The following is a 144,179-nucleotide window of genomic DNA, read 5'->3' as shown; positions in this document are numbered from 1 at the left end:
AATAAAACACTTTTTCTATTTTGGCATTTCTTTTAGTATTGAATTTAGTATTATACTCTGGTTTATTTTTTCTTTTATTCTGTTTAATGCTTTGTATATCCTGTATTTATTTGTTGACTGATCTATGCAGAAAATATATTTTAAGTGTCTTGAGAATGGGAAAGGTGCTATATAAGTAAAATGTATAATTATTATTATTAATATGTTTCTGTGTTGTTGCTGCTGAAGGTGGTGCAACAAAATATTGGGTCAAAACATTTTAAAATAGTACATTGAGCATGTTCTGTACCAGTCTGAAGTACTCTTTGAAAGAAAAAAAGAAACATTTTGCATACAATGAACATTTTAAGAAAGGTTTTGGACAAGCATGATTAGGCAGTCCACTTAGAAGACAGCAGCGAGGAAGATGAAAAGCTAAGTTCCACGAGGCAAGGTGGCAATAAATAAAATAATTAATTTGTTTTAGGTTAAACCAATAATCCAAATGGCAATAAATCACAAAATAATAACAATAATAATAATGATAATAATAATAGTGATAATAATCTTACTGTATATGAGGTTCAAATGAAGTCAGATAATAGCATCATGATTTTAAAATGTAAGATGTTACCACACTATTCCAAAGGGTAAATTGGTCAGCAAAAAAATGCTTTATAAATTAGAAAAAAGAATGTAGACTATAAGGCAGAAAAGAAAAAATGCAATAGCCTGAGTATTGCATAACTTTCTTTAAATAATAAATGAAGTAAATGTGAACATTTTCCGTTATGTCTTCACTTAAGGCCACTTTTATACAATATTGCATTACATCTGATATAATTCACTGTGAAAAACTTGCAATAATACAGAAAATCAGTTTAAGCAAATACATTATCTGTGAATTTTACAAGGTAAAGAAGTATATGATACTGTATATCTTAATCCAAAATATCCAGAGATACAATGTGTTTGGCTTAAAAGTAAACATAAGAGCAGCTAACCATCAGCAGGCAGCTCTGATGGGTCAGTAGAAGACATACAAAAGGGTCATACTCTCACAAAATTTACAGTTGTCACAAAGCGCAGCTCCTTTGAGCTGGTGAAATCTTTTAGGCTGCCATTATACAAAGTCGACAGGCTGGCAAGAACAGACAAAAGTCTATCCACACAACACATCTTAGCTTTGACATAAGTAATTTTTCTTCATTTTGACAGAATTTGAGTTAAACCTTTAGGATTTGTCCTTTTGTTTCATCAGCACTTTTGCATGTCAGTGTCTTGTCTAAGTTCCTACTTCTGACATTTGAGTTAAAAGCTTCTGGGCTGGTAGGATGAATAATTTCTGGAGATGTTGAGCTGCCAGCTCAACTATTACTGTGTAATGCAATGTATTTGCATAGATTAAATCTGACAATCTGCATAATCCTTTTCAAGAAGTTCCAGATGATTCATGTTTTCTTTGACTCTGTACTTTGTTACACTAACACTGTTCTGCAGCGATAAACTGAACTTTTTTTTTTTTATATTTTCAGAATAGTCCACCTTGCTTACTTTGTAGTGCAAAGTACATATATTTTATTTATGTTGTTCAGGTGTCTTATTACATAGAAATTCAGCTTTTGTTCTGTCAACCTAGACCTGCTTATTTAAAAGTGTAAAAAAAGTGAATTTCAAATCAGTCACTGATTGCTTTCTGAATATGTAATAATAGCCTTGTGGAAGGTCATTAATTGGGCTCACTATATGGACAGCAGCTCATCTTATCAGCATAGTTATTTTTGTTTTCGCCGGTATCAAATGTCAAGTTCATTGCTTTCTACACTGTAAAATTAAATAATAGGTGCTAATTGCTACAAAGTGGTAATTATACAAAGAATAAAAATAGACCGCTTTCCTGTTAAGATCAGTTTCTTACAATAGCAATATTAACAAGTACAAATAATATTTACAAAAATGTCTGTTGTAAGTGCCTGCTTTACTTGAATGTGCTGAAGCAGTGAGACTTTTTCCAAGGTAATTTTAACTACTTGTGTAGTTTACCGCATTGCAACACATACTGCTGCAATTAATAAAGGTGTCAGAAATGTTAAGAAAAATAATAGAAGGACAGATGCAATGGAAACCCTAAAAATTGTAATGAAAAACTCCATCACTGGCTGATCTTTATTTATAAGTGTGCTTCAGCTAAGAGATTTATCCCTAGACTTTTACAATACTTGTAAATCAGTTGTTTTCTAATAGTGCCTTTAAATATTTTATTTTATCATTATTCTCAGAGGCAATATTTTACATTGTTTGAGTGCTATTCTAAACAGCTCACAAGAGTGTGCAGCACACAGGTCAGACATTTATGAATTGCTTGTCACCCAAAGCCATTCCCTAGATCTCTGTCACATAACAAAATGCCACATAAAGCTGTAATGCTGAAAATGCCATTCACAGCCAGTGTTCTGGGAGATGCATCATACAATAATTGGTTGCTGCTTGGGTAATGGTCCTTCTCATGATGACTGGTATCAGTGTTACAACCTGTTTGTAATCAGTTGTGTTAACAGCCCTTTTAACTGCTTATTGATCAGTTACTAAATTGCAAATCCAGTACTAGATCCAAAAAGGCTTTTGTCATTTGCCATATTGCTTAATTTTTACTGGGTCTATTTGGAAACATTTTATTAAACCCAAGAATTGGGTGCATTAATGGATGCCATTAATGGATTGTTTCTTAGTTTAAAAATTTACATACTGTTTGGGATGTCAGATTGGTGCTACCCTGCAGATAGAGAAGTGTGGGTGAATGCACGTCAGGAGCAACATTTCCTGTCAAGTCTCACTTTATTTTTCACTAGTTTTCAATGTATTCATTTTACTATATAAAGTGTAAACCTGATAAAAAGATTCATGTAAATTAAACATGCTCTAAGCTGTAATGAGAGGGAATATTGAACTAAATATTAAACTAAATGTCATAAATAATGAATAGCTCTGTAACACTGTAAGTTTGTTTTTCTCATTACACCGATGCAATTATAAATACTCTGTCTGCTATCCTTATCTTGTCTGATTTAGTTTGAACTTTGTAGAAAGGAGTTTGGCTTTATTTACTCATTTTTATTTTGCTTCTTTGTGATTAAAGTTCTATCTATCTATCTATCTATCTATCTATCTATCTATCTATCTATCTATCTATCTATCTATCTATCTATCTATCTATCTATCTATCTATCTATCTAAATCTTTATTATTATTCATCAAATGTACAAATGCATGTTTTACCTCTTTGCAGTCTACACACACACACGAGGTGTGATGTATATAAAGCTTAGTTTTTTAGTATAATTCCTTTTCTACATAAACAGATTAAATCCTGAACCTTGGAGTGATAGACTATGAACTAACATTTGACAGATATGTTGTAGAGTGTTTGCTTATAAAATAATCTGCTGTACACTGTTAAAAACATACAACCATAAACAAAATATCATGACCTTTCCTGTTGGTTGATTTCACTTATAAATGTTTGCATTTAACCTTCATTAAATATTGTAACCTATGCCTTCTGCATACTGCTATGTCAGACAGTGCCTTTAGTACTTTACAAGCCTTAGGGCAATCACTGATGTATTCAGCTGCACATCCATCTCTCCTGTCAGATTCCTACTGAGTTCTGGCAGGCTTACTGTTCTCTACAGTCTCTTTTGTAGATTCTCTGTTAACCTCTTTCAGTCAGCTACACCTTTTCTGGCATTACTTATTTAAATGTATGTTATTATTCAAAGCCAGATTCAGAAATTGCAAATTGGTGTAGGTTTCTTTGCTGAATTGTGCAAGCAGATGTAGACATTAAGCAAAATGGTGTGGGGTGTGATGTTTGCACCACTAAATAAAAATAAAAAAGGGGGACAATTTATTTATTTTTATAGCACATTTTATACACTGAATGCAGCTCAATGTGCAATAAAAACAGTAATACACTTGGATTAAATAGCCTTTAAAATATATTGTATTTACTGTGCCAAGTGCAAACAGTGAATATCTATACCATAACAATTTTTCAAAAATGATCAGCTTAATACAATTTCTAAAATAACAAAAAAAAATGTCATCATTAAGAGAACACGTTGTGATAATTCAATAGATACAATATATAAAACGATTAATGTCTAACTGACTGGATCCTGTTTAAAAATGTTCTTCCATCTTTAGAAATAAAAGGCTTTCTCTACAGAGACAGACACACTTTTCAGAAAGCTCTTTCCGGTGATGTTCTACTTTGCTGGTCCCTCTATTACATTCATTCATCAATCCATTTTCTGATCTCAAATTTTATATTTCAGAGTTCTAAGGAGATGAAGTATATCATGCAGTAAACAAAGAACTTGCTAGCCCTGGCAAAGGGGGATGCGATACACTGCAGGCACAATCATTGGAAAAATGTAAAACGTGAGAGTGTATGCAAGCAAGAGGAAGCTATTTGGTTCATCAAGCTTGTCCACGAAATGCACACAAACATAGGAAGAATAGAAATGCTGTACAGCCAGTCAAGAATCAAACTTGTGTCCAAGTACTGCAAGGCAGCAATGGCATCTGCTGCACTGCTAAGCCAACAGCATTGTTCTGCAATAATTAAACATGAAAATGTGGGGAGAGGTTACCTCATTAGCATTTTCAGACTGTATGGCATAACATTTAATTTTGACACTGTAATCAATAATAATAAATGCAACAGAAACAATAATTTGGCATTAAGAATGATCTGAAATGGAAAACCATTCATTTTGATATATACAGTACATATTTACAGTACAACCAAGCGATAGTTGAAAGCAACAGAACAAACTGATAATTGTCTGCTTGTACCTCCAGCCAAGTAGACACAGGCCAAACCCAGCAAGCTATAGCAGCTTTAAGACCTACTGTACCTCTTTAACCACATCTCAAAGTCTCGCAACTATGTAAACAGCAAAATGGATGCATGAATATCTGAAAGACCAGAATGATAAAAATTAGCGGTTTGCTTCTGAATCACATCTGCTAATAGCAACAGATAAATACAAAAGAATTGGTTTTGGGCCTGAGTTCTGAGAGGCATCGTAACTAAGGAAGCTAGTTATATACTGGTACAGTATATTTACAGATCGTAGTTTATTTAATTTCTCTAATAATGTCAGTTAAAAAAAGTCTGAATTACTGTAAGATGCTCTAATTTGGGTTGTTCATAAGAAATGTAATGATTTACTTCAAGAAGTAGATGTACATATTAAACAAAAATAGTGACATCACATCTTTGAAATATTAAAATGTATATTTCAATGTAAATATTTAGAGTCTAAATATTCTCAATTGTAATAAAATGTGTCATTTTTTACCCTCATAGAGGGTTAGATCTAAAAATAACATCATATTCATATATCCATCCAGTTTCTAACCCGCTGAATCCAAATACAGGGTCACGGGGGTCTGCTGGAGCCAATCCCAGCCAACACAGGGCACAAGGCAGGAACCAACCCTGGGCAGGGTGCCAACCCACCGCAGGACACACACAAACACACCCACACACCAAGCACACACTAGGGCCAATTTAGAATCACCAATCCACCTAACCTGCATGTCTTTGGATTGTGGGAGGAAACCGAGCGCCCGGAGGAAACCCACGCAGACACGGGGAGAACATGCAAACTCCACGCAGGGAGGACCCGGGAAGCGAACCCAGGTCTCCTAACTGTGAGGCAGCAGCGCTACCACTGCGCCACCGTGCCGCCCATATTCATATTCACTGATCTTGAAATAATCTAAAATAATACTTCACGTCTGTATTTGAAATTTGTCATTTTTAACCTTTTAGGAGTGGCGACAGAGCTCCCAATGAAGTGACATACCCATGGGCTGATTAAAGCCACAATACACTATAATCCAAGTGCCGAGGGCACTCTCTCCTTAATTTTTGTTAATTTCTGATTAAATAAGGTTGTTTGAATGGCACCCTAACATTCCATTAGCATCCTTGGTCTGTTTTCACCTGGTCACGCTGTATGTATGTATAAATACAGGGCATATATAAATATATGTATATTGTAACAAGACAATATATAGGCGCTTGACCTGACACAGACTCACACCAGAGGCACTTGTAAAAACAAAGAACTTTTATTTTTCTTCACCTGTGGGGTACGTCTTCCCCGTGATCCCTACAGGCACAACATAGTCCCAAAACACACAGAATAAAGCACACCACACTCCTCTTTTGCACCACCACTCCTCTTCCAAGCTTAGCTCTCCTCCTCCTGACTCTGGTCATTGAGTGGAGGCTGCTGGCCCCTTTTATAGTCCACCCGGAAGTGCTCCAGGTGGTTGACTGCTGATTTCCGGCTGCACTTCCGGGTGTGGAGAATACACTGCCCATACAGGCTCAGGAGTCCCAGCTCCTGCGGGACCCAACAGGGCAGCAGCCAAGTCCAATTCCCATGCAGCCCTGTGGGAAACTGAGGCACTGCTCCAACCCAGGGGGGCGGCCATCTAGCGTCCAGGGGGAGGTATTGCACAGTCCAGGGTTGCTCCCCCTGAATATACAGCGAAGGGGCATCCCGGTTGGGCATGGACCCTGGCCATCCACCACTATATATATATATATATATATATATATATATATATATATATATATATATATATAGATAGATAGATATATACTGTATTATTTTCATTTCCACATGTAGCCCACTATTATATATTTTCCATTTCTTTTGAAAGTCACTGTCTTAAGACATTTCTTAGCATTGTTCCTAGTTTAAAATTCTGCAATTCTTGTGCATTCTCAAAAAGCTTTATGTGATCAGAAAGTATTCATATATTTCAACCAAGAGCAATTTTACTGCAATTGCGAATGTAATCCTGCAATAGGTGTCTTTATCAATGTAGATGATTGAGTGTTTGAAGTTATGGATGAATTGTGTGAAAAAGTAATCCTGCACTGCTTCCAACAGCACATGGCCTCTCTTTCTTTCTTCACCATTTCAGTCAATATCTCAGTAATTGAAATCCCTGTGATCAATGTTCTGGCTTTTACTGGTCTTCCTATTTGCAAGGAAAGCTCTTTTCATTCTGTTCTGTGTACAGCCTTACCAAAGCCGCAAGGCTTCTTTTTATTTACATTCTTAATTTAAATTGTCTTTCTTGTGTTATACAAAGCTCTTACAGTTTAATTTGTTGACATGATGTCTCCACACATTCAAACTGACATTCATTTTCTTCCACTGTGATTCTGAATTCTCTTTGTAAACTCGCAGTCTTAAGCTCTGAAATCCTAGCCAATTTTTCACTTTAATCAGCTTGCCGGGAGTTTACTGCTCACCTCACTCTCTCTCACTCTCAATCTCTCTCTTGCAATCACAAATTTACGTTCAACTAAGTACTGTAATAGCAAGAATTGTGTACAAATGAATTTTAATTGAATTAAGTGGCCAAGTATCAGGAGCATCAGACCAATGTCTTGGAAGACCACATTTTCTTTTACATCAGCTTCTTATGTAGTAGCCAAATAGTGCTTCTAATTAAAAACACTCCTTTTGCCATCATTTTAATGGACTGTCTTGTTAAGATTCATACCTCTTAATTGCATCTTTTGCCCTTGAAATAATGAAATGGAAATCAAGTCAACAAATGACCATCTAACCAGATTCCTTTTGTGTGTTTGTGTCCATCATGTGTTATTTGTTTAAATAAAGTATTTTAAAAAATGAAGGTCTGAAAAAGGTTGTTTTTGTGCATAAATAAAATTGGTGGTGTTTTCAGAAAATGAAAGTTGACGGATTTTGGAAATGTTTGGTGTAGCAGAATGAGCATGCTAAGAAGCCATGGAATTACAAATATTTGTTTCATTAACGGCAAGAACTGACTTCTGTTTAAGAAATTAATTGGAGCAAACTTAGCGGTCCTCCAGGTACTCAGTTTAGGACCACCAGTCATCTGTTGGTTCATTCAAACAATTGACGGATCAGAGTCCTAAAAAATGCAAGTCAGTTAAAATAAAGGGAAAATAATTATGTTTTATTGTTAGCAGTAATATGGTACAAATTAAGTGAGTGGCTAGAAGGAAAACCTGTAGCCATCCAGGATCTGAGTCTGACACCCTTGCACTAAGTAGTCACCATTATTCGCAAGTTCATTGTTTTCTGGTTGGACTTTTATTACAAACATAAACACTATTTAATGCAAAAGGTGTTTTTCTGGTCACAGAGTATATGAAAGAGAATATATTTACAATTTTAAACAACATGCTAACAGTAGGTAGAGCAAAGATAATACTGTATATTAAAATTGACTTTTTTTTTGGATTATAAATGTTCAAATATGTAAGAGGTGTCACAATTTATTTCCTGGAACAGCTGTGTAGTGTTGTCAGCTACAAAGTGCAACTGAAACATTGGAGCTGTGGAAAGTGGTGTACGGTAAGGATGCTATGACAAAGTGAAGTGTTTTTGAGTGGCACAAGAGATTCAAGGCAGGGTGAGAAAATTTGAACAACATCGCCAGAAATGTGGAGCATACATTATGACACACTCCTAAGACATGATCTGCTCAGTGTTTCCAATTTACTGAATATGAAATTAGTTACCAAATTGGATCATCAACCCTATCCACTTGATTTGTGAATTTCTGGCTCTTCCCAAAAGTGAAAACTACCATGAAAGGACAAAGATTTTCAAACATTTCTAACATCTAGTATAACATGACTATGGAACTTAAAAGTATTCCAGAAACAGAGTTCCAGGTATGTATCCATCATTGGCAATGTTGTCTTTCTCACAGGATTGTGAGAAATTAATTCATGCATTTATCTCTAGTAGGATTGACTACTGCAATGCGGTGTTCACTGGCTGTTCAAACTGTTCTCTATACAGCCTCCAGTTAATCCAAAATGCCGCTGCAAGAATTATTACAAGAACAAGAAAATATGAACACATAACCCCAGTTCTTAAATCTTTACACTGGCTCCCAGTTAAGTTCAGGGCAGATTTCAAAATCCTCCTTTTAACATATAAAGCATTAAACGGCCAAGGTCCGGCTTACTTGTCTGAACTTATCATGACTTACAAACCTGAGCGCACATTAAGATCTCAAGATGCCGGTCTGCTTAGGATTCCAAGGATTAATAAAATAACAGTGGGAGGTCGAGCTTTTAGTTACAGGGCCCCTAAACTGTGGAATGGTCTTCCTGCTTCCATAAGAGATGCCCCTCGGTCTCAGCCTTTACATCCCGCTGAAGACTCACTACTTCAGTTTAGCATATTCTGACTAGAGCTGCTGATTAACTGTACAGACTGCATCTCTGTTGTTAGTCATTAGCACTATAACATAAGTAACATGAATAATTATATTTGAATACTAACCCTCACCTATTCTGTTTATTTTCTCGGTACCCAAATGTGGCCATTGGTGCCACGGCCCACCTGCCAAGTTGTTTTCCTGCCTATGGTAAAGTCATCCCTGATGGAGGATCACAGGAATCATGGGAAAGAGGGGTCCTTTCATCGGAGCAACGTTTCAGCCGTGGCATGGCCAAATGGAGATGCAGCTAGATGGATGAGGTCTCCAGGACACTAAAAATATCCAAACCTAATTATGTCATATCATCTACTGTTAAACCGTAATTCTAAAATTTTTATTATGCTGTCTTAAGGAATTGTTCTGTTGTGTATATTGTATTGTATTGACCCCTACTTTTGACACCCACTGCACGCCCAACCTACCTGGAAAGGGGTCTCTCTTTGAACTGCCTTTCCCGAGGTTTCTTCCATTTTTCCCTACAAGGTTTTTATTGGGAGTTTTTCCTTGTCTTCTCAGAGAGTCAAGGCTGGGGGGCTGTCAAAAGGCAGGGCCTGTTAAAGCCCATTGGAGCACTTCCTGTGTGATTTTGGGCTATACAAAAATAAACTGTATTGTATTGTATTGTATTATAATTATGGAAGGAGATTACTTCAAAGGTGATACTAGCCGCTAGTGCACAGACTCACACACACACATTTTTTTTTTACAGGTGTATCTGTTCTCGTAAAGTGGTAGCACCACACCCAATGATAACAACAATGCTACAGTATGTGCCCAAACTACCAAGTCTATTTTTTAAACCTTGGTTGCTTATTTTATTTATGACTCCATTCCTTCGCTTGGCAGTCAGTCTGAAGATCCTAATAGTGTGAAATGTGTTAATGAGTTATATGTGTTAATGTGCGGTATAATAATATGTAAAATGCAAATGCATTAACATCTAATATAAACTAAATATACATTATCAGACTGGTGGGCGTGAAAGGTGTTTTATGGATTTCTGCTAGGTGAATATGGGGAAGGAAATGAGTGTAACTGAACCTCTAACCTGTAATCCATCTGTCTCCTTAGAGCAAAGAAGGAGAAAATCAGGAAGACTGATGAAGTCACTTCCTTTGTCCACAAAGCCAGTTACAGCCCTGTATAAGTGAAACCTTCACCAGAAGTCGGAGTTTACTTGCAGACCAGCTTCTGAAAAGAACTGAGCTCTGAACTTCTGAAGTTTTGCTTTATATACACAACATTACGCCAAATGTTTCACTTAGCACATTTTTGCTTTGGGTTCATCGTCCTTTGACAATCTGTTTTAAATGGAGAAATTCTCTGAGACACCAACCCCTTAATTATTTGTTTTTGTTCAATTTTATGTTAACTCATGCTATTGGTCCAAGAGACTATGATAAGCTAACACACACCTGACAGAGTAACCACAGAGCACACTGCCTTTTTTCTGTGTATTGTGTCTATGCGACCACACAGTAATACCCAAACTATTCCAAAGCGACGTTTGCACTGTTTTGTTTTTTTTTTGTATCTCACACACTCATACACCTTTATCATAAGAGCATCCCTTATCTACGATGGAGCGTTCAATCAGCAGAAAATATCAAACTGGTTTTAAATTAAAAGTCGTTGAAGTGGCAAAAGAAATTGGTAACTGTGCTGCTGCAACAAAATTCGATGCGTCTGAGAAAGTGGTGCGAGATTGGAGGAAGCAAGAAGATGTAAAAAAATAAATAAATAAGTGTGCTTTTTTTGAATGGGTGTATAAGTCAGGGTCTGATTTTATGATAGATTTTTGGAGTTTCATAACCCAACTTATACACAACTATATACGGTATATATATGTATATATATATATATATAAATATATATATATATATAGTTAAATACCAAGGCTCAAGAGAGAGAAGTAGTGTGTTAAAGAAGTTATGAAAAAGAAAAGGAAACATTTTAAAAATAACGTAAGATGATTGTTAATGTAATTGTTTTGTCACTGATATGAGTGTAGTTGTCATATATATAGACACAGACACAGACACACACACACACAAACACACACACATATATATATACATATACATATATATATATACACATATATAGCAAAATACCCGCGCTTTTCAGCGGAGAAGTAGTGTGTTAAAGAGGTAATGAAAAAGAAAAGGAAACATTTTAATAATAACGTAACATGATTGACAATGTAATTGTTTTGTCATTGTCATGAGTGTTGCTGGCATATATATATATATATATATATATATATATATATATATATAGTGTATGTAAATGTGTGTCTGTATACATATATATATATACTAGCAAAATACCTGCGCTTCGCAGCGGCAAAGTACTGCATTAAAATTTTTATTGAGAAGAAAATTAAACCTTTTTAAACCGAGGGAAAATATGCCAATAATTATTTGTTAAGGATCTCTTTGTATACCACATTGTCAGTTCGGCTCTCTGGTTGTAATATGATGAAGCTGTGCGCTGAGCTTACTCTTGAGCATGCAACTTACAGTTGGCCATGTGAAAAGTAATCTTGTCTCAAATCTGACAGCTTGGATTGCTGCTGTCATAATCGGTTTGAGTTTCATGGTTTGTTTCAATTACGACAGTATTTGCAGGACTTGTGTTGAAGTGACATTCGGCATCTGTCAAGCGTTGTAAGCACACAACCGGTTTCATCGATAAAATCACATCCAGCTTTTGAGAGTTTAAACATTCATAAACATCAGTGTCCAATACTGAAATCGTCACCTGTGAATCTAAAATGTTTAAGAGGCATTGGCGGTTGTCGAAAGTTGTAAAATGTTTGGCTATTTCGGTACACTTGTCTATGAACTTAATTTAAACTTTAAGTTTACACCGTGCTTTGTTTCCGAAGTAGCAGCACTCATTAATATAGTTGTAAATGTCAGTCGCTTGCTTCTTATTGTTTCACTGCCTTCTCAATTATGTAGTGCATGTTTTCTTCACCGCTTTTTTGAGCTCTTCCTGGTTTTCTACGTACTGCGTTGACAGTCAGTTCACGTGATTAAGTGGGAGGCGTGATGATGTCACACGAAACTCCGCCCCCCACGGCCATCCAGCTCAACTCCATTACATTATATATATATATAGTGGAAGGTAGCCTCAGACACAGGAAGTCCTGAAACACACAAGTTTATTAACAATAAAAGTCCGCACGCAAGGTGTGCCTTGCACCAAACACCCTTGTGTCAGTCCCTTTCTCCTCCACTCTCCGGACTGCTTCTGCCACCTTTCCACCTCTCCTCCCGAGCGTGCCCTTCTTCCTCCCTACTCTGGCTCTCTTACTCAAGGGAGGCAGCCTCTTTTAGAATCACCAGGACGTGCTCCAGGCTGTATCCAATGAACTTCTGGCAGCACTTCATGGAGTGCCGGAAGTGCCGCATGAGCACCAGGAAGCACTCCAGGAGTCCCTGGAATTCCTTCCCCCAGCATCTCAGGGTGTGGCGGAAGTGCTGGCCTCCAGGGCTCTGCAACTGTCCGGGCCCCCCTGGCAGTAGCCCTCCTGTGGTCCAGGGGAGGTATTGTCCCTCTCCCGGTCTTTCCATGCATGCCTGCTGGGCATGGGTCCTGGCTGTCCGCCGCAATATATATATGTATCTATACTAATAAAAGGCAAAGCCCTCACTGACTCACTCACTCACTGACACACTCACTCACTCTTTCTACACGTAATGGTCATGACTGGAACCTATTTTTCTCCATATACTGTAATGGACGTTAGCTCGATGGCCGTGGGGGGGCGGAGCTGCGTGTGACATCATCACGCCTCCCACGTAATCACGTGAACTGACTGTGACCGCAGTATGTAGAAAAGAAGGAAGAGCTCTCAAAAAGCGCTGAAGATAAACGCCGAATACTTTATTCGCGAGATACAAGTTTAATGAGAAGACACGAGGTATAAACAAGACTTTGGATCATTTTGTAACGGAGTTAAAATTACTGTAGTGAGAAACTTTTAAGTGCCGGGTCTTAGCTAACATTAAATAAAGCCATGGACATCGCAACATCACACAAGAGAGCAGCTCACGTGAACTGACTGAACGCAGTACGAGTGATCACTTCCATGCATCAAACCTGTTTAAAAAACGCATTACACAATTGACAAGGTAGGAAAAGAATATGCTCCGAGTTGAGCTCCACAGCTAACGCGGTCTTGCGGAACCAACTTCGTCATGCTGCCACCAAATACTCACAGAAAAATACACAAGTTAATACACATACTGTCTCTAGAGTTTCTCTACACACTGAATGTATTCCTCGAATCCCCTTTATACCCTCTGATCTCCCATTTCAATTCAGATGCCTCCAATTTCCAGCAAGGCTCTGTTGCGCAATGACAAGTAATAAGTCTCAGGGACAGATCCTACAAAACGATGCCATTGATTTCAGGCAAAATTGCTTTTCTCCTGGACAACTATACGTTGCATTCTCAAGAGTGAGCTCGCGCAGCTTCGTCATATTACAACTGGAGTGCAGCCAGAAACGTTTAAGTGCCGGGTCTTAGCTAACATTAAATAAAGCCGTGGACATCGCAACATTACACAAGAGAGCAGCTCACGTGAACTGACTGAACGCAGTACGAGTGATCACTTCCATGCATCAAACCTGTTCAAAAAACGCATTACACAATTGACAAGGTGATGGCTTTATATGCCGTTCGTTTTTAAAACAGCGGAGAAGCTGTGTAAAGGCTGTTTCACAAAAAACCAGCGGAGCATTTTATATGAGAAGGCAGTCAGCTAAAGAAGGGAATCAATAAATATCTATAATACGTACAAGCCGTGGATTAAATAAAGGAAATGGGTACCTGAACAGTAAAGTAAGTCTCGAATAGCTACACAATAACTATAAGAATCGTAATAAACGAACAATAAAACAGTACCGAACCGCGAAGCAAGGAGAAACGATGGCCTTATATGGCATTCGTTTTTAAAGCAGCGGAGAAGCTGTGTGAAGGCAGCTACACAAAAAAACAGCAGAGCGCCACACTCTGAATATATTCCTGGCATCACCGTTATACCCTCTGATCTCCCATTTCAATTGAAATGCCTCAAATTTCCAGTAAGGCTCTGCTTCGCGGTGACAATTAATAAGTCTCAGGGACACACCCTACAAAAGGTTGCCATTGATTTGAGACAACATTGCTTTCCTCCTGGACAAAACTATACGTTACATTCTCAAAAGTAATCTTAGTGCACAGCTTGGTCATATTACAACCGGACTGCTGAACTGACAACGTGGTATAGAAAGAGCTCCTTAACAGATAGTTATTGGTATATTTTCCCTCAGTTTAAAAAGGTTTTCTTTTCTGTATTTACATATATATATATATACACATATCTACATGCATATACACACACATATATATATATATATATGTAAATACACACACATAAACGTATATATACATACACATAAACATATATATACATATACAGTAATCTCTCCTCGATCGGGGGTATGCGTTCCAGACCACACCCCCCCCCCGCCACGATAGGTGAAAATCCGCGAAGTAGAAACCATATGTTTGTATAGTTATTTTTATATATTTTAAGCCCTTATAAACTCTCCCAAACTGTTTATAAATATTCCCCACACAGTTATACAGCATAATCCCTTTGTATTCTCTTAGTTATTAGGTAAGATTCATTGAAATTATGTATGTAAACACACTGTTTATATACAGTAAAACCTAAATATTATTTTAAAGATATCGAGTGTCTCTGATATCACATATGTTACAGCCATTACGATAGACAGGCCACCAGCAATAAATACGTACAATGCAAGAAAAAATGTATACAGTAAATGTGTGTACAGTGACACTAAACGTACATACATGTACTAAGTACTGTAAGTAGAAAATTAATTATGGTTACTCACCAACAATGACACGATGACTTGTCTGATAACGATGAGTTTAGTTTTACTGCACAACAAAGGAGAGCGTTACAGGTCTTCTAAAGGAGCCTGTTCAGGCGACTATGCAGCACCACCATTGTTCTTCTTCAATCCAAATCCCTAAAGCAGATTCCACCCAGTCTACTGCCTTATTACATCCACTTACAACTCATTTTGCACCCTGGTTAAAAGGACACTGCGGCCGTAGATCTTATATTCCTTTCCTACTTTTTAAATAAAAAAAATTGTAGCCTCATTGATGCCGTAATGGCGTCCTACAGCGGTGTAGCTTTTCCCTTCCTTCAACATATCCAAAACGTTTACCTTTTCGGCAATCGTTAACATCTTCCGTTGGTGCTTGGGCACGGTCCCTGAAGCAGTAGCAGGAGCAGATCGTTTTGGAGCCACAATGAAGGGCTTGACTATGCACAAAGATAAACACAAAAGAGCACAAAAGTTAACACTTTACACAGCGAAACACATTGATGCTAAATGAGCGAGACAAGACTTCCTGGTTAATGCCGCAGAATCGAATTCAGCACTCCGTCGCTGAGCCATTCAGCACACAGGAACTTAACTGCATGCTCTGATTGGTTAGCTTCTCAGACATCCGCCAATAGCGTCCCTTGTATGAAATCAACTGGGCAAAGCAACTGAGGAAGCATGTACAGGAAATAAAAAGACCCATTGTCCACAGAACCCTCGAAGAAGCGAAAAATCGTATATATTTAGATATGCTTACATATAAAATCCGCGATAGAGTGAAGCCGCAAAAGTCGAAGGGCGATATAGCGAGGGATTACTGTACACACATATATATATATACACACATACATACAGTATATACATGTATATCTATACTAATAAAAGGCAAGCCCTCACTCACTCACTCACTCACTCACTGACTCACTGACTCACTCACTGACTCATCACTAATTCTCCAACTTCCCGTGTGGGTGGAAGGCTGAAATTTGGCAGGTTCATTCCTTACAGCTTCCTTACAAAAATTGGGCAGGTTTTATATCGAAATTCTACGCGTAATGGTCATAACTGGAAGCAGTTTTTCTCCATTTACTGTAATGGAGATGAGCTTCAACGCCGTGGGGGCGGAGTTTTGTGTGACATCATCACGCCTCCCACGTAATCACGCAGTACATAGAAAACCAGGAAGAGCTCAAAAAAGCGCTTAAGAAAACATGCATTATATAATTGAGAAGGCAGCGAAACAATAAGAAGCGAGCGAGTGACATATACAACCATATTCATGAGTTCTGCTACTTCGGAAACAAAGCACGATGTAAACCTACACTTTAAATTAAGTTCATAGACAGGCTGCGCTGGCGTTGTAATTTAGTGCCTGCCCATATAAGGCCGTCCGTCAGCGGCAATCCAATAGCAAACTGCCACGGGTAAATATTCACGGGTGAAGGACTGTGCTTATGGAGAGGAAGATGAGATGGTCAGGGTGGTGTTTGATACAAACTCAGCGAAACTGCGAGAGAAAGTTTTAAGTGCCAGGACTAAGGTAACATTAAATACAGCCATGGATATAGCACGAGATGGCACCAGCACAGCTGGGAACCTTCGATGCATGTACACCGAGCGGCTTACGTGAACTGACGCAGTGCACAGATAAAAGGCAACAGTTCCAAAGAGCGCTGAACAAAAACCGAAGCGTCTGATAAGCATATTCATAAATCCAGCTACTGCGGAAACAAAGCACACGGTGGAAAAAGTCAATGTCCCGCTAAAGGAAGACAGTGTAAAAACCCGTGCATGCAGTGTGTCAGGTCTCAGATAAAGAAGAAGACGAGCTGTTTATTGATGCAGTAAGAAACGAATCGATGAATGAAACCTGTCATCTTTACAACGATTGACAAACACGGAATGTAACTTGAACACAACACATCCTACAAATACGAATGATTGAAAGAAATAATGATAATCAAATCCTTGATGACAGCAACACTCAGTAACACTCACAAAACAAATACTGTATATTGACAGTCATGTTACGTTATTTTTAAAATGTTCCCTTTTCTTTTTCTACCTTTTTTAACACACTACTTCTCCGCTGCGATACACGGGTATATATATATATATATATGTATATATATATATCCCGCTTCTACATACTCGAATAATGGATACTTTATTCACCATCAATGATTGTTTTGGTAAAGCCATACTCAGTGTATTCATTAGATGAACGGTAAAAAAGTAAGAGCGAGGGGAGGATGACTCATTGAGGCATGCAAGCTGTAGTCTTGGCGTCAACTCTATCTGAATTGCGCGATCACATTTGAAAAATATATCTTTTCAAGTTCTATTTAGTCCATATGTGTCAAACTCAAGGGTCATGGCCACATCCGCCCGGCGTAATTATATCCGCCCAGATCATTTTATATACTGTATTATTGTTATTAAAGCCCGGGTATATGAAGCGCTGGTAACACAATAAACTACAGATCCCATAATGCAGCGCTTCAGCTGCCTTGCATCAGGGTAACCTGAATGCAATTCAGAAGATACAGAAAACAGCATAATTAAATAAGAATCTGACACTTCAGCGGACGTTTTAACCCGTGCACAATCACAAAGTGATTTCAAGTGAAGCTGCTTTTATGGGAGACACAAATGCACCAGTTCACCTTGCCCCACTTTCCCTGTTGCCAAGTACTGTTAAACCAAGTCGTCACTACGGTGTTCCCAAATACGCACTTTGCTGATAAACTGAGCGCACTGCGCACTGAGTTTGCACGGCGCTTTGGTGACTTTGATGAACAAAAAAAGTCCGTCTACATGCGGCTCGAACCTTGTGCATGTTTGGTAGCACATATCTGTGTGAGAAGCTCTTCTCAGTGATAAAGACTAACAAAACAGCACACAGGAGTCGCCTCACTGATGAGCACCTGCAATCCATCCTGAGAATCTCCACAACACAGAACCTCACAGCAAACAGAAACGAACCTGTGGCCAAAAAGATGCCAGGCGTCCAGCTCTAAAATGACATATGAGCAAAGACAACTGAATGATTTGATTTGTTATTGCACGTAAGAGCGGAGTTATCCGTTTTAACAAACAGCGTATTGCACTGATAATGAAATAGCTGTGTGTGTATATATGTAGATATGTATGTATATGTATATATATGTTTATATATGTGTGTGTATATATGTATATATATATATATATGTATTTGTGTGTATATATGTGTGTGTATGTATGTATATGTGTGTATATATGTGTGTATATATGTAGATATATATGTATGTATATATGTGTATATGTATAGATATGTATATATATATATATATATGTTTATGTGTGTGTGTGTAAATATATATATATATGACAACAACACTCATCACTCACAACAGTGACAAAACAATTACATTGACAATCAGGTTACGTTATTTTCAAAATGTTTCCTTTTCTTTTCATTGCTTCTTTAACACACTACTTCTCCATGGCTGGTATTTTGCTATATATATATATATATATATATATATATATATATATATATATATATATATATATATATACATATATCTACCTATAGTCACACATACATATACACACACACATATATATATTACACCCTTGGGGTGCGAGCAGCTTTTGCTGGGCGTGCCAGAATCCATCGAGGAAGAAAACACAAAAACATTATTTGTACAAATTCTTAATTTATCTATCCATTCCTAAATAATTAAATGGGCAGGCTATTTCGTATCAGTGCAATCCGCTGCTTGTTAAAACAGATGACTTCTGCTCTTACGTGCACGTAGTGTTGTGTGGGCATTATGAACTATCGTATCTGTTCAAGTTCTATTGAAATTTTAAATATAAGTAATTTTTATTTAGTTGACAGAAATATCGTTGGTAGGAATGTAAGTTTAATTTAGACATCATTGCATAAATTTTTCTTCACCATAGAAATGTAAAGACTAAATTCAACTTACGTTCCTACCAAAGATATTTCTGTCGACTAAATAGAACCTACTTATATCCAAATAGAACTTGAAAAGATATATTGTTTCAAATCTGAGCGAGCATTTTAGATCGATTTAACGTGGACCACATCAAGCACCGTGCTATTGTGCTCTGGCCTACCTGCCTCAATAAGTCACCGTCGCTTCACTCTTCCTTTTTTACCGTTCATTTAATCATGGGCCTCTGTACAGTTTTATTTTTTTTCGGGTTGTAATGTTCATTAAATTTACGTATCATCTGGCCTATTGGCGGACCGTGCATCTCACACCTAGGCCTTCAGTACTGCTCTGTCTAAATCAACCCGCCCAACAAAAACTAATTTAAGGTTATAAAAACCATCTTAATATGCAGAAATACAGTATAAAGAGCTGCTGCATCGCAGATAGAATCACAACATTTCACTCACCAAAAATTCAGATTATTTGTAAACAAAGTCCATCCTCCTCTCTTTCCTCAAAAACAGTTCAATTACTGTGTCGTACGGATTATCCGTGTGCCTCAGTTTCATCAAAAAGTCCCTTTCTATCCCCATCGAAGCTAATATTGAAATTCGAACCTGCGGCTTCTATCCAATCAATGGGTCTGAATACGGTGACGTTGCCGTACGCCTGCTACAGGGCCGTACTGACACCAACTCAAAATCTGAATGGTTGAAGCAAAAGGTTAATCGACATTTATTCTGTGTTAGAGTGCCTGCACAACGGATTGTAAAGTCCTCTCTGCCTGGCAACAAATGATGGCTGAAATGTGATTGGTTAAATGCTTTAATACGAAAATACATGCCTGGAAACAGCACAACCATTGGTAAAAACTATGAAAGGAAGCGGACAGACTATTTGGAATTATTTAATAAGTATTCATGGACAAAATATAATTAACATCAGTTTGTGATTCAGATATTTTTACTTATGAATATGCTAAGCACAGTCCTTCACCCGCGAATATTTACCTTATATGGGCATGCACTCAACTCAATTACGTGGGAGGTGTGATGACGCAACACGCAACTCCGCTTCCAACGGCCATCGAGCTGCAGTCTATTACAGTATATGGACGAAAAAATATGTTCCAGTTATGACCATTACGCGTAGAATTTCGAAATGAAACCTGCCCAACTTTTGTAAGTAAGCTGTAAGGAATGAGCCTGCCAAATTTCAGCTTTCTACCTACACGGGAAGTTGGAGAATAAGTGATGAGTGAGTGAGTGAGTGAGTGAGTCAGTCAGTCAGTCAGTCAGTGAGGGCTTTGCCTTTTATTAGTATAGATATATATATATATGTGTATGTACAGTATGTATGTATGTATGTGTATGTGTGTATATATGTATATTTATCTGTATGTATGTATGTATATATGTATATGTGTGTGTGTAAGTATGTATGTATATGTATGTGTGTATATATGTTGATATGTGTTGTCACAAGAACGAGACATGGACAGATAAAGAGTTGGGGCAGCCACCCGTATATTGTGGTATCCTGGCTGCAAAGTCGTTTTCTTTGTAAAAATACAGAGCACTGAAGTGCATACAACCGAGTCCAAAACAAGACTGAGAAACAAAGGAAAAGGGGCAGGTTTTAAAGGGGAGACAGGAAGTGAGGTCGATGGATCTGGCACGTGGTCTTCCACCATTGGCTCAGAGCGGAGGTGACATCAGAGGGACTGGAGCTGGTGTGGCTGACTTCCATTGGCTCAGTCCCGGAAGTGATGTCAGGAGATCCAGGTGAAATCCCCCGGGGATGGTCTACAGGCAAGGGAGAAAAAGAGTCAGTGCACTCTGCCACACCCCGCATGCCTCGAACTGCCTTCACTCAAGCCCTTTAGCTGCCTCCCATGCGGGTGTGTGACAAGGCCCCCCCCTTAGCCCAGACCCGACGGGTCGGGCGACCCTAACCGAGAGGTCGTGAACCCGAGAAAGAGCATCAGCGTTGGCGTGGAGCGTGCCCCGGCGATGAACGAGCGAAAACTTGTACGGCTGCAGGTCAAGAAACCACCGGGTGACCCGCGGATTCGACTCCTTGTGGAGGGCAATCCACTGTAGGGGTGCATGGTCCGTGACAAGGGTGAATTCCCGGCCCAACAGGTAGTACCTCAGCTGAGTAATCGCCCATTTAATCGCCAGAGCCTCCCTCTCCACCGCAGCATACCTGGTCTCCCGGTCCAACAGTTTCCGGCTCAGGAACATGATGGGGTGCTCCACACCATCGACGCTTTGGCTCAGCACGGCGCCCAGGCCTGTGTCCGAAGCGTCCGTCTGGAGGATGAAAGGCAAAGAAAAGTTAGGTGCCATCAAAACAGGTGTGGACGTAAGGGCCTGCTTTAAGTCACCAAATGCAGCGCTGTTTTTCAGTCCATACCACAATGTTCGGGCCCTCTTCTTTGTTAAATCAGTCAAGGCGCCGCTCTCTCCAAAACCGAGGTACAAACCGGCGGTAGTACCCGCTAACCGAAAGGCTTGGACCTGCCGCTTGGTTCATGGACGGGCCATTTCAGAATGGCATCAATTTTGGAGCACTGTGGCCTTACGGTACCCGACCCACCAGGTAGCCTAAATATTTGGCCTCGCTTAATCCAAGAAGCATTTCTGGGATTAATCCGAGCCCGCCTCACCAAGTGTCCGTAATACCGCTTGGACATGCTGTAGGTGTTCCTTCCATGTGCTGGAATAGATGACCACGTCATCCAGGTAGGCAGCACTGTATGAGTTATGAGGCCGAAGCACTTTGTCCACCAGACGCTGAAAGGTTGCTGGAGCCCGTGTAACCCAAATGGAAGGACACGATACTGCCAGTGTCCGCTAGGGGTACTAAACGCGTTTTACCTTCGGAGTCCGTTAAAGGAACCTGCCAGTACCCTTTCGTCATGTCAAGTGTGGTCAGGTATTGAGCCTGTCCAAGCCTCTCGAGGAGGTCGTCCACGCGTGGCATTGGATAAGCATCAAATTGGGAGACTTGATTAAGCCGACGGAAGTCATTGCAGAACCTCCAACTTCCGTCAGGCTTACCGACGAGCACAATGGGGCTGGACCAGGGACTATAACTTTCCTCAATCACACCTAGCTCCAGCATGCGCTTGATCTCAAGCTCCACTTCAGCCTTTTTTGCCTCGGGAAGACGATACGGGCGTTCTCGGACAACAACCCGGCTCTGTCACGATGTTGTGCTCAATCAGAGAGGTCCTTCCGGGTTCTCACTGACTACCTCCCGAACGGTCCGGATAACTGTTTCCAGCCCCTGCCGCTGTCTGGGACTTAAGTCCGTGCCGAAGTTAAGGTCGTGTGTGTGAGCGAAGAGTGGCGGGCTGGCGGAGGAGGGATCGGGGTCCCTGTCCTTCCACGGTTTCAGCAGGTTCACATGATAAACCCGCTCCTTTGGCCGGCGATTGGGTTGACTCACCAAATAGTCGACCAGTCCCTTCCTCTCCTTAACCGTAGGGGGCCCTGCCAGTGGGCAAGCAATTTAGAGTGGGAGGTAGGCACTAGGACCATGACCCGATCTCCGGGCGGAACTCCCGAAGAGGCGTGCGCGGTTGTAGTACCGGCCTGTGCTGCTTGAGCCTCCTCCATGTGACTTTTAAGGACAGGCGAATCTTTCCAAATCTATCGCGTAACTGCGATATACTCCAGTATGTTTGTGGAGGGAAGAGCCTCTTCTTCCCAGCCTTCTTTCAAAATATCTAATATGCCCGAGGTTGTCGCCCATACAGTAGTTCAAAGGGGAGAACCCGTGGAGGCTTGTGGGACTTCCGATAGGCAAAAGGACGAGGGGAGGAGCTGATCCCAGTTCCTTCCATCCTCGCTGACCACCTTACGCAGCATTTGCTTGAGAGTTTGATTAAACCTCTCTACTAATCCGTCGGTTTGAGGATGATACACGAGGTCTTTAAATGCTTTATTTTCAGTAATCTGGCAGTCTCCTTGAACGTTTCCGAGGTGAAGGGGGTCCCCTGGTCTGTCAAGACTTCTTTGGGGATCCCCACGCGAATACCCTAGTAATTCCCGTGCGATGGCTTTAGAGGTAGCTGAGCGCAACGGAACAGCTTCGGGTATCGTGTAGCGTAATCCACGAGGACTAAAATGTACTTGTGTCCTCGGGCTGAGGGCTCCAGGGTCCCACCAGGTCGACCCGATTCTGTGGAAGGGAACGTCAATCAGTGGAATAGGAACAGAGGAGCACGGTCCCTCCTAGGAATTTGTCGCAGTTGACACTCCGGGCAGGAAGCGCCAAAGCGGCGAACCTCCTCATTAATTCCTGGCCAGTAGAAACGGAGCTTGATCCGCTCCAGAGTTTTTTCGGTGCCCAGGTGGCCACCTAGGAGGTGGGCGTGTGCTAGCTCGCAGACCTGCCGCCGGAAGGTACGCGGCACTAGCAGCAGCCTCGTCTCCTGCCCGTCATGCATTGCTACACGGTAAAGGAGGTCATTATCTAGCACAAAGTAGGGGCCCTGTGGCATCGACTGATTAGTGCGCTGGCCATTGACAAGGACCACTGCATTTTTTACAAACTTCAGGGAGTCATCATTCCATTGCTCCCTTCTAAAAGAAGCCGGCGTTTCTTTAAATTGGAACCGCAACACGGAGAGAGGGTCAGCGCGACCTCAATGGGCGTGGTTTCCTCCGCTCCGCCGCGCGTTGGTGGATGGCGTGTTAGCCGCGGCGGCCGGGAGTTGCCACGTCAGTCAGGGCGACTGCCGTCTCTCTGCCGGCTGATTACACGGCGTGGAGGCAGCTTGAGACGGGTTATCTCCGTCCATAACGAGGCCCAAATTAACCCGGAGTGGTATGTGTCTCACCGCTTTTGATTTTAGACCAGTCCCGCCCTAGTATCACCGGGTGTGGAGGATCAGGTAGGACGCTACGGTGAGTTCTGAACTGACCCTCCGTAACTGATGACACAGCGGCGGACCTGTACCAGCGGATGTCTCCGTGGACACAGGTTATACCGGTCTTAAATTTTAGCCACTGTTGCGGTTGCACAAAGCGGCGGGCAACAATGGAAATGTTGCTGCGGAGTCGAACAAACCTGTGGTCTTGTGTCCGTTGGCGATCACCACGCCAGTATGTGGGACCGCCAGCGGATTAGCCAGAGCACACCAACCCTCCTCGCCCTCCACCTGCATTCCTCCTTGCCCCAAGCGGTTTGCGCGCCAGCGCCGCGGACGCCATCTGAGCTCCGGATTGTACAGGGAGGGGCTAGGTCTTGGAACGCACCCGGCTGGTTTGACATGAGGACGGTTCTGCTCCCCAGAGTGTGAGGCCGCCCTCTGCGTCTCCATAAGCTCTATGAGCTCAGACATGTTCTTAAACCGCTCCCCAAACCGGCTGGGTGAAGCCACGGGAAGCGCTTCCAGGAGCAGATAGCAAGCTACCTGCTCTATTATTTGGTAGGGCGTGTTTTCAAATGGCGTAGCCAATGCCCTACCATTGCCCATAAGGACCAGGCTTGTTTGTTGGTTGGCGCTCAGGGTCCAACCTCCATTTTTATTTTATTCACCTGCCAGTCTGGGGCACCCCTAGGTGGTAAATGGGGCTTTGGTTTCGCAGGGAGGCAGGCACTCTCCCCAAGAGAGCATACTGAGTCCCTTTGCCTCCCCTCCAGGGCAGCCCAATTCTGTGAGCCCCACCCGCACACTCCCTGGCCTCTCCAGATGGCCTAGTTATGAGTGCTGGGAGCGGAGCCCGCACCGGTCACGCCGACCACGGGCACCCTCCCGCCTGAAGACTCGGCCCGATGCGCTCCCACCTGGGTATATTGCAGGTCCTGTCCCCTTCTCTCTGGGACTTCTCCATCCTGCCGCCTACGCCACTGTCACAAGAACGAGACATGGACAGATAAAGAGTTGGGGCAGCCACCCGTATATTGTGGTATCCTGGCTGCAAAGTCGTTTTCTTTAAAATACAGAGCACTGAAGTGCATACAACCGAGTCCAAAACAAGACTGAGGAAACAAAGGAAAAGGGGCAGGTTTTAAAGGGGAGACAGGAAGTGAGGTCGTATGGATCTGGCACGTGGTCTTCCACCATTGGCTCGTGCGGAGGTGACATCAGAGGGACTGGAGCTGGTGTGGCCGACTTCCATTGGCTCAGTCCCGGAAGTGATGTCAGGAGATCCAGGTGAAATCCCGGGGATGGTCTACAGGCAAGGGAGAAAAGAGTCAGTGCACTCTGCCACACCCGGCATGCCTCGAACTGCCTTCACTCAAGCCCTTTAGCTGCCTCCCATGCGCGTGTGTGACAATATATATATATATATATGTATATGTATATATATATATAGATATTTGTATGTGTAGATATGTGTATACACTCATCATGAAATCTCCTAAACCATGAGGACTTGGGACTTGAAATTTGGATTGTAGGTTACCCTTGGCTCATAGGTGCTCGGTAAGAAATGGTTTAAAAAATTTCGTGGTCCAAGCACTTTCTGTCTGTATGTCTGTCTGCTTTTCATGAGAGAATTACTTAATGGATTTAGATCTGGTTGTTTTCTATAATTTGCTTGAATTTTCTGGTTGATTTTGTGACTTCTGTCATCACGCTAAGTACCATAGTTCATTTGCGTTACCAACATATTTATGCAAATCCAGCAGAGTGGCTGTGGGCCGAGAGTAGGGGGGGCAGGGCCTTTCTCATTCACTCGCCAGCCTCTGTTCGAGTTAGTCTACGTTTTGCCACGTGTTGGAGTGCACCTTGCCTCCACTTAGCTAGCAATACCTGTTTGTTCAACAGATATTATCATTTACAGATTGCTAAGGAGTAACATTTTATTTTTTGAGAAAGAGATCAGAGCTCCATGTGTTTTAGAGGGTAGCTGCTGATTGCCAGAGATATCATGGCAATGTGCTTTTCTCCCCACATGGAAATGCTTTCCTGTCAGACCCGAACATGATCAGATATAGTGCCAATGTTTATTGATTTTTAAAGATTGCTCTGTTCCATTACTATGTGGGCGAAGCCATTAGGTACAGCTAGTATATACAGTCATATGAAAAAGTTTGGGAACCCCTCTCAGCCTGCATAATAATTTACTCTACTTTCAACAAAAAAGATAACAGTGGTATGTCTTTCATTTCCTAGGAACATCTTAGTACTGGAGTGTTTTCCGAACAAGATTTTTAGTGAAGCAATATTTAGTTGTATGAAATTAAATCAAATGCGAAAAACTGGCTGTGCAAAAAATGTGCTGATTTGAATGCATGTAACTGCTCAATACTGATTACTTGCAACACCAAGTTAGATTAGCTCGTTAAGCCTTGAACTTCATAGACAGGTGTGTCCAATCATGAGAAAAGGTATTTAAGGTGATCAATTGCAAGTTGTGCTTCCCTTTGACTCTCCTCTGAAGAGTGACAGCATGGGATCCTTAAAGCAACTCTGAAAAGATCTGAAAACAAAGATTGTTCAGTATCATGGTTTAGGAGGAAGGCTACAAAAAGCTATCTCAGAGGTTTAAACTGTCAGTTTCAACTGTAAGGAATGTAATCAGGAAATGGAAGGCCACAGGCACACTTGCTTTTAAACCCAGGTCTGGCAGGCCAAGAAAAATACAGGAGCATCATATGCGCAGGATTATGAGAATGGTTACAGACAACCCACAGATCACCTCCAAAGACCTGCAAGAACATCTTGCTGCAGATAGTGTATCTGTATATCGTTCTAAAATTCAACGCAATTTACACAAAGAATATCTGTATGGCAGGGTGATGAGAAAGAAGCCCTTTCTGCACTCACACTTCAAACAGAGACCCTTGTTGTATGCAAATGCTCATTTAGACAAACCAGATTAATTTTGGAACAAAGTGCTTTGGATTGATGAGACAAAAATTGAGTTATTTGGTCATAACAAAAAGCGCTTTGCATGGCGGAAGAAGAACACTGCATTCCAAGAAAAACACCTGCTACCTACTATCACATTTGGTGGAGGTTCCATCATGCTGTGGGGCTGTGTGGCTAGTTCAGGGACTGGGGCCCTTGTTAAAGTCGAGGGTCGGATGAATTCAACCCAATATCAACAAATTCTTCAGGATAATGTTCAAGCATCAGTCGCAAAGTTGAAGTTACACAGGGGTTGGATTTTCCAACAAGACAATGACCCAAAACACAGTTTGAAATCTACAAAGGCATTCATGCAGAGGGAGAAGTACAATGTTCTGGAATGGCCGTCTCAGTCCCCTGACTTGAATATCATTGAAAATCTATGGGATGATTTGAAGCAGGATGTCCATGCTCGGCAGCCATCAAATTTAACTGAACTGGAGAAATTTTGTATGGAAGAATGGTCACAAATACCTCATTCCAGAATCCAGACAGGATTCGTCTAGAGGCTGTTATATTTTGCAAAAGGAGGCTCAACTAAGTATTGATGTAATATCTCTGTTAGGGTGCCCAAATTTATGCACCTGTCTAATTTTGTTATGATGCATATTGCATATATTCTGTTAATCCAATAAACTTAATGTCACTGCTGAAATACTACTGTTTCCATAAGTCATGTCATATATTTAAAGGAAGTGGCTACTTTGAAAGCTCAGCCAATGATAAACAAAAATCCAAAGAATTAAAAGGGGCTCCCAAACTTTTTCATATGACTGTATATATATTGTAAGAAACAATCAGGCAGGCAGATGACTCTGAGAATCCAAGAAAGCCTGGTGTACCATCCTGCTGGTAGCCCCGTTTAATAACAACTGAAAAATATAAAGCCCCAAACAGCTCAAACAAAAAAAGCATTAAACGGTTATTTTTTTTCTGGCACAAGGTTGCAGTAGGTGCTCTGTCCTCTGGAATACACAGTTTGACATATGGTAAAACCTTCACAAAATGAGCTGGCTTTATATTCTGGGGAATGGAAGGGGTGGGGTTTACCTGGTGGGGGTGAGGTCAGCCGTCTCCCTTGGGCATTTTTTTCTTGCCTGCGGAGGATGAAGTGGAAGATAAGATTAGTGTTCTGGCATGGTGTTGCTTGCCTTATCATAGCCAGGAAGATGGTTCCTAGATTCGTATGTGTGACTATATGTACTGTAATATTAATAATATATAATATTTGTAATGTATATAATGATTATCTTTAAAGGATCTGATTTGATATAACAAATCTGTTATAATGGAAAATTGAAAAATGTCACAATCTTTTCCATGAGTGTCCTACTTTCTTTCTCATTACAGCTGATCTAAACATTTGCTTGTACTATGCTTCTATGGGTATTTTATGAAAAACTAAGGTTAAAGCTTTAAGCCATATAATAGTTAAAATGTCTAATATTAATCAGATATGTGCATCTTACTGTAGGTAACAAAGTGCTGCCATACAATGAGACTTTAGAGAATTATACTAAAGCATGTTGTCATTGTCAGGCATTTGAAAAGTCATGGTGGTGTTGTAAATGAAGACCTTTGCTTTATTGGATGTTAGTATTTGCTCTTATGCTTTTACCCACAGTAAATGATGTGAATTGTAACATGTCGGTGGTTTCTTTTACAACTTCAATGTCATGAAACTACATGAAGCTGTGCAAATTTCACAAATTTCTTAATGTTTTCACCTTACTATATACAGGTGGTGCATTAAAAAGAGAGCCCAGGAGTCAGCCCTGGTTTTAGCAGCAGCAGTTTCAGTCAGGTGAAGCTGTCATATTCATTGGATGAGCATTTTTCATTTGTGGAGCTGTAAGTTTGTACAGTGTCTTTCATGTTGACATATGAAGGATTTGTGCAACAGCGTCCCATTGCAAGTGCTCTAGTGAAGTTTAATTGGTCAAAAAGTAGTGTGACATGCTTCTGTGAGCAATGACTGAAGCCAAGGAACTCTTCCATCACTAGTCCAGAGGTTGTCGTTGACATTGAAAATCATAAGTTGACGCATCGTTTATCACAAAAGATCAGTGTGTCACAAAGGTCTTGTTGGCATGTACTCCATGATTTGTGAGCTACTTGTTTGTGTGCCACCTGCTAAAATATTTACTATGTTTAGTAGAAAATGATCCTCAATTATATGTTCATATCAAACGCAGTCTATTTGAATGGAATGAAATGAAAAGATTTTATGTTACTTTACAGCATGCCGTTATAATTTGAAACTTGCAAACCTACTTACTAGGGACTGTGCTGTTTAAGATAATATTAATCATTAATGAATACAAATTAAGCATTATGTACAAAAATGTTAATAGTTGTATCAGTTCAGAAATAAAAAGCATGTTAGAAGATAGCAAGCTAACACTGAAATGATTTTTGAAGCAATTGCATTTTGTGATTTCTTGAACTGAGAAAGCTGGTATTTAACATAATTAATCAATTGTTTAATTCTGAAGATATTGTGTTTATTACAAGACAAATGTTTAAGCAAAAGTATGCCCCAGTACCATTAAGGTGTTATTAGTGAGATGTTGCTGTCTGTTTATACTCTGATGGGAAGGTCATCACTAGTTGGAGAAAACCCTGGAGAACCTCAAAGGAACTGTAAGGTGATTTAATGAAATGGACAGATATCTTCTTTATTAATGGAGGCTTAGATATTTGTCTTGACTCTTTGCAGATACTTTTTCTAATCTTTGCTGCAAATTCTTCCTAGTTAGAATTAACAGTAGGTTTCTGTTTTCTTTGAATTTGTGTTACATCTGATTTCAATGGACAATACAGTATGCAATATTCTCAAACCTTTTAATCCAATTGAGAGCTGCAGGGCTAGGGTTGCCTTGCAGCGCTGGGCACAAGACTGAAACCAACATTCAACTGGGTGCCAGTGCACTCTTAAAAATATTGATTCTTTACTGGGTTGTGGGGTTCCTTGTATAACCATTTCTTGACCAATGTCATTTCATTCTGGGAAGGGTCTTTTACACCTGAAGTTGGTTCTTTGTGCTTTGAAAAACCTCATAATGTATAGAAGATACCTGAAATATTTAATGTGCAGTAGTCTACCTATCAGAAAACTAACATGTTAATATACTGGACATAGCCTGTGTTACCGTAGGTATGCAGCAGGAGTCATTTTAAAATCAGAAGCCATTGGTATTTCACAAATCAGTTACCATCTGTTTGTGGTTGTTCACTGTATGGAGCCTGTTACAGATCTAAACAAATTAAGGTTCTTTCGTGAACCTTTATGTGGATGGGCCTTTTTGGAACCAAAAATGGTTCTCCTATGGCATTGCTCTGAAGAATCACTCTGGAATGTCTATTTTTAAGTGTGTACATCACAGCATACAAAATATAAATAGAGAATGTTATTTAGCAGTAATGCATTGTAGTTTACACATTTTCGTTTTTGTAGCCAGTATGTATAGTAAGTCTCTATAACTATAGTTCAACTATAACAATTTTGGATATTTTTGTTATTACATTATTACTATTACATTATTTATTTTACTGTAACAGCATCATATTTTAGAGTGACATTTATTCTTCTAAATTTTTTTCCATTCAAAGGAGCTACATGACCATATTCTTTTGTCTGGTTCTTGTAAATGATCGAGCAAACTGATGTAGGGTTGCATTCAATTTTTATTTTTTCAAAGGCTAAGAAATCAAATTATTTCACCCATTTCTATGGTTTTGTTATTCATTGTTTTCCATTATAATTCATTATATATGTGTTTATGGAGATTTAACAGTAGTAAGTTGAAATTATATGCTACCACTGACTGCACTTGTAACCACAGACTATGGCAGTTTCAAGTACAGTACTCCACTAACGGCCAAACTATATTTCTTTTTGCTGATGGAACCTCTTTGATTTCTCTTCAGTTTGCACTGTTCCCAAGCATTCATACCTATGTATGTAAGCTGAGTGGATCACTAAAGGTCACTCAGTAAGCAGTTGTCTTCTAAGATTTAAAATGATTGACAATCACGACTATCACAGTACTAGACAAAAAGGTGACCCTGTATATAGTTTGCTTTTAAGCCCAAAATGAGGGCATGACAAAATATTCTTTCTCAGGATGTGCTAGGCAAAAGTATACATTGCATGCAAGGATGCTGATGCTGTTACTGAACACATTACCATAATACAGAAACCAGTCCTTGATGTGTTGTTTAGATAAATGAAGCCATTTTCCACCCTTCATACGAATACCATGACCTCTCATTCATTTTGCTTCTTTTACATTTATACTTTAAGGCATTAAATATATTGCCTGCTCAAAATATCCCCAAATGCTATCTTCTTGACAAGTTAGTTATTTCAAATGCAATTCAAGAGGCCTTGTCTTTTTAAACATCATAGATATTTCACCTGCTTAAATTTGCAAGTGATCTGTCTCTGAAGCACCAAATGCTTTAATTAAGTATAAAGAAGTGCCTTTGTGCTCTTTCTTGTCTATCATGGCAGAAAGAGAACCACCTACCTCTTCTTTAACACTACCCCCTCCTTCCACAATTTATTTTAAGAGTTGCATTGTGTCAGTGCATTACCTTTGGGCCTTAGCAGTGCCTATTGTTACCTTTCTTCTCACTATTCATTTGTCAATGTCGAAACCTTTTCTGGTTAAAGTACAAACTGTGTTTGAAAAATGTCTGCATTCAGAAGTGAAGAAAGCAACAATGACAAAAAAGAAGTGCAACTTCTCTTTAATGAAATTCCACTTTTTGATAAATACACATACTTTGAAGCAGAGTTACAACAATTCTCTCAGATTTCCATGGAAAAGTTTGGGCTTGTCAATTGGAATACTTTTATGCTTTGCACTAAATGAATTGTATGCGTTTATTTAATTCATTTTGCACAGGCTCAAACTGCATAATAAAATCTGTTTGTCTCATTTGAATGTCTGCATTTCTCATAAGTAAGGGAATCATGCTTTAGCCTTGAGGACAACATAAATTTAGTTTATTGTTTCAACTCTTATTTTTAACATTAATTGAAACCATTTTTTTATAATCATTCCACTAAAGATTCACTGTGAAAAAATGTAACAAAAGGCAAAATCATTACTTCAGGTATTGAAATGCAATCATATACAATTTCCATTGCTTCTCAGAATTTTCTCACTTATAATTTTTCTTAATTCTACAGTAGACACATTAAAACTATCATTCCCTAGTTGAAGTTTGAATATATATATATATATTGGTTGAAACTGAATAGTATGCATCACCAATGCAAACACTGTCCAGAATGTAATTGAAGTAAACAGATAATCAATAAGCATTCTGGGCCCATAATACATCTTTTGTGCATATAATTCATCATGTCATGGTTCTGGAGTGAAACAATTTCTTACATGATCTACAATATCATTCATTTAAAATGTTATTTATCCATTCTTCTTTTTGAATAATGTGCATCAGAAACAACACAGTGGTTTTAAAAGGGTGCACAATATCAACATGCAATAACAATTTTAAAACACAAATATTTAAAAATCTCTCAATAAATGTAATCTGCACACTATCCTTTGTATATATCTTTGCTGGGCATGTTTATCGTTATCATTATCATTACTTACATTTTATTGCAACACCTTAACAGATTTTATGTTCCAGTCCCCTGTGATTTTTTTTCCCCCAGTGGCTCCTTATCTCTCGAGACAGAACTTCCGATTTTCTTGGCCAAGGTTTCTCTTCATTAATTTGTTTATAACTTTTTCTTCATGACTAATGTATCTTTCCTTCACTGCAACAGTATCTTATCTTTCTTATTACAGTATATTTAAACAGTTTCTCTTCATAAAGAAAAAAACTACAGCAATTCAATCACTATCTTATTAATAAAACTATTAAACACTCCTGACAACTTGAGCATGTGATTATGTTAGGTAGACAGAAAATATGTTGATGCATAAATTCTTGTCCAAAAATAGAAAGGTAGATTATTATTTATTGTATTATTAACATAAAATGTATTTTTGTAGTTAATAACCATTCAAACACCTAAGGGTATTTTAGTGCATTTTTTATTTCTAGAACAATAATTTCCAAATTTGACTATAATATGCACATTAAATTTTAGAAGACAAATTAACACTTATTTCTTATTCTGCTTCCAGTTTATAGACCCTTCTCCACAGACTGGTCAATTTGAATAAGGTGATAAAAATACCACTTATGACATCTAGAGGGCACTCTGAACTTTAGTTTTACAAGCTAGTTCCCTGTAATGAAGTAAGAAACAACATATTAAAATGTAAGTAGTTTTTGTTTTATTATAGATCATTTCTATTAATGCTATTGAACTTTCTGTATCTGTGCTAAACAGAAAAAATGGAATATCAGTTTACCAGTATTTTGATGTTTCTACCTGGCTTATACGGTAGGTGTTTTTGCAGCACAAATGTCAAGGACATTGCTTGCATCAGCACACACAGATCATGGAGAAAAATGCATTTTTAAAAATGTTAATAAATAAATGTATACATTCATAAATTAATCTAAATGCACATGTAGTTAACAGGGGATGTTTGTGGAATGCACATTTCTGTAATTCTGAATACATACTTTTAATTTTTTTTTTCTTTACTTAAAAACATTGCCTTTTGTAGGCAGTAAATGGAATGGTTCCCTCAGACAGTTTTGCTATATATGCTTAGTAATATTGCAAATACATTATAGAAACCCTGGATAATTGTCTTAAGGGCTACAGTAGTTACCTGACAGGCCATGTCTTTCTTGACAACTTCTATTGATTTTTTTTTCTTGTTCATTTCTTATTAGAAAGCAAGAACAAAACACAAAAAAGCCCAAGTTACTAGATAGAGATGTGCTTAACTGTTTAGAATTGTGCCACTAAGATTGTCCTTAATGTGGTAGTGTTTTTTTTTACAATAAATATCCACTTTTGGACTATTGGTCAGAATTTGGCCTCTTGCGTTTAACATTGGTTATTTCATCTGAATTATACTATTCCACTCTTTTTTAATGTTAATTTCTGCCTTTTTTTTGGAGTTTACAGTATTTCATATGATTTTCTTCATCTTTCATTGTTCTTATTTTGTATTTGGGATTGTGTGTTCCATGTGTTTTGAAAAAAGAAAACCTTGTGATGGCATATGAAAAGCGCTACATAACATTACATTTGCTTGATTGATTCATTACACAGCACATTCATGGTTAAACAAGTTGGCTGACAACTCCAGGAATTGGGATTTTAACCTCAATCTGTTACTTTCTGCATGATTTTTTTCTGAATATTTTACTTTCTTCCTTCATCTTTATGATATATGTTATTAGGTAAAATGGAGGCTCCAAATATATAAAAACATATAGCATATCTATCTATCTATCTATCTATCTATCTATCTATCTATCTATCTATCTATCTATCTATCTATCTTTGCCCAGTACACAGTATAAATGTGTTCTAACAAGTACATTAGTGTAACATACTGTATGATGGATAAACACAATGACCAAGGTTGCTTACTGTTCCTTTGGAAATTTTCTTTTAAGCTGAATTTACACTGCACACTCATTACCATTTCATTCCATTCTTTTCTGAACATGTCTTGTTAAACGTTCTAATATTTTATTGGCTGTCAAGTTACATTGATAATATTATGCAATAATTGGGGGTCATTTAAAAAATGCTATTTATTAATACCTTTACACTTCTTGAGACACATGATATTGACAGTGCACCCTTAATAAATTCCAAAAGTGCAATTGACTCATATTCCTGTGCTTCTTCTTCTGTATTTATATTCTTTTTACTAATAAATCAGCCCATGATGACCCATGTCCTCCACTAAAAGTTCCAACAATATGCATGTGAGTGTTAGAAATGGACCAATGAGCATTGGGAGACGGTGATCTTTTAGATCATGTGGATGGGTTAGTGCGTCATTTACCTGGGGAAGAGAAAGAAGCAGGATACACCCTGGGAAGAAGGCAAGCCGGCAGAGGCAGTTCTGCTGGAAAACATTGGGTCTTGGCATTCATGCAGATGTTGCTTTGACATGTACCACCTACCTAAAGATTGTTGCACACCAAGTACCCCGCTTCATGACAACACTATTCCCTGATGGCAGAGGCCTCTTTCAGCCGGATAATGCACACTGCAAAAACTGCTCAGAAATGGTTTGAGGAATATGACAAAGAATTCAAAGTATTGATTTAGCCTCCAAATTCCCCAAATATGCAATACTGTATACAGTATATATATATATATATATATATATATATATATATATATATATATATATATATATATATATATATATATATATATATATATAGGAGTGGGAAAAAGTAGGTTTATAGTTGCTCGTATGGAAAAAGACAAGCAGGTTATGATTATCACAGTAGCTTTATTAACTTAAAAGAATGTCACAGTGGCATAGTGCACTTAGGTACAATCTCATAAGTACTCAAATTACCTAAAATATATATATATATATATTTTGCACACTCACAACTGTAAACCTACTTTTGCCCACCCCTGTATATATACATACATCTGTGCATATATATATATAAATACTGTATATATATATATATATACACACATGTCCATATTTATATATACAGTATATATGTATATATAGAGAAAGACAGAGAACTTCCAGTTGTAGTATCATCATATGCACAGAAACAATTCTCAACATGTTGCACTTCTCCAGTGCCATATGAAACTAAATTGTATAAAATTTTATTTAATAAGCACAAATCAGCTTGCCTAATGTAGCCCTAATCCCAGTTACAATACCACTTGCTTAGGTGAAAAGGAGACTCTTTATTGTGTTTAGACATAAGGATGTACATATATAATATTTATTAGTTCAAACAGACAACAGCTGCACAGTACTGCATATCATTCTGACATTTAATTTACAGTGCTTTTATTATATTTTTAATCTTAGGTTCAGATGCCATAAGAAATACTGGTCTAATTATATATGAGAATGGAGTATAGCCTAATTTGGATTTTATTATAGTACAAAGTGACCATACAAAAGAAAGGCCAAAAGCTTTGTTTATTTTTTACTGCCCACTTTATAGTTGGTGACTGTTATAAAACAGAGTACAATGGAAACAGTTGCTTTAGGCTTTTGTGGTTAAAGACATAACAACCAAGAATCCACTAATCCACATGCTTTTATGTATGGGTTGCTTTTTCATTTTCAGTATAACTAAGATAAAAGATATGTTTGTTCCCTTAATAGGTAAATAATTAATACAAATAATATTATACTGAAACAGAAATTAATATTTTTTTAATTTTTTTTATTTTGACAAAGAATAAATGTAACCTATAATTTAAACAGTGTTTTGAATTTTTGACACTGTTACTGGCTTCTACAATAATGGATATTTATGAAAAAGTACATTGTTTTATTGATTTGAAAGCTTATTTAAAATGGAGACTATTGCAGCCTTTATTCTGCACTGATACAGTCTGCTTGGTAATTTTAAAATCAGTATTATCACATAATCGTGTTACTGATCAACTCATATCTATATTGATTGCCAGATTTGAAGCATACAAATGGCAAGGCTGTAGGTAATCACCTTTACTCTTGTCATGATAGAAAAGCAATTGATATGCTGCATTCATCTCGTGCAAAATTGTTCTTTTTGAAATGTAATAAACAAATACATTTTGCACATTACCAGAGGTTAACTTAACAAGTAACTCGGCTCATCCCCAAAAGGAGCTCATATCTTTAACAAGCCACCTCCTTAGGGAAACAGCACATGATGAGTCTTTATCAGTTTTCTGATGTTATTCCTGCTTCATGCTACCTTATTTCATCTGAAAGAAGAAAACAGGGTGTTGCAGAAAGGTCATTTCACTATAAACTTTTTTTTTCCTTGTGTAGCCTTGTTGGACAGCAGTGACAGCTGAAAGTCATTCCCATGTTTTCTGGCTCCTGAAACTACACAGTGCAATATTACCAAAATGTGTAAACCTTTAAAAAGATTTGCCAAATTTTATGACATATAGGACAAAAATTAGTTGGACATTATTAGTTTTCATAATGTTTTATATAATGATGGAGTAACTAAACAATAAATCCCTTTTATCATGATGACAAAGCATTAAAGATCATTTTTTAATTACCACTTTAATATTAATACTTGTTTTTATAAAAACATAGATGACTCAAAACCAATTTTAAATTTTGTTAAAACTTTGCATTCTTAAATGCAGGCATGGTAAGCACTCTTAATTACAATTTCACAATAGCCGTTTTACTTAATAAACATAACCCACATGTATAAAATATGTTTATTTATTATAATAGTTTTCCCATTACTCCACACTGTCCATAGATAGTTTTAGCAGAAAAATGTAAAAGGTCATCTGCAAGTTTTATGCTTTGTGAATATTTTCATCTGTGAATTCTCTGTGTTTCCTATGAATAGACTAACAATACCTCTGAAGGCACGATACTCAGCAGTGGGACCTATTAATAAGACTTAAATACAAATTCTTTTTTTTTTTACAGGCACTGTAGTACAAAGAGTATACTATGATTTATGATTTCTATGCATTGACCTTTTTAGTCATATTAATTTTGTTGCAATATGAGTGACTGTGAAACTACAGGGGCATAAAATGAAAAGGCAATTCTAGTAGTTTAAGTACATTGGGTCAGTGTGATAACCATAATTGTTTTTGTAATTGAGAAGATGCAATTGCAACATCTAATAAAAATAATGCAACTTCATAAATTTAACAATGAAGTTAGTTTATTATTTTCTTTTTTCTGTCTGTGACCGATTTCTTAAATAGAAAGCAATAGTTGTTATTAATGAACATGTCATTTATTTACATGGGTTATTGTTGGTTTCATTCTGCTGTGTCAGAAATTCCAAGGCATAATTTATTTTTCTTATAAAATCAAGAAAATATTCTTGGAACAGATGGTGCTTGGTATTCATTTTTTTTCATATACTTTATATATATTAATATACACATTTTCATTATTTGTTTTACCTTTTTTGTTAAGGCATTACACTTTAGAACATAGGGTTACCAGTACAGTCTCCACAATATTTTCATTTTTTCTTGCTAAGCAAATCACATCACCTGCTAGTCCTCCAAGTGTAGGATCAGATAAATTTGGCTTAGACACTTCATTTTGTACAGACAATGTTAATCTCAGAGCAGATGCTCTTGAGAGGATGAGCAGCCTTAAAGCTTTTGGAGTGACCGCCACTGAAGAACTGAAGTGGGCACAACACATTTGTCAAGAAGACTCATCAGCACCTCTACCTTCCCAGATGGCTAAGGGCAGCTCACCATAGAATGCATCCTGTCTGGCTGCTTCATATCCTGCTATGGTACCTGATTTGCATGAGATTATGGGGGGATGATAAAGTATATGAATTAGAATTCAGTCTATAGTTGATATATATTTGGGCGGGTGATTACACACCTGAGATAACTCCTCGGCTATGCCTATGATTATTAACACAAGTTAAACTTTATAATTAAAGTCATCCTACACAGTCACTTTTCTCATCCATACATTATGGCAAATGGCAAAGGAAGATCATTGCCCATTCCACCAGTAGGTTCAGGGATGGTTTTAATGCACCGGTTATAGGGTTAATAAACAACCAGTCATAATAACTAATATTGTAATATACACAAATATCTGAAAATAAATATAAAACTAAATGTATATATAATTATGTTATAGGCTATGCATACTTAATGTGTAAGTGTGTGTGTGTGCGTGTTTGTGTGTGTGTGTGTGTGTGCGTGTGTGTGTGTGTGTGGTAGGTAGGTGTATTTCCATCCGTGCTTGTATTGTATTATTGTCAGTTATTCCAGGAAGACAATGCAGAGTTGGTTGTTGTTCTAAAAGTATCTTCCTTTTAGAAGGTTATCTGGAGCTCAGCAAGAGAGACAACCCACCTCCCACAATTGCTCAAACTGGCCAGATGGATTATATTCAGCACTATAGGATTTTTTTGTAGCCATTCCCAGATTTGAGCTTTAACACAGTCCTGTCTCTGAGTTCTGCAGGCACTTACTTTGACCTCATGGCCTGGTTTTTGCTCTGATACACATTTTCAGCTGTGGGACTTCCTATGGTCAGGTATGTGCCTTCCTTAACCATGCCCAGTCAGTTGACTTGGTCAGAGGTGGATTTAATCAATCAATCAATCAATCAACATTTATTTATATAGCACATTTTCATAGAAAACAAAATGTAGCTCAAAGTGCTTTACAAAATGAAGAATAGAAAAATAGAAGACATAATAAAAAATAAACATAAGTCAACATTAATTAACATAGAATAAGTAAGGTCCGATGGCCAGGGTGGACAAAAAAAACAAAAAAAAAAACTACAGATGGCTGGAGAAAAAAAATAAAATCTTTAGGGATTCCAGACCAAGAGACCGCCCAGTCCCCTCTGGGCAATAACAAGCAAGGTGAAGAAATATCTCAATAATAATCACCAGAATGGTATGCAGTCAAATTTTAATTGTTACAACAAACAATCTAATTACTTGTATCAAACATAATATGTCAGTTTATAATTTTTTATACTGTATTTGCAAACATTCCTAAAATCCTGTTTTCTCATTGTCATACTAGAGTATTGATTTTTGCTTAATGTGGGGAAAAAATCATTTAAATATTTTAGCACGAGTCTGCAGCATACTTAAATGTAAAAATATAGATAGATAGATAGATAGATAGATAGATAGATAGATAGATAGATAGATAGATAGATAGATAGATAGATAGATAGATAGATAGATAATAACTACAGTGTCACAGGTTCTGCTGGAGCAATCAATCCCAGCCAACACAGGGCGCAAGGCAGGAACCAATCCTGGGCAGGGTGCCAACCCACCGCAGGACACACACACACACACCAACACTAGGGACAATTTAGAATCACCAATCCACCTAACCTGCATGTCTTTGGACTGTGGGAAGAAACCGGAGCACCCGGAGGAAACCCACATGCAAACTCCACACAGAGAGGACCTGGAAAGCAAACCCAGGTCTCCTTACTGTGAGGCAGCAGCGCTACCACTGCACCACCGTGCCACCCTGTCACATTCAAAAACCTTTTAAAAGCTGTTACATTTTCTGCTCTAAACTACACACCTCCTTGATTTATTTCAATTTCCCAAAATACCAATTGGTGGTTTCTGGATTTTGCCTTGAATCTGTTTCCATTTAACTGGAAGAATTTTCTCCAATCAACTTTAACATTTAATTTGGGAATTTTGAAGATTGGATGAGGTTTGCACATTGCCTTCTCTGCTCAAGACTAAAACAATTTCTGCAACTCCATTAGTCTGTCAAAAAATAACAAGAAAGTAGTTTTTCTCTGCACAGATCTGATATACAGTACTGTATATACATGCTCATATATACTATGGGGTGCCAAACAGGCAAGGATGTTGAATTTCTAAATATAAAAAGTCATTACTGAATATAAACTTAGTGTCAGAATATATAAAGTCAAAGTCGGATATATAAAGTCTTTCCTGAATCTATAAAGTCAAAGTCGACTATATAAGGTCATTCAAGAATATACAAAGTCAATGTCTGAATACATGGAGTGAAACAACTTTTCCACATTTGTAGTAAACTCAGTGGGGACTTAGTATGGCATAGCCAATTAAAGTACATTTACCCAAATATGATTTTCAATAATATTCAGTTTATAGTTCAAATAATGAGTTAAACATTATGCATGTACCTGTTGTCTTTGTCGACTACATTTATTTATTTATTTAGGCACATTATTAGACATACCTAACAAGGCTGATAATGTCTATGGGAACACTGATCTGTTGAAGATTGTTACCACTACTCCAAAAATAAATAAATAAATATATATATGTTATGGTCAAAACCCAAAGTTCTGCCAGTTCCCGAATTGGCTGGCCATTTCGCATTTTGGCAGAGAGGTGTGACCAAAGTCCAAATTACTAGAAATGACTAGTGTATATGCTACTTTGGCTGTTCATTTCATGAAGTGGCGAGAACTCCCTGGCCAAAATTCAATATGCTGATGTAAGACTGTCCGCTTAAGGTGCAAAGATGCTTAAAAATTTTAGATGCAGATTCAGAAGTCAGTTTTCCATTCTGCACAAGAAACTGCTCAAGGCAGGTCTTGTTCAGATAGCGGACGCCACTTAAGTTGGCCTTCCCCTCGCCCAAACACTAACCACTAACCTTGAGATCAATAAAATAGGTCCCTGATGTTAAGTCACTATTTTAGGGTTAAAATGATAACAAATGTGAAACTTACTTATATGCCTAATTTTAATTATTATGAAACAACCAAGTGGCATTCACTTTCTGAACAAGAGCCAGCAAGGCTACACTCGCAATTGCACTGCTAAGTGTGCAACAAATCGCTGCTCATGCCTTTTTTCTTCCGACTTTGGCCGATCGCCTAATACTATTTCGCAAACTGGCTGGCCAAATCCCGAAATCAAGGAAAAGATCGGACATTAGCTGGACAATTTACAGCGACATTGGCCATTTCCCAATTTGGCCGGACACTTCCCGCTTTGGCCGATTTCGGGTTTTGGCCGTAACATATGTATGTGTATATATATATATATTTCTTATTTATGTACAATAGACTCTATACTGCATATTTTTAGCTCAATGGTATAATGTGCCAAATTGTTGTTATTATTACTATCCTACATCTTTGATGCCAATAGCAAATGCTGAGCTTGCAGTAAATAGTAATGATGATAGCTTATTTAAAAAAAGTTGTTGAGTTCAAAATGTTTCTTCTTAATCAGTTTATTGGGAAGTTGCTTTAGTACATGATTTTGTGTAAAGCACCTTAATTAAGATATTTTAAGAAGATCTTGCTGTTATAAAAAGGGTCATAAAACTGAACAACTCAATGGTTCAGCTTGAGCTAATTTAAGGACATGTCAATAGAATAATTCATTCCTGATTGGGGTAAATTAAGGTAATGCATTGCCCAGAATGTTAAAATGAGCTTCCCTTTTTTCAATTTAATGTTAATATAGTTAATAAATTAAAAAAAAAAAATTCTAAGTTACATATTACACAAGGAGGGAATCTTTTTCTGGACATCCAATCTGTAACATATTAAATAAAAAAAAAACTGGAGGTACTGCTTCACTTAGTACAATCCTCAAATATGCAGTTTTACAAATATTTTATATGGTCAAATCTAATCTTCGGGAGTCTGACAGAAGTGTGCTGTCACAAAAGTATTTTAGTGTTATATATAAAATATCATCAGTTAAGCTCTTTGAGGCATTCCACCTTAGTTGTAAAATAATAGCAAGAAAAAGTATACTCTTCTACTAGAACTAACTACATACAGAATAAAATATTATTGTTTAATTCAGAATGATCCATACATTTATTTGCCTGCATGATATATTTCCGTTTCCATTACTCATGAAACATGTAACAAAATACCTTCAATGGACCTAGTTATCATTTACTCATTTATCACTGCAAAAAACTGAAGCATTGTAAAAATGGATACCTTTGGGAATTGGAAAGGCAGTGGAAGAAAATATGTTGAGAGTTCAGTGTTGTCCTGAACTAGCTTTTGAATATAAGCAGACTCTCTAAAAGAAGACAAACATACTTCTGAATCATAATGTACATAAAACACGAAACAATAAACACTAGCATAAAACTAAGTTGACCATGAACCATTTTTTTCTTCATGTTCTCAAAGTTTATTAAATGCTGTCACATGCCTTTTACTCATGAGTGGCTTTCTGTCTAGCCACTCTACCACAAATGCCTGATTGATAGAGTTCTGCAGAAATGGTTAACCTTCTGATGGGGTCTCTCATTTGAGAAGAGAACTTCTGAAGTTGGGTTCTTAGTCACCTTCCTGACCAAGGGATTTCTCGCTCATTTATTCAGTTTGTCCAGACAGCCAACTCTAGGAATAATCTTGGTGGTTCCAAACTTCTGTTGTACAATTATTGAGGCCACTGTGTTTCTGGGAGCACCAAAACCTTTAGAAATGGTTTTATACCCCTTCTACAATCTACTGTATGTCTCACCCTTATTTTATAATGGAGGTCTAGACATGGTTTTATACCCTTGTCCCAATCTATGTCTCACCCTAATTTTATCAGTAGGTTCCTTGGAGTTGATGGCTTGGTTTTTGTCCTGGAATGTGAGAGCTTAGATACAGAGGTGCATGCCTTTCTAAACAATGTCCAGTCAATTCATTTTGCCACATTTTTCCAGACTTCAGAGTTTGAATTACAGTTTTTCCATGCTCTGGGTGGAATCTTTATGCTTTTCCTGTGTCTGTGTAGAAGTTTCTCCAGGCACTCCAGTTTTTTGCCCAAATGCCAAGGTCATGGTTAACTGGTGAGTCTAATGTGACCTGTATGAGAGAGTGCTGATCTGTGATTGAGTATACAGAGGAGTGGCACACCATGCAGGTCAGTTCCAGCCATCCATATGAATTTAGGAAGATCAATAATATGTGGATAATATATTCACAGCATGCCACAGTACAGCCTATCTAACCAGCTGGCTTTATAAGTGGGCAACTATCCTTGCCTGTTATGATCTGTTTCCTAGGAGACAGCTGGTACTCAGGCTGAGTGGTTTACAGTGCTCATTTTTGATGTCATTTTTGAAATACAGTCACAGTGTGTCATTATCTGCCTGTTGGTGGGAGATTCCTGACTCTGATCTACCAAGTGCAGGGTCCATATGAGCTTTGCTTACAGTTGCTTGTTTCCCATTCACATATTTTGGGACTTGACACACTTCAACTCTTCTTTTCAAAGGGATCAGGCAATGTGAACTGCAGTATGCAGTCAGAGATCTCCCGAGATCTTTCAAGAGCAGCAGCCGGAGCTGACCTTTACATTTTTCACAGCACATAGGGGTTGGGCACAGTGTATTTTTTCAACATTAAACAGTATAAAGTAAGACTGTGATTTCTTTATTAAATTTCATCATTCCTTTGATAATTCCATACAGCCTCTATTAATAAATGTTCTATTAAAGTCAGATTTGTTCTCTCTATGTTATAATCATTAAAAACCCAATATAAATACAGCTTCTGAACTTGCTCTGCTTTTAGAAAAATATTCTATTTCAGTCAAGAATGGTATAGATGTATTCATCATTTATTTATAATTGGCACATTTAGTTCTTGAAAGCAGATGGAATAGTGACAAAACTGCCTCAAACTCCCTGGAACATGGGTTCAAGATTTTGGCCTAGCCACCACCTGGGTAATTTGCACAAAATGATTATTCTTTGTTCATCTTACATCTATAAAGATTGTAACTTAACATGAAATTTCCCCATTTTGGGTGTGCTCAATTAACATCATTTGATGGTTTGGTGTTTCTCTCTAGATGTGGTTTCTCTTATCAGTAGTGACTCTGCAATGAAAAAATAGGTTAAAGAAATAAATTAATGTTCTTAACCTTCAAATCTACAGAGAATGTTGCTTAGGTTGTTTTTTATTTACAGCCAAATAAGGGAATTATATTTTTGGATAAGTTAGTTGTCAAATTCATTTAAATTGAATGATCGCATCTTCTTCAGTTGCATGTCCACCCTTCATCATCATCATCTCCAACCTTCATTGTCATTTCCAGTTGAGAGTACGCTGTGCGCGTTTGGCTGCTGCTTCTAACCGGTGTCATTGTTTTTGTTTTGTTTTATTTTGTCCTGTCTGACTTTTTCACCTTTACCTTCTGATTAGACTGCTCTTTTAGATTTTTACTTATTACACGAATGCCATTCGCAATTGCCTAGATCACACCCACTTCAGTCCCGCTGTGCTTTTCCTTTTCTAGCTGGTTATGCAGTGCTTGCGATCTATGGCTCGGATGTGTCGATTCCGACTATATGGACATCTCACCATGTTCAGTGGCATAACACTAGGGCTGTCTGAGGAGTAAACATGGGCCATCTTTGTCCTCTTCAGGAAGTGTCTGTGCCCTACTCTCCCGGCTGTTCCAACTTTAGGCTCGCCCTATTGAACGTTCGCTCCATCACTAACAAGACCTCACTGATTAACGACCTCATCTCCCAGAAGGAAGTGGACATGTTTCTTTTTACAGAAACTTGGCAACAAACTCTTGACTATTTACATTTAAACTTGCTTATTACCACGACTTCTGTCGAGAAAAAGTCTCCTATCGCAACATTAGGTCTGTTAATTCTGATTTGTTTGCTGCTTCCCTTCTGTCTTGAATTGCCCTCTCCCTCTCCTGAAAACATTGTTTATAGCAACTGTGTTTCTCAACTGCTAGATAATGTTGCTCCCTTAAGAACTAGGCAGGTTCTAGCCTCCTGTCTCTAGTACACCCATGAGCTCGGAGGTATGAAAGCCAGTAGCCGGTGTCTTGAGTGGCATTCTAAGAAAACAGACCTCATAGTTCACTCACATACTTAAATATAAGGATGCCCTTAGCACTGCTCGCTTCAACTATTATTCCTCTCTCATTCTCGTTTCCCCTCCATACCTTAATCACTCACTCATTCTGATCTGCCATCTCCATCATCAAGACTCACTTGTTTGTTGCCTGTTGACTCTCTTGCCATCTCTGAACTTATTAATAAGTCTAATTCCTCCTCCTGTCTGCTTAATCCTGCCCCCATTTCTCAACTTAAGACATATTCATCCATAATTAGTATTTCTGTTGCCTCATTGATAAATGCATGTTTCATTTGAGGTTCTGTCCCTACTGCCCTCAAAACTGCTGCAGTTACACCAATCCTTAAAAACATGACCTGGATCCTTTTCTCTCTCCAGTTACAGGCCTATCTCTAATCTCCCTTTTTTGGCTAAGATGTTAGAATGCATGGTTGCTACACAGCTCCATGCTTTTCTTCTAGACAATACACTCTATGAGCCTTTTCAGGCCTGCACGAGCCCTCTTCCTTCTCTCCTGTTACTGCTTTCACGGTGAGTATGAATCTACTCTTGCTTCATTGCAGTTACCAGTCTGAACTGCGAATGTGCAGTTTGCCCGCTGTGCTTTTCCTTTTCTAGCTGGTTATGCAGTGAGATTTGGGATGGCTAATGTGTGTAGCTGGAGTTAGCATGCTGTTGTGTGGCATTCTGTTCGCTCTTGGCGGTGTCCACTGGTGTCTGGATTATCAGTCTGGCTTTCACACACAGCACAGCACTGAGACAGCTCTTCTCCGTGTAGTTAATGATCTTCTCTCGTCTACAGACTATGGTTCACTTAATATTCTCCTCCTTCTTGACTTAAGTGCAGCATTTGACACTTAATCATAAAATCCTCCTGTCACATCTCTCTTGTGTTAGCGATCTCTGGCTAAGCCCTTCAATGGCTCACATCATATCTCTCTAATAGGCAACAGTTTGTCACACTCAGCCAATATAAATCCTTCACCTCATCTGTGTCGCATGGTGTCCCTCTGGGTTCAGTCCTTGGGCTATTACTTTTTCTACTTTATATCCTACCTGTGGGTCAGATTTTTCGCAGACATGACCTTAACTTCCACTGTTATGCAGACAATATACAGTTATATCTTAGTACAGACACCCATACAGATTTACCTGCCAGCGCACTCACTGACTGCATCACTGATCTTAAGCTACTTAATACCAAAAAACCTGAAGTGTTACTGTTAGGTCCAAACTCCCAACTTTCTAAGGCATCCAATTTCTCTATTTCTGTTTATGGTACACTTGTCAAACCTGCTCCTGTATTCAGAAATCTTGCTGTTTTGTTTGACTCATCACTTAACTTTGAGCTACACATTAGGTCTCTTTCAAAAATTCCATTCTATCATCTCCATAACATTACTCACCTCAGTCCATTTCTGTCCTTTAATGATGCTCAAACTCCGGTTCATTGTTTCATAATGTCTCGTATTGATTACTGTAATTTCCTCTTCATTGGTATCTCTGCAAAATCTATACAGAAGCTACAGTATATTCAGAAGCCTCACATCTTCCCTGTTCTCTCCCAGCTTCACTGGTTACCGGTTCCATCAAGGATTAAATTCAAGATTCTGCTTGTCACTTTCAAAGCCCTACATAACCTTGCCTCCCTCTACCTCACTCAGCTACTAGCTCCTTACACTCCTTGTCTTTCTCTCAGGTCCTTGAGCTGTACTCTTCTTACCGTCCCACGCACCAGACTGTCCATCCTGGGAGGCAGGTCCTTCAGTGCTATGGCCCCTCAACTCTTGAACTCTCTTCCTCAGTCTCTCCAAGATTGCTCCTTTTTCTGCACCTTTAAATCTCAACTGAAGACTTCCGTCTTCTACGAACTTTTGTCTTCTGTGTAAACACCACACTGTAACTGAAGTAATTCTAAGCACAAACAAATGTATTTCAGCTTTCAATTACATTTTTTGTTCTAAATAAAACTAGCAACGCAACCATAAAGAAGAAAATGGCTGCATACTCAGGTCTACTTTTTAGGGGTCATAAAAGCCTCACAACTTTGAATATTTGCCCAGATCGCTTAGTTATAATCGAATGACACATCCACACAGTCAGATGGAAGAGAGGTTTGTCCATAGTTTGTGAAGTGTTTTTAGGGATTTCTTTCTCGTAGACTAAGTGACATGAAAATGCAGGCCACCTCCAGACAGCTAACATTAATACAAAGACAATTAATGCATCTTATATATAATCCACCTACATTTTTTGTTTTTTACCCTAGATAATTTTTCGATTTCTTTGGTGAGTAATTGCTGTTGTTGTTGTGTACCATCATTTCCCAGAGCTAAAGAGGAGAGAAGATTATGCTGTTATAGTCTTAGATGTGATTTTCCTGTATTTAGTTATTGGTAAATTCACCTTTGATGTACTAAACTAATTCTAAAAATCAGTTCTATAATAATAAGAAAACAAACTTCTCAAAAATGCTTGGGTCCACATGGGGACCTGCTCACACACACTTGCACGGGGCCAGTTAGGAATTGCCATTTAACCAGATGTGCATATCTTTGGGTATAATGAGAGGAAACTCCATCTCGGACAATAAATTTGAACATGCGGACTCCACACAGACATCTATTTGCAGGATCTGAACACAGGGGATCATTATCTGTGACACTGGATGTGTACTTGCTGTTAAATGCTAACAAAGTTGAACTGGATATGCTTGGATCATATACTGTACTTCAGCTCAGCTCCAGAATCTCAACTTTTTGACTAATTTAGACCATTCTCTTTCTAAGTGTAACATTACTCTGCTTCTGAAGACTGTAAAAAAGACACAGAAAAATGTTTTAAATCTATTTTTACTGATCATTTCTGCAGACCCTGATGGCTTGAACACTTTTCCTTATGTGCTGGTATGTAACAAAATATTAAGATACAGTCCTCTAGAGAGTTAATGTATATAATATTTAGATTCAGATATACCTCTCCTTAAAACTGATTTATCTCATTTGCCACATTAGATGACTGTTTGTATTTATATTTTCCGGTGTAACAGTTTGTTCATCTCAAATTATATTACACTTCTAATTATGCAGATCCAGATCGTCTGGATGACTTTGATTTATGCGGGGATGATTCCAGTTCGGCGCAAAGACGATTCTTCATGTCGTCAATTCGCACACTTCTCGATGGTCGGTGATTTTTCAGTGTAATAAACTTAATAAGTTATAGCGTAATGAAAATTGCATAATTAGATCTGGACCACCCTATACTAATATAACATTATTTTCAAACACATAAAAAAAGTTTGTAAGAATGGATCTCAAACAAATTGTGTTTTTTATATTTATTGTTTAGTTATATTTTTTTCTTATGTCTATCATTTTGTGATGTTCTGATTTGCACAGGGGAAAGAGCAGTGGTTTAGTTGTATTGCTGTTGCCTTACAGCTCCACAGATCAGAGTTCAAATGGCCACTTTCCTTTTACTTCCCAAAAGCATCCACGTTAGGCTGACTGCCCTCTGACAACTGGCACTGTGTGTGTAGGTGCAAGTGAGCATGCCCTATGTTGGCCTGGCATCCCATCCAGAATGGGTTTCCATCTTGTTCATATGACATGACTTCCAGACTACCGTGACCATGCATTGGAGAAAACATTTTAGAAAATTAAAAAATTAATGATGTATCAGACATTTTAGTATATGCTTGCTTACTATGGCCCTGGAGAGTTGTGCCATGTTGCCTTTTGATCAGACAAGCAATGAAGCATTTCACTGCACATGACGTGAAAATTTTACTACTACTACTATTATTGTAATTTTTAAAGGACATGGAGTGGGGATGGCGGAGATTTTTGTAGTGGAAGATATACCAAGTGTCCTAAATATAAGATTATGAATTATTTTCCACTTGGGGCTCTGCGAGAATTCAATTCAATTTAATTTATTCTTATATAGGGCAGCTCCCAACAGGCAGAATAATACAGAACACTATGCCTATTCTCAAATATAATATATTTAAATAAAACCCAAAACATCATGAGAAGTGATGTAAAACAAATATAATTGCAGAACACGCAGTGCATATGGGTGTTATTTTTACACTGTTCCAAATGCTTAGGGCTCCTAAAGTAATATAAAGTAAATTAAAATAAAATATTGTAAATTAAAACTAACTGACAATAGAGTAGAGCCTTCAGAAATATCTGAGAAAATAAAACTGTCCTAGGAAAAAATAACGTCAAAGTCTGACTGAGCTATGCAATTGGTGAGTCATGCAGTCCTTGGACTTTCAACAGTGCTGGGTCTGTCAAAGACCATCAAGAAGCCATTAATTATAACTGGTCACAAGGACAACTCCCAAAAATATTAAAACAATTAAATTAATATTGTATACCTTTTTTATAAGCCCAGGGGATAAGCTGCCTCACAAAGATTTTTTTTTCTTGATGCCTTTTTATCACTGCATAATAAAGAGCATCCCTTAATTTCAGTTGTCTTTTGTTGCAAGAGTTGAAAGTTGTATTTGTATTATGTTATTGATAAAAAGACTAATATTACATTTCATTATTACTGTGGAAAAATTACAAACAATTATTAATTGTGGTTATGGTTTTTTGCCTGCATAAATTAAATATAGGAGAATATTTATGGAAAAAAAACACACACACATTGAATGGAAGTCTATTACCAAATCTTCAGAAATAACCAAAAAAATTTCAAGTGTTTTTTTTTTTTTTTTAATAAGTAGTACTTACTGTCCCTATGAAAAATATTCACCCCAAAGAATTGCTCACGTTTTATTTTTACAACATTAAATTACAGTGTATTTCAGCATTTAATTTTTTTTGCATTGATCAATAGATACAAAAACATAACTGTGCAAAGTATATATAGGTGTTTGGACACCTGCAGGGCTGCCTGGGAGTTGCAGTATGGAAAGGCAACCCCGGCAGGGTCCTTCACTGCCTCTGTGAAGAATGTGGCAGAATGGCAGTTGAATGTGGTGTTTAGTCTTTCGTCACAACATATATACTGTATGTTTATGAATCAACCCTTCCATTATCCAACCCGCTATATCCTAACTACAGGGTCACGGGGGTCTGCTGGAGCCAATCCCAGCCAACACAGGGCACAAGGCAGGAAACAAACCCTGAGCAGGGCACCAGCCCACCGCAGGGCACACACATACCAAGCACACACTAGGGACAATTTAGAATCTATTCCTATTTCAGAATCAGAGCCTTAGCTTGTCCTGGCAGCTCTAGGAACAATACACAAACCATGCCAGGACATGAGAACCTATTCATTGAAGGGCACACTGTCTCACAGCAGGTCAGTATGGACTTGAGGTCTATCCCAAAGACAAACTCATGCAGTCAGTGTGTGCAAACTCAAAACAGACAGCAACCAGACTGGTATTTGAATTCTGTCTCGGGAAGCTGTGAAGCAGCAGTTATAACCATTTGTTCATTTATAGTAGAATGTTTTGTAGTGAAATCAGAAGTACGCTGTTTACTTTAAAACATTCATTGTCACCTCTGTTACTAAAACACACAAAGAAATTCTCAAATTAATTCTAATTTGCAAGTCGTCTTTAGGATTTGGAGGGTTAGGTGTGTTCTATTGCAATACAGCACAGGCGATAAATATTTGATCTGTAGCTGTGCAGGTAGAATTAAAATCTTGATCAAGCTCTATTTATTGATTTACTTGATACCTATTTTTTCAATGAAGAGATGATTTTGAAAATTAATTTTTATGATACAATCAAAGAGAGAAAATTGATGTTATTCTTATGCACTTTAGTTTTTAGTTTAAATTATCATAAATTATCATACTGTTTAGTTAAAAGTACTAACTGATTGATTTATTAAATGGTTGAAAAATATTTTATTTAAATATGATTATTGCTCTGTGTTGAATTTTCTTGATTATCTCTAGCTTCAAAAAATACTATTTATCAATATTTAAAAGAAAAGTAAAATCATCCAAACCTCAGAAATAACTGCTAGGAAGTAAATATGTTGTTTTTGTTTTTAGCATTGTCTCAGTTCATAAATAATACCAACTGACAAAAAGCTAAGCTATTATGGTTTGCAAAAGGTTTTGTATTGATGTTTTTTTATAAACTGAAAAATAATAATTGGCATTTACTGTACATGAGTAAAGTTAGTAGATGGAGCAATTGTTTCATGTACATCTGATTCTCAAGAGTGCTTTCTTATTTGTTAGGTGCTGCGATCAGAGTAAGATAGAGGCAGGCAAAGCTTCAAAGAGTCATCAAAAATGAAAGCAGTTCAAAAAAATCAGACTACATTGATCAGTTAATTTATTTGATATTAACAAGAAATAATGGTGTTCACAAAAGCGCAGAGGCTCAGGTTAAGAAGAGCCAGTAGTGACATTCGATAAAGCACTCCAATTGTACGGCTCATCTGATGGCTCAGTGATAAAATCCCCATTTGGTAACAGAAAAACATGACTTTGATCCCTCACCTTGTCTGTTTCTTAAATAATCTATCTATTCATTTACTGGACCTTTTTTTGTACAGGCTACAGAGAGCTGGAGTCTATCCTGGAATATGAGCATAAAGCATGTGCTAAATAGGATAGAATGTCAGATTAAATATGGCACCCAACATCCCCTCTCACTTGCACAGTGATACCAATCAGTCTGACAGCAAGTGTTTGGGCCAGAGAAGGAAACTGAAGCCCCAGAAAAAAGCCACATGAGCACAAGATAATCATACAAACTCCACAAAGAAGGTATGTTATCTGACAACGTAGAAATACATTTACACGGTCTTTTCCTTTCTTCTTTGGTTATTAATTCATTAAAGAAAATCAGCAGATTTTAAAAAACCAAAAAGTGTCAAACTACAATAATTTCAAAGCAGAATGTCAAATATCAGAATACAGAAATAAAGCAGTACCCATTTATATTTTGAGAGGTAAATGATACAAAAAGGATTGCTTCAGAAGATTAAATGAGTTTATAAAAGCCTATATTGGAGAGAATTTTGGTTTTATCCCAAAATTTAGTAAAATAACTGGATGATAATTAACAACATTTTACACTGTGAATGTTTTACAATCGTAGATTGCATACTGAATACATTTTGTGTTTCACATTTCCATATTACCTTGAAGAAGAACCTCAGAAATTACTATTTTTCTCTTTCAAAATCAAATGCATATACACAATGCCGTGAAAAGGCATTTGTACCTTCCTAAGAGTATCAAATTTGTGAACACTGAACGTTTTAAGGTCTTAAACCACAATTTAATTTTGCATAAAGGAGTCTTTTTCTACCTATGTCTTTTTCCATAGGAACATTGTTACCCAACCCCGACTTAACTGGTTAGGCATCACCTCCTTTAACTGCAATGCATTCAACTAAGCACTTCCAATAATTTAAGTCAATACAAGGTTTTAAGCATAAGTAATAATAATAACCCTATAGTATAAAAGCTAATAATAACCCTGTAAATGATGGCTGGAAGCTGTTTACAACACAGAACTGCAAAAACTCAGTCAGTCCTGACTGTCTCACCTACAACAATCAAACAGTGTTCTAGACATCTCACTCTTCTCTTCACAGACACCTTTAACCAGTCTCTTGCACAGTGTACTGTACCTGATTGCTATAAATCTTCTATTATTGTTCCTGTTCCCAAAAGTGATAGAATCAGCTGCCTCAATGATTACAAGCCTATTACTCTTACTTCAGTTCTAATGAAAATATTTGAATGGCTTGTTCTAACTCATTTGAAGTCTATTACTGCTGCTGATCTTGACACTCTATAGTTTGCATATCTAGCAAATAGATCTGTGGGTGAAGCCTTCACTTTGTGCTGAAGCATCTGGACTGTAAAGGAATGAATGGCTAAATACTATTATTTGACTTCAGTTCAGCTTTCAACACCATTGTCCCAGAGCTGTTGCTAACCAGATTTCTGAGACTGATCTGAATCCTTCCATCTATAAATTGATTTTCAGTTTTTTTGATAAACCAGAAACAATGCATTCATGTGGGCTTCCACCTCTCAGACTGTCTCTATATTGGTACAGGTGCCCCTCAAGGCTGTGCAATGTCTCCACTACTTTATTTCTTATACACCAATGACTGCAGTTCTACTGAGATTTCAGTTAAAATCATTAAGTTTGCTGATGACACCACCTTTATTGTTCAAATTACTAATGGCAGTGACACACCTTATAAAAAGGTGTCTCTTCTTGTGTCTTCGTGTGCTTCCAACAACCTAACACTCAATACCACCCAGGCCAGTGGAAATGGTCATTGTTTTTCACAAACAGCAGTTATAACCTCTCCCACTACAAATTAATGACTCTGTAGTCAATATGGTGGAATCCTTCAAATTTTTGGTCACAACTATAACAAACACTCTCAGCTGGGACATTAACACCACTTATATCATTACAAAGGCACAGCAACAATTGTACTTCTTACACCAGAGGTGCCCAATGCATGGATTGGGATCGACTAGTAGATCACAAAGGTAGTGCAGGTAGATCGTGTTGCATTCCAAAAAAAATTTTTTAAACGTCAGTCTATATATCCTCCCTATGGCATTTGCCACTTGATTGACATACAGGGCGGCCAGTCTGAGATCTCTTTTCTTCTAAGACACTGGTCATCCCACACGCAAGAGCAAACGCGCGAGCTACTGCAAAACTCCAGCTGTGATCTAATTAGCCTTCCAATTTATATCGACTAAAGAAGAGATTTAAAAAAAAAACTGTTTGGGAAGGGTATGGGCTGGATGTGGAATTGGAAGAGGATTTTTTTTCTCACAATGTCACAATCGAAGTGCGTTTGTCTGATCTGTCAATCTATCATAGCTATTCCAAAGAAGGAAAATGTGGAAAGGCACTTTCGAACTGTTCATAAAAACTACGAAACTGACTTCTTTCTGAAACTCGGACAGCCGTTATTTTTCACTCGCTGAATTCAAAATAATGACTGCATTATTCGGCTCTACTTATTTATGTGAGTCAGCCTTTTCCCACAAAATTATTAAATCCAAATACTGCAGTGACCATAGTTATGCAAGGTACAACAACATATATTTTATGTATAAAGTATACTCAGTATATATATATATATATATATATAAAAGAAACGTCGCTTTTTCAGGACTGTGTATTTCAACAATAATGTTTTAAAAATCCAAATAACTTTACAGATTTTCATTGTAAAGGGTTTAAACAATGTTTTCCATGCATGTTCAATTAACCATAATCAATTAATTAACATGCACCTGTGGAATGGTCGTTAAAGTAGGCATTTAAGGTCACAGTTCTAAAAACGCAGGACACTAAAGAGACTTGTCTACCGACTGTGAAAAACACCCAAAGAAAGATGCCCAGGGTTCCTGCTCATCTGCGTGAACATGCATTAGGCATGCTGCAGGGAGGCATGAGGACTGCTGATGTGGCTAGGGCAATAAATTGACATGTCCGCACTGTGAGACGCCTAAGACAGCTACAGGGAGACAGGAAGGACAGCTGATCATCCTCGCAGTGGAAGACCACGTGTAACAACACCTGCACAGGATCGGTACATCCGAATATCACACCTGCGTGACAGGTACAGGATGGCCACAACAACTGCCCGAGTCACACCAGGAACACACAATCCCTCCATCAGTGCTCAGACTGTCTGCAATAGGCTGAGACAGGCTGGACTGAGGGCTTGTAAGCCTGTTGTAAGGCAGGTCCTTACCAGACATCACCAGCAACAATGCCGCCTATGGGCACAAACCCACCTTCGCTGGACCAGACAGGAGTGGCAAAAAGTGCTCTTCACTGATGAGTCATGGTTTTGTCTCACCAGGGGTGATGGACGGATTCATGTTTATCGTCGAAGGAATTGAGCACGTTTGGGACCTGTTGGATCGCAGGGTGAGGGCTAGGGCCATTCCCCAGAAATGTCCAGGAACTTGCAGGTGCCTTGGTGGAAGAGTGGGGTAACATCTCACAGCAAGAACTGACAAATCTGGTCCAGTCCATGAGGAGGAGATGCACTGCAGTACTTCAAGCAGCTGGTGGCCACACCAGATACCGACTGGTACTTTTGATTTTGAGCCTCCCTTCATTCAGGGACACATTGTGAAACATTTTTAGTTTATGTCTTATGGTGTTGATTCTTTTAGTGTTCATAAAAATATTTACACATTAAGTTTACTGAAAGTAAAAACAGTTGAAAGTCAGAGGACGTTTCTTTTTTTGCTGAGTATATATATACACATACACATACACACACACACATATATATATATACACACATATATACAGTCTTTGGGGTGCGAGCAATTGTTGCTGGGGGTGCCAGAATCCATGAAGGAAGAAAAATGAAAAACATTATATGTACAAAATCTTAATTTATTTATCCATTCCTAAATAATTAAATGGGCAGGCTATTTCGTATCAGTGCAATATGCTGCTTGTTAAAACGGATTACTCCCGCTCTTACGTGCAAGTCTTCGTGGATATTATGAACTATCGTTTCTGTTCAAGTTCTATTTAGATTTTAAATAGAAGGAATTTTTATTTAGTCGACAGAATATTATTCCGGAATAAATCAACTCAAACCTTAAATAACTTATAATATTTTGCTCTCCATAAAAATATATCCTGTCTAAATTATACAAGTTAGAAATAAAGTAAAAGTTAAAAGAACAGATTCAAATTTCTTTACTCTTATGTAATTTTACATAAAAAATAAAGTTAAATTTGAAATATCCCAAAAGATTTTGCTCTCCATAAAAATATATCCTGTCAAAATTATACAAATTCAAATATGAACATGATTGCATAACAAAACCTGGAAATATAAATAAAATGTGTTCCTTTCAGCAATAACAAATCAAATCATTCAGTTGTCTTTGCTCATATGTCATTTTAGAGCTGGACGCCTGGCATCTTTTTTTGGCAACAAGTTTGTTTATGTTTGGTGTGAGGTTCTGTGTTGTGGAGATTGTCCGGATGGACAGCAGGTGCTCATCAGTGAGGCGACTCCTGTGTGCTGTTTTGTTAGTCTTCATCACTGAGAAGAGCTTCTCACACAGATATGTGCTACCAAACATGCACAAGGTTCGAGCCGCATGTAGACGAAGTTGGAGCATTTCTGCAGGAATGGAGTGAATAAACTGTGCGGGCACTGCAGTATCGTACTTTGCCTTCAGTGTGCCATTACACTGCAGCTCAATGACCTCCATCTGAATCTGCACAGGTGCAGTTTCCACATCGATGGCAAATGGGTTGCGAAACAACTCAAAATTCTTTTTTTGTTCTTCAAAGTCACCAAAGCGCCGTGCGAAATCAGTGCGCAGTGCGCTCAGTTTATCAGCAAAGTGCGTATTTGAGAACACCGTTGTGCCGACTTGGTTCAACATTACTTGGCAACAGGGAAAATGGGGCAAGTTACACTGGTGCATTTGTGTCTCCCATAAAAGCAGCTTCACTTGAAATCACTTTGTGATTTTGCACGGGTAAAAATGTCTGCTGGATTTATGGTTGCCACCCGTCCTTTAAAATACGGAATCGTCCCGTATTTGAGAATGAAATTGCGCGTCCCGTTTTGAATCAATACGGACGGGTTTTGTTCCGTATTTTTTATCATTTTTTTTAAAGCAGCGTCTCATGCAAATCATCCCACACTCATTTTATGAAGATGCCTCCTTTCCTACTTTTGATTGGGTAATACTTGATGTCATTGTTAGTTTGATTGGTCTTTTTAACTCAGTGAGGAGGGCGGGTCTTTTAAGTAGAGTCTGCAAAGTGTGTGTCCCTTATTTTTTTGTATTAAAAGTGGTAACCCTAGCTGGATTCTTCTTTAACTCTTCTGCTTTCTATATCTTCTCAATTGCATTCAGGTCTGTCAAGTTATCGTGATGTTTTGTCTCATAGTGCCATCTTAGATTAAATTCTGTAATTACAGCCACATTAGCTCCACAAATGAGACACATGGGTTTACCGGCAATGTCAGTAAACGTATACTCAGCCTCCCATCGGTTTTTAAGGGCTCTATTTTCAGAATCAACTTTTCTTTTCGGCATCGTGTGGGCTAGCTTCGCAATAACTTGCAGCATCATAAGCTAGACTTGATTAACGCGGTAAGTGTTCGGCAAGGCAGCTGAAGCGCTGCATTATGGGATCTGTAGTTTATTGTGTTACCAGCGCTTCATATCTCCGGGCCATTAATAACAATAATATACAACTCTCGTTTATATCCTGCGTCCTCTCATTAAACTTGTATCCCGCATTACCCGTGGGCATGCATGCCAGCGGCAGCCTGTCTATGAACTTAATTTAAATTTTATGTTTACAACGTGCTTTGTTTCCGAAGTAGCAGCACTCATGAATATGGTTGTATATATGTCATTCACTCGCTTCCTATTGTTTCGCTGCCTTCTCAATTATATAATGCATGTTTTCTTCAGCGCGTTTTGGAGCTCTTCCTGGTTTTCTATGTACTGCGTTAAAAGTCAGTTCATGTGATTACGTGGGAGGCGTGATGATGTCACACGAAACTCCGCCCCCACGGCTTTCGCGCTCAACTCTATTACAGTAAATGGAGAAAAATCGCTTCCAGTTATGACCATTACGCGTAGAATTTCGAAATGAAACCTGCCCAACTTTTGTAAGGAAGCTGTAAGGAATGAGCCTGCCAAATTTCAGCCTTCTACCTACACGGAAAGTTGGAGAATTAGTGATAAGTGAGTGAGTGAGTCAGTGAGTCAGTGAGTGAGTCAGTCAGTCAGTGAGGGCTTTGCCTTTTATTAGTATAGATATATAACATTTTTAATGTAGGTAGATCATTTCGACCTGGTCATTTTTAAAGTAGCTCGCAATCCAAAAAAGTGTGGGCACCCCTCTCTTACACCAACTAAAGAAATTAAATGGCCAATCCTATTCAATTTTACAAAGCCATAATCGAAAGTGTAATCACATCTCCATTATTGTTTGGTTTGGTTCAGCAATGGCACACTTCATATCTAAATTACAGCATGTTGAGAGGTCTGCTGAGACAATATTTGTCCATACTCATTCATCTGTGGCAGACCGGTATACATTACATGTCATTAGCCATGTCAAAAGGATTACCACGGACTCATCTCACCCAGCTCATCACTTATTCCAAAACCTCCCTTCTGGTAAATGCTTCAGGTCGAATAAAAGCAAAATTAATAGACATCTCAATAGTTTCTTTCCCAGAGCCAAAGCCCACTCAAACCAATAATTTTGCCTTTTTTCTTTGTAAATTCATGTGTTCTGTCATATGTTGCATGAAAGGTGTGTGTTTGTTTACAGTGTATGTACGTGTACTGTATGTGTGTGCACGTGCATACACACTATACACTAAAACTTTCATTTGCAGATCTGCAACTTTGTTTGTTTTTCTTTTTAACTTATGCTACTCATGTTATTTGTATGTGATGTTATGTTCCATTATAAGCAACTCCAAATCTACCAAGTCAAATTCCTGTACATTAAGCACAAATAAAAATTATTCTGGTTCTGATTCTAATTTAAGGTACTGCCACAGAATTTTTATATTGGTTAGGTCTAGACTTTGACTAGGCCAGTCCAAAACATTAATTTTGTTTTTTTTCAACCATTCTGATGTGGACTTGCTACATGACCTGAGTGCATTTACGTTTATTTACTTATCAGCTGCTTTTATACATAGTGAATTACAAAAGAAGTCAACATAATCAAGTAAACATCAATCTGGGAGTCTGTTTTAAAATGAGTGTTACTGAATCAGGTTACAAAAATGACTATTACAAATGAAGAGCTCTAAACCAACCAGAACAACACAAGACAAGGTGCTCTTGTCTTAGCTACTAAGAACCTAGTATCAAAATCATTACCAATCAGAAAGAATTTCTCAGAATAACAAATTCTTCAAACAGTTCTTATTTTTTTTTTCTTTCTTTATTAATTTAATTGCAATCCATACAAATCAATCAAGTTTTTACAAAAAGAAAAATTGAGTTAAGAACAGATCGATCCCCACCCCTGAGAGAGAGAGCAAGCCAAGCCAAACGGCATAAAATTTAAGGCTTGTAAACATATCTAAATTGATAAATTCTCTGTGCTTTATTAGCTTATTTTAAAATATTACTGATTAGATCCTGCCATGTTTTGAAAAAAGTCTGTACGGATCCTCTAACTGAGTATTTGATTTTTTCCAATTTTAAATAGTATAACACATCGGTTTCCCACTGACTTAAAAGAGGAGAGTTTGGGTTCTTCCAGTTTATCAGAATAAGTCTGCGTGCCAAAAGTGTAGTGAATGCAATCACAATTTGTTTGTTCTTCTCCACTTTAAACCCCTCTGGAAGAACCCCAAACACAGCTGTTAATGGGTTAGGAGGGATTGTGAGTCCAAGACTGTCTGAAAGGTAATTAAAAATTTTTGTCCAGAATAATGTTAAATTGGTGCAGGCTCAGAACATGTGACCCAGTGAGGCTGGGACTAGGTTGCAGCGTTCGCAGGTTGGATCATGCCCTGGAAACATTTTGGACAGTTTTAGTCGAGACAGATGTGCTTGATATATAATTTTGAGTTGTACAATTGTATGCTCTGCGCATATGGAGCTCGAGTAAAATCTCTGCATTGCTACTTTCCACTCCTTTTCTGATATATTGATTAAGAGATCTTTTTCCCATTTTCCTCTTGGATCTTTGAAAGGGAGTAACTGTAAACTAATTTTATATATTGCAGAGATGGTGTCTCGTCTGATGCAAGAGATAGACATCTGAAGTGGAGCTCTGCTAGCAGAGGTGTTATTTTTCATATTATTTGCTTATTATCCTGAGATATCCTGTATTTATTCAACCTGAGAGGGACTGCTACTGTATATGTAAGCATATATAAACATGGCCAACAAGAAAGGGGGTTCGAAAGAATCGAAAACTAAAGCTACACCCAAGCTAAGATCAGTAAGCACTAGTTCAAGATACAGTCTTTCAGAGACAGACTCCTCGGGACCACGGTCCGCTACATTGTCGCCGGCTGAGAGCGAAAAGGGGAGCGAATGTATGATCGTGAATGTAGATCTCGATAGACTCGCCGATCGGAGAAGATCACCTGAAACTGGAAAAGGCCTTGCAGTCCGCGGCTTCAATTACTCCAAGTGAGCCGGGAGCAGTGGGGACACCGGCAACAGTAGAGCCTGCCGCTTCATCTACGGTACAAGAAAGCACAATTGAAATGTCTAAACTGCAGGTGATGTTTGCTGAGCTCTTGCAAGATATAAAGAAAAGCAACAAAGCAAATGAGAAGGCAAGGGTAAAGGCAAATGAGAAACTGAGACAGGAGGTGAGACAGGAGTTGAAACAGGCAAATGAATGGCTGCGACAGGAACTGCAAAATGCAAGCGAAACACAGCGGCTGGAACTGCAACAGGCAAATTAAAGGCTGCGACAGGAGATGCAACTTGAGCTGTGACAGGTGCTGGGTAAAATTGAAGAGCACATTCAGGAAAACTCGGTCAAACTGAGTACACTTACTGATCAATTGGACGATCTCAAGGAGACATTCAGGACTCGGATTGAAATAGCCGAACATTTAGCTGCCAGTGCCCAAGAAAAAGCAGTAAATGTCAGCTCCGAATGCAAAAAACCCGGAGACAGACTGGAAGATGGAAGCAGAAGGTATAATGTCAGATTTGAAGGTCTGCCTGAGAATCAAGAAAGTCCAAACCCTGTGAAATTCGCAGCTGTACTTTTTTCTAAAATAATCGGGGACGACCAAACAGTTCTTAAATACAGTGAGAGCACAGTTTAGATGAAGGTGGGCAAATTGTTATACTACTCGTAGCTAAGGGCCACATAAGAAATGAGCCTAGGTTGAGACTAACCTTTCATTCATAAACACATGACAGATTATTCATCTTAAGAATTTCCTAATACAGAGAAAAAACACATTTTTCCTTCAGTTAACACAAATTGTTGGGGTCCTGAGGCAGAAAACCATCCCCACACCATCACACTATCATCACCATCTTTGATTGTTTCTATAATGTTCTTACTATAGACTATGGTCGAATGAACACTACAGTCGTCTGCTGGGTTTAAACAACTGGCTGAGAGGCTTCTCTGAGACTCAAGACATCGGGATATTGACAACTGGGATCTTTTTTGGGAAAGGCCGCGCTTCTTCAAGCGGGATGGACTGCATCCGAATAGATTTTGCGCCCGGGTCCTCTCCAAAAGCATCGTTAAGGTAATTCGTCTATCTTGACTGTCTACTTCTACTTTTAATCCCTTCCGTAATGCTACTGCTTTGATAGGACATAATGGCTTAACACAGTCTTCCGTTAAAGTGCACAACATTAATAATCTAATAACAAATCTTAATGCAGGTAAAAAATCTAGGCAGTGCGGCATAAACACCAATAATTTAATTGCAATTACTACTTCAGATCAACAATGCATTAAAACTATAAAAACGGATTGTAGATTACATTAAAAATACACACAGAGCGGCGTTAACAAAAATAACTTAATTTTGTTCCGAATACCAACAACACGTATAAAATTCAGATCTGCCCCTCCGAAACATTAAATATGGCACTATTAAATGTTAGAGCTTTAACTAACAAGACATTTTTTATAAACAATCTTATTAGTGATAGAAACATTGATTTTATTGCACTAAGTGAAACGTGGCTTAACTCAGACGGTGTGGCTGTTTTAATCGAATTTGCGCCTCCGGATTACAGTTTTACTTGTGCAGACCGCCAGGGAAAAAAGGGGGGCGGATTGGCAAACATTTACTCGAGCCGATTAAAATGTAAATACTTCTGGTGAAACCTGTGAAAACATTGCTGTATTTTTCAATCAAAAAATTAATGATATTAGAGATAACATAGTATATCTCCCCAACACTGCAGAACATCCAAAGCCCCGGTACTCCATTATAAACAAATTAAATGCTTTCACCAGGATAGATTTACCTGAATTACATAGTATAATCTCTCAACTGAAACCCTCCACCTGCGTTCTTGACCCAATACCAACAAGGTTTTTCAAAGAAATATCAGGCGTGCTAATTGACAATATTCTTGACATAGTTAATTCGTCATTAGATACGGGGGTCTTCCCAGACTGTCTTAAGACTGCTGTAGTTAAACCCCTGCTCAAGAAAAATAATCTTGACCCCTCTGCCTTTGAAAATTTTACACCCATCTCTAACCCGCCCTTTTTAAGTAAAATTCTAGAGAAGCAGTCATTTTGCAATTAAATGACCACTTCAATAAACATGCTATTGTTGATAAATTTCAGTCAGGCTTCAGAAAAAATCACAGTACAGAAACAGCACTCGTTAAAGTAGTAAATGACTTGCGGGTAAATGCAGACAGAGGCCATTTATCTGTTCTCATCCTCTTAGATCTGAGTGCCGCATTTGACACCATTGATCACAATATTCTTAGAAATCGCCTTAGTCAATGGGTGGGCCTCTCTGGCAGTGTCTTAAATTGGTTTGAATCCTACCTGGCAGGTAGAAAATTCTTTGTTAGTTGTGGTAATCACAACTCAAAGACACATGATATTCTATATGGTGTTCCACAAGGCTCTATCCTGGGTCCGCTGCTCTTCTCAATCTACATGCTTCCGTTAGGTCAGATTATCTCAGGTTACAACGTGAGCTACCACAGCTATGCTGATGACACACAGCGGTACTTATCAATAGCACCTGATGACAACAACTCTCTTGATTCACTAACACAATGTCTTACTGGTATTTCTGAATGGATGAATAGTAATTTTCTCAAACTAAATAAAGAGAAAACTGAAATTTTAGTAATTGGCAATAATGGATTCAATGAGGTTATCAGAAATAAACTTGATGCATTAGGATTAAAAGTTAAGACGGAAGTAAAAAACTTAGGGGTAACTGTTGACTGTAATCTGAATTTTAAATCGCATATTCATCAGACCACTAGGACAGTATTTTTTCACTTAAGAAACATAGCAAAAGTTAGACCTCTTATATCATTGAAAGATGCTGAGAAATTAATTCACGCTTTTGTTTTCAGTAGACTAGATTACTGTAACGCACTCCTCTCAGGACTACCCAAAAAAGACATAAATCACTTGCAACGAGTACAGAATGCAGCTGCTAGAATCCTAACTAGGAAAAGAAAATCCGAACACATTTCTCCAGTTTTGATGTCACTACAGTGGTTGCCTGTGTCATTCAGGATTGACTTTAAAATACTGCTTATGGTTTATATAGCCTTAAATAATCTCGCTCCATCTTATATATCGGAATGTCTGACACCTTATATTCCAAATCGTAACCTTAGATCTTCAAATGAGTGTCTCCTTAGAATTCCAAAAGCTAAACTTAAAAGAAGTGGTGAGGCGGCCTTCTGCTGTTATGCACCTAAAATCTGGAATAGCCTGCCAATAGGAATTCACCAGGCAAATACAGTAGAGCACTTTAACAAACTGCTGAAAACACATTACTTTAACATGGCCTTCTCATAACTTCACTTTATCTTAATACTGATACTCTGTATGTTCAATTCATCATAATAACTATTCATAGTGGCTCCAAAATCCGTACTGACCCCTACTCTCTCTTCTGTTTCTTTTTCCGGTTTCTTTGTGGTGGCGGCCTGCGCCACCACCACCTACTCAAAGCATTTGATGCACCAACATTGATGGACTGAAAGCCAGAAGTCTACGTGACCATCATCATCAAGTCCTTCCATGAAAACCCTAAATACAAAGAGAACTGTTTGATTTATGTTAGGTAGATTGCCCAGAGGGGACTGGGCGGTCTCTTGGTCTGGGATCCCTATAGATTTTATTTTTTTTCTCCAGCCTCTGGAGTTTTTTTTTTGTTTTTTCTGTCCACCCTGGCCATCGGACCTTACTTATTCTATGTTAATTAATGTTGACTTATGTTTATTTTTTATTGTGTCTTCTATTTTTCTATTCTTCATTTTGTAAAGCACTTTGAGCTACATTTTTTGTATGAAAATGTGCTACATAAATAAATGTTGTTGTTGTTGTTATTGTATGGTATTTACTCCAGAAAAAATGGGGCCAATGTTATCCAAAAACTTCCACTTTGTCTCATCTGTCCATAGACCATTCTCCTATAAAGTCTGGGATCATTTAGAAGTTTCCTGGGAAATGACAGAAGAGCTTTTATAATCTTCTCGGTTAGGACTGGTTTCTACCTTGCTCGTCTTCAATGAAGCCAATTTCTGCACAGTATCTTTCTAATTGGGGAGTAATGAAAACTGAATTTTCTAAGGTAAGAGAAGCTTGTAGTTCTATAAATGTTTTTAAGGTGTGGAAGATGCCCAGAACACAGACAGACATGCAGACTCAGAGGTCCCAAAAAACACACGCTTTTATTTACAGGTCTTCCCAACTATTGCACACAATGCACAAATCCCCAATAAACAACTCACTGCTCAGTCCTTTCTTTTCCTTTTCCTCTCTTTTCCTTTGCCGCCTCCACTCCTCTCCCGCAAGCTCTGTCCTCTGCCACCCGACTCCGGACCCTTTTTTATGTTGCACCCGGATGTGCTCTAGGTGCACCCTGATGATTTCCCTGCAGCACCTCCTGGTGTGACAGAAGTGCTGCAGTCCAAGATTCTGGGATTGTTCAAGCGCCCTCTGGTGGTGGCAACAGTCCGCAACAGGATTGAGCTTCCAAGTTCAAGTCCTGTGGCCCTAATGCAAACCAAGGGGGCTGCTCTGTTGTGTCCCGGGGTAGATTTTGCCTCTCTCCCTTCCGTTCTCCAGGTGTCCCAATGGGGCAAGGTCCCGGGGTCGTCTGTCACAAAGGATATATTTGTGACTTGCTAGATAGTTTTATGTTGGGCTATTGAAGTGGTTTTGGCAGGATGGGTGTAACTGGGAAGATTCATTACTGTTTAAAATATTTTCCATTTGGAGACTATATACCTCAACATGGTGTGGTGGACTCACAGAAGTGGGGTTATAGCCCTTTACATACAGATATAGATATCACCAACTTTTGTTATGCTCTCTTCAGAAATGTCCTTTGATCATGCAATTTTCAGGGGTGAAAACATTGTACTGACTAACATAAGGGTCAAAGTAAGTGAAATTTATATAGAGCAGGGCTAACTGTTCAGTTAATAAACTCTAATAATCCGTTTAATACTGTTGATTTGACTTGGGGGGTGGGAGAGAAGGGGACAGTAGTTGCTGTTCATTAAATAAATGAAATAAGTGAAATAGAGATGTTGTTTGTGAACAGTGGGGTGCTTCTTCCAGTTAGCCACTAACAAAACAACAGTACCACAGCCACCAAAATACTCACCCAATACTCCTAAAATGCTCTCTATTCTCTCGCTACAGTTCTCTCTCCCTCTCCTCAAGCTCTTTTGTCTTGCCCTTTTGTGTGTCTTCAGTGGGGTGGGGGTTCCCCTTGGAGTACTGTGGACAATCGTCATGGGATGTCTGATCAATGCCAATTGCTGAATCAACCCACGGTGATCCACCGTGACACACTTCGCAAATCATTAAATATAGCAACAACAAGTGACCCAACAGCAGCAACTGATAACTGAAATAATTTAAGAAAACTGCTCTAAAAGTCTGAGCCTTTGCCCAACTTACTTTCCAATTCTATGTTCAAATGCCCTGTGGCCAAGGGGCAACTTCAATCTCATATCCATTCTGAGGTTGGGAATGTAATAAGAAAGAATTCCTGACCTCTAGTACCCAAAAGAGACACATATCCTTAGTTTACCTACCATTACCTGTTCTGCATAACAGGTCCCAGGGTTGCACTAATTCCATGGCATTATCCAGTCCTGTAATCTGGCAGTTTGGGGAAATTCTCTTAGTTCCCCTGGTCTCTCACACATGCCTCTCAGAAGAATCGAGTAGGCCTAGCTTCTGTCCTACTTCTTGTGAAGCATTTTCTCCTGTGGCTCCTTGCCACAGTGACAAAATACAAAAATACCCCTGCAAGCCTTGATGAAGTTTACATATGGTTGATCTGGTTTGTTGTACCTGTGCTAGGAGATGGTCTCTATTATTAAAGCAGATCTCAAAATGTTGAAAATGGATAAGTGCTCTCATAGTGCCTTCTTACCATAATTTTCAAAGTCTTTTCCTTTTGTATTTTTGTATATTAACTTTTGGCTTTTTAGGGAGAGGTCCTGCTTTAGCAACTGCCAGAAGCAGTCTCCCTTATGCTGTGCCTAAGTTATATGATTGGAATTGATGTCTGTACTGCGGCTCGCCATACTTAGTGGGGCTTTGGCTCCATTACTTCTGGTTTCCTTCAGGGATATGTAATCTTCTAAAAAGAGAAGAATCTGGAACTTATTGTCTTGTCCCTGCAGATTCTTCCTGTTCTTCCCAGCTAGTGTCTCAAGGGCAGATGAAGTATAACAATATGCTGTATATAAACTGTAGCCAAAATATAAAGTCCATAATTAGACAATTCTTTCATATAAGATATGTAATCTTTTAGCCATAAAATAACACCTTTATACAGGGCAATTTCAGCATTTCTTTATGTAATATTCAGTTGAAAGTAAAGAATGTCTTGTTGACTGTGAAATACTGCTTTAGTTCCATTGTTTCAGCTGAGATGTCTCCTTTTTTCTTCAGTTTTTTAGATATGTGTATATTAAAACTAAATTTTATTTGTCTCATACAAATTATACATGCAGTGCAATATATAGTGAAATGCCTGGTTGCTTAATTCCAAAGACGGTGCTTTTAATGCACTCCTAAAAGTAAATAGCAAAATGAAGAGTCCAGCTATCATTTTGATGAAATTCCTAGAAGTATCCCTAAAGTATATACAGTCCCAGAGTCTATTAAAGTAACATTTGTTAAACTGTTATTCAAGAAATCACCCTTCTTTCTGAAGTCTTGAAAAAAAAAATACACTGCAACATTGGGTTTATTTAAATAAACACAATTTTTTCTGAATAAATTTCAGTCAGACTTTCACCCTTCACATATCATAGAAACTGATTTAATTACAGTGAATGTTTCATTCATAACGTTCAATGCAGGGAAAGCTGCAGTTATTATGCTCCTATGATTCAGTGCTATATTTTACTCATCAGATCATATTTTATTGCAGAGGTCTAAGAGTTAGTTTTCACTGTCAGGAACTGTTCTTAGGCAATTTGCATCATATTTACTAAATCAGTTCTGTGTCACTTTATCCTATTGTTTGATTAACCTTTCCTGGTGAGAATCTGAATTGGTCTGATCAGACTTTTCTAACTCCAGCATTTGGTATATAGCTTATTATGAAGAATTCCCATTTACTGCTGTGCTGAATGAAAAATGCCTAAGTAGCCATTCCAGCATGTTCTGGTTCTACCATTCAATAGATTTTGCCTGACAGATAACCCATGAGATGCCTGAATTTTGTGAACTGGCTTCTCACATAAAGTCTAACTTTTCATGCTGTCACTAAGAATGGGCTACACAATGACTAATTTGGGCTGCTTATACCAGAGACTTCATGCTTTTCTCAACACACCATTAGAAAACACTGGTGAGGATGTTGATGTAGGCTGACCAGTAAAATGAAAGCTTGCTCTAGGAATTTATTTTCAAAAACTGTCCATTACAATTTCCACAGTACCATTACCACTGCATCAATCGATTAGTCAATCTCATAATTTACTGGCCTTCATTCTTCACTTACCACAAGCACACCACTCTATTCTGAGATAGGACCCTGACCTGAGATCTGGAGATGCTAATTCAAATCCCATCCATGTCAAAACTGGAAACAAATTACTCCAGTGTACGCCAAAGATCATGGTTAGTTGAGGCTAAGAGGGCATCATCTAGTAAAAGTAAAGATAACCCTCACAGTAACAAGATGAATAATCTTGAAACCTCAGCAGCACCTTGAAATTCTTTGCAATAAGATCATGAACAGGAGTAAAGGGAATGTACAACCTTGGTAAAATCCTAGAATTAATTGAAACTGAATAAACAGCAGGTTGACTTCTTAAACTGTGTCTCAGTTTTTAAGTAGACTCATGCAGAGTTTATTTCTGGAACATTTTTCAAGTCAGAGTATGTATACCATTGCTTTAGAAAGTCTGAAAAAGCAGATTTTTTCCAAATACTATCATATCATACATATTTTTTAATATTGTATTTAAATGTTTGATAACACTTTAGTTTAGGTACTGCCAAAAAAAAATATAAACTTTTTTTAAGTAAATGATTTTATTTACCTTAGTTAAAAATGCACTAAAAACAAAAAAAAAATTTCTTTAACCACAATTTTCGTGGTTGTATGTGATCAAATAAAATCATAGGGCACACACAAATTAATTTTTGAAACTTGTTTAGCATGGTGGTGAATTACAATGTTGTTTTTTATATTGTATGATGAAAGTAGCTATTGTATTAATTGATTGAATGAATTAATTTATGTATGGTATAACAAACTTGCCTCTCCCTCTCTCAGTCGATGCCATTTATCTCCATTCTTTTCATAAGAGCAGCGATGACCACATTGTTGGTGCCGTGGTTGATGCCTGGTCAAAACAATTTGTTGGATATTTGTACCATGTAAGCGCATTTGCGCTTTGACAACAAAGACACTCATGAAGAATGCATGAAAAATGACATTTTTGCTGCGATCTCTGACATCTGGCAACGTTTCGTTGAGAACTGTGTTTTGAGTTACAACCCAGGGCAAAATATTACTCTTGATGAGCAACTGTTGCCAACCAAGGTCCGTTGTCCTTTCTTGCAATACATCTCAATCAAGCCTGACAAATTTGTCATAAAGTTTTCAATTGCAGCAGATTTGGAGACAAAATACATGCGCAATGCGACTCCTTTTTTTAGGAAAAGAACCCTTTCGTCCCTCTGGAGAAAGACTTTCTGAGACTGTGTTCATAAAGCTTATAGACCCGTTTCTGGATAAAAGCACAACTGTAAAAACAGACAACTTCTCCTTTAATCTGCTTTCGCTGATTAATAGACTGTTGCACCGTAACACAATTTTGCTTGGCACTATAAATAAAGTGGAACAGGAAATTCCTCCTCCAGCTGAAGTCCACAGTACACAAGCAATTCTCCACACTATTGTTTACATCAGGTAGAGTCATTCTGACAGTGTAAGTCTGTCTGCATTCACAGTACCGTACACCATAAGGTGGAGATTGGGCAAGATCAAAAAAAATATATGTTTAAATGATAACTCATGTTCAAATAACATACTGTATTTAAATAATGACGTTTTCATGAATGGATGTGTGTGTGCATGCACAAGAGAAAGCGAAAGAGGCAGAGACAGATTTGATGCCATTCCGGTGGTTACTGGAATATAAAATAAGGTGGTCCTTTTTATATTGGCCAACCCGGAAGTACTTCTGTGCTTCCGCTCAGCTGGCAGCTCCACCCAGCCAGGATGCCCCGAGAAGGAAAAGATGGGGAAAGGCAGCTTTTCTAGAACAGATGGCAGCTCCCCTGGACTGCAGTGCTCCCAGCCTCCCACAGGGCACTATGGGACATGGAGTTTGGAAACACAGCCCTGCTGGTAGTTTAAGTGCTCACCTTCCCCAGAAGTACTAGCGTTTCATGTGGGCAGAAACCCAGAAGTTCCCCATCTGACCTGTCAGTCCTGGCAAGTCACAAGGATGGAACGAAAGAAGCACTTCCAGGTCAAGGACTATATAAAGAACTCACCCAGTGAGTGAGCCTGAGTCAGGAGGAGGTGGACAACGCTTGCTGGGAGGTGTGGAGGAGAAAATTATTAGTGCTTTATTGTTGTGATTATTGTAACTGTGGTGCTTTGGAGGTACTGTACAAACAAGACAGAAGAGAATTAAAAACCTTCTTTGTGCTTTTAACCTGTGTCCTGCGTCTGTTACTTGGGAAAAAGGTGGGCAACAATGCTACCTAGTGTCCAATCATTTACAATATATATACATACATATATATATATATAATTGTAATTAAAATGAAAAAGAATCAGAGAAGGAAATTGCAGGTAAAATTTTCTTTGCCTTGCCCGGACACAATGTGATTGTATTTTAAGAAGTGTTAGAATTAGTCTTATTAGCTCTTTTTCTGCTTCACCCAGATAACTAAAAATGGAAAATATACACAATTTAGTAGGATACAAGAGGCTGTATCTGCTTTGCATAAGCACTGTTTAACACTAGAATCCCTGAAGCCTACGAAAAAAGTCAGAATGCCAGACCACCTTAAATTCCTTTGCACCTCCTCATCAGTGTCTTAGTTTTCCAAATGTGTCAATCAGCAGTGGCAGCAAGCAGCCTGCCTTTCCATCCCCCACTAATTCAGCTGTAGTCAGTCACAAAGTTCTCCCAGCTCAAGTCTGTTTATCCGGGTGTGACATGCGTGGAGTTGTATGGGTAAATAATATATTGTTATTTGGAATACATGCATTTCATGTGTGTTCTGTATCTACAATGATCCATGTAAATGTAGGATGACAGGAAATGAGAGACAAGAAATGTTGAATACATAAAAAAAACAGAAACTTTTTTCCATGTGTTTTTTCTTGGTAGAGTAATTTATTGTTCTACTTTCCCCTTTATATTATTAAGATGTAGCCTCTGTCAGAACGCCTGAAATCCTACAGACTTACCACTGTTTATAAGTTATTATTGTATACAACGTCTCCCCACCTTGCCTTCTACATCTATAACCTCAGGCAATTAGGTGTAGTAAAAGACAAGCAGGTGTTAAGTTCCAATTTAAACAATGTATTATTGGTAATGTTTATAAATAATAATAATATGCAAAGTACATTTGAATATTGGCAACCATACAACCTAATTAAATGGTGATGTGTAGTTTCAGGCGTCACACAGACTTGTACAGTAGTTACAGTATTTAAAATGTCTCTAGTTAAGGCATTATTTGTGCTCAGCTTTCTTCAGAACAGGCTGCATGCCTGTTCCAATATGGCTGCCGAGCTGTGCTCTTCATTGTGTTGTCCTTTCAGTTCATGGATCAGTTTGGTAAGAGAGATACTTCTTCATCGTCATAGGTTAGTAAGAGAGATAGTGAGAGGTTAAGCAAGTAAATTTATAGATGTTCTGTCCAACCCCTACAGCCAATAGGGCGTCATAGTACTTAAAAGGCCTCTGAGACAAGCCAATTCCAAACAGCCATACCTCAGACTAATGGGGAAATAGAACATCTTAACACCTGCCCCCAAATCATATGTTAAGGTACAGCTTAGCAGTTAGGCAACCTGGCTTTCTTGGGGTTGAAAGACTCTAGCAGAGAAACATTTGTGTCAAGCACTTCCCCCAGCTCTGTCGTAAAATTCAAAGAGACTCAGTCGTAAAGGGGGTTCACTAATGTAACACTAAATTACATTGCTTTGCCTAAAATACAAATAAAGATATACAAAATATGTATCAAGTTATATGCAAAATGTTACATCACAACATCATGTTATAGTAATAATTGACAAAATGCTGAAATTAAGTATATAATATGTGAAGACTGAAGTCCAAAATGCTCCCAAACTGACATGATACAATTCCAGACACCTCACACCCAGATAAACAGACTTGGGCTGAGAAAACTACAGCTACCTCGGTGGAGGGGATGGGATAGCAGGTTGCCAGTGCTGCTTGACACATTTGGAAAACAAAGACCCTGATGAAGAGGGGGTGAATGAATTTAAGGTGGCCCAGTATTCCAACTTTTTTCGTAGGCTCCAGGGATTCTAGTGTTAATGCTGTAAAATGCTGCACGTTTAGCTGCTTGTGTCAGTCTGAGAAGTGATATCAAATTTACTTACAATAAGGCTTCTAGGTGTTGAGGTGTTCAATCCACTTATCCCAGCACAAGTAGAATTTGTAAATTCCACACAAACAGATTCAAACCCACATCTCTAAACTTGTAAGGTAGCTGGTAGCTGATCTAACCACTTAGCCACCATGCCATCCATGATTTTGAATGCCATAGTCTTGAAAAATGCATGGTTTGTAATTGTGAAAAGAAATTACTTTACTTAAGATTTTTATTGCTGTTTTTTACTATTAACGCCTCTCTTGTTAAAATCTTCTTAAGTCTAAATGAGGTTAAGAACCTCACTGACTTAAACCTAAGCTGCAATATTATAATAACAACAGTACACATCACAAATTAAACAACTTTATCTATAAAAGCAATGGCTTGATTTCAGGCTAGGTGGATTTAAAACTGCCTGTATAATAATGATAAAACTTTATTGAGATTAATGAGAATAATATATTATCGTTAAGTACCAAACTGTAAGTTCATTAAACAGAGACCACAAATAAGTGTTTCAGGTCAACACAGGGAAAATAACTCACAGTGCTAAATGAAGGAGATTTGAGACTAAGAAGAGGAAAGGCCCTCAGCTGGAATAGGAGTAATTGTGGAATTTACCAATTTCACATGGAAAAAGACCATTGTATTTTTACAGAGATTCCTAGTATTAACCAAGAGCTAGGGATGCCTTAACAGCAATATAGTGACCAATTGGAAACCACATGTCACCACACATATCACTGTAGAAAGAATAAGCCTAACTCAAAATATTAATACAATGTGTGTTTTAAACATTCCATTTAGATGTATGTTTTTTGTTTTCTTTTGTGTATTTTATGTAAAAGTAAAGTTGCACCTGTAATGGGCTGAAGACAATGTGCAGTTACTTATTAATAGTGTTCAATGTGACTGCAAAACTTTGATATGCAGCAAAGTGCAACATTTTGAAGAATATCAAAGAAGTGGCAGTATAAGAAATTGCTAAAAAGCACAATCTTATATAAAAATGTAATAAAGCAAATAAATATATATATAAATTGCAGGGTCTATAAAAAAGAATTCACCTCCTTGGAGGTTTTCACATTTTATTGTTGAGCAACAATGAATCACAGAGTTACTGTGAGTTACTTTATAACAAATGCATTGTAATTTGGGGTTTATCTGTAATTAATTTAGATCACTTTGTAGAGATCTGTTTCCACTTTGACATTAAAGAATATTTTTTCAGTTGACAAAAAGACCAAATTACATCAACTCTGTATAACAGTAAAATATGAAAACATTCAAGGCAGTGAATACTTTTTATAGGCACTGTATGTTTTATACAATCATTGTGCAAGCAACACATCATATTGAAATGAGTTCTGGAAACTAGGCTGTCAGCCTCATTCTGCACCCGAGTTCCAGTTGAGGGTGTTAGAGGGAATGTGGCAAAGGAGGGTTATGGTGGATATAAAATAAGGAAGAAATTTTATCAGTGGTTGGCCAATGGCCTACAAAAGAACAGTACATTTATGCCTATAGCACAATTTCATACAAAGTATGTAGCTCAAAGTGCTTTACTATAGTAATTACATGCCACAAATTAAATTTAGATAAGAAAAATAATGCATACAAAGCCAGAGAAACAGTCCTTACATATAGAATTGTATTTTAAACCTTGAAGACACTATGAGCACTGACTTTGAGAATGAAAATCAACCATGAAGCAGCTGCCAGGCATGTCAAGGTGTCTTCATACACCTAAAAAAGACACAGAGCTGAGCTTCTTTCCTTACTAGTGGCTGCAAAGACACCAACAAATGAGCATTTGGTTTCTGTATTGCTTAAGCAACTGTAGCCACACAAGGGATTTAGCATGTCCAGGAGCCACCAGAAGGCCAACAGCAGTGATGCATGTACGATAAACTAAAATGTTCAGTATAGCCACCAACTGCATTGTGTGCACGGCCAGATAAATGAATCCTGTATCAGACTATGCTCTTTGGCAATTCTTCTTTCTCTATCATCACACAATTCAACAGTAGTATACCGCGCTGCTGCTGCTGCAGTTTCCAGTTGCCATTATTCATCATATTGTTGCTCACCACCAATAGCACAAAGGCACCTGCTGTGATCACATTCTGTAACGATTTTCTAATTTGTAGGAGGTCACCAACATCTCCACAGACAGCAGGTTAGTACTGAGTCATCTGCTGCTCAATGAGCACAAGAGTACAGAATGATATTCTTTCCCCTCATCTCTACACATTAAATGCAAAAACAGTTGTAATTATGTTATGAACTGACACTACACAGACTGTTTATTTTACAGGTTTCAAACCATTAATTACCCAATCTTCCTGATCGTAATATCACACATTTTCAGAAATGTTTATGCTCCCCTGTTTCTCTTTAAAATATTAAAAATGGACTTGTCTCTTCCCCACCGAACCATGTTAAATCAATCAACACAATCACATTCAGATATAGCAGAGACCAAACATTTTACATAATGACTAATAAGCCTCTTAAAACAGCATTGACAATTTTCATATGAAGGGAATTTTCTCAACTGTGGATGATTTTTTTGGGCTGGCTTACTTGTAGATATCGGAAAATGGACAGGAAGCTAATTTAAGATATCTAGAAATGCGGAGTTAAGAGAAAGATTCAACATGGAGGCATAGGTGTGGGGCTGAAGAGAAGTAGACTAAGGTGGTTTGGGAATGTGAAGAGGTGAATCAAGATGGAAGTGGAGCTGATGAAGGGAGACAGAACAAGATGTGGTGTCAGGTGATGCAAAATGGGTCTAATCACAAAGAATGCTGTGCTTTAGAAAGTAGAGGAAAGGGATTCGGGGCACCTGGCTAACCTAGAGAAATCCTGAAAATGTCTGTTAAAACAGTGATGACAAGTTGTGTAAATTTAAAAGTTATGATATGGTTTTGCAGACTTTTAGTAGAGCTATGTAGTTTATATGTTTATAGGGCCATTATTATCCCATGTACAGAGTAGTGTGAAATTCCCACTTGTGCTAATTTTCATGCAACACTTTGCCACTCTCAGGTGCCATGGTTAGTGAGTATAACAACCTTTCCATAAAGCCCCCGTCTCCCTTCCTGGAGATGATAAAATGCTTTTGAACAATTAAATCTATATAGTTTTCTTGCAGTCAGCAGATAGAAAATGATTAATTTGCCGAAATGTTAAGGCACTGTCATTTACTTAAATAGACACAAAGACACACCACATAAGCTAACCAACAAGAAAAAAGTATTGAAAATATATGTAAAGTAAGTGTGGCAGATATAGATAAACATATATTTTTTAAACCAAACAACTATCCACCTTAAAGGGAAACAAGGAGGCAGCATGTCTTAATCACAGAGGTACAAGTCCAAGTTACTCAAAGATTCTGTCCAACTGGTGCTTTTTAGAATAATATTGTACTGTAGTAAGAATGAGTACTCCTCAGTAAGCCACCCAGTTACCAGTGTGTGCTCTGAACTCATTGCACCATACGTATGTATGGTTAAGACTACTGATATAAGCTGTTAATTAAAATATCTGCAGATTTCTAAGTTTATTATTTGAATGTTCTTCAAAAAATGTGTTTTAAGACATCAACTAGATTCACTTTAACCACGGAACTTTCTGTATTATTTTTAGGTGAGTGATGGATTGGAGCGAACACTGGCACCTAGGAGAATATGAAAGTAGAGATTTTGCAGCTGCAAAAATAAACCGCTTAGATGAATATCTGCTCACGTCTGTTGTCTATGCCTTTAACCGTGATCAAAACAACCCAACATCTTTTAACAGTATAAAACAGCCTGCAGGCAGTCAAAGAAGGATTTCATGTAATTTGTAGGTTACCAGATATGATTGGTCTTATTGATGGCATACATCAGGTTTGAATTATGCATCAACAAGCAATGAAACTATGTTTGTATTAAAGGATATCTTTCTCTTAATGTGCAAATCATTAGCAGTAATAATTGTACTATAAACAGCATCATGAGGAAGTGGCAAAGAGCAACAAAAATATATTAGAGTTTTGTCTATTAGTGCCCTTTGGTATAGTATAGTATAATACAGTACAGTGCAGTATAGTATAGATAGTATATGGCACTGCTATTATCCATTTCTCTCTTTTCTTTACCTGATAACAACTTATTTGTCTGACACTCATAACTAAGCTATCCCTTGTCTTTTACACTTTTTAGAACATTATAACAATCTAGATGAGAACAGGCCATTCATTCCAGTAAGGCTCACCAGTCCTATCCACTTAATTCTTCTAAAATAATATCAGGTTGAGTTTTGAAATTCCTAATTAAAGTCCTACTGTCTACCACACTACTTGGTAGCTTATTCCAAGAGTCTATAGTTCTTTGGGTAAAGAAAAACTTCCTAATTTTTGGATAAAATTTAGCCTTAACAAATTTCAAACTGTATCCATATGTTCTTGATGAAGTTATTTTAAAATAACAGCCTCATTCCAATGTACTAATACTCTTCATAATTTTAGCCACTTCAATCATGTCACATCTTAATCATCTTTTATTTAAACTAAAAAGGCTCAGCTCTTTTAATTTTACCTCATAACTCATCCGCCGCATCCCTGGAATCAGCCTAGTTACTCTTCTCTGGACCTTTTCTTATGGTGCTATGTCTGTTTTGTAGCCTGGACACCAAAACCGTACACAGTACTCCAGATGAGGTCTAATCAGTATGTCATAAAGCTTCAGCATAACCTTGTTGGACTTGAACTGTACACATCATGCTATATAACCTAACATTCTGCAACTCCACTATGACTCCTAAGTGCTTCTCACAAGGTATACCTTTGATTTTCAGACCTCTCACTGAGTATTCAGACTTAAAATTTTTACTTCTTACGTGTAATACTTTACATTTACTTTGATTAAATTTCATCTGCCACAAATCTTCCTAAGTCTGTAATGCTGTCCAATTTCCTTTGTCACTAAAACAGATTTTGCATATTGCCCATGCCTTTGCAACATCTCCCTTCTCCCACATATCATTTATTTATACACTTTTAACAATGTTTTACAAACGTGAACAATTTCATCACTGTTATACACTTTTAGTTTTTGGTGCCATGCAGATTTGCATCAACAGATTGGGGCTTTAATTTTCTCATACATTATATATATGCTTCCCTTATTACAGCATTTCCTATATGTAAATACCGTATTAATTCATTTTTTCATAATTTAATTTGTATTATTTCACATCAGGTATCTGATTTAACTTGCTATTTTCATGAAAATGTTTGAGGGACACACTTCTTATTTTTTTCAGGTGTGGTTTCATTTCACTGGCTTCTCATCAAACTTCTCCAAGCCTTTGTAAGACGGGTGAAAGCACACGGTGAAAATGAACAAATCTCCCACTGTTTTTTAACAAGAAAATCAGGCTTAGATCTAAAATTTAAATCAAAATGATATTTTAGGAAAAATTCTAAACTTGATATTTTTATTTCTGTGTTATTTAGCTCCACATAAAGTAAGATAAATCAAAAACTACATATGTAAATACAAACAAGTGTGCAATACTTATGTTGTAGTAATTAGATCGTGAGTCTTCAATAAACACTTGAAAGCATAAGTGTTAGATCAAAAACTGTTGATACATGCAAAAATTTTATTTCTTATATACTTAAAAATAATCTTACATGGTTCAGAATACAACAGGTTTTTTAGCACCAGAATACAATAAAATATTAAAATGATACAATAAAATAACCTTAAATGATAAAGTTAATCTTGAACAGTTATGAAAGTGGAAAAAAGTGCTAAAATTACAGTGCCGTTTCTTTTTTAACAAAGATAATAGCCCTGCTTGAAAATTGTCTTCTCTTCTTGACCCACAAGTATTGAAATTGAACGGACCAAAGCTTTATTATGTTATTAATGTTGTATTATTTAGAATTTCTCTACTTTAATTACAATTGCAATAATGTTTCATCTAGAGTTAATGAAGTATACATTTACTGTTTTTTGAGATTTGTTTTCAAAACAAAACAAAAATAATTAAATAAGCCCTTTCTATCCATTTAACATTTTGGAACAAGCAGTGGTATTATGCATGAATCTTGATTTTAAAGTAATAGGTCAAATTTTCTACAATTTAAGCAACAAAATTTTTAAATTGGAAAATTTGCTTGGCAAAAGTAAAAAAAAACTTTAGATGTATTAAGATTGACATTAATTGGCAGTGGTAGCTTTTTTAACATTAACATATAAATATTTATAATGGCTTGCAAGGTACCTGTCAAAACCAGAAAAATTAAAAATGAAAAGGATTATCTGGGTAATAAAATGCTTATTTTTGTCTCTTGAGCTGCAAAATTATTATCCTTGTAGCTGAAGGAAATATTTTTCTTTGGGATGAAAAAAAACAGCTCTTTCCAAACAAGAACCCCAATTGCAAACACAGGAAAATTTTACTTAATATTACACATATAATATAATATTACACATTAAAGTTATGTTATCAATTGTAGCGCTTTCAATTATACATTCCTTTTTAATGATAATACAGTTTTGGTGAACTGACATTATTAAATTAGCCAATATTTCTGTGGATGTGTGTGCTTGAGTGAATTTGTGTATTTTTGGTGTGATAAAACTGTGATGGACTTGTGCCCCGTCCAGGGATTTTTCCTGCAATGTGCATGATGATTGCTGGGATAGGTTCCATTTTCACTGTGAACTTACTCTGGATAGGCAGATGAGGAAAATGGATGGATGTCTTATATATATTTAATTTTTCAACAATAAACTTTACTTCCTGTTTCCTTTTTTTAAATTAAGGGTTCATTGTTGTGTGTATTCAGCATGGGATCATCCCAAGATCCTGTCTTAGTGCATATTTATGAAAACAAGTCTGTCTGCCAACTTTGGCACTGCTGCAGTCTGCATTTGAACTGTGTCCTGGCTATAGACCAAGACTAGCTGCTGTTGCAGTGTGGATCTTCAACATGGCAAACGGTTACAAGGTTTAGTACTAACTTAACCCATTTTGGAAGAAAATCTGACTGATTTAGAGAGGTTGTTAATTTTGTTAATATGATGAATGTATCATATGGACTGTTACAGATTAACAGTAATGTAAATACATTAAGTGGAACCATTAAAAAATATAAAATAAATGGTATAAAATAATAGGGAAATATAGCACAGAAATGAATCAAACATTTAGTATTTAAGAAGTGAAATAAAGCACAGAAATGAATGCAACATTTAATATTTAATGTTGATTATTTCAAACTGTCCTCCTTCATACTGTATTGTTTATTAAATTAGAAGAGGTTTACAAAGAAGAGCATGGTGATATTTAATAAGTGATAACAGCATAGTGTGTGGAGCTATTTATATTTTCATATAGTCATTATTTTCTCAATATTCACATATACTGTTGATTTGATTACCTGATCATGCTGCTTCTTTCAAAGAACATTAAGCATCTACTAATTAACATTTTTCAACATAAAGGATGAATGTACTACCACACTATTAAAGTTCTGGTTCAATATTTTCTAGGTGATGTTTACAGTGAGGGATGAGAATTTTAACGCTTCAGTTTATGTACCGTGCAAATGCATCTACTGTATTACTCATTTACTCTTATGTAACAAGACCTTAACAAAGGCTTTTTTGGTCTTCATAACACTTATAAAACATCAGTTGATGGGTTATTCAACTCTGTGTAGTGTGGAATATTGCAGGATGATAAAATGACTTGTTAATATGAAGGATTCACAAGTCTTATACTAAATATGCAATATCAAAAAACACCCTCAGACCACTCCAAAGTGACGTTTTGTTAGAAGATCACATTGCAGAGATGAATAAACAATTTACTGATGCTTTTTAAGTGTTATGAAGACCCATAGAAGTGTATGTTAAGGCCTTGTTACATAATTATAAACAATTGAGTGATTGATGCATTTTTGCAGTACCTAAACTATCTAAATAGCATTTAAAATAATCCAACAGTGCTCCTGGCACCGAAAGTAAATTTGATTTGATTTACCATAGTTTTTCCAACAATTTATGTTAAGGATGGATATTTTAATGTAGTGTTTCCAAGCATGTTTCTTTTTTCCATGCTCTCTTCTTCTAAACGTATGAGGAATGAATAGTGACAAGTAATCATTTATTACTGCACTGCCATACAAGCAATTAGACGCTCATCTGACCATGCAGACAAATCACAACAGGACTAGCTGTGAACGTGTTCAACCTGGTCCTGATCACCTCCTCATTTTCACAGCAACAACACTTCAACCTAAGGATCATTCTCGGCTAGTACAGTACTGAGCAGCTAAGAGTTGATACCATGCTAGCAAGGTACTATCTCAGGTACACTGCAACTTACTCTAACTGATTACCCAAGAGCAACCACCTCTCCCAACAAGCAAGTCCTATTCATTAGGTGCCTTATATGCAACACTGCAGTAGTGACATCATTCACTGGTACATTAAACTGGCACTATTCACAATGCATATGAACAAACCTAAGATAATAAATTGGAAAAATCAAGAAAAATACAAAAAAGCAAAAACAATATGAAAAATCCTCAGACCCTCACAAAACAGCTAGAACCACAAGTAAAAATACAAACATGTATTATAATACTCCTCTGCAAACATAACACCAATCTTTGCATTTCTTTTCAGGACCGAACATCTTACTGTATTTTGTAATGAAAGTATGCCACATTTTATTCCCATTACATACAATACTTATGCAAAGTAATAGAAGTTCATGGGGACCCTGAGTGTATAGCAGCATTACTGGAATCACATTGTAGTCCATAACAGGTCACAAATTTTGCATTGTATAACTGCCAGTAGTCAGGCGTTAACCTGCAATGCCTGATTTGAAAAAGCCCTCAGAAGCATTTTCAATATAGCAAATACGCAGAGGCTTTCTCTGAACACTGCAAGCAGAGTGCTTCTTTCTAATGTCAGCTGAGCTCTCTCTTACTCAGCCCTCAAATTTTTGTGCGGCACCTCCACTACATGGGGTCTGACATAGCAGGTACACTAGGAAGGAGCAGCAGAACAGTTTGAGTAGCTTCAGTGTTACCAGCAACCCTCCTCCATGCACACTTCTTCCAGTACCCCCAAAAATAAGAACCAACACCACCATTCACTCAAAAATCAGCAAGGAAAACAGACACATGTGCAGTCTATCATGAGAGCTTTAAAAGAAGATTTTAAACAATATGAAACCCCCCTAATGTTTTTGATGTTTTAGTTGTATTTTATTCAAGGTCCACAGTAAACAACTAAACTTCAAACATGGACAGAGAGTAAACATGCAAACTTCACACAGGCAATGACTGAAATAAGACGTGAATAGAGGTCATCAGAACAATACAATGGCGCTAGAACTATAACATTGGCACCATTCCCCACTGCACCATCATACTTTCTGTTTTTGCACACTTAAATTGACAGTTGCTCGGAATGTTACATGTAATGAGTTACCTGTTAAATTGATTAAGAAGACTCATCTGTGACTGGGAGAGCCTAGTCAGAAATTTTCTTTCTTTTAAATTTTCATCTTTGTTCAGACCAAAGTGTGTGTATATATATTTATTTATGTATTTACTTACTTACTTATCTATCTATTCATGCATTTATTTATTTAAAGAGGTTCTATCTATCTATCTATCTATCTATCTATCTATCTATCTATCTATCTATCTATCTATCTATCTATCTATCTATCTAAATTTATACAATGTCTTTCAAAGTACTTCACGGAAAACATTTAATTATAAATGTCAGGATAAATTGTGGGCACACATTGGTATTCTGGAAAATGCCCTGAGATTCAATAAAAATAAAGATTCATAAGTAGCACACAAAGATCAACATTGGCAAAGTTATGTGTCATTGCAGTGGATAGACTGTATTATTTTAAATGGACATGCAAACCCCTGTCTTCTAAACATTGCCATTGTTAGCGCATGCTTAAGAATGTAATAACTGCAAGTGGTTTCTTTTTGTGTCAGATTTATTTTCTAAAGTACAAATATAAAATGCAAAGGTTAGCTTTTTGTGAGCAAACACAGGGCAATAATGAAAAAGTAACTCAATGTAATGGGTTGTTCTTCATACCACACTGTATGAATAACAATTTACTGTTCAGAATGTCAGAGAACAAACTGTGCCACTCCAATACAATCTACAACACTTGAACCATAACAAATGAATTTTGATTGCACACTTACAAGTGCAACATCCTTCCATTTATAGTCTATATTATACAGACAGCTTAGGGAAGCACCTCTGCATGACCAGATGCCTCTCTTATTTTCTTTGTGCTCTGTCCTTGAAGAATGCCGTATTTGTTTCATGGTAATATTAAAATGCACTGTCCTTCAAGATAATGTACTTGGCAGGCTCTGGCTCTCAAGCAACTGATTAGGTGTCATTTTCAGGAAAACGGTACATTTGCCAAAAGAAAATTGTGTTTACTTTCAGAGGCTTGGTCAAATACAAATTACAAGAGGTAAAAACAATATTGCACTAAATAGAAGCACTTTTGACAAAGAGGCCGACATTATATCGCTATTACATATAAGTAATGTATTAAGACAAGGCAATATAATATAATATAATATAATATAATTGTAGTTCATCTGACAAAAACATTTGTTATCAGGTTAAATGTAAAGAGAAAACAATGAGAATTTGTCCCTTAAACACACTAAAGAAGCTCCCATATATATTAAAAACAAAGCACTGAATCTCTCCCTTATAAAACTTGATTCCCTGTTATGCTAAATGGCTTTAGAGCAGCTGTGTCCTTTTCTAGCTCACTGAATATATATTGCTGCACTCTTCTTAATGTAACATCAGACTGCTTCTCTTGGATCATTTCCAACCTTGTTCTCAAGCTAATGGCAATGAACACAGCAAAACCTTCTCTTTTTAAAACAGAGAAAATTAGCCCTTCTGCCTAATTGTTTCATTAGGTATACTGCCCACTGTGAGCTATGGACATCTTCCCAAATGCTGCAGCATGTATGTGCGCCATATTTCCCTATCTGGATTAATCTGAAATGTATGTCATATACATGTCTGCCCTGATCATCTCTGACAACTGGAACTGCAAGGCAAGCATACTGCAGGTGGCTCAGCACTCACCCAAAGAAATTTATTCTGGCATTCCAATATAATACATAATCTTATGTGAAATCAAAAATTCATTATTTAGAACACTCTGAGCAAAACATTTATAGATATAGGATAGCTTTAAGGCTAATCAAAATATAATTTATCAACTTTATAAATAAGACAATGCTGTCTTCTTGATTTCTGCTCTTTTTTTAATGGTGATGGGAAGATGTGTGTAAAGAGCTTTCAGATGACCATCTGCACTGATTCCACTTATAGAGTTGTGGAAAGTCAGAGCATATGCAGAGCTCATGCAAAAACTAACCTTGAATGTGAAGATTGGCTAACAAAGTACAAATAGTACAAAAAATATTGATTACAAAATGTATATTTTTCATTAAGAATGAAAACACTTGAAGAGATATTCTTGTCATAAAAGGAAACTCTTCGATCAACCACCTGCATTTTTACATTGAAACAAAGGCACACACAAGAACAATGAGAGATACATGGAATAGTTTCTCTGAAAAGACATAAAATGTATTGAACAGAAATTAATTCTTGTAAACTTCTTTCTGAGATGGCTATGCATTATGCATACAGTATATTTAGCAGGCTCTTCTCTAGTCGTGGCATGTTTATGTAATATGTAATTGCGCAAGTATTACAGCAGTGTTTTGGAATATTTTTGCACTGTTTTTTCAGTAGCTACCAAAAGTGTTCACATGAAGAATAAATAATCACCTGTTCTTTTTGCTCTACATTTCAGTATGCTAATGCCCCTTTTCAAGATTGGTGATTCCATAAAAATATTTGTGTTATGAAATCTTTAACTACATTCAGCTCACTGATTTCCCAAGCACATCTATAGTGCATTCTCGTGAGAATTGAACAGTTGATAAAACACATAGAGGGCCATTAATTATTAAAACAAAAGACTTGTTCTCGCTGAAACCAATACTACAGGAAGTGTCTATCTCTGTAATATAATATTACTAAGAATGAAATGTTTATTTTCATGATATGGTAACATGGATTTGATTCCTTTATTGCCAAGGATTGTGTAGAGTTGGCACATTCTACCTAAAGCTTGCGCTTATTTTTCTACTCTGCTTTTGTTCCTCATCCAAAAGACACAAATGATAAATTTAATTCACAACCTTAAAATTGAACTTTTATTGAGTTGGCCCTGTAAAGGCCTGGAGCCTAACCTGGAGTTCCTGTCAGAAAAGACTCTGGAGCCTCAACATTTAGTGCTGGAATAAGTGGGCTAAGAAGAGTAATTGAGGTTTACCTCTATTTAACAAGCTATAATATGTTATTTTTTAAATAGCAATAAAGAATAAGTTAGTCATTTTAAATTTCATTGTTGGTTTTGTTTGAAAAAATGCATTTTTATTTTTATATGAATTCATGAAAAGAACGCTGAACACTGAAGTGAGATCTGAATCTCTTTCTGGTGCTATTACTTAATAAATTCATAGCAGTAGAGTGTTGTACCGTGCTAGCCATAGATTGATACAGGAGAAAGTTGGGTGAAATGACACCTTTTATTGGTTAACTAAATAGATTACAAATGCAAGCTTTCGAGGCAGCTAAGGCCTCTTCATCAGGCAAGGTGTAACAAAGAAACTGAAAAATACTCTTGCTTATATTGGGACAGCAAAGTGATTTTTTTCTTTCATCTTAACAACCCTTTTGTTCAAATGTTAGCAAAATGAATACACCTGAGATGAATTAACCCTGAAAGAAGAGAACAATGAACTAATAAAATGTAAAGATAAGATAACCATCACTAGAGAAAGTCCTGTAAGGTTTTTTTTTGAAGTGCATTGTCTGGCCACTGATGTAGTCAGCTGGTCAATCAGTCTATTAGTCTACATATCTGCTCATAAGAAATTCTCTTTTATTGTATGTGATGAACTTAGAGACAATTGCAGTCACAGAGCATTCTGTTTTTGCCTTATGAGGATAAAAGAAGCTCTACATCAGGAGTAGCTGTTCTTGTCTTTTTGTAATGCAGAGTTCGTCCACTCCATATTCAGTTCAGTGATTAACTTTGTTACAAAAAAAAAAAGAAAAGTTTACACTTTATAGTTAACTCATTAACACTAGCAATCAAAGCACTATTAACTTTTCTCAGTATATTTGATAACTAAACTTTTAAAAATTATCATTTGATCTATGGTTTCTTAGATTTTTATATTTCTGCATTACCAATGATGTTCATTGGTGATTCAAAACTGGCCAGTGTATGAATTTCTGATTGAAAAAACGTTTTCTCCTTTGCACCTACACCAAAAAATATTGGACCTTTAACACTAGAGTGGAGTTGTTTAGATTTTTTTGGAAAGTTCCAACTATGTGCTTTCTTTAAAAGTGGGGGGAAATGTGGACATCCACCTTTCCATTGAAATCTATCTTCTTTCCACCAGGCCTGATTGACCCTGAATTGGATATGTTTATGAGATTAATAAAAAAGAGATACAGAGGAGACAGAATCATGGTAACCTAGATAGTTCTACAATATTACAAGAGAAGAGAATGATGCGCTATAAATATTATCCCAAGATACCTTGATCATTATCAAACCTGATGATAAAAAAGGTGCAATAGGTGTCATGTTGAAGAAAGCTACACAAGGGAAGGGATACAACAACTATATCATGTTACATGTTATAAGAAATTGAGTGCTAACCCCACAGCTAACATGGCCAGTTTTGTGAAGGAGGTTATTGAAGAGCCAATGCAGCTTGAGATTTTTGACAATGGCACAGCAAAATATTTACAGACGCCACATCCAAGAATTCAGATTTTTTTATTTCCTTCCCAAGATACATAAATATTTAAGGAATCCCCCTAGCCTCCTCATTGTATCAGCTCAAAATTCAATATTACAACAGTGAGCAGAAGCATATACACAAACAGCTTTTCAAATAAGCAAAAGATTGAGAATGCTCATGTAAGTTCAGCTGGAGTAAAGCCAACATTCAATCAGGAGAAGTAAGCAAAAGTCAAAGTCTATCACCCAGTGGCTCCTCATTAATAATGCCCTGTGTAGAATTCACACTAAAACATGGTGTACTGACAAAAGTCAAAATGTGCGTTCGCACAAAAAAATTCAGATGCAGAAAACTGTGTGTAAGCCAACTTCCACTCACTTCTGCAATATAAATCCCAATCTGCGTATAATGTAACGCTCGTGCCTGCGCCTGCTGCCCCTCCCAGACTCCTCCCAGAATTATGCCTCTTTGAATATGCAAATCAATATAAATATTCCCTCAAGTTCAGCGTTCTGTGTAAAGACAATGGCAAAAGCACGGGAAAAAAAAGAATATCAGCAAATGCCAAGTGGAGGCAAGGAAAAAGTACTATTTGATGGTTTAAGCAGTTGTATAAACAGCAAAATGAAGATGATTGAAAGTTCAAGTTCAGAAAGTCGCATAGTGCGTGAAATAAAAAAGAAGTTGTTAGATATCAAAGTGGCTGTGAAATGGCGAGTCGTAGCCCACCGTTTGAATGTCCCATGGAAGCTTATTAGAGTACAGAGAAAAGAAAAAAAAGGGGCACAGTGGGAAAAAAAGCTTGAAATGTCAACTTTAATCTTGAAATTTCTCAAATCCCATCTTAACTAAAGTAGCATGTTAAATCCTTCGTATTCTGTGTGTTCTTCTATACTCTATGTGTGTGAATCACTACTTGCTTCTTAAAAGGGCTTTCTCTTATGCCGACAGGACACAGAATGCATTTATAGCTCTATGAACAATTTAAATATTAAGACATATACTTGAAATAATTTCCATGATGAAATGAATTAAAGCATATATTAAACATGAGGCCACAGTGGCACAATGGTACAGATGAGCTGGCACCCCATCCAGAGATTGTTGTTGTCTCCTGCTTGCTGTGCCATGCGCAACCCTCGATGAAATAATTTATTGCAGCAGTACTGTCTCTTTCAAATGTACTAACCCCCAATTCCTGTCCTTCCTTTTCTTTCTCCAAGTAACCAAACACCACACAATCAACCCTTTAATAAAAGTCAAGCCATTTGTAAGCTTAAAACGTAGATTCTTGAAAATTTTTAAGGAACATTAAAATATCTTCATAGTACATGTTGAATTATTCCATCAATCTATCCATTCAGGGTTGTGCCAGTCCCAGGAAGCATACAGTGCAAGACAGGAATTTGTCACTACTGGTGTCCACTGTGTAGACACGTTTAATAACAGTATACATTATTTAAATGCAGTTAAAAATGTATCCGTATAATGTAATATATATTTATTTTACTGCATTTCAACTAAAAAATATCAAGAGCTCCAAGAAGTCAGGGTCTGGATCCAAATCAACTCAGAAGCCAATTGTCATCATCTGTAAATACGTGCTCTCTTCTATTGAATTGAATTTAATTCCTTTATTGTTATTGTATGGTACAATGAGATTCAATATGCAAATCCTCCATAAACTTATTTTCCTATAAAATGGTAAAATAACAACAAAAAAAACAATAACAACAATAATAATAATATGATAAAAAACAAAGAAAAATATACAATATGAAAGCATAAGTGGCTCAGGTTGTGCAATATTAAAACTGTTATGCAAGTTTACAGTGAGGTGATTGTACTTATAAGTACAAACAGTTCTACCAGGAGCACTTGATGGACCGATTGAATGCGTTTCTCTCTCTTGGGATGAAACTGTTTCTGAACCGCAAGGTTTGTGGAGGAAAGGCTCTGAAGCATTTCCCGAATGGAAGATTCAAATAAACTGTGTGCATGGCTGAGGCAGTGTGTGCTAGAAGTTGTATCACAATAATTCTCTCCGCTGTTGACACAATCTGCTGTAGAGCTTTCCAATCAGCTGCTGTAGAGCTGTGATGCCACACTTAGACACAGTGGGTTAAAATACTCAGTGGTGCACTTAAAGTAACAACACTAAAGCAACTATAGTATTTGGAATAGTTTGGCCATTCTGTGCACCATTATATGGATACAGATTGATTACACTCAGATGCCTTAAACTAAAAAATGATAAGTGGTTAATATCAGTGTATTTAATAAAGCTGCATCAGGGATGTGAATCTAAAAAAATAAAAGGAAGCCACCCAGTAACAGTAGCATTGCTTTGACGCTGGGTGCTGACAGTTTGAAAAACTGCATTGAAAACTTGCATACACTATGGTTTGAACTGGCTTGAGAATGTGCATGGCTTTACGGCAAGTTTAGTTTTTATACATCACGATATGTGCGTGGAAGACGGGCAGACGCAACGTTTTTGTGTGTACGCACCATTTATACATGAGGACCCTGGTGATTCAGCTGAGCATGGAAAGCATCGCAGCTAAAGCAGAAAAGAAGAAAGATTAACTCAGCACTAAACCTAAGTTCCATCTGTTTTCTTCCCGTCGAGGACACATTTATATTTTGTATGCCTGCAGCATATATAGTTCAGGTTTTCCGGCCATCACCTGTGGATCCTTAAAAAAATACAGTGCTCATTGTTGGTGATTCCCTAGTGTGGAATGTTAGAATTCCAAACTATGTTAAACCAGCAGTTAATGTTAAATGATTCCCAGGGACAAAGATTTGTGACATGGAGGCCCAGTTGGATCATGTCACTGATGATGATGTATCTATCTTATTGCTGTATGTCAGCACTAAAGATATTTATTTACAGCACTCTGGGAGTATTAAAGGGTAACTTTGTCTCTCTATACACTGAAACTAAAAGAAAATGTCAGAATTTAATTGTATCTGTCCCCTTACCAAGATTATGTAGAGGAGATGTGATTCATAGTAGATTGTGTTCCCTTCACTGCTGGCTAGAAACCTGGTGTGCAAGTAAAAGTGTAGCCTTTGTGAACAATGATTTTTGGGAAAGGCCAGGACTTTTCAAGAGAGATGGTCTTCATCCTAATTGGAGGGGATCATTTGTATTATCCCAAAATATGGCAGCAAAATTGCCTGGCTGACTGATTAGAGAATCATCCAGGCCGCAGTCTTGTGATCTTAAATCACAGGCTGTTGTTTATCCCACCTGTTACTATCCGGTAGATGTTACCCATAATCCCTGTTTTGGGGCATCCTATAAATTTAATCATGATGCAAACCTTAAATTATTTGAAAACCAAAAAATAAGGTATATAATTAGACCAAGAGAAAAAACCAGACCCTCCACCAGGGGCACCAGTAATAGTAACTTAGTTCAAATGAAAACAAAAAAATATCATCAGTTAATTTATCACCAGTTCAGAAAGAAGTATGCAGTTTTAAATGCTGCTTATTAAACATTCACTCACTTGGAAGTAAAGCTGTTTAGGTAAATGATATATTAAGTACAAAATCTGATCTCTGTCTCCTCACTGAAACCTGGCTTAGTAAATCTGACACTGTTCCCCTAGCTGAGGCATCACCAGATGGATAAACATTCCTTCATAAATCTAAAGATTTTGGTTGAGGAGGTCACCTTGGAATAATTCATTGTAACAAAATGCAAATCTCTTCTAAACATTTAGGTGAATTTACATCCTATACACATCCTATTGCAACTTTATTCTGCTGCTTGTAGATATGGCTCTGAAATGGAACTGCTTTTATTTTAGCAAGTTTTTATTACGACCATAAGGGTGTAGCAATGGGAATTGCATTCAGCCATTGCTAATCTGTATGTAGCTAACTATGAAGAGGTAGATGTGTATGCTGACTCTAATCCTTTTCACCCACATGTTACCCTTTGGGTCAGATACATTGATGACATATTTAAGATATGGAAATGCTTCATTGACCCACTGATGTCTTTCCACAATTTTCTTATTGAGTGTGATCCAATTTTGAACTTCATGTTAAATTACAACAAGCATCAGATTCCTTTCTGGATGTCTTAGTCGAATATGCATGCACTGAATTTATGCGTAAGGTGTATCATAAACCTACAGATATGAATATGCTGCTGCTGGCATCAAGCTTTCACCCTAGAGCTATTTTGCAGTTTCTGTGATATTGTAAGATTTGCTCTAGCAGTTGGGACTGCTCGTCTTAGGCAAACAATTTGTATCAAAGATATGTGGAAAGGATATAAGCAAAACATTATTAAGAAGGCTTACAAAACAGCCTTATATACACATAAAGATATATGATTTTCCACCAAGTCCCAACAATGTACTGATAGTCTGCCATGCACTCTATAATACTCTGTACATTTCAGTACAATCAAATTAAGTATCCTTAAACACTGGTATATCCTTCAACTTCTGTCATATTTCAGACTACTACCAAAGTTAAATCACGAACCCAGTCCAGGAAAAGAATAATATCTTTATTGATACATACATGGTAATGCTTCTTAAATACACTTGTCAATTACAGAAGTATGTGATTAGTTTCATTACTCATGTCCTTGCTATTTACTGATAAACAGGACCCATGGAGTCACTATTCTGCTACACTAGATTATACTGATTTTCTTATCAATACTCGTCCATGCAGAAAAGAAGTTGCAGGACTGGGTCACAGATCAACAGGCTTTAATTAAAATGCTAAAGGCAAAAGCTAACAGTCAGCAAGGACAGAATATAATTAATATATAATACATTTGTGAAACAATATTTATCAGTAAAAATCAGCTCTCACAATCTCCCTTTTGTTCTTCTAGAACAACATAATCAATCATCATTTACTTTATGCAAATGATTCAGGTAGGTCTACATTGGCATAAGGCAGTTCAAATGACAGGGCAATATAACCAATATTGGGAGGGGGCAGAAGTCTGTACTGTGATTTTTGTGACAGGATGCATAAATATTCACCTGGTACATTTAAAAATACAGTAACATAATAGAATGCTGAAGACAAACATTATTAGAGTAACAAAGACTGCTTTTTACTAGGCTAGGTAAAAAAGAAAAAATTTAATTAAACCAGTCAGCATTCCCTTCTGATTTCCAGTTGGGAGCAAAAACCAGATCAGTCACATGAATAATCTTATAGGCCACATCAGATATATTGTGAGTAGTGTCAGGAGTGTACGAGCAACACTTCTGCCCTATCACTTTGCAGGTGCTTCCCTGGGCTGCCAAAAGCATATCCAGGGCCATAGGATTTAGCAAAGGCACAGTTTTTATAGAAAGAGCCTGTGGTATAGCGGGTCTGTGGCTCAGAAAAACTGGCCGTTTTAATAAATAAATAATGAAAGCACTCGTGCTGGAGTGGAGAGCAGGTGGAAGCAATTGTCTGTGAGGACGGCTTGTCTTCGGGTTGGTTCGAGGAGGTTGACCGACCATGAGCTGCCTTGCTGACATGTGCGGGCAGTCTAATTGTCTCATTATCATCCCGGGGCCGCAATCAGGAGATCACACATGTGACCACTCCCTGGCATATAAAAGGGGAATGAGGGAAAAGGGAGAAAAAAGAAAATGGAAAAGAAAGGCACAAGAAGAGAGAATGGAAGTTAAAGAAAGGAAGAAGAGAGGCAGGAGCATGAGAGAGGTGTAGCAGGTGTAGGAAGCAGGCAGACGGGAGTGGAGCCCCAAGAAGTAGCATGTGGCCGGCTCTGAGAAGAGGGCTGTGGAGTCACTCCTGTTAAACATCTAAGTAGCAGGAGCAACCACTATAATCAGGAGTGTGCTCTTGACAGGAGGAACCAACGGATCGGCAGCGATGACAGGACACAAACTCAGCTTTTGCTGGGTTTGTGCCTGAAAAGGCAGCAGTGGGGGCAGAGTAGGTATCTGATAAGAACCTAGCCAGCTTTGTCAACCACTGTATCCCTGTGCTGTGTATTTCTGTGCAGTTCTAAACCTGAAGATGTACTCTTTTTAATCCATTTTGACCTAGAATTTGAAACATGAGTTAAAAATAATCCTAAATTCTGAAATATCTTTTGTTGATGAAACCATTTGAGGTTTATTTTCTTAAGCATCCTGTCAGCTGCAGATTTTGTTTTCCTCTCCTTCCTTGGCCACTTGATTATAACATTGGACCATTACATCTATAAGAGACTTAAAAGTCAGAAGTAACTTAACTTAAGGTGAATTTTTTTAGGGACTCTACCATTTTTATTTTATTTTTTGGTGTGTTTATTTGTATTGTGTATTTTATTTATATATTATTTATCTATCTTTTTATAATTGTGATAATCTCCCTTACTTGTTGTAAAGCACTTTGTTCTACATGTTTTGTATCAAAATGTGTGCTAGAAATACATACTGTTGTTGTTAGAAGCAAATGTAAAATTGATGAAAAGATACTGTCATTTAAAGAAACCGTTCATTACCCAGAAAGAAAGGCTGTTAGGGGGAAAGAAGGAATTCCTAAAGTTGTGGATGAAGCAAGTTTTGGACAGGCTGCATAGCACTACCTATCAGTGGGTTTTTGCATGCTTGCACTTGTGAAAGTGAAAGTTGCTTGCTGACAGGAGCCCATCATGTCCAAGTGGAGGAAATCCAAAGTCTCAGGACAGCAGTTTATGTTAGATAAGATGATAAAAGGTAATGATTTGCAGTAGCCTAAACAAGAGAATATAAGTGAGGACAGAATGCATAAAACTTCGCTATGTGTTTGGTGAAGAAAGAAAGAAAGAAAGAAAGAAAGAAAAGGAAACAGATGGACAAAGAAACAGGAGGAAGTACTTGCAAAATATAAAATTTGAACAAAGAATATGCTAGTCAGGTACTGGTGAGTATGGGTTGCTCATTAAAACCATTTCCTGGGCCCAAACAGGTTAACCTGAACATCTTTAATTTTTAATATTTCTGAATGCCAGTGCTATGTAAGGTTATAAAAACATACAAGAAAGATATGGCCTCATTTGTATTACTTTAAATAAATAATAATATTCAGTGCAATAATGCAAAAAAAAAGGAAAAGTGAGAGAAAAATTCTAATTGACAAGGCCAGTGGATTTGGTGAAGCTGCCATCAACTGAAAACAAAATAATAAATGTGAAATTTGAAATAATGATGAATAAAACATTGCCAAAAAAAGATCAGCTCTATCAGCAGTTTTTCACCTTTCATGTGCTGGTCTGTCTAGATCATATTACTTTTTATTTACTTTGTGATTCTCATAGTTTGGATTTCAGCAAGATGTTGCTGAAACCTTTTTGAAATGTTGCAATTGTTACAGTACCGTGGAGGACTCTCAAAATGGATTAGGGACCTTTCAGTGAGTGTAAATTCCGGAGCTTTTCCCACTATCCCCAATCACAGCAGGAGTTATGTGTTAAAGTAAAATAGAGTAATGTGTTTTACTAAGGTTAAAAAAAAGCAAAAAACAATAAATATTGATCTCTTTTAAAATACCTTTTAGAACTGGTATTTAAACTGGGAACAACTACAATATTCTAATATATACGGTTTACAGTTAGAGAAATGTGAGTTTTATATATTCCAGATCAAATAATTTTATTGAATAATGTATTTTTGAGTGGTAGTGTTGGAAAATATAATTATATAACATTAAATGTATCTCTCCTTTATAAATAACATACTCTATACAGCATACCAGGAAATGTATAGAAAAACTGAGTTAAAAAAAGATATTAAATCCTAAATATATTTCATCATAAGAAATAATATTCCAAATATTGTAGTTATAGGTTTAAGTATGCAACATATATCAAATAGCACATTTTCATACAAAAACAGTGCTTTATAATAAGTAAAAAAAATATTACAGTAAATCAATAAATAAATACAAACTTGCATAACACAAATAAACAAACAAGTGATATAAAAGCAAATGTCCCAAAGCATGAATTAGCTGCTATTAAATAAACTCAGTTTTTAGGTCTCTAATGGTTACAATATGATACAGCTTATTCTTGAGTGCTCTTCACTGAGAGCAGACAAAGAGTGCTGTGAACAATTTTTAGTTAAAAAACAAGTACAGATTATATCAATTACTAAATACAGAACTGGTACACATAAAAATACAGAGAGAACAAGGTAGAAACTGATTAAACATAAATAGAAACCTTCAATACCTGTCCATTAATTAGTTGATGGACTATGGACAACACACAAGATTAAAATTGTAAATGAGAAAGTCAAAAACAAAGCCATAATCCTGAGGACCTCAACCTACTAGCAGCATATCCGCTCCTAGGTTTTCTATAGTGGAGTCTATGCTGGCCATCCAATCTGAAGAGAGACACTTTCCGTCCGATGATTCCAATGCTTCTTCATCCAAGAGGATCCTTCCATTTGTAGAAGAGCAGCTTGGCAATAGAGCAGATGCCCCGAGTGCCACATAAATATACAGAGAATTGAAAGAGAATGGAGGAAGGGTTAATAACGGTTTACAAATATTGTGGTATTTATATTTCAGTACAAATGATTAACAATAATTAGCAGCTCCAGTCTGAGTATGCTAGACTAAAGTAGTGAATTATCAACCTGGATTTAAAAGCTGGGACTGAAGGGGCATCTCTTATATTAGCAGGCAGACTATTCCTCAGTTCCAGGGCCCTTGGAATCAGAAATATGCCGGCATCTTGACATCTTAATGTACATGCACTCTGGTTTGTAAGTAATGATAAGTTCAGATAAGCAAGCAGGCCCTTGGCCATTTGCAGCTTTATAAGTTAAAAGGAGGATTTTGAAATCAGCCCAAAGCTTAACTGAGAACCAGTGTAATGATTTGAGAACAGAAATTATGTGTTCGTATTTTCTTGTTCTTGTAATAATTCTTGAAGCAGCAATTTGAATGAAATGAAAGCAGCATAAAGAAGGATTTAATTCAAGTCAGTCTTATTGGAAATAAATACATGAATTAATTTCACGGTATCCTGCATATTTTGAAAATTTCTTAATCTTTTAACATTTTTAACATGGAAAAAATCATATTTTGGATAGTTTTGTAATAAGTGTTTTAAAAGATATGCTACTGTCAAAATAACACTTAAATTTCATGCTGATTCAGTAATTGTGATTTGAACTGTCTTAAAGAGTGATAAAATGTTGCAGTCAGCATTATTCCCTCCAAAAATTAACATTTGTTTTATTCTGTACTTGGAGACAAGTAGTTCTCATTCCCCCACCCCTTCAAACACTAATACATCTACTTATGGAAAACATTGGATAAAAGTCATTTGATCTAAAAAAAAAAAAGGTATAACTGGGTGACATCTGCATATGGGTGAAAATTAATGTTATGTTTTATAATGATAGTTCCCAATGGAAGCATGTAAAGTGAAAATAGTAAAGGTCCCAGGACTGAGCTCTGTGGGACTCCATATTTAACTTCTATGTATATCTGTAATGATGGAGTACTGTCAGCAATTTTCTGTATGAGCTGGAATTTATCGGATAAATAAGAACTAAACCAGGCAAGCACAGTGCCTGTCAGCCCAATATAATTTTCCAGCCTTTCTAATAAAATAGAAAAGTCAATTGTGCCAGATGTTACATTTAATTCTAACATTATAATTGCTATTTAATTTCCTTCATCAGTGGATGTAAGAATGTTATTTACAAATTGGGTTAGTGTCATTTACTGTATGTACTATGACCAGTGTGGAAGCCAGACTGAAATTCCTTAAATAAGCTCTGATGTGCAAGGTGAAACTAAAGCTGCATGGTGACTATTTTTCAACTGTTTTAAAGATAAAGGGTGAATTTGGGTCTATTTATATATTAAGCATACATGGGTTTAGCTAAGTAATGATCTAATAAATTTCACTTTTAGGTCATCAGGAACTATGTGGTTCAGCAATGAACTATTGATAATGCTAATAACAGGTACAGAATATCCATTGAGCTTTTTGGTAGTTTAGTTCATATTGAGCCTAAGGAACAAGTAGTAGGATTCATGTAAGAAATTAAAGTTATGAAATCCTGTTCTTTTACCAAATTTAAATCACTAAAGTGCTCTTCCAATATGGTGGTCTCTTCCCTAAGCCTTCTCTCTTTCCCAAATTTACATTGATTGTGACATTAGCTTTATACCTCTCTAGCTTACACAATCCTTTTTCTTATAAATGGTTACAATCACGCTATTCCTCCAGCCTCTGGTATTCTCTCTTTTTCATACATGTTCTACATTAGATCTTACAACACATCTACCCCCTCTTCCCCTAACCTCTTCCACATCTCTGTTGGTATTTCATTTGGTCCTGTTGCCTTCCATTTTTCCATCTTTTCATTTGCCTCCTTTACTTCCTCCCTCCTTATCCTTGGTACTAGCCCTTTATTTGGGACTCCATTCACAAATACTGCCCTTGGATTTTATTCATTCAACAGCTTTTCAAAGTACATCTTGCAGCTATTCGTGATCCTGTCATGCTTTCTCAAGATCACACTTGCTCATCTTTCATCTGTCTAAAATCCTTCCCAGCACTGTTTCTAGCCTTTGGTATTCTAAAAAAACATTATCACTCCTTCATTTGTTTCCAGTTTTTGTATGCCTTCTCCAAAGCGTGTGCCTTGGCTCTTGCCACTGCCCTCTTTAGCTCCTTGTTTTGTCTACATTTCTCTGTCTTTCTCCCTCCATGTCTTGTTTGCCTCCTTCTTAGCCGTTATCACACCATATTTGTCTGTCCCCAGGTGGGCTCCTTCCTACCATCATATCCAACACCTCTTCATCTTCTCGTAATACAAATTTGCTACCTTCCCTCACCTTTCCTCCACACCCCCAAATTATTGCACTTCATTTAAAACTTTCTCCCTAAATCTGTTCTTAAGATCTTCTTAATCTCCACCATTTCATCCTTGGTCCTGCTTGCTCTGGTTTTATTCTGCTACTGATTCTGATCTCCCAGTCCATCACCACCACTTTATGCTGCACTTTTGCCCATTTATTACCTTTATTTCTTTCAACTGAGATCTTCTACACATCAGAAGGTCTATTTGACTTTCACTTCCTCCACTAACTGCAAGTCACAAGCTGGTTTACTTTTTTTTCAAAGAAATGCATTAAGTATTACCAAATAAGATGCCATGGCAAAAACTACTATCCTCTCCCCTTCCACATTTTTCTCCCCTACTCCCCGTCCTCCATATACCCTCTCTATCATCTTTCTATTCTTTCCCACATACCCATTTAGATCATCACCATCAATTACCCTTTCTTCCTCTTGTACTGTGCTTTATTCATTCTTTAAAAGTTCTTTATCCATTTGTGCCTAAAAAATGTCTTTCTCCTCTTCCTCACAGGCTACTTCAGGAGCATATTTACAAATGGCATTAACTACAGCCCAGCCTTGCATTCATCACGTTATCACTCCTCTTATTTACATTGACAGAACTATCTTGTAGTTCTTTGGATACTGCTATACCCACACCATTTCTTCCTTGTTCTATAGCTCCAATGTGCAATGACTGTACATCAAAGTATCTTCCCAAATCTCTTGCCTTATTACCCTTTCATCTAGTTTTCTACACACACACAACACTCCCACTTTTCTTCTTTCTATCAAATATGTCAACTATCTTCCTTTCCCAGTCATTGTCCCAACATTCAGTGACCCCACTCTTACCTTTCACTTACGCTTTTCTTTCTCCTCTCCTGTCTTCTTCTTCTGGACTTATTTCTTTAGCCAGGCCTGCCATTGGTCCTGTAGCCTTTGCTCACTTACCACAGGGGTTAGGCAAGGCACCTAAACATCGCCTAAAGGGTAAGCCCTACCATTTTCTGAAGCTTATTGGATTGAGTCCATTAATAAGGTTTTGACTGTTTTACAGCCAGATGCCCTTCCTGACACTAACCCACTCTATTTTTATGACTGGCACCAAGTCGGGCAACCCTGGTGGCTAGATTGTTGAATCCCTCTGCTACTGTATTTTAATTTGTCTCCTATGGTATCATTCTCATTTCAGGCTAAATTATGGTTTAATTTCCCAGTCACATACAAACTCGATAACTGACATGGCCTCGTTTTTGTTGCTGACAAAGCTTCTAGCATAGCATTCATAACTGGTTATCCACTGACTCCCACTGACCAGACTGGTTTCATTAGCTCTAGCCATGCAATGGATAATGTTCATTTTCTCCTGCACATTATTGATATTGCCATCAGCCTGTCTGACCCTCCAGTCCTTTTTTCTCTTGACACAAAGAAGATTTTTAAGTATATAAAGTAGAATTTTTTCTGGCAGATGTACTCAAGAGACTTTAATGAGGGTTATATTAACATGATTAAGGCTCTTTATTTTTCCCTTTGGAAATAGTCTTCACCAACTTGGTTGTTTGGTGGAAATTTGAGGAAAGGATAGAAAAATCAATTTGTATCAAATAAGGAATCTAACAGTAGAGGCAAAGATTTTGTTAATTAAAATGATTATTCAGTTTACTTCAATTTATTTTTGTAAAGTGCTCTTAATTTACTGCAGGCTTGGTGTGCTTCTGAGGAAGGAGTATATCAGGTAAACTGATTTTTATTTTCTATTATAGAGGATGGCCGGGACACCCCCATGCTGGAAAGACTGGGGGAGGAAGCATGGTCAGAGCATTACCTTTCCCGGAGTACTAGGTGACAGCCCCCCTGTGTTGCAGCAGTGCCTCAGACTCCCGCAGGGCTCCATGGGAGTTGGAGTTGAATACAGCCCTTTTGGGATGTGTGGGTGCCGCCAGGGGGTGGTGGTGCAGCTGCTGAGCCCCAGAGAGTAGCTCTTCCTCCACGCCCAGAAGTGCTGCTGGAATTAGGGCAACAAGCACCTGGAGCACTTCTGGGTACCTTATAAAAGAAGCCAGCAGACACAACTCGGAGAGCGGAAAGGGAGAGAAAAGCTTGCCCGGAGGAGTGGAGGAGGCAAAAAAGAAAAAGAGGAGAAGAAGAAGAGAGAGTTGTGTTGTGCTTGTGGGAAATGGGGAAGACATTTCCCACAAGGGAAAAATAAAAATAAAGCATGAGTGCTTTGCAGTTATGTCTCCTGCATCTGTCTGTGTTGGGGTGGCTAGAGTGCCTTGTTTTGGCCACACTATTAAAGAAAATGATGTTCTGTATTTTAATACATTCTTGTTTATCATGGTGTGGGGATTGGTGAAGAGGTGCAAGTTGGGTACATATGTAAGTAAGAATTTTACTGTACATGTGACAATTAAGTAATACATCAGATAATGAAGTAGATGCATTCCAGGACTTTAGTTTGTTAAAAGAAACTTCATTTATCAGAGGTATTCCACAGGAGGAATATGGATATATTTTGTAACAACCTTGAGTGGTGAAAGGTGGAGTAATAGACTTACACTTCAGATAGTGCTGGGAGCAGTGGCCTTTAAACCTTCTTTCTCAAATGTTGTCACCACTCCAATCTTCCACAGTTGTTTCAATGCAGCTCCACACTCTCCCATTGCCTTGCCCACTGTCTGCCCATTCATGCCACCAACTTGATCTCACTCCTTACTCCATGAACCAATCTAAGATACAATCCTTAAGGAGACTCATTGGTTGCAAACCATGCAGGCCATATGATTTTAGCAGAGGAGAAATGTGTCTTGCTTGCAGGTAAATGCTCTCTGTCTATGCCTTCTCTTCATGCTATGTTCTTCCATGGCCGGTTGCTAACTTCAGTAATTCTGCTACAGTATGAGGCATTTCATTTCTCCAGCTCCTACCCTCTTTTATAATTTGCATTTTAGTTTCTAAAGATATTGTTTTTATGACATACTGAACAAATTACATTGTATTAATTTTACATAGATTTTAAAATAAGTGGTATAAGTAGTAGTATAATTAGTACACATGAAATAACTAAGTACTCACATGTAACTACTTTGCCTTCTACAGAAGGCACAATTTCAGTGACAGACAATGACCTGAAAGGATGCTGCAAAAAAACTAACATGGCACTCTATCACATGGACATGCACATTCACGGTGGCCAGAGGTGGGTAGTAACGAGTTACATTTACTCTGTTACATTTAATTGATTAACTTTTTTTAAAAAAATTGTACTTCTAATAGTAGTTTTACTGCATTATACTTTTTACTTTTACTTGAGTACATTTGTGAAGAAGAAACGCTACTCTTACTCCACTACATTGGGCAACACTCAGCTCATTACTTTTTTCCATTTATACATTAAACTATCTTTTTGCAAGAGAGAAGTTGCCAGTGTATCTATTGCATGACTGTTTCACCAATCAGACATAGTCATGCAGTCATATAACCACACATGAACTTCCTGCGTCTTGCAGCCTGTCAGAGACTTTTTAGTCATGCGGGGCTCCTGTTCACTGCTAAACGGTCACAGCTTCACTGCAAGAACCAGATTGTCATTCCCAAGCCTGCCTTTCATGTCTTTTAACCTCATGTCTATTCTCCTATTCTTTGATTCCCCCTTCGTTTTTGTGCTGACCCGTATATATACACTCCCGTCTCTGTGGGCTTTAATCACACGCCGCAGGAAGCCAATAAAACAATTGAAAATGATCGGACCCACACGTGTAGGTGCGACTTGCTCCAACTACCTTATTAACTCCCCGCGGTCGTTCAGTTGCACCTACAGAGAGTGACACTGCTTTTTGGATTTGTATCTGGCTTTTTTTTTTTTTTTTGAAGCTGTGGACCCGCTACACCACAAAGTGCATATGCAGTATTATACTGTCAGTGTACAGGATATCTCATCACTGTAAGTAGTTTGCACTGTTCAAACATACATGTTACCTACTGTAGGTATCGGCTTCAAAAGCTTTGTTGTGAAAAACTGAGATTTGGAACTTGTAAAGATGTGATTTATTTATACCCTTTTTTATTTTATTATTTGGAAATAGCTGAATTTGCACATTATTTTATATTTTTGTCTATCTTAATGCAACATTTCTAAAAAATAAATTATTTATTATGTTCAAACAGTTACTCAGTACTTGAGTAGTCTTTTCACCAAGTACTTTTTTACTCTTACTTGAGTAAGTTTTTGGTGGACTACTTTTTACTTCTACTTGAGTAATATTATTTTGAATTAAAGCTACTCTTACTTGAGTACAATATTTGGCTACTCTACCCACCTCTGACTGTGGTACATTTTATTCTGACATTATAAAGGAGCTTCGTACTTATAAAGGAGATTCTTTAACCCTGGTACTAAAGTACTACTACCACCACTACTACTTTGTACAATTTCTTTCAGATTTATATTTATAACAGACAAGGCTGTCCCTTATCCCATTGTTTTTTAACCCCTCACTTGTCTCTCATCATCAATAGTTTTTTTTTTTTAGTCTACACTTAATAACTTCTTGACACAGACATTTATTAAGACAGAAGAAGGTGTTGCATCATCAGAACAACCGTCTCTGGTCCAACAAGAAAAACAAGATCATAGTTACATTTTTTATCTGTTGCTAATTTCTTGGCTTGTCCAGATGACTTTGCAAGGAGAAAATGTCTAAAGGATGGATAGCTTGATCATGTTAAATTAATGTAATAGACAATGAGGTGAGTTAACTTCTCTTTTTAATTTTTGTTCAAATATTATTTACAGAAATCAGTTCAACAAATGATGCACTAGTCAAATAGCATCTTATTTCTGCTGCTTTCTGTAACTAGAAAATTCAGCAAATTCTTAGTTATATAAAGCTTCTTATGATGGATATCTAACTTTATCATGTTTTTGATATATTTAAACAGGAGTCTTCTTATACAGTCCATATGATGTAGCTTTCTTTCACATTTACATGTTGTATACATTGTCGGAGATGGCATGCGAGCTGGCTGGGATGCCCAGGAGGACCAGAGGAGGGCTTACGCCTTCACCAGACCATGTGGGGGCGACCGCCCTGGTACCTTTGGGGGCCATGGGTACAGAACTTTGAAGTTCAACCCTTTAGGGGCCTGTGGTCACCGCCAGGTGGTGCCCCTATGCCTTTGGAGCCCTGGACCTCAGCACTTCCGACACACCCAGAAGTGCTAGGTGGGAGAGGAGCAGGGATACCCGGAGTGCTTCCGGGGATGCAGCCGGCACTTCCGCCACACTGGGGCGTGTCGGTGGAAGATTGCCAAAACACACCTGGAGGACATCTGGGGGAATATAAAAGGGGCCGCCTCATATGACGGCTACAGTCGAGTGGAAGAGGACAAGATCTTGGAGGAGGCAAGGAGGTGGCCTGAAGAGAGAGAGACATTGGATTGTGTGGTCAGGACTGTTGGGGACTTTGGGGTTTGCGTGAACACTTTATTGTAAATATGGCAAATAAACGTGTGTGGGGTGATTTACACCTGTCTGCCTGTCTGTGTCCAGGCCACTGTTCACAACATGTAAGAAAACCTATGCCTAAATATGTAAATACAGCAAAAATAGGTGATATTTGTCCATGAAGCCATATAAAGCGTAAATCACAGTGACATTTTTCACGCCACACTGGTAGAGAAGATTCCAGTTTTACCATAAGCATAAGGTACAAGAGAAAAGGTGCTTTATAACTAAAATTATGTTCTTCTGAATGTTTGTGGTTTGTGCACAATATAACCTCTGACATTAAACCAAAAAATTTTCATTTGTCTTTCTAGGGCACAAAACTTATTTAAAAAGCATCAGGGTGTGAAGTTACAGTTTGTTCTTTTTTTTTTGGGAGCAGAGGCTTCTCCCATTTTTCTAGCCATATAAAACTCACTTGTAAACCCTGTTAAATCAGCCACTTTATGACTCCTGCACCCTGCTAATTGTGACAAGATGCCTGTTGATTATTAACTGGAGGTTCTTACTGACTTCCTTTAGCACCTTTTGGTTAAAGCATGATGTGTATTCATGGCAAGACTTGCTGTTGCTAGACTGTCCCTGATTTATTTATTTTTTATTTGTAGATAATCTGTTGTTTTGGAGAATCAATTTGAAATTCCTTTGGAATTACTCTACAACCAATCTATGGACAATTAGGTATTGGCAGTTTTTATTGTGGATGCCTTAGAAAGCTTGGTTGATCTTGGCATGAATAACTACTACTGATCATCATTATTCAAACTAGATATTAAAATCAAACGTTATGTAAAATGGGGTCCTTTAAACCTTGTTCTATGGACAATTGTATAGGTTCCAAATCCCCTGGTGAACTTTGTGAAAGCCACAACATAAAACTGTCAAAAACTGTTATTTTTAAGGTAAATATTTGTAAATTATATTATTTATTTTATATATCACCTTTCACAGCAACATAATCATTTTTTTTCATAAGCAAACAAAAATACACAAAATAACACAATACGTGTGTCGGTACAATAGCTAAACTGCTCAAAAAAATTAAAGGAACACTTTGAAAACACATCAGATCTCAATGGGAAAAAGAAATCCTCCTGGATATCTATACTGATATAGACTGGGTAATGTGTTAGGAACGAAAGGATGCCACATCGTTTGATGGAAATGAAAATGATCAACCTACAGAGCCCTGAATTCAAAGATGCCCCAAAAATCAGAGTGAAAAAATTATGTGGCAGGCTAGTCCATTTTGCCAAAATTTAATTGCAGCAACTCAAAATTGTACGCAGCACTTTGTATGGCCCCTGTGTTCTTGTATACATGCCTGACAACATCGGTGCATGCTTCTAATGAGATGACAGATGGTGTTGTGGGGGATCTCCTCCCAGATCTGGACCAGGGCATCACTGAGCTCCTGGACAGTCTGAGGTGCAACCTGGTGGCATTGGATGGACCAAAACATAATGTCCCAGAGGTGTTCTATTGGATTTAGGTCAGGAAAGTGTGGTGGCCAGTCAATGGTATCAATTCCTTCATCCTCCAGGAACTGCCTGCATACTCTCACCACATGAGGCCAGGAATTGTCGTGCACCAGGAGCCACTGTACCAGCATAGGGTCTGACAATGGGTCCAAGGATTTCATCCTGATACCTAATGGCAGCCAAGGTGCCTTTGTCAAGCCTGTAGCGGTCTGTGTGACCCTCCATGGATATGCCTCCCCAGACAATCATTAACCCACCACCAAACTGCTCATGCTGAATGATGTTACAGGCAGCATAATGTTCTCCATGGCTTCTCCAGACCCTTTCACTTCTGTCATGTGCTCAGGGTGAACCTGCTCTCATCTGTAAAAAGCACAGGGCACCAGTGGTGCATCTGCCAATTCTGGTATTCTATGGTGAATGCCAATCGAGCTGCATGCTGCTGGGCAGTGAGCTCAGGGCCCATTAGAGGACATGGGGCCCTTGGCTCACCCTCATGAAGTCTTTCTGGTTGTTTGGTCAGAGACATTCACACCAGTGGCCTGCTGGAGGTCATTTTGTAGGGCTCTGGCAGTGCTCATCCTGTTCCTCCTTACCCAAAGGAGCAGATACTGGTCCTGCTGATGGGTTATGGACCTTCTATGGCCCTCTCCAGCTCTCCTAGAGTAACTGCTTGTCTCCTATAATCTCCTCCATGCCCTTGAGACTGTGCAGGGAGACACAGCAAACCTTCTGGCAATGACACGTATTGATGTGCCATCCTGGAGAAGTTGGACTACCTGTGCAACCTCTGTAGGGTTCAGGTATCGCCACATGCTACCAGTAGTGACACTGACTGTAGCCAAATGCAAAACTAGTGAAGAAACAGTCAGAAAAGATGAGGAGGGAAAAATGTCAGTGGCCTCCACCTGTTAAACCATTCCTGTTTTGGGGGTCATCTCATTGTTGCCCCTCTAGTGCATCTGTTGTTAATTTCATTAACACCACAGCAGCTGAAACTGATTAACAACCCCCTCTGCTACTTAACTGACCAGATTAATATCCCATAAGTTTCATTGACTTTATGCTATACTCTGATTAAAAAGTGTTCCTTTAATTCTTTTGAGCAGTATATTTTGCACCAAAAGTTGTTGGGATATCTTTCAGTTCTGCCACAAGTCCAAACTAAATAATACTAGTAGAGAAAATCAATCCAATAACAATGTGAAGTCGACAATGCTCAATTCCACTGGACTCACAGTATCTAGTCATATATAAAATTCAATTTTTACATTAACAAATGAACTTCAAAAAGTGGTAGAAATACAAATTCAGGAGGGACAAGAACAGGAACTTTGATTCTGTCAAACTCTGCCCAGTTTATCCATCACAGTTTTATTCATGTTTACACATTTTATTTAATTTCATGCATCTTCTAAATAATTGATTGAGGAATGTTTTGTGGTTAATTACCTCTCTCTAAGATATACAGATTGTTTTGTACTCAATTAAAATTATCTTAATTAACTTTGAAAATGTTTCTCTGTGGTTTCTTTATATACAAAAAAGATCATTATTTAGCTTTTCAACATAAAAGTATATGGCAAAGATTTCCTCTTTGATAATAATCCACAGAAATCTTTTATACAGCTGGGATTTAGAGTTAACAATTGTATGAAGTAAAAATGTTGAGTAAAAATTATGTGTACAATTAATTTGAAATTGTAAATTGACTTTTTAATAGGGGGGATGGTTTTACTCACTGCTTTTGAAGATAGAAAGCCCACTCATGCCCACTGATTTAGCTCTGTTATTGTATACTGTATTAATTAATACACAAGTAATTAAACTTGGCATAATGCTTATAATATGAATTCATAACCTAAAAAAAATTATAGGTTTTTGATTGCTTAAAAAAAACACCCAGCACAGATCTTTCCATTCAACTCTGCACTAATGCACCTGACGCCTTCCTGAAACATTAATCAGCAAAGGACAGAATGGAAATCGATACAACCCTCAAACACAGCTTTGTAATACAAAAAAGATGTAGAAAAAGAGGAGCTATTTCGAGAGGGCTGCACATATCTGAAGACTGCTTTAATACTGGATATCTTTCCTTATATACTTTCAAGGTTATAAATGATAGCACAGGAGTACATTAGCTATGTATTTTCAAAAAACATAATTGTTCTGAAAGTAATTCCTTCATTTTCAACAACTAATAAAGGATATGTATATTAATGTTTCTGATGTACAATTTACTGTTCTTGTTCAAGCTGACAGCTCCTCTCAAAATTGAAAATGACAAAAGGCAAAGCTGCTTTGTGTATGTGTATTTGAATGGGTGATTTGCATACATCTTTTGATATGCTCTTAAGGTTGTGTGTTCATTGCTTACGAAATAAGGTGTTATGTTGGAAGTTGGTTTAAATTTTGTCAGAATTTCAAAAGCTACTTGACTAGCTTAACCCTGGAGCAAGACACAATTGTGCTTGGCATTCTCACCTTGGCTGAAAGCATAAAGGAGTCAAGTGTCTCATTTTGAGCACATTAGTGCAATAAATACATAATCAATTAATCCACTTTCATAACTGCTTCAAAGACAGGTAGAGTGGCTAAACCTTGCTAATTCTGGTGAACAGAAAAAAGATCTAAATTCAAATTTGTTTTTAATCCATCATTTGCCATATACAATTTCTTATATTAGGAATTTGTCATTTTTTGCATACCCCAATTTACTCCCCAGGGACAGATGGAAAGTTTGGGGGCCAGAGTGCAGGTTAAGGGCCTTACTCAAGGGGCCAATGAAGTAGCATTCCTGCTGTCAATGCCAGGATTCGAACCAGTAACCTTCAAGTTACCAGCCCAGATCCTTAAGCCAGAGAGCTATATACTTAAGAACTGTTGTAACCGGCATTCAATATTATTTTATTATGCATTTCATTTCAGCTAACAGGTCAGGCAAGGTTGGGGAGCAGGCACTGGTACAGGCATTGCCACACCCACCACACAACGAAACAGCTCAAGATCCTGGTTGAAAATGACCATTTATCTTTCCCAGCCAGGTGTTAAGTGGGCGTCCCCTTGTCCTGGTAAGGCTGCCGAGGACCCTCGGGAAATCACGACACATGACTGTAGTACTGTAACTGACACTCCATCACAATGCAGTTAATTTGCCTCATTTGGGACTCTGTGAGCAACTGCTCGTTCGACATAAAGTCAAGCCATAGGTAGCCAAGAATTCTCTGAAGAGACACAGTACCCAAGGAGTCGTGTATTCGTCACAGGTCACTGGATGGTTTCCATGTCTCACAACCATACAGCAAAACAGAAAGCACCAGGATTTTAAAGACTTGGATTTTCATCCTTTCTCAAAGATACCAGCGGCACTACACAATCCTTTCCAGTGACCTAATAACCCCCCATGCTTTCCCGATTGGTCTACTGGCTTCATAGGAAAAGTCACGAGAGACATGAATGTCGCTGATAAAGTAAGTAAACCTCTTGACACGGTCAACCCTCTCTCTGCAGACAGACTCACTGCTGATGGCTTTGCCCAAGAGTTAATTTCACTTAACACAAACAATCATTTAAATGCCTCTTCCTTAACACTCTATAGCAGTGTTTCCCAAACTCGGTCCTGGGGACCCCCTGTGGCTGCAGGTTTTTGTTCCAACCGGATTCTTAATCAGTGACAACACCTAATAACACTGATTTCATTTAATTAGCTGGTATTTTTTTTCTTTTATTCGACATTGAGAAAAGCACAGTAGCATGATTTTTACATTTATAAGACATTTATAAATATTTGTGCTTTTGCTATAGATTTAAATGCTTAACTCTCTTTTGTTGATTTCATTATACTTTGCCCTTTCTCTGTGCAGTTTTTCCTCATTCGTTGTATCTTAATAATGACAATTTAAAACAAGCAGATCAGACACCCAGGCAAACAACACTGAATAATCAAAGGCTGCAACTACTTTAGAGTCAGACCCACTAATTAGTAAATAATGAATTAATTAAACAATTAGAACACCTAGAAAAGTAGAATAAAAATCAAGATAAAAATACTGTTAAAAGAAAACAAAAAACATTATTCCTATATAACTGCTTGGTACATTTTAATATTTTTTTTTTCGCAAACTTAGTTTTCTAATTTCTATATTGTTCCCTAAACACAGAACTTGGGAAATATCAGTTCACTTAATTAGCCCAGGATTTCAATTAAAAAAAGAAGCTGGTTGGAACAAAAACCTGCAGCCACAGGGGGTCCCCAGGACCGAGTTTGGGAAACACTGCTCTATAGTTTACAGAATGTTTTACTTAGAGAATCAACTAAACATTGTGGCATCGACGCCCAGGAGGACCAGAGGAGGGCTTGTGCCTCCTCCAGACTGCAAGGGGGCGTCCGCCCTGGTTATGTTGGGGGCCTCGGGTAAAAGGCTTGGAAGCCCAGCCCTGTAGGGACCTGTGGCCACCGCCACAGTGCCTGAATATCCCTGGAGCCCAGCACTTCCGCCACACCAGGAAGTGCTGGGGGGAAGACGACAGGGGACACCTGGACGGCTTCTGGGTGCGCAGCCGGTACTCACACTGGGGCGTGTCTGTGGAGGAATGCCAGGAAGCAGCTGAAGCCCATCCGGGTTCCTATTAAGGGGCCGCCTCCCTCCTGTCATTGGTGGATGTCGGGTGGAAGTGGACAGAGCTGGAGAGAGGACTGGAGGCGGCCAGGAAGGCACAGGAACTGTGATGCCTGGACTTTGGGGAATCGGTGCAAGAGGCACTGGGGTTTGTGGTGCACGTGAACTGTTGTAAATAGTGTGTAAATAAACAGTGTGTTGTGGAGCCAACGATGTCCGTCTGTCTGTGTCCAGGTTCAAGTCCATAACATCTAAATTAATAAGAGAAGAACTACTTAAAATAGTTTTGCCATTTTCTTTAAATCATATTTACTCTACTTATACCTCACAGGTTTACTTTATGGAACAATACATTCTAAAATATTATTCCAGCATATACCAACCAGAAAAACACAGATGAATGTAGTTGTTAATGGCAACTAACATGTCATTAACTGATGAAATAAAATCTGTTTTGATGAAAACAAATCATGGAAGCCAACATAACTGATCATTCTGGTTTTCTATTGCCAATAAAAAGAATTGATTGGAAGTTTTCACATTTCATTGAGATGCAGCACTGAACCACAGTACAATAGATTTAATTTGGTATTATTAACACTTTCACCCATGTTAATATGACACACCTAAATCATCACTGGTGCAGCCAATTGGTTTTAGAAGTCACACAATTAGTTCAATAGAGATCTCCTGTCTGTAGTCAAGGGGTTTCAATTGATTGCAGTATAGATTCGCCTTATCTGGTAGGTTCAACTTGTTGTGAGTAATTAAAACAGGAGGAGGAGGAGGAGGAGGAGAAGAAGAAGAAGAAGAATCATCATCATCATCATCAAGGGATAGATATATGAAAAAATCAATTTGCACAGCTATTAATCCAGCCACAGGGGATGCACAAACCAGTGTGTTTCTTCATGCCTGTCCCAAGCCTGGATAAATGGGGAGGGTTACCAAATTTCCATACCAGATCGGTCGAGCCACGAGTTAACTACGGCCACCAACAGGGTGCTGGTGGAATTTTGGGCTACTGTTGGCCGAAGGAGGAGAAGAAGAGGGGGAAGACGTGTCCAGAGGCAGAAGGACAGGAGGAAGGTAAAGAGAGTGGAACTGAGGGTAAGAACTTTGAATGCTGGCAGTATGACTGGTAAGGGAGGAGAGTTAGCCGATATGATGGAGAGAAGGAAGGTTGATATATTGTGCATGCAAGAGATTAAATGGAAGGAGAGTAAAGGTGGATCGGAAGTAGATTCAGATTGTTCTATCATAATGTGGATGGGAGGAGAAATGGGGTAGGGATTATTCTAAAGGAGCAGTATGTCAAGAGTGTTTTGGAGGTGAAAAGAGTGCCGGACAGACTAATGATTATGAAGCTGGAAATTGGAGGTGTGATGATGAAAGTTGTTAGTGCATATGCCCCGCAAGTTGGGTATTCAATGGATGAGAAAGTAGATTTCTGGAGTGAGTTGGATGAGGTGATGGACAGTGTACTCAAGGGACAGAAAGTGGTGATTGGAGGGGATTTCAATGGATATGTTGGTGAAGGGAACAGAGGAGATGAGTAGGTGATGGGTAAGTATGGTGTCAAGGAGAGGAATGAAGAAGGTCAGAGGATAGTAGATTTTGTAAAAAGGATGGGCATGGCTGTGGTGAATGTGTATTTTAAGAAGAAGGAGTAACATAGGGTGACGTACAAGAGTGGAGGAAGATGCACACATGTAGATTATATCCTATGCAGAAGAGTCAATCTGAAGGAGATTGAAGACTGCAAAGTGGTGGCAAGGGAACGTGTAGTTAGACAACATAGGATGCTGGTCTGTAGGATGATGTTGGCGATCAAGAAGAAGAGGAGAGGGAGGTTAGAGCAAAAGATCAAATGGTGGAAGTTGAAAAAGGAAGACTGCAAGGTTGAGTTTAGGAAGGAGGTAAGACAGGCACTGGGTGGCAGTGAATAGCTGCCAGACAGCTGAGCAACTGCAGTAGAAGTAGTAAGAGTGACAGCAAGAAGGGTTCTTGGCGTGACATCTGGACAGAGTAAGGAGGAAAAGGAAACCTTGTGGTGGAATGGGGAAGTACAGGAGAGTATACCGAGGAAGAGGATGGCAAAGAAGAAATGGGATAGACAAAGAGATGCAGAAAGTAAAGAGTACAAGGATATAAGGCGCAAGGTGAAGAGAGAGGTGGAGAAGGCAAAAAGAAAAAGCGTATGATGAGCTGTATGAGAGGATGGGCACTAAGGAGGGACAAAATGACCTGTACTGATTGGCTAGACAAAGGGTACAAGCTGGAAAAGATGTGCAGCTGGTTAGGGAGATAAAACGATAAAGATAGAAACATACTCACTAGTGAGAAGGGTGTGTTGAGCAGATGGAAAGAGTACTTTGAAAGGCTGATGAATGAAGAGAATGAGAGAGAGAGAGAAGGTTGGATGATGTGGAGATAGTGAATCAGGAAGTGCAAAGGATTAGCAAGGAGGAAATAAGGACAGCTATTAAGAGGATAACGAATGGAAACCTGTGGAAGTATGGAGGTGTTTAGGAGAGATGGCAGTGGAATTTTTAACCAGATTGTTAAATGGAATATTGGAAATGAGAGGATTCCTGAGGAGTGGAAAAGAACTGTACTGGTACCGATTTTTAAGAATAAGGGGGATGTGCAGAGCTGTAGCAACTACAGGGGGATAAAATTAATGAGCCACAGCATGAAGTTAAGGGAAAGAGTAGTGGAAGCTGGGTTAAGAAGGGAGGTGATGATTAGAGAGCAGCAGTATTGTTTAATGCCAAGAAAGTGCACCACAGATACAATATTTGCTCTGAGGATGTTGAATGAGAAGCATAGGGAAGCCCAGAAGGAGATGCATTGTGTCTTTTTGGACCTGGAGAAAGCATACTGTATGATAGGGTGCCTTGAGAGGAGTTGTGGTATTGTATGAAGAAGTCGGTAGTGGTAGAGAAGTATGTAAGAATTGTACAGGATATGTATGAGGGAAGTGTGACAGTGGTGAAAACTCCAGTAGGAGTGACGGATGCATTCAAGGTGGAAGTGGGATTACTTCAGGGACCATCTCTGAGCCCTTTCTTATTTGCAGTGGTGATGGACAGGTTGACAGACAAGATTAGACAGGAGTTCCCGTGGACTATGATGTTTGCTGATGACACTGTGTTCGGTAGCAAGAGTAGGGAGCAGGTTGAGGAGACCCTGGAGAGGTGGAGATATGCTCTGAAGAGGAGAGGAATGAAGGTCTGTAGGAACAAGACAAAATACGTGTGTGTGAATGGGAGGGAGGTCAGAGGAATGGTGACGATGCAGAGAGTAGAGTTGATGAAGGTGGATGAGTTTAAATATTTGGGATCAACAATTCAGAGTAACAGAAATTGTGGAATAGAGGTGAGAAAGAGAGTGCAGGCAGGTTGGAATGGGTGGAGAAGAGTGTCAGGAGTGATTTGTGACAGACAGGTATAGGCAAGAGTGAAAGGGAAGATCTGCAGGACAGTAGTGAGACCATCAATGTTATATGGGTTAGAGATGGTGGCACTGACCAGAAAGCAGGAGACAGAGCTCGAGGTGGCAGAGTTAAAGATGTTAGGATTTGCATTGGGTGTGACGAGGTTGGACAGGATTAGAAATGAGTATATTAGAGGATTAGCTCAAGTTGGATGGTTGGGAGACAAAGTCAGAGAGGCGAGATTACTTTGGTTTGGGCATGTGCAGAGGAGAGATGCTGAGTATATTGGGAAAAGGATGTTAAGGATAGAGCTGCCAGGCAAGAGGAAAAGAGGAAGGCCTAAAAGAAGGTTTATAGATGGGTTGAGAGAGGACATGCAGGTGGTGTAAGCAGAGCAAGATGCAGAAGACAGGATGATATGGAAGAAGATGATCCACTGTGGCAACCCTGACCAGGAGCAGCCGAAAGAAGAAAAAGAAGCATTTGCTAAGCTTTTATAAATGTTGAGGAACTTAACATTCTGGATGTGGTTGTCTCTTTTCCAGTCTTTTATTGGGTTAAAGGAAATGATTTTTCATTGAAAGGTTAGAATAATCTTCTCATTCTATAAACAAACCATGAGATTCACAGCAGTGTAAATATGGAAAAAGGACCTTTTACATCAAGAGATGTATTGCTTCAGCAGGGGTGTCTTAAACTTTTAAAAAGTAAAAGGTAAGCAAATGCTTATACAAATGCTCTCTGTGGAAGGAGTTGCTGTATTAAAGTATACATTTTATTATAACTATTTCTTAATTTGTGTTCTTTGAGAAAATACATAAAGATCTACAAAGACTTTAAGGATTAAAAATAAAAGTGTTAAGGTAAATGAAAAAAGTTTAATTTTTGATGTCTCTTCAGCAACTGCTAGATACTACTGTGAGATGCTATTTCTTATATATGTTCTGTTATCTTTTTCATAGGCTGTGGCTTTCTTGGACAATGGCCAGTGTGGCTCTTAGTAAAACTCTGTTATGACCAATAAACAGCTGTGGCGACATATTGACTTCTTGTTAAGAAGAATTTGGAAAATCTCAAAGGTACAGAAGCCCAAAACCAAATGCTCCACCAGTCAATCTACTGACTAGCTATCTCAGACCATGCTATCTCTTAATGATCCTTTTCCTGGCATGCAGCTTGCAGTACCAATATCTTCACATAGCCTTCCACCTGCAGAAGACACTGCCTCCCTACACACCGGCTGAGAATGCCACTTTAGGCTCACCACCTCATAGTAACAGATTGGGTTTGTGTGTTCTCTCTTTGTTTTCTCTCAGGAAGCATCTTGAGGTCAGTCGTAGCTTTTTTTCAGATCTGCCAGTGCCGCATTACTTGATATAAGCCAAAGGGGGTGTGGGTGGGTGGGGGTATTTTGGTTGGGTTGTTGAACCATTGAAAGCATGGTAAATAAGATTCATGAATCTAATGTTGTACAATTAGAAATGAATTCTAGATGAGATAAATTAAATGCTTAAAAGAGACTATTTTCCTGTCTGTCTGTTTTTTTTTTATTATTTATTTATTTTTAAGTCTTAAGAGTCCTTAACTCAAATGGAATTCATGATTAATAAGAAAAATTGGGGGATAATTGTGGTGTTGTTGTTATTGCATCCTTCAACTTGGTCACCTCTGGTTATTTAAAAAAATATTTTGTCAGTGTACCTTATCTTCTGTGCAACAGTATTATAAATAGTTTGTTCACAATGGTTTGAAGTATAAGCTGCTACAGGTGTGCACATTTTTTATCCTGCTTGAAAAGAGATCTTGCCCTTTACAAAAGATAATTTCAAAAATCTTTTTAAATTCACATTGTGATAATTGTCATTTGTCAACCTGACCCATGTGGCTTTGTGTAAAATGCACCGCAACCACAGCAGTTTCTTTCACTGCATGTGTTACAAGGATGCAGGTTGGTGCCCACTTGCCTCCACCTTCTCTTTCTCAAGTCTTGAACAAAAACATGCATGCTACATAATGGTGAGTGTTATAAATGATCGATTTAGTCCTTAATGCTTTGTTCTTTTACAAATGAATCATATTACATGGCACTAATAACTTACAAATTCTAATTTTTAATGTATGCTTAATTTTAATATCTATTGTGTATTTCCATTGATCTGATCTACTTTTGATTACCTATAAGTATCTCCAATTTCACATGCTGTTCACATTAATTCCGTTAGAAGTGGAATATTTGTTGGGTAAGTAACCATAATCATATTTGGGCAAAACTAAACTGCATTGAAATGTAAACCATATCCATTTTGGCATGATTTTTTTTTCATGTTATAATCTAAAGGAAATCATTATTTAATACAGCAACTGGCAGGGGGCCCTCCAAATGAAAAAGACCCTCTCAATATGTCCTCCACAAATGTATACCTGTATACAGTGATCCCTCACTATATCGCGCTTCAACTTTCGCGGCTTCACTCCATTGCGGATTTTAAATGTAAGCATGTCTAAATATATATCACGGATTTTTCGCTGGTTCACGGATTCCTGCGGACATCATCATCATCGGTCAGCTGCTCATGCGAGTATCACTACGTGATGGCGCTTGTGCAGGCGAGAACGATCTTCCGCCACGCAACCCGGTCCTGGGCCGCCTTTTCGATCTCTGTCACAGTCATTCTCTCGTTGCAGATAGAATCAGAGATGTACTGGGCATATGTGAGCGCGGGCCTTCCACGTCTGGCCTTGCCTAGTTGTACCGGCGGGACGTACAATGCGTATATTCTGATTAGTTCATCTGGTGGACGACGAAGCATGTGGCCCACCCATGTCAGTTGACGATGTAGGACTGTAGTTGATAGTGGTTGTTGTTCGACACGGGCGTAGATTTCCGAGACAGGTATGTGATCGATTCGCTTGATGTTGAGGATTACTCGATAGCAGTTGGTTGCAAAACTATCAAGAGTGTTTTTGAGCTGGTTTGCTATGATCCAAGTTTCGCTGCCGTATAGGAGTATGCTTAGACACGAGGCTTTAAACAGGCGCACTTTGAGGCATATGGAGATGTTGTTGGCTTGCCAGATGCTTTTTAATTTCCAAAAGGTGCCCCATGCTTGTCCTTTACGTATCTTGATGTCATTCGATGTAGTGGCTACCATCGAACCGAGATATTTGAAATCGCTCACTATTTCAATGTACTCATTATTAAGAACAAGTGGAAGTTGAGGGCCGAAATCAGCATTTACTATCATCTGTTTGGTCTTCTCGGCATTGATTTCTAAGCCAACTACTTGCCCTTCATTGCTGACGCGTTCAAGTTGTTGTTGGGCTTTTTCGCGACTGCCTTCAAGTAGTCCAATGTCATCGGCAAAATCCAAATTGTTGATTTTCTGTTCGGGGTGCCTCGAACTTAGGCGAGGATGAGTAACAAAACCATAGTCTCCTGCTGACTTACGCATGACGAAATCGATGACGATAATGAAAATGGAAGGGGCCAAAACATCGCCTTGGAGTTCTCCAGTTCTAGTAGTAAACTCACTTGAGAGGTGATTGTGGGCTATTCTGAATTCTTTGCGATGTTGATGTTATTTTGGTGCCGTTGGATCTCGTGTGTGGTCAGGCATCAAGGTTCTTGCGATTTTCCCTGATTCCATTATGAGTGCAGAGCGCGTCCGCAAGATATGCTTCCCGCGCGGTACTTCACACACTTCAAAGCTCTAACAGCCCTTATTGATTTTTGATTGTTTGCTTTTCTCTGTCTCTCTCACTTTCTCTGACATTCTCTGCTCCTAATGGAGGGGGTGTGGGCAGAGGGGCTGTTTGCACTGAGGCTGTTTGCTTAGAAGATGTAAAAAATGCTGAAAGACTACCTTCACATTGATCCCTTCATTGTGGCCACTTTATCGCGATGCTTCGCATACTTAAAAGCTCAACAGACCTATTGATTTTTGATTTTTTACTTTTCTCTCTCTCTCTGAAATTCTCTGCTCCTGACGCACACTCCTTTGAGTTCTTTGAACTGAAACTGTTTGAGTGTCAGCAAGTGCTAGCTTTAAATCAGAGAAAAATGGCCGAGACTTTCTTAGGAAACAAATAATTCCACATACCTGTGTGGATGACTGTATGGGTCAACATCTCAGCGATCCTGAAGTGTAAAAAAGCTATTGCTGATAAAGTAATACTATCAAACGTAAGCTTGCTGTGATTTGTTCCTAATAGATTTAATTAAGGATAAGGAATAACACAATGCTGGTTATTTAAATGTAATTTGCCTTCCCCTTTTACACAACAATTGCACAGAAACGTAACTAAATATTTTGTTGACTAAGCAAGTTAAAAAGCAGCAGAAGCAAATGAGTGACTTACTAATTAATTCACAGCAAAGTTGCTACTTATTATTATGTTATTACTTTCACTTTATTAGCCTTATCAATGCATTGAAATTCAAGTCAGGTTGGGGGTACAACAACATGAGTCAGAAAATCCTGGACAGGACATTCATTCACATAGAGCCAGGTTAACTGGCACGTCTTTGGAGTAAAGAAAGAAATGGATGAAAATTTGTGTGATATGTGATGGAACAGTGCTCTGTGCAGGGTTTGAGTCCTACTCTTTACTCAACATTACTGAAAAGAAGTTCAATCCTAACCATGAACACCCACATGCAAAAACTCTTTTTCTCATAATTGGTTTAAGAAAATTGACTAATGCTGTGCATCTTATGTTTGAGACATGAACAAATGACATAAATGTGTTAGTGAATGAATCTGGTGTGAAACAGGTTACAATAAAATGTAAACAGCTACACTGTTGCTGAAAACTACATTCTGAATTGATTTTATGTTTTGTTAAGTTGCATGGCCCTAAATGTTTTCATCTTTCATTCATCCATCCATTTCCTGATCCTGTGTTAATCACTTTTATGTTGTAAAAAAAAAAACAGGAGCACAATCCCACAACTTCGAGTACAAATTAAGAAAGGAACCAACCTTGGACACAGTGCCACCTTGCCTGAAGAAGGAGCCTGATTTGCCTCGAAAGCTTGCATATTGTAATCTTTTTAGTTAACCAATAAAATGTATCATTTTGCTTGGCTTTTCTCTACATTCATAATGGCTAACATGGTACAACACCCTAGTACTAAATGAGGATTAATTAATTTTACAGATTAAAGAGAACATAATAGATGTATAATAATAAAATGTGAAAACTTCCAAGGGGATGAATAATTTTATAGGCACTGTACCTTATGCATGTATTTTTTGACTTTTACTTCCTTTTTTATTATCACCTACTATACTAATGGCGTTTTTATTAGTGTTAACTTAGTGGTGGAGGACAGTGATGACTATGCTTGGATTTTATCTCTTTTTTTTAAGCATGAACTTTTTGCTGCCCATCCCCATTATCCAATCATTTTGACTATTTTTTTATATGTAAGACTTTACATTTACTTATATAAAATTTCATGGACCTTGTATCTGCCCATGTAAGTCTACATTGTTTATTTTAGGGTATCCTCCTTTCTACCTGCAACAAAATTCCATCCACCCCTGACTTAATTCTTAATTCCTCCCTGAACTAATCAATACTGAACTCAGTCTTTTTTCTCTCCTCCTTTTTTCTCCCTGCTATCTCTGGCAAAAAAACATGAAAAATTCAACGGAGGCAGAGGAAGGCAGGCCCAGCAGTCTCCAATCAGTTTCATGATGTAGGCTGTTAAATCGCTCATCTCTTTACTACCGGGAAGTCATTAAGATGGTGGAGAACAGCTTTCAATCATTTTCTCTCATTTCTTTCATACCATTGTTCCTGTCAACCCTTTTTATGCTACCCACTTCTTCTTTGCATTTACATAAAGAAAATCATAGTTTTCCAGGTGAAGTTGATACACACATAAACAGGCGAGTCAAGAGAGAACAGAGACTTAAGAATCATGCACTGAACTGGAAGGTATTTGAGACAGCATACCAAGCAAAGCTAAGACAGAAGGTCATCACAGTATCATAACCCAGCGTGCCCTACATCCTTAGGTGTAGTCGTCTATTTGGCTTATTAGGCAAAAAATAATGAAAATGTCCAGGATTCAGAATATGAAGATACAGTAAGACATCATAACTAAAGAACACTGCTTGGGACTACAGCTAATGGAACAGCACATTCTGTCCATAAATAAAGAAGGAAGTGTAAGATATCTTTTGACTTTAATACAGGAGCTGGAGCAAATTGATATAGTGAAAAAGAGCAGGAAAACACACTTCTAAGTAATGCAACACTAAAGTGGTAAAGATCTATAAGAAGAAAGTAAAGGCAGACTATAAGTAATCAGGAGAGTAGACATGAACTAAAATAAGCCACAATCCTCTATGGAGCCAATTTGAGAAAAGACATCCAGAGATAAAAATGTTTGAAAAGAAAGGTAGACTTTTGCTAATATGTTAACATGACAGTCTACTACATTTACTGTCAGGATGGTATTAATAAGACTGGGGGACAATGGCAGATTATAGCAAATCTTGTACATTACAATATAGTCTCAACTTTTGAATGTATTCTGTACAAGTATCTCTTGAAAGCATGCTGGACTATTATTTTGTTACCATGAACACATATGTAGGGCATATAATGTTATATTTCATGTATGTTAAAGTGTTATTGATAACTGTACATTATTTTCTTGAACTTTCAGTCTCTGTAAAAGTAGCTTGTCTAAACCACAAAAAGAGGAAGTGTTATTAGAGACTGCAGATAAAAGACCAAACTAGCAAACATGAAACATATCACTGCAAAAGGATAGTCTGGCAAGATGAAAACTCCAAATTTTAAACAGAGAAAAATTGTATTTTAAGAAAGGTCAAGTTCTAATGATAATTTTCCTAGACGAAATTCATTTTCTTTAATTGTATCTTTCATTTCACATTCACGGGGCAATTTTACAAATCCAGTAGAATGACACAAGCACTTCTGTTATTATTGGTTGCAATAAGCAAATAATTTGCAAACTCAATTGCAGTGTTATACCATGGTCTTTAAAAAATACATTTGTAAGAGGCCTGATAATCATTGGATGAGTGTTTAGGTTTTTAAAATAGCTCATGTATATGCCTCAATATTTTTAAAATTCAGTTTACCTCAGTAGGAAACCACAAAGTGTAATTAATTAAATCTCATGAGGATTTGATTCTAGGGCGCCCAGCAATTAATAAGCTATGTCCCCATGGCAACAGAACAGCATAAACAGTTTGAGGAACAAACAAAGGACTTTGTGGCATACTACCTGAATTAGAATAATTTTGTTGTTATTTATAAATAGTAAGTTTTAATAAAAACTGGCACATAAACACTGGCACCACATACCCCTTTTTCCCCTGCCAATGAGCCTATTCCTAAGGCTAGACTCAGTAATCTAAAGGTGGAAGGTGACTCTTAAACAACCTCTTGGAATCACTAACAGCATCAGGATGGTCTTCTTTGTCTAGAGCAACACTAGCTTTCTACTAGCTCTTTGTGCCTCTGCTCATCTGAGCTTTCAGTGTCTCAGATGGCACTTCTTATTTTCTGTACCATCAATCTTTTATTCATATGAAGAATATTTTTGCTATCACCTTCGGGCCCAGAGGAATTGTGCTGGCTTTTTTGAGCGCTCCAAGGTCCATGTCATACTTAGCATTCATTATATATATATTTTCTTTTTTGGGGGGGGTTTCATTTTCAAAGTCAGGTTCAAGATTGGTTTGATGTTTTCCCTCTCATTAAATTTTCCCATAATATTCTGTTATGACTATTCTCCTGGGATGTCTCCTTTTGAACATCAATATGAATATCAATCTTGAGTTTGTTGTGCTTCTGACGTTACAAGATATGACAGTAGAAATTGGTGATTATTGCATATTACTCTGTCCCATGGAGGATACATCTTCTTAGCAATCTTTAATGGCGGTCAGTATCATATTCAAGTATACCCTATTGGTAGGACTATTAGTTTGGTTATGATTTGTTTCTAGCTTTGACTTTCATTTCTTTTTGTCCCTTGGCATTGGTCCCTTGGTTCTGATTGTCTTCATGGTTTTGACCCTTCACTGCTCATTCTGACCACATCTTTTGGCTTAATTTTCATCTCCTAGTCTCTATGATCTCAAAAATCCTTGGACATGTTACATGTTTTATTACAGTCTCCAAGTCCAAGGTTAGGGATAAGATATCACTGACATACTGTATGCTGAGTTATGCACATTTTAGCTTCCACAACGAATATTAATATACTAATGTCTGTTTCTTACTCTTTAGCCCTTGGAGGATTTTTTTGCTAGAAGAGGATTTCAATGTTCGTGTATATGACCCTCCAGAGAGACCCTATCTAAGCCTGCTGATATGTAAGGATATTCTCCAATTCCCTGGATAGGTAGTACTCAATTGGTTCTTGCTGGACACTGTTCCTATACCATACCATGTATGTGCCCCCTTGCCAGATTAGACTGCATTGTATTTAGGTGTACCTGTAAAATGTAATAACATAGGTGTAAAAATTATACTGTAGATGCTATTTATAAATGGCATTTGAAAGCATAATTTAATACCTTTATATGGAACATTTGTAGATTTCAATATAAGACAATGTTCTTCAGAGTGCACTATTTAATAAGATGTACAAGGTCAGCACTCACCTCTAGTAAACAATAAGGTTTTTAATATTTGAATAAGTTTCGAGATATAAAATATATTTATATAAAACTTTATATCTTAAATGAATATTCTTGCATTATATACAGTATACTTGGATTATCTTAATACTAATGTAGCTGATTAGTTAAAGTGTCATAGACTGCCAAATATCTTTATGCTGTTCAATATATGTGTTAATAATGTATACTGGAAAGCATTTTGGATTTTCCTGCTTGTTGTCTCTTTCAGCTCCTTTTAACTATGTGAGTTCTGTGGTGAGGTGGGCTCTAGTGCTAACTATATCATGTTATTTCTGTGCTTAGGTTTCTAAACAAGTACTTACATTTCAATTACTAATTTCATGGTCTGTCTATACTATCCTGTTATTCCAAAGAAAAGTGTTTATTCTCTCAATATGTTCTACTTGTCACTTGTCCAACTGGAATCTCCCTATTAGACTGCAATCTTTAAGTGGATATTTTCTCTTTTATGTGAACTTCTATCAGATTTTCTGCTTATCCTTGTGGATATTTTTAACCAATGATACCCTACCTTCGTTGGCACCTATATTTCCTTTGGACTAACTTAATATATTTCTAGAAGCTGATTATTTTGGTATGTGATGTTTTGTTTTTATTTTTCTTATATTATTATTTGTTTGATGCCAAATATTGTGTCACTACATTTATGTTAAGAAATATGTTTTTGTTTTGTGTGATGTTTCCTAGCTTCTCATTGTTATTTTACAATTGTATTGTCCACTTGTCCTAGCTAAGCCTGCTGTCTCCTGAAAGTCTGAAACTGATATAGGGAAACTCAAAAGGCTGCTTTTCAGACTCTCTTTACATTTCATGCCTGTGGAGTATTTACTCCCAAACCCTATTTAAAGACATGGCTTACAATACCTACCTGCCAACATGTATTCTGTACATGAACACTTCGGTTGCAAGACTAAACTTCAGTTTTGTACAGCAAGCAAGAATTGGCTCAACTACACTGTAATTGTTACATTTTTTACTTGAAATAATTCTCTGGTAGTTTGCTATATTAACATACTATGAGAATTTTCTAAATTATCATATCATTTTGAGCACATGAATTTCAACATATGCATTATGTGAAGTGAGCAACCCAGATATATGTAACACGTATTTCTACTATAATATACTATATATATATATATATATATATATATATATATATATATATATATATATATATATATATATACACAGTAAAATGAAGCCACTTGACACACGTATAAAAGGTTTGGGGCAGCCACCCATATAATATTCCTAGCTGCAAAGGAGTCTTTTAAGTTTCAGCACTGATGTAATCAGTACGGAGTCCAAAACAGAACTCTTCAAGGGTTGCAAAGATGGCGGTTATAAATGATCAAACAGGAAGTGACATTAACAGGAAGTGATGTTGGTTGACCGGAAGTGATGTCTCTCTGACATCAGTCTGGGAATTGGGACAGGAAGTGACAATCTTCTGGGCGGAACTGGAAGTGACGCGTTTTCCTGGCGCGGAACTGGAAGTGACGTTCTTCTGGGCGGCGGAACTGGAAGTGATGTTCCTGATTCAGATAGGCTTTCCTGCGGCTGGTCTGCAGAGATAGCAAGAGAAGGTTTATTGCACCCCGCCCTCCCCTGGCCTGGCGTGGAATTACTATTACTTGGTCCACACAACGTCCTCCTATTCACACGTGTGTGACAATATATATATATATATATATATATATATATATATATATATATATATGCACTTACTGTAGGTCTATTCATTTACTGGACATGATTGATCAGAGGAAGTATCTAGTAGCATTTTATCTGGTTGAGCTGCTGTAAATGACCAAAATATTTGTGCAAGAATATCAGGGGCCCATGACAGCAAGGATTGTTTTCACCAAACCCCCTCACTCTATTAAATGAAACAATTGGGTATCCATGAGTCACAATGAAATAACTAAGGTGGTGTCCCAGTGCAAAATCCCCCATTCCCCCCACCGACTTGATAAAATGATCGAGTATCCACGAATCAAAGCAATCATGTCTTGTGCTGAAATCAGAAGTAATATGAGAAACACTACGCTGCATTTGTCCACGTGCTGCATTGTTAAAGGTACAATCAATTCTCCGTTAAGGACCTAAGGTGCCCAGAGACATGTGGGGGGTCTTAATCCAGCCTTGTCAAGAAGGTATTACTTTATGGTTTTAGACTTGCTGGCTAGTGTAACTGTGAATAAGTTACAGCATGTAAACTTCAAAAACATCTAGTGAATGTAGTGCCACACAAGTGTTTTTCTGTCTACAATATGAAGGATTGATAGTAGCAGGCAGATTGGTAAGACAGACATGGCTGTAAGTTCACTTGAAGGTTTTGAAGTTTACGTTCTGTAGTTTTCCTGAGATAGTCTAATGTCATTGGCTCCAGCAGAACCCTGTGACCCTGTAGTTAGGATAGAGTGGGTTGGATAATGGATGGATGGATAGATAATCTAATGTCCTATCCAGGGTTGCTTACAGCCTATGATCAAAGCTACTGGGATAGGCTCTGCCAGACAGAACATAACTAGGGTTTTGAGAATATTATGTTATTTTTCGAGACTTGTTAAAAAACTTTTTAATATTAACTGGTTGGCAGTCTCTGTAGTTGACAAAGCTAGGTAAGAAATTTTCTGAAGCTGAATTTCAACAACTCTTTGTATAATTAGTATTTGTTTCTTATTTACTAAGGATACAGATTCCCAAACCAACCCCCATTATTAACCAAATTGATTGATTGATGCCCCTCTTACACAAGGTGTTAAATTATGGGTAAAATTGTTTGCAGAAAAAAAACGCGGTTTTGAAGATAATTATGTGCTATATTAATGATTAAGTGTTTTTTCACTCATATTACATAAACATCTGATATCTTATTTCATTAATAATATACAGTATATGTTTTGAATTAATTGTTTCATGTTTATATAGGGGAATGCTTGGCCCTCCAAAATACAACAATGAACCTGAAGACCATGTGCTTAAAAGGTTGTTGAACATGGATGGTTGTCTTCTAATACTGTAGCAATAGCGACACAGTTTGCACATGCAGTTTACCTGGAATGTGTTCAGTTGTGTAATTTGTGTCATATGGATTGTACTCCACCTACCCCTCCACCAACTGTTTATTTTCATAATATTTTGAGGTGAAACCATAAGTATTCACACAGGCACTTCTTGTTTGTCATATTGATATACTACTTACAAACTATCATGTCTGGTTGAGCTGTTTACAGAAAACACAGCTTAATGCCTTTATTTGGCAAAGACTTCCTTATTATAGTTGTCAGTGTGTTTATTAGCTGACCCCATGATGGACTGCCACCTTGGCCAATGCTGTTTCCTGCTCAGGTGCTGTCAAGAATAGTTCTTATGAGCAGAAAGGAATCTTGGAGTTCCAGCCACAAATTCATCCACATCCAAATGAGTTGCCAATATTTAGGGGTTGTCAGGTTTTATAGTTTTTAGACGAAAGCGGCAGGGTTGGTTTCCCTCTAGGTGCATCTTCCTGCAGCTGTGGAAGAGAAAAACGATTACACTGTTTGTGGTAGTGCCTCCTTTTGCCCCATATTGCATAACTTGAACGAGCCCTAAAGGTGTCTCTCGGATGCACATTGTCCCTTGGACAATGGATAAAAAACATTTTTGAAATATTGTTGAAAACATTTAGAATTGTTACAATAGCATCTGTTAAGTACAGTAAAGCAAGAGTGGTACCGTATGGTTGTTAAGGATATCAACAGCATTGAGCAAAATGTAGGAAACTACTCTTATCAAGGCATCAGTCTGTCACAGGGCATGCTTATTATGTTCATTTGAAATCTGCATTCTAAAGCTGTCTTTAAAGCAATTTAAAACAATAGAACAGTTAAAGAAACTTGAAGTTTGTAAATTGTTTTTACCAATGGTCAGACATGAACTTAAACCTAAAAGAACTGCCCTTTCTGTACAATCAGTACAATCTCCCCCAACCCTTTCTCCTTTTCTCTTTCTTTCCAATAATCCTTGATGTCCTTAACATACAAACAAACAAACAAAGGCATCATAACAATTTAGCCTTCTGAAAACTGCTTAAACCGTTTAAGTGTTACAGCCTATCCTGACAACATTGGGCTCAAGACAGGAATTTAGTCCAGAAAGAATGCCAGTTTACTGTAGCATTTAATTAAACATATATCCTTAGTTCTGAAATAACAATTAATCTACATCCTTGAGGGTTGGAAAATGAACCAGCGAACTTAGAATAAATTCCACATAAATACAGACAGAATGTGGAAACTCCACACAAATATCAACCAATTGGAATCCAGAAATCCAGGACACTGGATCCATAACCACCACACCATCATGTCCCTCACAGAAAAACAAAGCATACTCTGAAATGAAGACACCGCGCTTTTATTTCTTATTGGCTTTATCTTATTCCACCCTGATTTCTTTTAGATTTGACCAAAGCACCAAGTACTACTGCAATGCAGGACACCAAAAGAATGTGCACAATACATACAAATAGCGATTGGAATGGGATTTTAACCCAGTCAAGTAAAGTTTGTAATTCTTAACAAGCAAGTATTTGACTAAGGAATGTCATTTGCCATTAGCAGCAGAAACTGGCTACTTATTGAGAAAGTGATTCAGGTGAAAACCTGCATCCTCTGTGCTCTGGGGTCCCTAATGTTCCAGAAGTCTGTACTTATAACAAAGGGTGGAGAAATACATAGGAATTTTTTGTATGCTGTAGTTTGGGTATACCAAAGCTTCATTTTGACAATTTCTGACACTGTCTTCAGTTATTAACAAATTAGACTGCTATCTTCCCAGTATACAAACAAGTGAATTATGAAGGTAAGGAAATATATTTTTTTTTATCATGAGCCAAAAGACTTACATGATCCATGTGACAGGTCAAGATAGGTCTATGCCAAGATAGATCTATCATGGCAGGTCTACCCGTAGGTGGTGCAGCATGAGAGGGAGCTAAGCTCTGAATTTATAGAGTAAATTTGGTCATAGCAATTTCTAGGCAGCAGCAGTAGAGAAAAGACTAAATCTTGTAGCTAGTTTGTATTGCTAAGACACTGAATTTTAAACCTTAACTATACCTCTTTAACATCAACCACTGAATTATTTGAATTCAAAAGTTGTTCAAACTGTAAAATATAGAAGTAATTGTTCTATATCTCTGAACCTTCAGTATATCTTTTGATTTTTTGTTTTTTTAAATAATTTTATTGTAATCATTCCATACAATTGATCAATTTTTACAAAAAAATAGGATTGAGATTGAAAAGCAAGTCAACGCCCACCCTTGAGAGAGAGAGCATGGCCAACGGGGTAAAACTTAAGGCTTGTAAACATACCTAAATTGATCAGTTTAATAGACAGAGATGAATGGAGAAGCAAAAGAAATGAGGAGATAGTTGCTTCCACTGTGCTTTAACAGCTTATTCTAAAATATTATTGATTAGATCCTGCCAGGTTTTGAAAAAAATTCTGTACAGATCCCCTAACTGAATATTTGATTTTTTCCAATTTCAAATAGTATAAAACATCGGTTTCTCACTGACTTAAAAGAGGAGAGTTAGGATTCTTCCAGTTTAACAAAATAAGTCTGCGTGCCAGAAGTGTAGTGAATGCAATCACAGTTTGTTTGTCCTTCCCCACTTTAAGCCCATCTGAAAGGACACCAAACACAGCTGTTAATGGCTTAGGAGGGATTGTGACATCAAGGCTGTCTGAAAGGCAGTTTAAAATTTTGATCCAAAATTATGTTAATTTGGTGCAGGCTCAAAACATGTGACCCAGTGAGGCTGGGACTTGATTGCAGTGTTAACAGGTTGGATCTTGCCCTGGAAACATTTTGGACAGTTTTAGTCGAGACAGATGTGCTCGATTTATAATTTTGAGTTGAATAATTGTATGCTTTGCGCATATGGAGCTCGAGTGAAATCTCTGCATTGCTACTTTCCACTCCTTTTCTGATATATTAATTGAGAGATCTTTTTCCCATTTTCCTCTTGGATCTTTGAAAGGGAGTGACTGTAAACTAATTTTATATATCGCAGAGATGGTGTCTAAGTCCTTGAAATTGAGCAATATTTTTTCCAGCATGGACGAGGGTGTAAGATGAGGAAAATCGGGCAGGTTCTGTTTAACGAAGTTCATAATTTGAAGATAGTGAAAGAAATGTGTAGCTGGAAAGTTAAATTTGGAATGTAATTGTTCATAGGATGCAAAGATGTTGTCTATATAAAGATCTCTAAGCAGTTTAATCCCAAATCTTTTTCAGATATTAAAAACTGCATATGTTTGCGCGGGTTGAAAGAGGTGGTTCTTTTGCAGAGGTGCAACAGATAAAAGCTTCTCCATCTTAAAATGCTTTCTACATTGGTCCCATATTCTGAGTGAGTGAAAACCAATTGGGCTATTAGTATATTGGTGATAACTTGCATTTATTGGGGCACACAGCGGGGAATATAAAGAAGTACTGCAGGATTTTACTTCAATTGCAGACCAGGCCGGTGTATGTTCATTTATTTGTGTATCTTTTGATGGGTTTCATTATTCAAAGTTGATATATAAAATAAAGATGCTAATTTTAACTACACTAGGGAAGGAAATTGTGGACCACTAAATTATAGCAACACTAAAATCCATAGAAAAACAATCAACAGTTGTTTAACGACCTGGTTTAGGAAGATGGCTTCCCAAGTCGAAAGTTATTGAAGTAGCTCTTTTTTTGTGTGCACATAGTAAACAAAAACAGCATTGGATTTAATCATATGAAAAAGTTAGAGCCAAAAGGTTGTCAGGGAAGTTATATGTTGAGATACATAAAGACAGCAAAAAGTTGCTTGGACTGAACCATACCATAATGTATTTTTGCCATATACAATATGTATCATTAAATGACAGAGATCTACTGTAAAATACTATAAATTAAAATGTAAACAAGATTAAACGACTGAAAAAAGTTATTGAGAAAGTAGGACACTAAGAACACTAAGAAGAAAGACACTAAGAAGAGACTAACTAAAACACTAAGAAGTTTTATTGATCATATAAAAGCAAATTTGTCTGGCAACAATACTTAATTTCAGGACAAGAAATGTATAATAAAAGCATTCATTTTTCTAGTAAAGAAAAACAACACTGATGCTTTTAAGCTGCTATGCAAAGTATTATATATACCATGGACCAAAAGATGCAAAAATCAGTTTGGTTTTTTGGTCATCTCAAACACATCTGTACCCTGAAGCCAGTATGGGATAGAAAAAAATGTTAACCAGAATACGAACAAAGTTTCATTAATAAAGTGTAGCACACTTTGAAGTATAAACACAGTACATTCATTCTCTCTTGTTCTGTATATGCTTATCTCATATATAACAGATTACAATTAAATTCAGAAATTCCTTTTGAAAAAGAAAATGCAATAAATATGTACCCTGGGCAGCTACTTGTTTCTGTGCTTCAGATGCCTATTTTAGAACCTTACCCCTCAAACACCTTTATGGCGTCTTGCTCTTGTTAAGGTGACCTTTGAGGCAAATGCACTCCTTGTTTCATATAGAGGGTTTGTTCATGTTCTCATTCTATTGTCAGAGACATGCCCAGGTATTAAGAAGTTAATAAAGATATGTATTTAGCAAGGAGTTTAATCATAGAACACAGGAGTTTAATCTCCACTTATTTGCATTACTCTTTTTAATTTAGTTTCATCGTTGATGGTTTACTGCTTTAATTTTTTTCCAAAGAGTTTCCTTTAAAATTAGTGATTAATAAAGAGTTGACATGGTTACAACTGACAATGTATTCTTAACAAGAAAATTGAGTTTGCTGTAATTCACATATGTTCATCAGCAGTTACTGCATGAATAAAAATATTGCAAAGTATTCTCAGACCAATATAATTCAATTTAGAGTCATGAACACGTTAAAGCCTATGCCAGCTATACTTGGTACAAAGTAGGAAACAACCTGAAGAGACCACCACTTCTTTGCACAATCACATTTATGGCAATTTAACCCACTCATCTTTATGGATATGAAGGGAAAACTGGTATACTACAAGGACAACTATGCAGAGGGAGAGAGAGAATATGAAAATTATATCATCTGGGCATGGGATTCCATTTCTGAATGCTGGAATCATGTGGCAGTACTGCTACCTACTGTTCCACTATTGAATACTCATTAATATTGCATTATTAATAGATTGCAACTCCCATGATTAGAAGTTTCAGGTACAAATTGTTGAAGTGGTGCTGAACTCAACATTTTTGTATCATAGTTCTGGTTTTAGATCACAGCCTGGGTGATGCTAATATGGAATTTCATAATGGCCTGAGTATTGCAACTTCTGGCATATCTCATAAACTTGACACATCAAGGTTATGTGATGATGGTTAGGACATTTCTTAGTGATGTTGGTTTGGCCATCTATATTCTATTTTGTTCTTACCTTGTAGTTCAAAATCGGGTTCAACAAGTGGATATAGATATATACGTATAGAAATTTAAGAATAACTTTACATTAAGTAAAGATGAAACTCATAAAAACAGGGCTTGAAGTGAACAAGTACACACCAGTACAGAGTACTAGAATATCTCAAATATTAGCTGTTGTGTTTGGAGGAGTGTTTTCAACAGCATCATCCTTATCCAAGACATCCTGATGAACCCAAGAGGGAACCAAACACTCCCTCTGGCTCTTTGAATGACTGTTATTATATAGTAATTCTCATAATTCTAAGGGGCAGCACTCAAAACTCCAAGGAGGCCCTTACACCTGCTCTTCGAGTAATAGTCATTGTATCGCAGCACTCAAAATTGCACAGAGTACCCACACCCCCTCCACCCTCTTTGAGCAAATGTCATTATATCATGGAGTTCAAACCCCCCTTCCCCTTGCCCCTCTCTTTGAGTCACTACTGTCACTACTTATGAACATTCACAATTCATTATTTAACTGTGAAGTTTACATGACATAAATGTAAAGGCTTGATATTTGTTCATAGAAATGTATGTGGTAGAAAAATAAAAAATAACAGCAGCATTTGAGAACAGGTTTAGTTTTCACTGGAAAAAAAATTATAAGTCAGCAGATTCTTAACATACAAGATTAGGGAAAACTAATTGATTTTAGAGAATAAAACAAACAAATCTTTTCAGAATTCATTTGAAAAGTTAAACAAACCCTGAAGGATATTTCTGGATTGACATAATAAATGCAGTAACAGAGAAATAACATGTTTAATTAAGACAGGAGTCTAAAGCAGGAATTTGTTTCTGATTAGGAAATTGGTTGGAGTACGAAATCCACAGCTGCAGGGGTTTCAAATAACCAAGAATGGTTGATAGCATTATTAATGCCAGAAAAGAGAATAAAGCCTAGAAAGAAATGATGCAAAATAATATAAATTGATTATATTTTTGCATGGATTTATGACCAAAAAAACGAATTTGTATGTAAAGTAATTGAAAAGAAGACAAAAAAATATTGCGACTGAGAGAAACATCAAAGCCATGAAAGTCAGTGAATGCATGTAGTTAAAAGGGCAAGAGGCAATAAGGCTTTTCAATTGAATATTGACCTGGACAGATAATAAAATGTAATCATTTACATGTTAGATTCATTTGCACATGTTTAAGAAGATTCTCTGTTTATTAGTAAACATATGCATGATGTGGTAATGACTTGTAAAGCATTGATTCAAAGTAGCATTTGTCACAAAAATAATGAAAACAAATCAATTTGTTTGCACCCATCTTCTACAATATGCAATTCAGTATAATGAAACTTGCACTGAGGTTCATCAATATTAATTTATCCTATGGTAGTAATTACATGTAGCAATTTGGCAAAATACAATACCAGATGAATTAAATTGAAAGAGTTTATTTTTTACAAATTATAGCATATAACATACATAAATACTGTCACAAAAGCCACAAAGAGCCATAGCAAGGTTTGGGGCAGCCACCCGTATATTTGGTTTCCTGGCTGCAAATTTTAGTTTAAATGATAGCGCTGCTGTGCACAAAACCGAGTCCAAAACAGAACTGAGGGAATAGGGAAAAGGTGGATGCTTTTAAATGGGAAGACATGAAGTGAGATCAAAGGGGTCGGGCTCATGAAGGTCTTCAGCCATAGGTTCGAGCCCGGATGTGACATCACAGGGGCCGGAGTCGGCAAGGTCTTCTTCCATAGGCTCGGTCCCAGAAGTAACGTCAAGAGGGCCAGGTGGAATCTCCCGTGAATGGTCTGCAGGAAAGGGAGAAAAAGAGTCTGCACTCTGCCACATCCCGGCATGCCTCAGAACTGCCGTCACTCAAGCCCTTTAGCTGCCTCTAGTGATGAGCGAGCATGCTCGGCCAAACATGTGTTCGGCTTGAGCATCGCTATGCTCGGAGCATGTCGCTACTCGAACAAGCACCACATGTGCTCGTGCGCCATGCTTGAGTCTCCGCCCTGCACATCTCACGGGTTGGAGACAGCCAATCAAGGGGCAGGTAAGTACTGCCCTCACTGTAATGCCAGTAGCCACGTCATCGGGTGCTTTATATGCAGGCACTGTCATATAATGTTTTAAAGCGTCAGCTCACCTGCAGGCACTGGCATATAATGTTTTAAAACGTAATTTTTCCTGTAAAATTGATTTTTTGGGGGGGTTTTTGTCAGTCTGTAAAAGTGGCGTACAACTCGGACAAACTGGTTCCCAGCAGTGACTTGGGAGTCCAAGATGCATCCAGACATCGTCCCCATGCTGTTCCCGGTCCATTTGGGTGGTGTTTCTGTCACTTTTTGACCTTTTCCAATGGACCAGGCACCCTCCCTTCTTCTGAGCAGGGGGTGCCTGGTTGTCTCCCATTGACTTACATTATACTCGGGTGTTTGGTAGAGCACACGAACATCGCAATGTGTTCAGACCAAACACCCGAACACCCAAACACTTTGGTGCTCACTCATCACTAGCTGCCTCCCATGCGCACGTGTGTGACAATACATATATAAAAAATTTTAAGCAGCCATTAACTCTCTGAAAAAATGAAAGCTAGAATTTACATGCTACTGTAATCTGTTGTAACAAAATCAACTCCAGACAGTCACAAAGGTTTGGGAGCAGCCACTCATATAATATGTTCCTGGCTGCAAAAGGTTTGAAAAAAGGTTTGCAATGTTTACAAAACAGATCTGATCAAGTGGAGGTAAGATTGCAGTTTTAAAGGTTGGAAGAGGATATGAGGTCATCCAGGTCGGAAGCAGAAGTGACATCTTCAGGGACCGGAAGTGACATCATCAGTGGTGCCAGAACTGGAAGTGGCATCATCAGTGGTGCCGGAACCTGATGGGATTTTCCGAGAATGGTCTGCAAGAGACTGAGAGGAACAGTCAGAACACTCTGCCACTTCCTGGTCTGACATGGTATTACTGTTACTTAAACCCTTTAGCTGCCTCCTAATCGCACGTGTGTGACACTGTATAATTTCTCGTTAGATATTTCAAGACAATTTAAATTAATTTAATCCAGACTCTACAGAATTCCAGCAAGTATTGATATGGCTGAGGTTAGGCATTCTAAACCATGCAAAGTTGTCTTTCAGAAACTGCAGGAAGTTCACAAACAGAGCACCGTTTAAATATGTTACTTGCATGTTGCATAAGCCTACCTGTGAAGTAACAGTGAACCTCCTGTCGACAAAAGTCGACATCCTCCCTAAAAGAGTTAAAACAGCACCAAGGCACTATTTCACCTACCCCTTGCTTTGTTTATGTGTTGTTTCCTCATCCACTGGCTCATCCCTCAGGTATATTATCGGTGGTAGCTGGTTCAAGACACTCCTGAAAGCAACTAGGAGTATGGAGCCTACCTGCACTATCACAAGGATCCGAAAGGACAAAGCGTGAGAAAGGCAAACACTCATCATTATTTTTGTAGTCGTTATTAATTTGAGGTGAAGTTAGGCCTTTAACTTTGGGGTGCATGCTGGGTAGATCACTAAGGAAGGCAGGCAGAGCAAAGAAGGAGAGAGAAAAGCAAGCAGAGCAGAGAAGGGGTAGAGCCTAAAGAAATTTACAAAGACCTCTAAAGACTGAACAACAACCTGAAGCAACTCTATGCCCAAACTTTAAAGAACTCATCTTTCGTCACCTTTATTTGCTTTATAAGTATTTTTTAATAAGACACTTTTTAATATAGATTTATTAACCTTCAAAGTCTCTTTTCAAATGCATTTCCTACTTTTTTAACCATAGGTTTATCTGTTTTTATTAATGTTGCTTTATAATAATATTGATTTTATACTGTTTGATTGGGTCAAGGTATATTGTCAAGAGCACCTTGTGTGGGTAACCAAACAGGGGTTAGCAGCTCAGAAGAGACAGGGCACTACAGACCTTTAGGAACGCAAACTTCCACAATAGTACAAGAATAAATCTACATATAACTTATTCCCACTTTATTACAGCTGGAAGTACATAAACTGTCATTGGTCACTTACTTGCTTTATTAAGGTGGTATTAACAGTGTGTGAGATGCCTGTGGCTGCATATCAGTAAGTGTGTTGTAATCCAGAGCATCGTCTGAGTCACCAAATCTAAAGCAGTTGGTCAAGTTTCTCAAATGCTGAGCTCATTTTCTGTCACATCCATTTGTACATTTTGCTTTTTGTATTCGGTTTCAGCAGCAATTTCTTATAGTGGCATTTGAGGAATTTATGTAGCTTTTTACTGCATTTGCTACAATTTATTTTACAATTTTATATTTGTAACATGTTAACATTTTTTTGCATCTTATTGCAGTATTATGTAGTATGCTTTCACCCAATCCTAGTAGTAGACTTCACAGAATTTGTTAATTTGTTATTTTGCACATTTGTAATTTAATCTTCTTTGTTATAATTACTGAATTCTGTTTATATTTGCAGGGGGTTGTTTGTATTGACATATTTCAACGAAAAAGCATTTGAATTACAGTTCCCAAATGCCATCTTAAAATTGTGTTTTATCATTACTAATTCCAAGCATACATTTCAAGCCACTTTTTTATTTTGATTTCTCAACTTCACATTCCCCATTACTGTCTGAAAAAGCTGCAAACTCTGATAAGGAGCACAATACATCATCGATCTCTGTCATGGTTTGGTTCTGTTGCGTTTGACAACTACAAGAACAAAAGACAGGAAGACAGCAAAAAATGGAAGAACACAGGCAGTAAACTACAGAAAATTTACATTAATTTTGACTCATAACTTTTTTTCACCTTCTTCAGCCAATGTATTTTAATGAAACTATGAAAAATTGTAATCAAGCTTAAGGTGTGTATTATTACAACTTTTTTAATAGCTGTGTGATTAGTAGCAAACAATTACTGTGTCAGAGGAAAGTTGCCCATTAATTAGAGACAACAGTAATTTGCAAAAATAAAATAAACGAGACGAATGTGATATGTTCACTTACTGTTAACAATCATCTCTGAGGTGCTTCTGTACTGTAAGTAATATGGCTCTGACAGATTTCTGGTTGTGCTGTTTCTATTATGGCTGGGCAAAAGGAAGGGGTAGGACTCCTATGGCGAAGCGGAAGGGATGGTGGCAGTTATCTTTGGAAGGTTTCTTGGCCATTTTAGGGCTGTTTTCCTAGTCTTCCTGCAGCATGCTTACATGACACATATATATATATATGTGTGTGTATGTGTGTGTGTGTGTGTGTGTGTGTGCGTGCGTGTGCGTGCGTGTTGGTGTGTGTGTGTGTGTGGGTAAACACATAGCTAATATATGAAAAGAATAATTAACCACATAATGTACTGTATTCTTCACAAACTTTTGCCAGCAAAACCCTTTTTCTAGTAACTCAAGCATACTTCTTAATGACCGATATTTTTCATTGCATCTTTCCATTGCTTTTCACCTCTTCAGTAGAAATGGTTTATCCAAACTAATGATTGCCACAAAACATGTGAATACAAGAAGAGTCCTTTTTTTAAAGGTAATTTTAAAGATTTTTTTCTTCATTAATATATTTTTTTTCATTGTTGGAAAATCAAATGCATGTTAGGTATGATGAAAAAAGACTTCCAGAGCCCTTAGCCTGGCCGCCCTAGCACTACGGTAAAAATAATGTAATGATCCTCTCTGCTGCCACCTATCCAACCTTCAGAGGTTTTATTAAATTATTCCAGGTCTCTCACTATCCTGATCCTATTTATGTATGACTGGAGTAATCATTTTAGGGGAATTCTCTATAAATTCTATCAACTTCTGCCAGCAGACCATCTAAGTTCTTGGCACAGATACAAATCACACTACTACTAGGTATTATAAATGTATTGTTATCAGGGTCGTGTAGGGCATCAGACCTGAAGGTGCCAGTCAGGGACTCTGCTACTTCTTACCTAGCAACATTCTATGATAAATTGAAGCAAACTGGCTCTTAAGTTGTTAAAGTTTTCTTAAACCAGATTAAATTTCATCCTTTCAGCTCAGTCTATTGTGTCATTGAAACAATTTGTTTGATTATAAGAAATTCTTTTTAGGGCATAGTTTGAAGTACTATGAGAGTTACTGTATGTGTTTCTGAAAGAAGTCAATTAATTCTTTACATTTTTGCCTAATTTTAGCTTAATTTCTTATTAAGAGTCTACATTCTTCTTTTTGATTAAAGGATTTATAGTATACTAGCAGGAGTACTCGCCGTTGCCCAGGAATCTATAACCGTTGAATTTCCCAAATGAAAGAAACAGAACATAGAAATAGAACAAACAGTTTTTTGATTCACATTTTATTGTAAGTTCCTCCACTGTGGATTCTGTCTGCTGTGGCATTTCAGACACCCTCGAAATAGACTGTCTTGTGGCATCTGAAGTGGACTTTCCAATTCTACGTCTTTTTTTCGGTGGCATGGGTATATTAGTGAAAAGCAGGGCAATTATAATGTGTTACATGGTATTATGTACGGAATAAGCACCACAGTGAGATGAATTTACGTTATTTACGATATATCGGAAAGTAAACAAAGTGCACCAGTCAGTAAGAAAGAGCAACACTGAATGCCTACTGTGAGTCGGAAAGCGAGCAAATATAATGGACATTGGCGAATGAAATACAGCACTATCAGTGCGTGCGGGAGTGTGACATGTGGAAACCCAGGTGTGGTAGCTGGTCACACGCACTGGGTCATTCATGTTTTACATCCATACGGCAGTTCCTTCTCATACTTCTCATACTTGGACAGTTCCGCCATCTCTTGGCAATTTAAAGAAACATAGGTAAAGAGCGATGCACAGAGACCAAAGCTGCCGCTATATGGCGCCACGGAGAATTTCTGTTGCATTGTGCAACATCGAATGTGGTTTCCGCGAAAAGGTGCCCTGCTGTTCATCACGAACATTTTTCTGAACCAAACATACCCCGTGACCTACTCCTGGTCACAAAGGAGCCCCATGCCCAGTTTGGTGCCGATTGAACACCCGGTGCAGATTTGTATGGCGGACAAACAAACATACACACACACATCGACTCTGCTTTATATATTAGACTAGCAAAATACCCGCGCTTCGCAGCGGCGAAGTACTGCCTTAAAATTTCTTTTAAGAAGAAAATTAAACCTTTTTAAACTGAGGGAAAATATATCAATAATTATTTGTTAAGGATCTCGTTGTATACCACATTGTGAGTTCGGCCCTCCGGTTGTAATATGACCAAACTGTGCGCTGAGCTTACTCTTGAGCATGCAACGTACAGTTGGCCATGTGAAAAGTAATCTTGTTTCAAATCTCACAGCTTGGATTGCTGCTGTCATAATCGGTTTGAGTTTCATGGTTTGTTTCAATTACGACAGTATTTGTAGGACTTGTGTTGAAGAGACATTCGGCATCTGTCAAGCGTTATAAGTATACAACCGGTTTCATCGATAACTTCACATCCAGCTTTTGAGAGTTTAAACATTCATAAACATCAAAGTGTCCACTACTGTGAATCTAAGATGTTTAAGAGGCATTGACGGTTTTCGAAAGGTGTAAAATATTTTGCCATTTCGGTACACTTGAAAGCGACAACCGAACAATTCAGCGGCAGCCATCAACTCACAAGCAGATCCATAGGTGAAGGGCTTAAAAGGATTTCACTCTAATAGTGCTCCTGTGTAGTATAATTATCTCCTGTAATGTCATCAGTCCACACCTTAAATCTGTCCCAGTCACTCAATACATAAGACACAATGTTCCTCTGGGTATCAAGAGTGAGCCTGATATGGCCGTGCAATATGTAACAAAGAGAATGGAAAAGGTAGGTGCCATCTCCGGGCATGGAAACTACTCGGTAAGTGACAGTTCTTTAATCGATGGTGATCACCTTGATAGACATGTTAATGGGGGTACGGTTGGAATGATAAAGGAAATGGGTACCTGAACGATGTAAATTAAGTCCAAAATACCTACACAATAACTATAATCGTAATAAATGAATAATAAAACAGCGGAGAAGCCGTGGATTAAATTAAAATGCTGGAGTTATCAGCAGGGAGACGTGAATCCTGTGGCGTAGCAAGGAAGGGAATGTAGAGATTGGATCAACGGACGGCCTTATATAGGCAGGCAGCCAACAACGTGGGAGGCGTTGGGATGGGGGACCCAACGCCGCCTCACACGGTGACCGAGCTGCAGGCTATGGACGTATATATGTACATAAGTAGGATTCAGTTAGCGTTGAGAACTCATGTAGCAAATTTCTTGAAGATGGGCCCATAAGTAACAAAGACCGTTGAAAAGTTCAATATGGCGGCCGACAGTGGCGTCATACCAATGAAATAAGTACGTACATTGGTTTTGGTTAGCGTAGGGAAGCCGCCTACTAAATTTTGTGAAGATGGGGCCATAAATAAGAAAGTTCAACATGGTGGACGTTGTCGACCGTTATGACCATTACACGTAGAATTTCTAAATGAAACCTGCTTAACTTTTGTAAGTAAGCTGTAAGGAATGAGCCTGCCAAATTTCAGCCTTCCACCTACACGGGAAGTTGGAGAATTAGTGACATTGGAAACTTCAATATGGAGGCTGATAGTGGCATCATACCACTGAAATAAGTACGTAAATCGGTTTTGGTTAGCACAGGGAAGCCACCTACCAAATTTCATGAAGATGGGGCCATAAATAAGAAAGTTCAACATGGCGAACGTTGTCAACCGTTATGACCGTTACGCATAGAATTTCGAAATGAAACCTGCTTAACTTTTGTAAGTAAGTTGTAAGGAATAAGCCTGCCAAATTTCAGCCTTCTACCTACACGGGAAGTTGGAGAATTAGTGATGAGTGAGTGAGTGAGTGTATAGATTAGACTAATACCACCTATCCCCTTGCCATGCTACCACCTCTCTCTTTCTCTCTCGCTCTCTCTTTTCTTCTCCAGCGTTTTCTCTTGTTTCTGTTGACTCAATACTTTCTCAGAAAAACTGCCTTTTAAAAGGGCAGCCCATCCACATGAACCCATTTTGACCTTACTTAACCTAGATGATTCATTTAAAATCACAACTAGCACAATGCATGCTTTTACGTTTATTTCCTATTTATATATTTCATCATCATTTCATATCATTCATCATCCTCTTTAATAAAACCCCTGTATGCGTCCATGTGTCCGTGTGTGTGTATCTTCTGGTGAAGTGCGCATGCACGGGGCCACACGGCAGACAGACACGCAGGCCCGCCCGAGAGACAGACACACACACACACACACACACACACACACACACACAGGCAGGCCCGCGCGAGACTCACACACACACACACAGAGACAGGCCCGCATGGGGGACAGACATGCACGCGCACACACGCACGCAGGCAGGCCCGCAACAGAGTCAGACAAGCTCGCACACACACACACACACATGCAGGCCCACCACAGAGACAGACACGCACGCACACCCGCCCGCCTGCACGCACACACACAACACACACACGGGACAGAGTCAGACACACACACACAGGCGCACGCGTGCATTGTTGCAATGTTACTTTTCTTGGTTGTTTATTAGATTACGGATTTTTCAAATGTTAATTTTTTCCCTGTGCTTAAAACTCATTAAAAAAGGTGTTTTTAGCGAGCGGGTCATAAGGCTATAGCGCAAACTCTTGCAGTGTTAGTTTTCTCTGTTGTTCAAGGTTTTCTTAGTGTTATTCAATGTTTTTATATTTAGTTTACTATTACTATGTGCATTCAATGGTATAATTAACTATATTTGTGCTTAAAATCTTAAAAAATATATATATTTACATATAGTTCATATGATCTGGAACGGATTAATTTTATTTACATACAATCCTATGGGGGAAATTACTTCGGTTCCACTGTATTACTGTCTGACAAAATTACAGGCATTTTACGAAAATACAAACCAGTATTACTGAGAGAGAAAATTAAAGGCGCACAATACAGTGACGCATATTACAGCCACATACAAGGCCCCTTGCCATTTAATATAGACTGTTCCTACTAATGTTTATGCACTACTGTTCTAGCGCCCGTTATTGTAACGGGCTTAATGTCTAGTCATTTTATAATCATCATATCCTCAGAACTTTCTTACAATCCTTCCATAATAGTGTTAAAAACTTCCCAAGAGGACTACAGTTTCAATAAAGGTATCCTTTTGGGTATCAACTCCAATGCCTCTAAAAAGTCAGAACACATCTAAATTGTTGTTTGCTGCAAGTTTTCTTCTTTGCAAGTCAAAGTCATAAGGAGGTGATTCTCCATCTACTGGAACAAACTCCAAATATATGGCTTCAAGCTAAAGACTTTGTATATCCTCCCAGGACTTCTCCTGTGAAACAACCCTATTGACCAAGAAGTCTGGTTTCAGAGCTAATTCTGTGCTTAGAGTTGAGTCTGGCTATATCTATATATAGCTGGTATTTCTCTACCTCCTTAATGAGCCTGCTACTCCTTTTCCAACACAGAAGTTATGCTTCACATCTCAAGAGCTCCATTGCCAAGGTCGGATATGGCTAGAGCTTTTCTCCACATCCTGTTGTCTGACTGGTATTTGTGACGATGTTGGTTCTGGCTCCACACTCCCATCTGTTTTTGGGAACCCTTGAACTCAACACCGTCGGTAATGTTACTGATTGAGCTAGTCAGTGAAGGCAACAATTAAGCAAGGGGAATGGTAAAAATGTGCAAAAGTGCTTTTATTAAAAACAGTCAACAAAACAGTGTTCAAATAAATAGTGCAGTGATTCCAAGTTCAATAAATAAATAAATAATCCTTAAAATGAAAACGTGGAGGTTAAAATAATAAATAGAAAAAACACAATCCTTTTAAAACGAGGTTAAAATGTTCCTCTGGAAGCAGTTCTTAAAACCAACAACAACAAGCCCGGTGCATCTTCTATGTTACTGGAGCCTCACCTGCTTCTCCTATACGGGCCCACGCAACAGGCGAGACGCTCTCTGCAGCTGCCCTTATTTCACACAACCACGAGACTGGAGACCTCCTGATCCCTGGCTTCGGTTTGGCTCTCATCCCAGTCCCCGAGACTTGATGTCCACCAATGACCAGGACGCACACATTGGGGACTCCACCACCAAGCCTCCCGACTTCCGCTACCTTTCCGTGGCCTTCTGCGGCTCGTCGCTTTCACCTGGTCACTCCCGCTACCTGGTCACTCAGCAGGAGCAACATCAACTCAAACGCCTGGGTGTCGGCCTAACACCCAGCTTCCTCGCAGCTGCCCACGAGCACTCGATCGCACGCTCACCACACGCTCCGCGTGTCTGTTTCTCCTGCACCGCCTGCTTCCTCACTCACTCCCTACAAGCTCCGTCTTCTTTTCCTTATCTCAATCTTTTTTTCATCCTCCCCAAAACTGATTAGCGCTTCTTTTTTTTATAACGTGAGGGGCCATCGCAGCTGCAGCATTAGCCACGGGAGCAATCACGGATGTGGGCAGTTCCTCACCTGTGCACTCGGTGAGAAACGCCCACATCGCCAACTGACCCGCGGCTTGCCGCCTCGGGTGCGGTGATTATTTATTTAAAATGGCCTTTGCTCAACGAGCTGTGCACCCATAACACCACAGTATTGCACATGACCCTCATCCACATTGTGGCTATATACATCTTTTTTTGGAGTCTGATTAAGCAAAATAGGTTAAGTAACCAGGAGGTACTTTCCAGACACCCCCATTCCTGCCTTCTTCGACTCATGCTTTTTCTACTTGTTTTTTATATTTTAAATAATTGAATTTGTTTATTATTTATTTAATTCATTCTTATTACCATTTAGTGCCACGGTAGCCTTTTGCATTTGTGGTTGCCACGGAAAATGGTCCTGAAGGTTGTGCGAATAATGTAAATGGCACAACAGCATAAAGATCAGTACGAAGAAACTGTAATTATAAGAGTCTGACAGATTGCAAATAAAAGCATTGCATGGTTGTGTTCTTTGGTCCTTTTTTTGACTTCTTGGCTCATTGACTTATTGCTTCTGTTTTCAATATCGTTCTTTGGAATGATTTGGTTTTGACCCCACCTCTCATTAAGTTTTCTACTTACAATCTCTTGTCTGATTCCTCTTCATTGGTCATTCAGTTCAACTTGGTTCAGTCCCGGTGCTACCTTAATAATCCAGGCCTGGTACCCAGTAAATTCAATATATTCTATAGAATGTAAATTGCACTTAAGGTAATGTAGACAGCACCTCTAGCAGGGCAGCCCTATGTTTACATGGAGGTGCAGGTGTATTTTTATGAAGTTGAATGTTTTGCTCAAGGGCGGCACGGTGCTGCAATGGTAGCACTGCTGCCTCACAGTAAGGAGACCTGGGTTCACTTCCCTGTGTGGAGTTTGCATGTTCTCCCTTTCCTCCAGGTGCTCCGGTTTCCTCCTACAGTCCAAAGACATGCAGGTTAGGTGCATTTCCGTTCCTAAATTGTCCCTAGTGTGTGTTTGGTGTGTGTGTGTGTGTGTGTGTGTCCTGCAGTGGGCTGGCCCTCTGCCTGGGATTTGCTCCTGTCTTGCGCCCTGTGTTGGCTGGGATGGGCTCCAGCAGACCCCCGTGACCCTGTAGTTGGATAATGGATGGATGGATGGATGTTTTGCTCATATTGGCATAAATTTATTCTAGATTATGTATTACCCTTAAGTGGTATCCAGTTTTGGTGTAGAATGCCAGTTGTTTGATTATGCTTGTGCATAGTTCAAATTGTGAACTACACTGAGAACTTCTGAATCTGAACACTGAAGACAGGATGGCACTTTATCATAGAGAAGTCTGTTTAAGGATGGTATTTGAACTGTTCAAATTAGACAGGAATATTTTCAATGTTACATTACACATTTACTGCATTTTTATAATGTATTCAGTGCAATTAAAACTACAGACATGTTGCTGCCAGCCTGATTTTGAAGAAGTTGAGTTTATTAAGAAATATAAATCCCTTGCCATATAGCCCATGTTAATTTTCCACACAAAGGGCAGCCATAATCACCTGAAGGGAATGATTGAACTATTCCATTAATCGTATGACCTGTGAAATGATTACCTATTTCAGCACGAATATTAGAACTTAAGTGGTAGTCTGAAAGATTAAAATGTCTCTAAATGTTGATAATGCCCCATGTGGATTTCTTTTTAATGGGATTAAGTTAATATGATGCGAGTATGTAAAATTTTAAAATGTAATATTTTCTCTATTGCATTTTAAAAATGCACGTTATCTACATAAAAGTTAAAAAAAGGAACTATTAAATCTAAAGATGTAAAACATTGATGAATGTAATTATTGAAAATAAATACGCCATTTCTAGTTAATGGGAATAAAATATTTGAAAGCAACAGAAATATGATTTACAGACAAAAAAATAAACATGTGAAATTCAATTTGTTTTCTTTTGCTTTTGTTCCAGAAAAACTGAAGGTCTTTAACTCCCATTCCCTTTCTTGACAGAGATGCCACAAGGTATCTATACATCTTTGAGAGTAGCACATAATCAATCTGTATGATTATGCAATTTAGCTGCATTTGTTGTGCTAATTTATCTACTAGGATCTGTAAATTACTTTGTAATAAAAAATTCAAAGGTTTTGCTCAAGGCTAAATTAGGCTGCAGCACAAAAGACATTATCAACTTAGAGAATCTTTAAAAGCATCACCAGACAAAGGGAAACATTAAGAGGAGCACAGCAACACATAAAATGTGATAAAGAATCACTTACTGATTGCTCTTGTCGTCTATAGTATTTTGGAGTAAATGTATCTTGGGGTATCAATACACTGTGAAATGCACCATTTTGTTATGCTTATTGTTTCTAAAGGCTACCTTAAGTATTTACATTTAGGCATTTGAGTTTTTTTATATATATAATACTGTATATTAAATGTTCTTTTAAATATCCCATCATGATAAAGTAAGATAACATTCTTGCTGTCCCGCACATTAATTAAAACTGATTAAGAAACAAGTAATCTTCCTATTGCTTAAACTAAATGAGGGTCAGGAGCACTCAATTAGAGCTATCAAGAATACACTTTTGAAATCAGCAGTGTCAAAGCAACAATAAACGGAACATTACTTTCTTTTATTTGAAAACTTAATTGGCTTTGTGGTTTTATAATACAGTAAAACATACTATATATAAATATACTGACTATCTAGATTAACAATTTTATTTTATCATCTCTGTATTTAGTGATATTGCAGATGTTTCTAACAGAAAAATACAGATTTTTCATTAAATTAAAATAATTTGACTTGCCCACCAAAGTGGCAGCCAAGTGTAGTGAATGCAGCTTTAACATAAAAAGTTGAGCAAATGCTTTAATAAGGACATCCTATTCAGATGAACAACAGGCATATTCATTTCTTCTGGTGCAGGCTGGACTGACTGTGTTTTTATTATTTGTCAAGCAGCAGTATTTTCTAAATGGAAACACAATTAACTGATAACGCAAAAAATCAATACTTTCCTATTCAATCGGCTTGCCTTCATTGTGATCAGTTACTTCACCTTATCAGCCCTAAGAGTGCTTTCAAATCATTTTTTTTTTCTGAATTTAGTAATGAAGAAGAATGCAGTGTTGTCTGTAATGCTAACCACTACTGTGACGATTCTCTTGGCAATCAGTGCTTTAATAAGTGCTTGGTAGACCAACTTTAAGACAATTTACCATGTAAATGAATATTGTGCCTCATCTCACAACACTTCTAATCTGTGTGTTGTTCTTTCTCAAGAAATTAACTCTCCTGCTAAAAGAAAATAGCAAATAAATATTCTTGTACTATGGTCTCATTTTCCTTGCTTCCTGGACTT

Source organism: Polypterus senegalus, chromosome 8 (genome assembly GCF_016835505.1).
Source record: "Polypterus senegalus isolate Bchr_013 chromosome 8, ASM1683550v1, whole genome shotgun sequence".
Taxonomy (NCBI): Eukaryota; Metazoa; Chordata; class Cladistia; order Polypteriformes; family Polypteridae; genus Polypterus; species Polypterus senegalus.
Note: the sequence above shows the minus strand (reverse complement) of the source record.